This window comes from Diprion similis, chromosome 11 (genome assembly GCF_021155765.1).
Source record: "Diprion similis isolate iyDipSimi1 chromosome 11, iyDipSimi1.1, whole genome shotgun sequence".
NCBI lineage: Eukaryota > Metazoa > Arthropoda > Insecta > Hymenoptera > Diprionidae > Diprion > Diprion similis.
In genome coordinates, this window is record NC_060115.1 from 15,668,369 (window position 1) to 15,812,547 (window position 144,179).

Genomic DNA, 144,179 nt, shown 5'->3' on the forward strand with positions numbered 1-144,179 from the left:
TCGACATCGTGTATTAAGCAATATCAAAACAAAGACGACCGTTTCCGGCGTAATTTGACGCGCTGAATGCGATAAAACAAGTTTTAGGTCGCTAGCATGTATAGAAAAAAAGTTACTCACCGATATCCACGAAACAAACAAATGGAATTCGACTCCGTGTTTTGAGCAATATCAGAACAAAGACGACCGTTTCCGGCGTAACTTGACGCGCTGAATGCGATGAAACAAGTTTTAGGTCGCTAGCATGTATAGAAAAAAAGTTACTCACCGATATCCACGAAACAAACGAACGGAATTCGACTTCGTGTTTTAAGCAATATCGAAACAAAGACGACCGTTCCCGGCGTAATTTGACGCGCTGAATGCGATAAAACAAGTTTGAGGTCGCTAGCATGTATAGAAAAAAAGTTACTCACCGATATCCACTGAACAAATAAACGGAATTCGACTCCGTGTTTTGAGCAATATCAAAACAAAGACGACCGTTTCCGGCGTAATTTGACGCGCTGAATGCGATAAAACAAGTTTTAGGTCGCTGGCATGTATAGAAAAAAAGTTATCAACCGATATCTGAAAAACAAACAAACGGACTTCGACTTCGTGTTTCAAGCAATATCAAAACAAAGACGACCGTTTCCGGCGTAATTTGACGCGCTGAATGCGATAAAACAAGTTTTAGGTCGCTGGCATGTATAGAAAAAAAAGTTACTCACCGATATCCACGAAACAAACAAACGGAATTCGACTCCGTGTTTTGAGCAATATCAGAACAAAGACGACCGTTTCCGGCGTAATTTGACGCGCTGAATGCGATGAAACAAGTTTCAGGTCGCTAGCATGTATAGAAAAAAAGTTACCGACCGATATCTGAAAAACAAACAAACGGACTTCGACTTCGTGTTTCGAGCAATATTAGAACAAAGACGACCGTTTCCGGCGTAATTTGACGCGCTGAATGCGATAGAACAAGTTTTAGGTCGCTAGCATATATAGAAAAAAAGTTACTCACCGATATCCACTAAACAAATAAACGGAATTCGACTCCGTGTTTTGAGCAATATCAAAACAAAGACGACCGTTTCCGGCGTAATTTGACGCGCTGAATGCGATAAAACAAGTTTTAGGTCGCTGGCATGTATAGAAAAAAAGTTATCAACCGATATCTGAAAAACAAACAAACGGACTTCGACTTCGTGTTTCAAGCAATATCAAAACAAAGACGACCGTTTCCGGCGTAATGTGACGCGCTGAATGCGATAAAACAAGTTTTAGGTCGCTGGCATGTATAGAAAAAAAGTTACTCACCGATATCCACGAAACAAACAAACGGAATTCGACTCCGTGTTTTGAGCAATATCAGAACAAAGACGACCGTTTCCGGCGTAATTTGACGCGCTGAATGCGATGAAACAAGTTCCAGGTCGCTAGCATGTATAGAAAAAAAGTTACCAACCGATATCTGAAAAACAAACAAACGGACTTCGACTTCGTGTTTCGAGCAATATTAGAACAAAGACGACCGTTTCCGGCGTAATTTGACGCGCTGAATGCGATAGAACAAGTTTTAGGTCGCTGGCATGTATAGAAAAAAAGTTACTTACCGATATCCACGAAAGAAACGAACGGAATTCGACTTCGTGTTTTAAGCAATATCAAAACAAAGACGACCGTTTCCGGCGTAATTTGACGCGCTGAATGCGATAAACCAAGTTTGAGGTCGCTAGCATGTATAGAAAAAAAGTTACTCACCGATATCCACGAAACAAACAAACGGAATTCGACTTCGTGTTTTGAGCAATATCAGAACAAAGACGACCGTTTCCGGCGTAATTTGACGCCCTGAATGCGATAAAACAAGTTTGAGGTCGCTAGCATGTATAGAAAAAAAGTTACTCACCGATATCCACGAAACAAACAAACGGAATTCGACTCCGTGTTTTGAGCAATATCAGAACAAAGACGACCGTTTCCGGCGTAATTTGACGCGCTGAATGCGATAAAACAAGTTTCAGGTCGCTAGCATGTATAGAAAAAAAGTTACCAACCGATATCTGAAAAACAAACAAACGGACTTCGACTTCGTGTTTCGAGCAATATCAGAACAAAGACGACCGTTTCCGGCGTAATTTGACGCGCTGAATGCGATAAAACAAGTTTTAGGTCGCTAGCGTGTATAGAAAAAAAGTTACCAACCGATATCTGAAAAACAAACAAACGGACTTCGACTTCGTGTTTTAAGCAATATCAAAACAAAGACGACCGTTTCCGGCGTAATTTGACGCGCTGAATGCGATAAAACAAGTTTTAGGTCGCTAGCATGTATAGAAAATAAGTTACTCACCGATATCCACGAAACAAACGAAAGGAATTCGACTTCGTGTTTTAAGCAATATCAAAACAAAGACGACCGTTTCCGGCGTGATTTGACGCGCTGAATGCGATAAAACAAGTTTGAGGTCGCTAGCATGTATAGAAAAAAAGTTACTCACCGATATCCACAAAACAAACGAACGGAATTCGACTTCGTGATTTAAGCAATATCAGAACAAAGACGACCGTTTCCGGCGTAATTTGACGCGCTGAATGCGATAAAACAAGTTTTAGGTCGCTAGCATGTATAGAAAAAAAGTTACTCACCGATATCCACGAAACAAACAAACGGAATTCGACTCCGTGTTTTGAGCAATATCAGAACAAAGACGACCGTTTCCGGCGTAATTTGACGCGCTGAATGCGATAAAACAAGTTTCAGGTCGCTAGCGTGTATAGAAAGAAAGTTACCAACCGATATCTGAAAAACAAACAAACGGACTTCGACATCGTGTATTAAGCAATATCAAAACAAAGACGACCGTTTCCGGCGTAATTTGACGCGCTGAATGCGATAAAACAAGTTTTAGGTCGCTAGCATGTATAGAAAAAAAGTTACTCACCGATATCCACGAAACAAACAAATGGAATTCGACTCCGTGTTTTGAGCAATATCAGAACAAAGACGACCGTTTCCGGCGTAACTTGACGCGCTGAATGCGATGAAACAAGTTTTAGGTCGCTAGCATGTATAGAAAAAAAGTTACTCACCGATATCCACGAAACAAACGAACGGAATTCGACTTCGTGTTTTAAGCAATATCGAAACAAAGACGACCGTTCCCGGCGTAATTTGACGCGCTGAATGCGATAAAACAAGTTTGAGGTCGCTAGCATGTATAGAAAAAAAGTTACTCACCGATATCCACTGAACAAATAAACGGAATTCGACTCCGTGTTTTGAGCAATATCAAAACAAAGACGACCGTTTCCGGCGTAATTTGACGCGCTGAATGCGATAAAACAAGTTTTAGGTCGCTGGCATGTATAGAAAAAAAGTTATCAACCGATATCTGAAAAACAAACAAACGGACTTCGACTTCGTGTTTCAAGCAATATCAAAACAAAGACGACCGTTTCCGGCGTAATTTGACGCGCTGAATGCGATAAAACAAGTTTTAGGTCGCTGGCATGTATAGAAAAAAAAGTTACTCACCGATATCCACGAAACAAACAAACGGAATTCGACTCCGTGTTTTGAGCAATATCAGAACAAAGACGACCGTTTCCGGCGTAATTTGACGCGCTGAATGCGATGAAACAAGTTTCAGGTCGCTAGCATGTATAGAAAAAAAGTTACCGACCGATATCTGAAAAACAAACAAACGGACTTCGACTTCGTGTTTCGAGCAATATTAGAACAAAGACGACCGTTTCCGGCGTAATTTGACGCGCTGAATGCGATAGAACAAGTTTTAGGTCGCTAGCATATATAGAAAAAAAGTTACTCACCGATATCCACTAAACAAATAAACGGAATTCGACTCCGTGTTTTGAGCAATATCAAAACAAAGACGACCGTTTCCGGCGTAATTTGACGCGCTGAATGCGATAAAACAAGTTTTAGGTCGCTGGCATGTATAGAAAAAAAGTTATCAACCGATATCTGAAAAACAAACAAACGGACTTCGACTTCGTGTTTCAAGCAATATCAAAACAAAGACGACCGTTTCCGGCGTAATGTGACGCGCTGAATGCGATAAAACAAGTTTTAGGTCGCTGGCATGTATAGAAAAAAAGTTACTCACCGATATCCACGAAACAAACAAACGGAATTCGACTCCGTGTTTTGAGCAATATCAGAACAAAGACGACCGTTTCCGGCGTAATTTGACGCGCTGAATGCGATGAAACAAGTTCCAGGTCGCTAGCATGTATAGAAAAAAAGTTACCAACCGATATCTGAAAAACAAACAAACGGACTTCGACTTCGTGTTTCGAGCAATATTAGAACAAAGACGACCGTTTCCGGCGTAATTTGACGCGCTGAATGCGATAGAACAAGTTTTAGGTCGCTGGCATGTATAGAAAAAAAGTTACTTACCGATATCCACGAAAGAAACGAACGGAATTCGACTTCGTGTTTTAAGCAATATCAAAACAAAGACGACCGTTTCCGGCGTAATTTGACGCGCTGAATGCGATAAACCAAGTTTGAGGTCGCTAGCATGTATAGAAAAAAAGTTACTCACCGATATCCACGAAACAAACAAACGGAATTCGACTTCGTGTTTTGAGCAATATCAGAACAAAGACGACCGTTTCCGGCGTAATTTGACGCCCTGAATGCGATAAAACAAGTTTGAGGTCGCTAGCATGTATAGAAAAAAAGTTACTCACCGATATCCACGAAACAAACAAACGGAATTCGACTCCGTGTTTTGAGCAATATCAGAACAAAGACGACCGTTTCCGGCGTAATTTGACGCGCTGAATGCGATAAAACAAGTTTCAGGTCGCTAGCATGTATAGAAAAAAAGTTACCAACCGATATCTGAAAAACAAACAAACGGACTTCGACTTCGTGTTTCGAGCAATATCAGAACAAAGACGACCGTTTCCGGCGTAATTTGACGCGCTGAATGCGATAAAACAAGTTTTAGGTCGCTAGCGTGTATAGAAAAAAAGTTACCAACCGATATCTGAAAAACAAACAAACGGACTTCGACTTCGTGTTTTAAGCAATATCAAAACAAAGACGACCGTTTCCGGCGTAATTTGACGCGCTGAATGCGATAAAACAAGTTTTAGGTCGCTAGCATGTATAGAAAAAAAGTTACTCACCGATATCCACGAAACAAACAAATGGAATTCGACTCCGTGTTTTGAGCAATATCAGAACAAAGACGACCGTTTCCGGCGTAATTTGACGCGCTGAATGCGATAAAACAAGTTTTAGGTCGCTGGCATGTATAGAAAAAAAGTTACTCACCGATATCCACGAAACAAACAAACGGAATTCGACTCCGTGTTTTGAGCAATATCAGAACAAAGACGACCGTTTCCGGCGTAATTTGACGCGCTGAATGCGATGAAACAAGTTTCATGTCGCTAGCATGTATAGAAAAAAAGTTACCAACCGATATCTGAAAAACAAACAAACGGACTTCGACTTCGTGTTTCGAGCAATATTAAAACAAAGACGACCGTTTCCGGCGTAATTTGACGCGCTGAATGCGATAGAACAAGTTTTAGGTCGCTGGCATGTATAGAAAAAAAGTTACTTACCGATATCCACGAAACAAACGAACGGAATTCGACTTCGTGTTTTAAGCAATATCAGAACAAAGACGACCGTTTCCGGCGTAATTTGACGCGCTGAATGCGATAAAACAAGTTTGAGGTCGCTAGCATGTATAGAAAAAAAGTTACTCACCGATATCCACGAAACAAACAAACGGAATTTGACTTCGTGTTTTGAGCAATATCAGAACAAAGACGACCGTTTCCGGCGTAATTTGACGCCCCGAATGCGATAAAACAAGTTTGAGGTCGCTAGCATGTATAGAAAAAAAGTTACTCACCGATATCCACGAAACAAACAAACGGAATTCGACTCCGTGTTTTGAGCAATATCAGAACAAAGACGACCGTTTCCGGCGTAATTTGACGCGCTGAATGCGATAAAACAAGTTTTAGGTCGCTAGCATGTATAGAAAAAAAGTTACTCACCGATATCCACGAAACAAACGAACGGAATTCGACTTCGTGTTTTAAGCAATATCGAAACAAAGACGACCGTTCCCGGCGTAATTTGACGCGCTGAATGCGATAAAACAAGTTTTAGGTCGCTAGCATGTATAGAAAAAAAGTTATCAACCGATATCTGAAAAACAAACAAACGGACTTCGACTTCGTGTTTTAAGCAATATCAAAACAAAGACGACCGTTTCCGGCGAATTTTGACGCGCTGAATGCGATAAAACAAGTTTTAGGTCGCTGGCATGTATAGAAAAAAAGTTACTCACCGATATCCACGAAACAAACAAACGGAATTCGACTCCGTGTTTTGAGCAATATCAGAACAAAGACGACCGTTTCCGGCGTAATTTGACGCGCTGAATGCGATGAAACAAGTTTCAGGTCGCTAGCATGTATAGAAAAAAAGTTACCAACCGATATCTGAAAAACAAACAAACGGACTTCGACTTCGTGTTTCGAGCAATATTAAAACAAAGACGACCGTTTCCGGCGTAATTTGACGCGCTGAATGCGATAGAACAAGTTTTAGGTCGCTGGCATGTATAGAAAAAAAGTTACTTACCGATATCCACGAAACAAACGAACGGAATTCGACTTCGTGTTTTAAGCAATATCAGAACAAAGACGACCGTTTCCGGCGTAATTTGACGCGCTGAATGCGATAAAACAAGTTTGAGGTCGCTAGCATGTATAGAAAAAAAGTTACTCACCGATATCCACGAAACAAACAAACGGAATTTGACTTCGTGTTTTGAGCAATATCAGAACAAAGACGACCGTTTCCGGCGTAATTTGACGCCCCGAATGCGATAAAACAAGTTTGAGGTCGCTAGCATGTATAGAAAAAAAGTTACTCACCGATATCCACGAAACAAACAAACGGAATTCGACTCCGTGTTTTGAGCAATATCAGAACAAAGACGACCGTTTCCGGCGTAATTTGACGCGCTGAATGCGATAAAACAAGTTTTAGGTCGCTAGCGTGTATAGAAAGAAAGTTACCAACCGATATCTGAAAAACAAACAAACGGAATTCGACTCCGTGTTTTGAGCAATATCAGAACAAAGACGACCGTTTCCGGCGTAATTTGACGCGCTGAATGCGATAAAACAAGTTTTAGGTCGCTAGCATGTATAGAAAAAAAGTTTCTCACCGATATCCACGGAACAAACAAACGGAATTCGACTCCGTGTTTTGAGCAATATCAGAACAAAGACGACCGTTTCCGGCGTAATTTGACGCGCTGAATGCGATAAAACAAGTTTCAGGTCGCTAGCATGTATAGAAAAAAAGTTACCAACCGATATCTGAAAAACAAACAAACGGACTTCGACTTCGTGTTTCGAGCAATATCAGAACAAAGACGACCGTTTCCGGCGTAATTTGACGCGCTGAATGCGATAAAACAAGTTTTAGGTCGCTGGCATGTATAGAAAAAAAGTTACTCACCGATATCCACGAAACAAACGAACGGAATTCGACTTCGTGTTTTAAGCAATATCGAAACAAAGACGACCGTTCCCGGCGTAATTTGACGCGCTGAATGCGATAAAACAAGTTTGAGGTCGCTAGCATGTATAGAAAAAAAGTTACTCACCGATATCCACTAAACAAATAAACGGAATTCGACTCCGTGTTTTGAGCAATATCAAAACAAAGACGACCGTTACCGGCGTAATTTGACGCGCTGAATGCGATAAAACAAGTTTCAGGTCGCTAGCATGTATAGAAAAAAAGTTACCAACCGATATCTGAAAAACAAACAAACGGACTTCGACTTCGTGTTTCGAGCAATATTAAAACAAAGACGACCGTTTCCGGCGTAATTTGACGCGCTGAATGCGATAGAACAAGTTTTAGGTCGCTGGCATGTATAGAAAAAAAGTTACTTACCGATATCCACGAAACAAACGAACGGAATTCGACTACGTGTTTTAAGCAATATCAGAACAAAGACGACCGTTTCCGGCGTAATTTGACGCGCTGAATGCGATAAAACAAGTTTGAGGTCGCTAGCATGTATAGAAAAAAAGTTACTCACCGATATCCACGAAACAAACAAACGGAATTTGACTTCGTGTTTTGAGCAATATCAGAACAAAGACGACCGTTTCCGGCGTAATTTGACGCCCCGAATGCGATAAAACAAGTTTGAGGTCGCTAGCATGTATAGAAAAAAAGTTACTCACCGATATCCACGAAACAAACAAACGGAATTCGACTCCGTGTTTTGAGCAATATCAGAACAAAGACGACCGTTTCCGGCGTAATTTGACGCGCTGAATGCGATAAAACAAGTTTTAGGTCGCTAGCGTGTATAGAAAGAAAGTTACCAACCGATATCTGAAAAACAAACAAACGGAATTCGACTCCGTGTTTTGAGCAATATCAGAACAAAGACGACCGTTTCCGGCGTAATTTGACGCGCTGAATGCGATAAAACAAGTTTTAGGTCGCTAGCATGTATAGAAAAAAAGTTACTCACCGATATCCACGGAACAAACAAACGGAATTCGACTCCGTGTTTTGAGCAATATCAGAACAAAGACGACCGTTTCCGGCGTAATTTGACGCGCTGAATGCGATAAAACAAGTTTCAGGTCGCTAGCATGTATAGAAAAAAAGTTACCAACCGATATCTGAAAAACAAACAAACGGACTTCGACTTCGTGTTTCGAGCAATATCAGAACAAAGACGACCGTTTCCGGCGTAATTTGACGCGCTGAATGCGATAAAACAAGTTTTAGGTCGCTGGCATGTATAGAAAAAAAGTTATCAACCGATATCTGAAAAACAAACAAACGGACTTCGACTTCGTGTTTCAAGCAATATCAAAACAAAGACGACCGTTTCCGGCGTAATTTGACGCGCTGAATGCGATAAAACAAGTTTGAGGTCGCTAGCATGTATAGAAAAAAAGTTACTCACCGATATCCACGAAACAAACAAACGGAATTCGACTCCGTGTTTTGAGCAATATCAGAACAAAGACGACCGTTTCCGGCGTAATTTGACGCGCTGAATGCGATAAAACAAGTTTTAGGTCGCTAGCGTGTATAGAAAGAAAGTTACCAACCGATATCTGAAAAACAAACAAACGGAATTCGACTCCGTGTTTTGAGCAATATCAGAACAGAGACGACCGTTTCCGGCGTAATTTGACGCGCTGAATGCGATAAAACAAGTTTTAGGTCGCTAGCATGTATAGAAAGAAAGTTTCTCACCGATATCCACGGAACAAACAAACGGAATTCGACTCCGTGTTTTGAGCAATATCAGAACAAAGACGACCGTTTCCGGCGTAATTTGACGCGCTGAATGCGATAAAACAAGTTTCAGGTCGCTAGCATGTATAGAAAAAAAGTTACCAACCGATATCTGAAAAACAAACAAACGGACTTCGACTTCGTGTTTCGAGCAATATCAGAACAAAGACGACCGTTTCCGGCGTAATTTGACGCGCTGAATGCGATAAAACAAGTTTTAGGTCGCTGGCATGTATAGAAAAAAAGTTACTCACCGATATCCACGAAACAAACAAACGGAATTCGACTCCGTGTTTTGAGCAATATCAGAACGAAGACGACCGTTTCCGGCGTAATTTGACGCGCTGAATGCGATAAAACAAGTTTTAGGTCGCTAGCATGTATAGAAAAAAAGTTACTCACCGATATCCACGAAACAAACGAACGGAATTCGACTTCGTGTTTTAAGCAATATCGAAACAAAGACGACCGTTCCCGGCGTAATTTGACGCGCTGAATGCGATAAAACAAGTTTTAGGTCGCTAGCATGTATAGAAAAAAAGTTATCAACCGATATCTGAAAAACAAACAAACGGACTTCGACTTCGTGTTTTAAGCAATATCAAAACAAAGACGACCGTTTCCGGCGAATTTTGACGCGCTGAATGCGATAAAACAAGTTTTAGGTCGCTGGCATGTATAGAAAAAAAGTTACTCACCGATATCCACGAAAGAAACAAACGGAATTCGACTCCGTGTTTTGAGCAATATCAGAACAAAGACGACCGTTTCCGGCGTAATTTGACGCGCTGAATGCGATGAAACAAGTTTCAGGTCGCTAGCATGTATAGAAAAAAAGTTACCAACCGATATCTGAAAAACAAACAAACGGACTTCGACTTCGTGTTTCGAGCAATATTAAAACAAAGACGACCGTTTCCGGCGTAATTTGACGCGCTGAATGCGATAGAACAAGTTTTAGGTCGCTGGCATGTATAGAAAAGAAGTTACTTACCGATATCCACGAAACAAACGAACGGAATTCGACTTCGTGTTTTAAGCAATATCAGAACAAAGACGACCGTTTCCGGCGTAATTTGACGCGCTGAATGCGATAAAACAAGTTTGAGGTCGCTAGCATGTATAGAAAAAAAGTTACTCACCGATATCCACGAAACAAACAAACGGAATTTGACTTCGTGTTTTGAGCAATATCAGAACAAAGACGACCGTTTCCGGCGTAATTTGACGCCCCGAATGCGATAAAACAAGTTTGAGGTCGCTAGCATGTATAGAAAAAAAGTTACTCACCGATATCCACGAAACAAACAAACGGAATTCGACTCCGTGTTTTGAGCAATATCAGAACAAAGACGACCGTTTCCGGCGTAATTTGACGCGCTGAATGCGATAAAACAAGTTTGAGGTCGCTAGCATGTATAGAAAAAAAGTTACTCACCGATATCCACGAAACAAACAAACGGAATTTGACTTCGTGTTTTGAGCAATATCAGAACAAAGACGACCGTTTCCGGCGTAATTTGACGCCCCGAATGCGATAAAACAAGTTTGAGGTCGCTAGCATGTATAGAAAAAAAGTTACTCACCGATATCCACGAAACAAACAAACGGAATTCGACTCCGTGTTTTGAGCAATATCAGAACAAAGACGACCGTTTCCGGCGTAATTTGACGCGCTGAATGCGATAAAACAAGTTTTAGGTCGCTAGCGTGTATAGAAAGAGAGTTACCAACCGATATCTGAAAAACAAACAAACGGAATTCGACTCCGTGTTTTGAGCAATATCAGAACAGAGACGACCGTTTCCGGCGTAATTTGACGCGCTGAATGCGATAAAACAAGTTTTAGGTCGCTAGCATGTATAGAAAGAAAGTTTCTCACCGATATCCACGGAACAAACAAACGGAATTCGACTCCGTGTTTTGAGCAATATCAGAACAAAGACGACCGTTTCCGGCGTAATTTGACGCGCTGAATGCGATAAAACAAGTTTCAGGTCGCTAGCATGTATAGAAAAAAAGTTACCAACCGATATCTGAAAAACAAACAAACGGACTTCGACTTCGTGTTTCGAGCAATATCAGAACAAAGACGACCGTTTCCGGCGTAATTTGACGCGCTGAATGCGATAAAACAAGTTTTAGGTCGCTGGCATGTATAGAAAAAAAGTTACTCACCGATATCCACGAAACAAACGAACGGAATTCGACTTCGTGTTTTAAGCAATATCGAAACAAAGACGACCGTTCCCGGCGTAATTTGACGCGCTGAATGCGATAAAACAAGTTTGAGGTCGCTAGCATGTATAGAAAAAAAGTTACTCACCGATATCCACTAAACAAATGAACGAAATTCGACTCCGTGTTTTGAGCAATATCAAAACAAAGACGACCGTTACCGGCGTAATTTGACGCGCTGAATGCGATAAAACAAGTTTTAGGTCGCTGGCATGTATAGAAAAAAAGTTATCAACCGATATCTGAAAAACAAACAAACGGACTTCGACTTCGTGTTTCAAGCAATATCAAAACAAAGACGACCGTTTCCGGCGTAATTTGACGCGCTGAATGCGATAGAACAAGTTTTAGGTCGCTGGCATGTATAGAAAAAAAGTTACTTACCGATATCCACGAAACAAACGAACGGAATTCGACTACGTGTTTTAAGCAATATCAGAACAAAGACGACCGTTTCCGGCGTAATTTGACGCGCTGAATGCGATAAAACAAGTTTGAGGTCGCTAGCATGTATAGAAAAAAAGTTACTCACCGATATCCACGAAACAAACAAACGGAATTTGACTTCGTGTTTTGAGCAATATCAGAACAAAGACGACCGTTTCCGGCGTAATTTGACGCCCCGAATGCGATAAAACAAGTTTGAGGTCGCTAGCATGTATAGAAAAAAAGTTACTCACCGATATCCACGAAACAAACAAACGGAATTCGACTCCGTGTTTTGAGCAATATCAGAACAAAGACGACCGTTTCCGGCGTAATTTGACGCGCTGAATGCGATAAAACAAGTTTTAGGTCGCTAGCGTGTATAGAAAGAAAGTTACCAACCGATATCTGAAAAACAAACAAACGGAATTCGACTCCGTGTTTTGAGCAATATCAGAACAAAGACGACCGTTTCCGGCGTAATTTGACGCGCTGAATGCGATAAAACAAGTTTTAGGTCGCTAGCATGTATAGAAAAAAAGTTACTCACCGATATCCACGGAACAAACAAACGGAATTCGACTCCGTGTTTTGAGCAATATCAGAACAAAGACGACCGTTTCCGGCGTAATTTGACGCGCTGAATGCGATAAAACAAGTTTCAGGTCGCTAGCATGTATAGAAAAAAAGTTACCAACCGATATCTGAAAAACAAACAAACGGACTTCGACTTCGTGTTTCGAGCAATATCAGAACAAAGACGACCGTTTCCGGCGTAATTTGACGCGCTGAATGCGATAAAACAAGTTTTAGGTCGCTGGCATGTATAGAAAAAAAGTTACTCACCGATATCCACGAAACAAACGAACGGAATTCGACTTCGTGTTTTAAGCAATATCGAAACAAAGACGACCGTTCCCGGCGTAATTTGACGCGCTGAATGCGATAAAACAAGTTTAAGGTCGCTAGCATGTATAGAAAAAAAGTTACTCACCGATATCCACTAAACAAATAAACGGAATTCGACTCCGTGTTTTGAGCAATATCAAAACAAAGACGACCGTTACCGGCGTAATTTGACGCGCCGAATGCGATAAAACAAGTTTTAGGTCGCTGGCATGTATAGAAAAAAAGTTATCAACCGATATCTGAAAAACAAACAAACGGACTTCGACTTCGTGTTTCAAGCAATATCAAAACAAAGACGACCGTTTCCGGCGTAATTTGACGCGCTGAATGCGATAAAACAAGTTTCAGGTCGCTGGCATGTATAGAAAAAAAGGTTATCAACCGATATCTGAAAAACAAACAAACGGACTTCGACTTCGTGTTTCAAGCACTATCAAAACAAAGACGACCGTTTCCGGCGTAATTTGACGCGCTGAATGCGATAAAACAAGTTTTAGGTCGCTAGCATGTATAGAAAAAAAGTTACTCACCGATATCCACGAAACAAACAAACGGAATTCGACTCCGTGTTTTAAGCAATATCAGAACGAAGACGACCGTTTCCGGCGTAATTTGACGCGCTGAATGCGATAAAACAAGTTTTAGGTCGCTAGCATGTATAGAAAAAAAGTTACTCACCGATATCCACGAAACAAACGAACGGAATTCGACTTCGTGTTTTAAGCAATATCGAAACAAAGACGACCGTTCCCGGCGTAATTTGACGCGCTGAATGCGATAAAACAAGTTTTAGGTCGCTAGCATGTATAGAAAAAAAGTTATCAACCGATATCTGAAAAACAAACAAACGGACTTCGACTTCGTGTTTTAAGCAATATCAAAACAAAGACGACCGTTTCCGGCGAATTTTGACGCGCTGAATGCGATAAAACAAGTTTTAGGTCGCTGGCATGTATAGAAAAAAAGTTACTCACCGATATCCACGAAACAAACAAACGGAATTCGACTCCGTGTTTTGAGCAATATCAGAACAAAGACGACCGTTTCCGGCGTAATTTGACGCGCTGAATGCGATGAAACAAGTTTCAGGTCGCTAGCATGTATAGAAAAAAAGTTACCAACCGATATCTGAAAAACAAACAAACGGACTTCGACTTCGTGTTTCGAGCAATATTAAAACAAAGACGACCGTTTCCGGCGTAATTTGACGCGCTGAATGCGATAGAACAAGTTTTAGGTCGCTGGCATGTATAGAAAAAAAGTTACTTACCGATATCCACGAAACAAACGAACGGAATTCGACTTCGTGTTTTAAGCAATATCAGAACAAAGACGACCGTTTCCGGCGTAATTTGACGCGCTGAATGCGATAAAACAAGTTTGAGGTCGCTAGCATGTATAGAAAAAAAGTTACTCACCGATATCCACGAAACAAACAAACGGAATTTGACTTCGTGTTTTGAGCAATATCAGAACAAAGACGACCGTTTCCGGCGTAATTTGACGCCCCGAATGCGATAAAACAAGTTTGAGGTCGCTAGCATGTATAGAAAAAAAGTTACTCACCGATATCCACGAAACAAACAAACGGAATTCGACTCCGTGTTTTGAGCAATATCAGAACAAAGACGACCGTTTCCGGCGTAATTTGACGCGCTGAATGCGATAAAACAAGTTTTAGGTCGCTAGCGTGTATAGAAAGAAAGTTACCAACCGATATCTGAAAAACAAACAAACGGAATTCGACTCCGTGTTTTGAGCAATATCAGAACAAAGACGACCGTTTCCGGCGTAATTTGACGCGCTGAATGCGATAAAACAAGTTTTAGGTCGCTAGCATGTATAGAAAAAAAGTTACTCACCGATATCCACGGAACAAACAAACGGAATTCGACTCCGTGTTTTGAGCAATATCAGAACAAAGACGACCGTTTTCGGCGTAATTTGACGCGCTGAATGCGATAAAACAAGTTTGAGGTCGCTAGCATGTATAGAAAAAAAGTTACTCACCGATATCCACGAAACAAACAAACGGAATTCGACTTCGTGTTTCGAGCAATATCAGAACAAAGACGACCGTTTCCGGCGTAATTTGACGCGCTGAATGCGATAAAACAAGTTTGAGGTCGCTAGCATGTATAGAAAAAAAGTTACTCACCGATATCCACGAAACAAACAAACGGAATTCGACTCCGTGTTTTGAGCAATATCAGAACAAAGACGACTGTTTCCGGCGTAATTTGACGCGCTGAATGCGATAAAACAAGTTTGAGGTCGCTAGCATGTATAGAAAAAAAGTTACTCACCGATATCCGCGAAACAAACAAACGGAATTCGACTTCGTGTTTCGAGCAATATCAGAACAAAGACGACCGTTTCCGGCGTAATTTGACGCGCTGAATGCGATAAAACAAGTTTGAGGTCGCTAGCATGTATAGAAAAAAAGTTACTCACCGATATCCACGAAACAAACAAACGGAATTCGACTTCGTGTTTTGAGCAATATCAGAACAAAGACGACCGTTTCCGGCGTAATTTGACGCCCTGAATGCGATAAAACAAGTTTGAGGTCGCTAGCATGTATAGAAGAAAAGTTACTCACCGATATCCACGAAACAAACAAACGGAATTCGACTCCGTGTTTTGAGCAATATCAGAACAAAGACGACCGTTTCCGGCGTAATTTGACGCGCTGAATGCGATAAAACAAGTTTTAGGTCGCTAGCGTGTATAGAAAGAAAGTTACCAACCGATATCTGAAAAACAAACAAACGGACTTCGACATCGTGTATTAAGCAATATCAAAACAAAGACGACCGTTTCCGGCGTAATTTGACGCGCTAAATGCGATTAAACAAGTTTTAGGTCGCTAGCATGTATAGAAAAAAAGTTACTCACCGATATCCACGAAACAAACAAACGGAATTCGACTCCGTGTTTTGAGCAATATCAGAACAAAGACGACCGTTTCCGGCGAAATTTGACGCGCTGAATGCGATAAAACAAGTTTTAGGTCGCTAGCGTGTATAGAAAAAAAGTTACCAACCGATATCTGAAAAACAAACAAACGGACTTCGACATCGTGTATTAAGCAATATCAAAACAAAGACGACCGTTTCCGGCGTAATTTGACGCGCTGAATGCGATAAAACAAGTTTTAGGTCGCTAGCATGTATAGAAAAAAAGTTACTCACCGATATCCACGAAACAAACAAACGGAATTCGACTCCGTGTTTTGAGCAATATCAGAACGAAGACGACCGTTTCCGGCGTAATTTGACGCGCTGAATGCGATAAAACAAGTTTTAGGTCGCTAGCATGTATAGAAAAAAAGTTACTCACCGATATCCACGAAACAAACGAACGGAATTCGACTTCGTGTTTTAAGCAATATCGAAACAAAGACGACCGTTCCCGGCGTAATTTGACGCGCTGAATGCGATAAAACAAGTTTTAGGTCGCTAGCATGTATAGAAAAAAAGTTATCAACCGATATCTGAAAAACAAACAAACGGACTTCGACTTCGTGTTTTAAGCAATATCAAAACAAAGACGACCGTTTCCGGCGTAATTTGACGCGCTGAATGCGATAGAACAAGTTTTAGGTCGCTGGCATGTATAGAAAAAAAGTTACTTACCGATATCCACGAAACAAACGAACGGAATTCGACTCCGTGTTTTAAGCAATATCAAAACAAAGACGACCGTTTCCGGCGTAATTTGACGCGCTGAATGCGATAAAACAAGTTTGAGGTCGCTAGCATGTATAGAAAAAAAGTTACTCACCGATATCCACGAAACAAACAAACGGAATTCGACTTCGTATTTCGAGCAATATCAGAACAAAGACGACCGTTTCCGGCGTAATTTGACGCGCTGAATGCGATAAAACAAGTTTGAGGTCGCTGGCATGTATAGAAAAAAAGTTACTCACCGATATCCACGAAACAAACAAACGGAATTCGACTCCGTGTTTTGAGCAATATCAGAACAAAGACGACCGTTTCCGGCGTAATTTGACGCCCTGAATGCGATGAAACAAGTTTGAGGTCGCTAGCATGTATAGAAAAAAAGTTACCAACCGATATCTGAAAAACAAACAAACGGACTTCGACTTCGTGTTTCGAGCAATATCAGAACAAAGACGACCGTTTCCGGCGTAATTTGACGCGCTGAATGCGATAAAACAAGTTTTAGGTCGCTAGCGTGTATAGAAAAAAAGTTATCAACCGATATCTGAAAAACAAACAAACGGACTTCGACTTCGTGTTTTAAGCAATATCAAAACAAAGACGACCGTTTCCGGCGTAATTTGACGCGCTGAATGCGATAAAACAAGTTTTAGGTCGCTGGCATGTATAGAAAAAAAGTTACTCACCGATATCCACGAAACAAACAAACGGAATTCGACTCCGTGTTTTGAGCAATATCAGAACAAAGACGACCGTTTCCGGCGTAATTTGACGCGCTGAATGCGATAAAACAAGTTTGAGGTCGCTAGCATGTATAGAAAAAAAGTTACTCACCGATATCCACGAAACAAACAAACGGAATTCGACTTCGTGTTTCGAGCAATATCAGAACAAAGACGACCGTTTCCGGCGTAATTTGACGCGCTGAATGCGATAAAACAAGTTTGAGGTCGCTAGCATGTATAGAAAAAAAGTTACTCACCGATATCCACGAAACAAACAAACGGAATTCGACTTCGTGTTTTGAGCAATATCAGAACAAAGACGACCGTTTCCAGCGTAATTTGACGCCCTGAATGCGATAAAACAAGTTTGAGGTCGCTAGCATGTATAGAAGAAAAGTTACTCACCGATATCCACGAAACAAACAAACGGAATTCGACTTCGTGTTTCGAGCAATATCAGAACAAAGACGACCGTTTCCGGCGTAATTTGACGCGCTGAATGCGATAAAACAAGTTTTAGGTCGCTAGCATGTATAGAAAAAAAGTTACTCACCGATATCCACGAAACAAACGAAGAGAATTCGACTTTGTGTTTTAAGCAATATCGAAACAAAGACGACCGTTCCCGGCGTAATTTGACGCGCTGAATGCGATAAAACAAGTTTGAGGTCGCTAGCATGTATAGAAAAAAAGTTACTCACCGATATCCACTAAACAAATAAACGGAATTCGACTCCGTGTTTTGAGCAATATCAAAACAAAGACGACCGTTTCCGGCGTAATTTGACGCGCTGAATGCGATAAAACAAGTTTTAGGTCGCTGGCATGTATAGAAAAAAAGTTATCAACCGATATCTGAAAAACAAACAAACGGACTTCGACTTCGTGTTTTAAGCAATATCAAAACAAAGACGACCGTTTCCGGCGTAATTTGACGCGCTGAATGCGATAAAACAAGTTTTAGGTCGCTAGCATGTATAGAAAAAAAGTTACCAACCGATATCTGAAAAACAAACAAACGGACTTCGACTTCGTGTTTCGAGCAATATCAGAACAAAGACGACCGTTTTCGGCGTAATTTGACGCGCTGAATGCGATAAAACAAGTTTCAGGTCGCTAGCATGTATAGAAAAAAAGTTACTCACCGATATCAACGAAACAAACAAACGGAATTCGACTCCGTGTTTTGAGCAATATCAGAACAAAGACGACCGTTTCCGGCGTAATTTGACGCGCTGAATGCGATAAAACAAGTTTTAGGTCGCTAGCATGTATAGAAAAAAAGTTACTCACCGATATCCACGAAACAAACGAAGAGAATTCGACTTTGTGTTTTAAGCAATATCGAAACAAAGACGACCGTTTCCGGCGTAATTTGACGCCCTGAATGCGATAAAACAAGTTTGAGGTCGCTAGCATGTATAGAAAAGAAGTTACTCACCGATATCCACGAAACAAACAAACGGAATTCGACTTCGTGTTTTGAGCAATATCAGAACAAAGACGACCGTTTCCGGCGTAATTTGACGCCCTGAATGCGATAAAACAAGTTTGAGGTCGCTAGCATGTATAGAAAAAAAGTTACTCACCGCTATCCACGAAACAAACAAACGGAATTCGACTTCGTGTTTTGAGCAATATCAGAACAAAGACGACCGTTTCCGGCGTAATTTGACGCCCTGAATGCGATAAAACAAGTTTGAGGTCGCTAGCATGTATAGAAAAAAAGTTACTCACCGATATCCACGAAACAAACAAACGGAATTCGACTCCGTGTTTTGAGCAATATCAGAACAAAGACGACCGTTTCCGGCGTAATTTGACGCGCTGAATGCGATAAAACAAGTTTTAGGTCGCTAGCATGTATAGAAAAAAAGTTACTCACCGATATCCACGAAACAAACGAAGAGAATTCGACTTCGTGTTTTAAGCAATATCGAAACAAAGACGACCGTTCCCGGCGTAATTTGACGCGCTGAATGCGATAAAACAAGTTTGAGGTCGCTAGCATGTATAGAAAAAAAGTTACTCACCGATATCCACTAAACAAATAAACGGAATTCGACTCCGTGTTTTGAGCAATATCAAAACAAAGACGACCGTTTCCGGCGTAATTTGACGCGCTGAATGCGATAAAACAAGTTTTAGGTCGCTGGCATGTATAGAAAAAAAGTTATCAACCGATATCTGAAAAACAAACAAACGGACTTCGACTTCGTGTTTTAAGCAATATCAAAACAAAGACGACCGTTTCCGGCGTAATTTGACGCGCTGAATGCGATAAAACAAGTTTTAGGTCGCTAGCATGTATAGAAAAAAAGTTACCAACCGATATCTGAAAAACAAACAAACGGACTTCGACTTCGTGTTTCGAGCAATATCAGAACAAAGACGACCGTTTTCGGCGTAATTTGACGCGCTGAATGCGATAAAACAAGTTTCAGGTCGCTAGCATGTATAGAAAAAAAGTTACTCACCGATATCCACGAAACAAACAAACGGAATTCGACTCCGTGTTTTGAGCAATATCAGAACAGAGACGACCGTTTCCGGCGTAATTTGACGCGCTGAATGCGATAAAACAAGTTTTAGGTCGCTAGCATGTATAGAAAAAAAGTTACTCACCGATATCCACGAAACAAATAAACGGAATTCGACTCCGTGTTTTGAGCAATATCAAAACAAAGACGACCGTTTTCGGCGTAATTTGACGCGCTGAATGCGATAAAACAAGTTTGAGGTCGCTGGCATGTATAGAAAAAAAGTTATCAACCGATATCTGAAAAACAAACAAACGGACTTTGACTTCGTGTTTTAAGGAATATCAGAACAAAGACGACCGTTTCCGGCGTAATTTGACGCGCTGAATGCGATAAAACAAGTTTTAGGTCGCTGGCATGTATAGAAAAAAAGTTATCAACCGATATCTGAAAAACAAACAAACGGACTTCGACTTCGTGTTTTAAGCACTATCAAAACAAAGACGACCGTTTCCGGCGTAATTTGACGCGCTGAATGCGATAAAACAAATTTGAGGTCGCTAGCATGTATAGAAAAAAAGTTACTCACCGATATCCACGAAACAAACAAACGGAATTCGACTCCGTGTTTTGAGCAATATCAGAACAAAGACGACCGTTTCCGGCGTAATTTGACGCGCTGAATGCGATAAAACAAGTTTGAGGTCGCTAGCATGTATAGAAAAAAAGTTATCAACCGATATCTGAAAAACAAACAAACGGACTTCGACTTCGTGTTTTAAGCACTATCAAAACAAAGACGACCGTTTCCGGCGTAATTTGACGCGCTGAATGCGATAAAACAAGTTTGAGGTCGCTAGCATGTATAGAAAAAAAGTTACTCACCGATATCCACGAAACAAACAAACGGAATTCGACTCCGTGTTTTGAGCAATATCAGAACAAAGACGACCGTTTCCGGCGTAATTTGACGCGCTGAATGCGATAAAACAAGTTTGAGGTCGCTAGCATGTATAGAAAAAAAGTTACTCACCGATATCCACGAAACAAACAAACGGAATTCGACTCCGTGTTTTGAGCAATATCAGAACGAAGACGACCGTTTCCGGCGTAATTTGACGCGCTGAATGCGATAAAACAAGTTTTAGGTCGCTAGCATGTATAGAAAAAAAGTTACCAACCGATATCTGAAAAACAAACAAACGGACTTCGACATCGTGTATTAAGCAATATCAAAACAAAGACGACCGTTTCCGGCGTAATTTGACGCGCTGAATGCGATAAAACAAGTTTTAGGTCGCTAGCATGTATAGAAAAAAAGTTACTCACCGATATCCACGAAACAAACGAAGAGAATTCGACTTCGTGTTTTAAGCAATATCGAAACAAAGACGACCGTTCCCGGCGTAATTTGACGCGCTGAATGCGATAAAACAAGTTTGAGGTCGCTAGCATGTATAGAAAAAAAGTTACTCACCGATATCCACTAAACAAATAAACGGAATTCGACTCCGTGTTTTGAGCAATATCAAAACAAAGACGACCGTTTTCGGCGTAATTTGACGCGCTGAATGCGATAAAACAAGTTTGAGGTCGCTGGCATGTATAGAAAAAAAGTTACTCACCGATATCCACGAAACAAACAAACGGAATTCGACTCCGTGTTTTGAGCAATATCAAGACAAAGACGACCGTTTCCCGCGTCATTTGACGCGCTGAATGCGATAAAACAAGTTTTAGGTCGCTAGCATGTATAGAAAAAAAGTAATCAACCGATATCTGAAAAACAAACAAACGGACTTCGACTTCGTGTTTTAAGCAATATCAGAACAAAGACGACCGTTTCCGGCGTAATTTGACGCGCTGAATGCGATAAAACAAGTTTTAGGTCGCTAGCATGTATAGAAAAGAAGTTACTCACCGATATCCACGGAACAAACAAACGGAATTCGACTCCGTGTTTTGAGCACTATCAGAACAAAGACGACCGTTTCCGGCGTAATTTGACGCGCTGAATGCGATGAAACAAGTTTCAGGTCGCTAGCATGTATAGAAAAAAAGTTACCAACCGATATCTGAAAAACAAACAAACGGACTTCGACTTCGTGTTTCGAGCAATATCAGAACAAAGACGACCGTTTCCGGCGTAATTTGACGCGCTGAATGCGATAAAACAAGTTTTAGGTCGCTAGCATGTATAGAAAAAAAGTTACTCACCGATATCCACGAAACAAACGAACGGAATTCGACTTCGTGTTTTAAGCAATATCGAAACAAAGACGACCGTTTCCGGCGTAATTTGACGCGCTGAATGCGATAAAACAAGTTTTCGGTCGCCATCATGTATAGAAAAAAAGTTATCAACCGATATCTGAAAAACAAACAAACGGACTTCGACTTTGTGTTTTAAGCAATATCAAAACAAAGACGACCGTTTCCGGCGTAATTTGACGCGCTGAATGCGATATAACAAGTTTTAGGTCGCTAGCATGTATAGAAAAAAAGTAATCAACCGATATCTGAAAAACAAACAATCGGACTTCGACTTCGTGTTTTAAGCAATATCAGAACAAAGACGACCGTTTCCGGCGTAATTTGACGCGCTGAATGCGATAAAACAAGTTTTAGGTCGCTAGCATGTATAGAAAAAAAGTTACTCACCGATATCCACGGAACAAACAAACGGAATTCGACTCCGTGTTTTGAGCAATATCAGAACAAAGACGACCGTTTCCGGCGTAATTTGACGCGCTGAATGCGATGAAACAAGTTTCAGGTCGCTAGCATGTATAGAAAAAAAGTTACCAACCGATATCTGAAAAACAAACAAACGGACTTCGACTTCGTGTTTCGAGCAATATCAGAACAAAGACGACCGTTTCCGGCGTAATTTGACGCGCTGAATGCGATAAAACAAGTTTTAGGTCGCTAGCATGTATAGAAAAAAAGTTACTCACCGATATCCACGAAACAAACGAACGGAATTCGACTTCGTGTTTTAAGCAATATCGAAACAAAGACGACCGTTTCCGGCGTAATTTGACGCGCTGAATGCGATAAAACAAGTTTTAGGTCGCCATCATGTATAGAAAAAAAGTTATCAACCGATATCTGAAAAACAAACAAACGGACTTCGACTTTGTGTTTTAAGCAATATCAAAACAAAGACGACCGTTTCCGGCGTAATTTGACGCGCTGAATGCGATAAAACAAGTTTGAGGTCGCTAGCATGTATAGAAAAAAAGTTACTCACCGATATCCACTAAACAAATAAACGGAATTCGACTCCGTGTTTTGAGCAATATCAAAACAAAGACGACCGTTTCCGGCGTAGTTTGACGCGCTGAATGCGATAAAACAAGTTTTAGGTCGCTAGCGTGTATAGAAAAAAAGTTACCAACCGATATCTAAAAAACAAACAGACGGACTTCGACTTCGTGTTTTAAGCAATATCAAAACAAAGACGACCGTTTCCGGCGTAATTTGACGCGCTGAATGCGATAAAACAAGTTTTAGGTCGCTAGCATGTATAGAAAAAAAGTTACTCACCGATATCCACGGAACTAACAAACGCAATTCGACTCCGTGTTTTGAGCAATATCAGAACAAAGACGACCGTTTCCGGCGTAATTTGACGCGCTGAATGCGATGAAACAAGTTTCAGGTCGCTAGCATGTATAGAAAAAAAGTTACCAACCGATATCTGGAAAACAAACAAACGGATTTCGACTTCGTGTTTCGAGCAATATCAGAACAAAGACGACCGTTTCCGGCGTAATTTGACGCGCTGAATGCGATAAAACAAGTTTTAGGTCGCTAGCATGTATAGAAAAAAAGTTACTCACCGATATCCACGAAACAAACGAACGGAATTCGACTTCGTGTTTTAAGCAATATCGAAACAAAGACGACCGTTTCCGGCGTAATTTGACGCGCTGAATGCGATAAAACAAGTTTGAGGTCGCTAGCATGTATAGAAAAAAAGTTACTCACCGATATCCACGAAACAAACAAACGGAATTCGACTCCGTGTTTTGAGCAATATCAGAACAGAGACGACCGTTTCCGGCGTAATTTGACGCGCTGAATGCGATAAAACAAGTTTTAGGTCGCTAGCATGTATAGAAAAAAAGTTACCCACCGATATCCACGAAACAAACAAACGGAATTCGACTTCGTGTTTTGAGCAATATCAGAACAAAGACGACCGTTTCCGGCGTAATTTGACGCGCTGAATGCGATAAAACAAGTTTTAGGTCGCTAGCATGTATAGAAAAAAAGTTACCCACCGATATCCACGAAACAAACAAACGGAATTCGACTTCGTGTATTGAGCAATATCAGAACAAAGACGACCGTTTCCGGCGTAATTTGACGCGCTGAATGCGATAAAACAAGTTTTAGGTCGCTAGCATGTATAGAAAAAAAGTTACTCACCGATATCCACGGAACAAACAAACGCAATTCGACTTCGTGTTTTGAGCAATATCAGAACAAAGACGACCGTTTCCGGCGTAATTTGACGCGCTGAATGCGATAAAACAAGTTTTAGGTCGCTAGCATGTATAGAAAAAAAGTTACCCACCGATATCCACGAAACAAACAAACGGAATTCGACTTCGTGTTTTGAGCAATATCAGAACAAAGACGACCGTTTCCGGCGTAATTTGACGCGCTGAATGCGATAAAACAAGTTTTAGGTCGCTAGCATGTATAGAAAAAAAGTTACTCACCGATATCCACGGAACAAACAAACGCAATTCGACTCCGTGTTTTGAGCAATATCAGAACAAAGACCACCGTTTCCGGCGTAATTTGACGCGCTGAATGCGATGAAACAAGTTTCAGGTCGCTAGCATGTATAGAAAAAAAGTTACCAACCGATATCTGGAAAACAAACAAACGGATTTCGACTTCGTGTTTCGAGCAATATCAGAACAAAGACGACCGTTTCCGGCGTAATTTGACGCGCTGAATGCGATAAAACAAGTTTTAGGTCGCTAGCATGTATAGAAAAAAAGTTACTCACCGATATCCACGAAACAAACGAACGGAATTCGACTTCGTGTTTTAAGCAATATCGAAACAAAGACGACCGTTTCCGGCGTAATTTGACGCGCTGAATGCGATAAAACAAGTTTTAGGTCGCCATCATGTATAGAAAAAAAGTTATCAACCGATATCTGAAAAACAAACGAACGGACTTCGACTTCGTGTTTTAAGCAATATCAAAACAAAGACGACCGTTTCCGGCGTAATTTGACGCGCTGAATGCGATAAAACAAGTTTGAGGTCGCTAGCATGTATAGAAAAAAAGTTACTCACCGATATCCACTAAACAAATAAACGGAATTCGACTCCGTGTTTTGAGCAATATCAAAACAAAGACGACCGTTTCCGGCGTAGTTTGACGCGCTGAATGCGATAAAACAAGTTTGAGGTCGCTAGCATGTATAGAAAAAAAGTTACTCACCGATATCCACTAAACAAATAAACGGAATTCGACTCCGTGTTTTGAGCAATATCAAAACAAAGACGACCGATTCCGGCGTAATTTGACGCGCTGAATGCGATAAAACAAGTTTTAGGTCGCTAGCATGTATAGAAAAAAAGTAATCAACCGATATCCGAAAAACAAACAAACGAACTTCGACTTCGTGTTTTCAGCAATATCAAAACAAAGACGACCGTTTCCGGCGCAATTTGACGCGCTGAATGCGATGAAACAAGTTTTAGGTCGCTAGCATGTATAGAAAAAAAGTTACTCACCGATATCCACGAAACAAACAAACGGAATTCGACTCCGTGTTTTGAGCAACATCAGAACAAAGACGACCGTTTCCGGCGTAATTTGACGCGCTGAATGCGATAAAACAAGTTTTAGGTCGCTAGCATGTATAGAAAAAAAGTTACCCACCGATATCCACGAAACAAACAAACGGAATTCGACTCCGTGTTTTGAGCAATATCAGAACAGAGACGACCGTTTCCGGCGTAATTTGACGCGCTGAATGCGATAAAACAAGTTTTAGGTCGCTAGCATGTATAGAAAAAAAGTTACTCACCGATATCTACGAAACAAACAAACGGAATTCGACTCCGTGTTTTGAGCAACATCAGAACAAAGACGACCGTTTCCGGCGTAATTTGACGCGCTGAATGCGATAAAACATGTTTTAGGTCGCTAGCATGTATAGAAAAAAAGTTACCCACCGATATCCACGAAACAAACAAACGGAATTCGACTTCGTGTTTCGAGCAATATCAGAACAAAGACGACCGTTTCCGGCGTAATTTGACGCGCTGAATGCGATAAAACAAGTTTTAGGTCGCTAGCATGTATAGAAAAAAAGTTACCCACCGATATCCACGAAACAAACAAACGGAATTCGACTCCGTGTTTTGAGCAATATCAGAACAGAGACGACCGTTTCCGGCGTAATTTGACGCGCTGAATGCGATAAAACAAGTTTTAGGTCGCTAGCATGTATAGAAAAAAAGTTACCCACCGATATCCACGAAACAAACGAACGGAATTCGACTTCGTGTTTTAAGCAATATCGAAACAAAGACGACCGTTTCCGGCGTAATTTGACGCGCTGAATGCGATAAAACAAGTTTTCGGTCGCCATCATGTATAGAAAAAAAGTTATCAACCGATATCTGAAAAACAAACAAACGGACTTCGACTTTGTGTTTTAAGCAATATCAAAACAAAGACGACCGTTTCCGGCGTAATTTGACGCGCTGAATGCGATATAACAAGTTTTAGGTCGCTAGCATGTATAGAAAAAAAGTTACTCACCGATATCCACTAAACAAATAAACGGAATTCGACTCCGTGTTTTAAGCAATATCAAAACAAAGACGACCGATTCCGGCGTAATTTGACGCGCTGAATGCGATAAAACAAGTTTTAGGTCGCTAGCATGTATAGAAAAAAAGTAATCAACCGATATCTGAAAAACAAACAAACGGACTTCGACTTCGTGTTTTCAGCAATATCAAAACAAAGACGACCGTTTCCGGCGTAATTTGACGCGCTGAATGCGATAAAACAAGTTTTAGGTCGCTAGCATGTATAGAAAAAAAGTTACCCACCGATATCCACGAAACAAACAAACGGAATTCGACTTCGTGTGTTGAGCAATATCAGAACAAAGACGACCGTTTCCGGCGTAATTTGACGCGCTGAATGCGATGAAACAAGTTTCAGGTCGCTAGCATGTATAGAAAAAAAGTTACCAACCGATATCTGGAAAACAAACAAACGGATTTCGACTTCGTGTTTCGAGCAATATCAGAACAAAGACGACCGTTTCCGGCGTAATTTGACGCGCTGAATGCGATAAAACAAGTTTTAGGTCGCTAGCATGTATAGAAAAAAAGTTACTCACCGATATCCACGAAACAAACGAACGGAATTCGACTTCGTGTTTTAAGCAATATCGAAACAAAGACGACCGTTTCCGGCGTAATTTGACGCGCTGAATGCGATAAAACAAGTTTTCGGTCGCCATCATGTATAGAAAAAAAGTTATCAACCGATATCTGAAAAACAAACAAACGGACTTCGACTTTGTGTTTTAAGCAATATCAAAACAAAGACGACCGTTTCCGGCGTAATTTGACGCGCTGAATGCGATATAACAAGTTTTAGGTCGCTAGCATGTATAGAAAAAAAGTAATCAACCGATATCTGAAAAACAAACAATCGGACTTCGACTTCGTGTTTTAAGCAATATCAGAACAAAGACGACCGTTTCCGGCGTAATTTGACGCGCTGAATGCGATAAAACAAGTTTTAGGTCGCTAGCATGTATAGAAAAAAAGTTACTCACCGATATCCACGGAACAAACAAACGGAATTCGACTCCGTGTTTTGAGCAATATCAGAACAAAGACGACCGTTTCCGGCGTAATTTGACGCGCTGAATGCGATGAAACAAGTTTCAGGTCGCTAGCATGTATAGAAAAAAAGTTACCAACCGATATCTGAAAAACAAACAAACGGACTTCGACTTCGTGTTTCGAGCAATATCAGAACAAAGACGACCGTTTCCGGCGTAATTTGACGCGCTGAATGCGATAAAACAAGTTTGAGGTCGCTAGCATGTATAGAAAAAAAGTTACTCACCGATATCCACTAAACAAATAAACGGAATTCGACTCCGTGTTTTGAGCAATATCAAAACAAAGACGACCGTTTCCGGCGTAGTTTGACGCGCTGAATGCGATAAAACAAGTTTGAGGTCGCTAGCATGTATAGAAAAAAAGTTACCCACCGATATCCACTAAACAAATAAACGGAATTCGACTCCGTGTTTTGAGCAATATCAAAACAAAGACGACCGATTCCGGCGTAATTTGACGCGCTGAATGCGATAAAACAAGTTCTAGGTCGCTAGCATGTATAGAAAAAAAGTAATTAACCGATATCTGAAAAACAAACAAACGGACTTCGACTTCGTGTTTTCAGCAATATCAAAACAAAGACGACCGTTTCCGGCGTAATTTGACGCGCTGAATGCGATAAAACAAGTTTTAGGTCGCTAGCATGTATAGAAAAAGAGTTACTCACCGATATCCACGAAACAAACAAACGGAATTCGACTCCGTGTTTTGAGCAACATCAGAACAAAGACAACCGTTTCCGGCGTAATTTGACGCGCTGAATGCGATAAAACAAGTTTTAGGTCGCTAGCATGTATAGAAAAAAAGTTACCCACCGATATCCACGAAACAAACAAACGGAATTCGACTTCGTGTTTTGAGCAATATCAGAACAAAGACGACCGTTTCCGGCGTAATTTGACGCGCTGAATGCGATAAAACAAGTTTTAGGTCGCTAGCATGTATAGAAAAAAAGTTACTCACCGATATCCACGGAACAAACAAACGGAATTCGACTCCGTGTTTTGAGCAATATCAGAACAAAGACGACCGTTTCCGGCGTAATTTGACGCGCTGAATGCGATAAAACAAGTTTTAGGTCGCTAGCATGTATAGAAAAAAAGTTACTCACCGATATCCACGGAACAAACAAACGCAATTCGACTCCGTGTTTTGAGCAATATCAGAACAAAGACGACCGTTTCCGGCGTAATTTGACGCGCTGAATGCGATGAAACAAGTTTCAGGTCGCTAGCATGTATAGAAAAAAAGTTACCAACCGATATCTGGAAAACAAACAAACGGATTTCGACTTCGTGTTTCGAGCAATATCAGAACAAAGACGACCGTTTCCGGCGTAATTTGACGCGCTGAATGCGATAAAACAAGTTTGAGGTCGCTAGCATGTATAGAAAAAAAGTTACTCACCGATATCCACTAAACAAATAAACGGAATTCGACTCCGTGTTTTGAGCAATATCAAAACAAAGACGACCGTTTCCGGCGTAGTTTGACGCGCTGAATGCGATAAAACAAGTTTGAGGTCGCTAGCATGTATAGAAAAAAAGTTACCCACCGATATCCACTAAACAAATAAACGGAATTCGACTCCGTGTTTTGAGCAATATCAAAACAAAGACGACCGATTCCGGCGTAATTTGACGCGCTGAATGCGATAAAACAAGTTCTAGGTCGCTAGCATGTATAGAAAAAAAGTAATTAACCGATATCTGAAAAACAAACAAACGGACTTCGACTTCGTGTTTTCAGCAATATCAAAACAAAGACGACCGTTTCCGGCGTAATTTGACGCGCTGAATGCGATAAAACAAGTTTTAGGTCGCTAGCATGTATAGAAAAAGAGTTACTCACCGATATCCACGAAACAAACAAACGGAATTCGACTCCGTGTTTTGAGCAACATCAGAACAAAGACAACCGTTTCCGGCGTAATTTGACGCGCTGAATGCGATAAAACAAGTTTTAGGTCGCTAGCATGTATAGAAAAAAAGTTACCCACCGATATCCACGAAACAAACAAACGGAATTCGACTTCGTGTTTTGAGCAATATCAGAACAAAGACGACCGTTTCCGGCGTAATTTGACGCGCTGAATGCGATAAAACAAGTTTAAGGTCGCTAGCATGTATAGAAAAAAAGTTACTCACCGATATCCACGGAACAAACAAACGGAATTCGACTCCGTGTTTTGAGCAATATCAGAACAAAGACGACCGTTTCCGGCGTAATTTGACGCGCTGAATGCGATAAAACAAGTTTTAGGTCGCTAGCATGTATAGAAAAAAAGTTACTCACCGATATCCACGGAACAAACAAACGCAATTCGACTCCGTGTTTTGAGCAATATCAGAACAAAGACGACCGTTTCCGGCGTAATTTGACGCGCTGAATGCGATGAAACAAGTTTCAGGTCGCTAGCATGTATAGAAAAAAAGTTACCAACCGATATCTGGAAAACAAACAAACGGATTTCGACTTCGTGTTTCGAGCAATATCAGAACAAAGACGACCGTTTCCGGCGTAATTTGACGCGCTGAATGCGATAAAACAAGTTTTAGGTCGCTAGCATGTATAGAAAAAAAGTTACTCACCGATATCCACGAAACAAACGAACGGAATTCGACTTCGTGTTTTAAGCAATATCGAAACAAAGACGACCGTTTCCGGCGTAATTTGACGCGCTGAATGCGATAAAACAAGTTTTAGGTCGCCATCATGTATAGAAAAAAAGTCACTCACCGATATCCACTAAACAAATAAACGGAATTCGACTCCGTGTTTTGAGCAATATCAAAACAAAGACGACCGTTTCCGGCGTAGTTTGACGCGCTGAATGCGATAAAACAAGTTTGAGGTCGCTAGCATGTATAGAAAAAAAGTTACTCACCGATATCCACGAAACAAACAAACGGAATTCGACTCCGTGTTTTGAGCAATATCAGAACAGAGACGACCGTTTCCGGCGTAATTTGACGCGCTGAATGCGATAAAACAAGTTTGAGGTCGCTAGCATGTATAGAAAAAAAGTTACCCACCGATATCCACTAAACAAATAAACGGAATTCGACTCCGTGTTTTGAGCAATATCAAAACAAAGACGACCGATTCCGGCGTAATTTGACGCGCTGAATGCGATAAAACAAGTTCTAGGTCGCTAGCATGTATAGAAAAAAAGTAATTAACCGATATCTGAAAAACAAACAAACGGACTTCGACTTCGTGTTTTCAGCAATATCAAAACAAAGACGACCGTTCCCGGCGTAATTTGACGCGCTGAATGCGATAAAACAAGTTTTAGGTCGCTAGCATGTATAGAAAAAGAGTTACTCACCGATATCCACGAAACAAACAAACGGAATTCGACTCCGTGTTTTGAGCAACATCAGAACAAAGACAACCGTTTCCGGCGTAATTTGACGCGCTGAATGCGATAAAACAAGTTTTAGGTCGCTAGCATGTATAGAAAAAAAGTTACCCACCGATATCCACGAAACAAACAAACGGAATTCGACTTCGTGTTTTGAGCAATATCAGAACAAAGACGACCGTTTCCGGCGTAATTTGACGCGCTGAATGCGATAAAACAAGTTTAAGGTCGCTAGCATGTATAGAAAAAAAGTTACTCACCGATATCCACGGAACAAACAAACGGAATTCGACTCCGTGTTTTGAGCAATATCAGAACAAAGACGACCGTTTCCGGCGTAATTTGACGCGCTGAATGCGATAAAACAAGTTTTAGGTCGCTAGCATGTATAGAAAAAAAGTTACTCACCGATATCCACGGAACAAACAAACGCAATTCGACTCCGTGTTTTGAGCAATATCAGAACAAAGACGACCGTTTCCGGCGTAATTTGACGCGCTGAATGCGATGAAACAAGTTTCAGGTCGCTAGCATGTATAGAAAAAAAGTTACCAACCGATATCTGGAAAACAAACAAACGGATTTCGACTTCGTGTTTCGAGCAATATCAGAACAAAGACGACCGTTTCCGGCGTAATTTGACGCGCTGAATGCGATAAAACAAGTTTTAGGTCGCTAGCATGTATAGAAAAAAAGTTACTCACCGATATCCACGAAACAAACGAACGGAATTCGACTTCGTGTTTTAAGCAATATCGAAACAAAGACGACCGTTTCCGGCGTAATTTGACGCGCTGAATGCGATAAAACAAGTTTTAGGTCGCCATCATGTATAGAAAAAAAGTCACTCACCGATATCCACTAAACAAATAAACGGAATTCGACTCCGTGTTTTGAGCAATATCAAAACAAAGACGACCGTTTCCGGCGTAGTTTGACGCGCTGAATGCGATAAAACAAGTTTGAGGTCGCTAGCATGTATAGAAAAAAAGTTACTCACCGATATCCACGAAACAAACAAACGGAATTCGACTCCGTGTTTTGAGCAATATCAGAACAGAGACGACCGTTTCCGGCGTAATTTGACGCGCTGAATGCGATAAAACAAGTTTTAGGTCGCTAGCATGTATAGAAAAAAAGTTACTCACCGATATCCACGAAACAAACGAACGGAATTCGACTTCGTGTTTTAAGCAATATCGAAACAAAGACGACCGTTTCCGGCGTAATTTGACGCGCTGAATGCGATAAAACAAGTTTTAGGTCGCCATCATGTATAGAAAAAAAGTTATCAACCGATATCTGAAAAACAAACGAACGGACTTCGACTTCGTGTTTTAAGCAATATCAAAACAAAGACGACCGTTTCCGGCGTAATTTGACGCGCTGAATGCGATCAAACAAGTTTGAGGTCGCTAGCATGTATAGAAAAAAAGTTACTCACCGATATCCACTAAACAAATAAACGGAATTCGACTCCGTGTTTTGAGCAATATCAAAACAAAGACGACCGTTTCCGGCGTAGTTTGACGCGCTGAATGCGATAAAACAAGTTTGAGGTCGCTAGCATGTATAGAAAAAAAGTTACTCACCGATATCCACTAAACAAATAAACGGAATTCGACTCCGTGTTTTGAGCAATATCAAAACAAAGACGACCGATTCCGGCGTAATTTGACGCGCTGAATGCGATAAAACAAGTTTTAGGTCGCTAGCATGTATAGAAAAAAAGTAATCAACCGATATCTGAAAAACAAACAAACGGACTTCGACTTCGTGTTTTCAGCAATATCAAAACAAAGACGACCGTTTCCGGCGCAATTTGACGCGCTGAATGCGATAAAACAAGTTTTAGGTCGCTAGCATGTATAGAAAAAAAGTTACTCACCGATATCCACGAAACAAACAAACGGAATTCGACTCCGTGTTTTGAGCAACATCAGAACAAAGACGACCGTTTCCGGCGTAATTTGACGCGCTGAATGCGATAAAACAAGTTTTAGGTCGCTAGCATGTATAGAAAAAAAGTTACCCACCGATATCCACGAAACAAACAAACGGAATTCGACTCCGTGTTTTGAGCAATATCAGAACAGAGACGACCGTTTCCGGCGTAATTTGACGCGCTGAATGCGATAAAACAAGTTTTAGGTCGCCATCATGTATAGAAAAAAAGTTATCAACCGATATCTGAAAAACAAACGAACGGACTTCGACTTCGTGTTTTAAGCAATATCAAAACAAAGACGACCGTTTCCGGCGTAATTTGACGCGCTGAATGCGATAAAACAAGTTTGAGGTCGCTAGCATGTATAGAAAAAAAGTTACTCACCGATATCCACTAAACAAATAAACGGAATTCGACTCCGTGTTTTGAGCAATATCAAAACAAAGACGACCGTTTCCGGCGTAGTTTGACGCGCTGAATGCGATAAAACAAGTTTGAGGTCGCTAGCATGTATAGAAAAAAAGTTACTCACCGATATCCACTAAACAAATAAACGGAATTCGACTCCGTGTTTTGAGCAATATCAAAACAAAGACGACCGATTCCGGCGTAATTTGACGCGCTGAATGCGATAAAACAAGTTTTAGGTCGCTAGCATGTATAGAAAAAAAGTAATCAACCGATATCTGAAAAACAAACAAACGGACTTCGACTTCGTGTTTTCAGCAATATCAAAACAAAGACGACCGTTTCCGGCGTAATTTGACGCGCTGAATGCGATAAAACAAGTTTTAGGTCGCTAGCATGTATAGAAAAAAAGTTACTCACCGATATCTACGAAACAAACAAACGGAATTCGACTCCGTGTTTTGAGCAACATCAGAACAAAGACGACCGTTTCCGGCGTAATTTGACGCGCTGAATGCGATAAAACAAGTTTTAGGTCGCTAGCATGTATAGAAAAAAAGTTACCCACCGATATCCACGAAACAAACAAACGGAATTCGACTTCGTGTTTTGAGCAATATCAGAACAAAGACGACCGTTTCCGGCGTAATTTGACGCGCTGAATGCGATAAAACAAGTTTTAGGTCGCTAGCATGTATAGAAAAAAAGTTACCCACCGATATCCACGAAACAAACAAACGGAATTCGACTCCGTGTTTTGAGCAATATCAGAACAGAGACGACCGTTTCCGGCGTAATTTGACGCGCTGAATGCGATAAAACAAGTTTTAGGTCGCTAGCATGTATAGAAAAAAAGTTACCCACCGATATCCACGAAACAAACAAACGGAATTCGACTTCGTGTTTTGAGCAATATCAGAACAAAGACGACCGTTTCCGGCGTAATTTGACGCGCTGAATGCGATAAAACAAGTTTTAGGTCGCTAGCATGTATAGAAAAAAAGTTACTCACCGATATCCACGGAACAAACAAACGCAATTCGACTCCGTGTTTTGAGCAATATCAGAACAAAGACGACCGTTTCCGGCGTAATTTGACGCGCTGAATGCGATGAAACAAGTTTCAGGTCGCTAGCATGTATAGAAAAAAAGTTACCAACCGATATCTGGAAAACAAACAAACGGATTTCGACTTCGTGTTTCGAGCAATATCAGAACAAAGACGACGGTTTCCGGCGTAATTTGACGCGCTGAATGCGATAAAACAAGTTTTGGGTCGCTAGCATGTATAGAAAAAAAGTTACCCACCGATATCCACGGAACAAACAAACGGAATTCGACTCCGTGTTTTGAGCAATATCAGAACAAAGACGACCGTTTCCGGCGTAATTTGACGCGCTGAATGCGATAAAACAAGTTTCAGGTCGCTAGCATGTATAGAAAAAAAGTTACTCACCGATATCCACGAAACAAACAAACGAAATTCGACTCCGTGTTTTGAGCAATATCAGAACAGAGACGACCGTTTTCGGCGTAATTTGACGCGCTGAATGCGATAAAACAAGTTTTAGGTCGCTAGCATGTCTAGAAAAGAAGTTACTAACCGATATCTGAAAAACAAACAAACGGAATTCGACTTCGTGTTTTAAGCAATATCAAAACAAAGACGACCGTTTCCGGCGTAATTTGACGCGCTGAATGCGATAAAACAAGTTTGAGGTCGCTAGCATGTATAGAAAAAAAGTTACTCACCGATATCCGCAAAACAAACAAACGGAATTCGACTCCGTGTTTTGAGCAATATCAGAACAAAGACGACCGTTTCCGGCGTAATTTGACGCGCTGAATGCGATAAAACAAGTTTCAGGTCGCTAGCATGTATAGAAAAAAAGTTACTCACCGATATCCACGAAACAAACAAACATAATTCGACTCCGTGTTTTGAGCAATATCAGAACAGAGACGACCGCTTCCGGCGTAATTTGACGCGCTGAATGCGATAAAACAAGTTTTAGGTCGCTAGCATGTCTAGAAAAGAAGTTACTAACCGATATCCGAAAAACAAACAAACGGAATTCGACTTCGTGTTTTAAGCAATATCAAAACAAAGACGACCGTTTCCGGCGTAATTTGACGCGCTGAATGCGATAAAACAAGTTTGAGGTCGCTAGCATGTATAGAAAAAAAGTTACTCACCGATATCCACTAAACAAATAAACGGAATTCGACTCCGTGTTTTGAGCAATATCAAAAGAAAGACGACCGTTTCCGGCGTGGTTTGACGCGCTGAATGCGATAAAACAAGTTTGAGGTCGCTAGCATGTATAGAAAAAAAGTTACTCACCGATATCCACTAAACAAATAAACGGAATTCGACTCCGTGTTTTGAGCAATATCAAAACAAAGACGACCGATTCCGGCGTAATTTGACGCGCTGAATGCGATAAAACAAGTTTTAGGTCGCTAGCATGTATAGAAAAAAAGTAATCAACCGATATCTGAAAAACAAACAAACGAACTTCGACTTCGTGTTTTCAGCAATATCAAAACAAAGACGACCGTTTCCGGCGTAATTTGACGCGCTGAATGCGATAAAACAAGTTTTAGGTCGCTAGCATGTATAGAAAAAAAGTTACTCACCGATATCCACGAAACAAACAAACGGAATTCGACTCCGTGTTTTGAGCAACATCAGAACAAAGACGACCGTTTCCGGCGTAATTTGACGCGCTGAATGCGATAAAACAAGTTTTAGGTCGCTAGCATGTATAGAAAAAAAGTTACCCACCGATATCCACGAAACAAACAAACGGAATTCGACTCCGTGTTTTGAGCAATATCAGAACAGAGACGACCGTTTCCGGCGTAATTTGACGCGCTGAATGCGATAAAACAAGTTTGAGGTCGCTAGCATGTCTAGAAAAGAAGTTACTAACCGATATCTGAAAAACAAACAAACGGAATTCGACTTCGTGTTCTAAGCAATATCAAAACAAAGACGACCGTTTCCGGCGTAATTTGACGCGCTGAATGCGATAAAACAAGTTTGAGGTCGCTAGCATGTATAGAAAAAAAGTTACTCACCGATATCCACTAAACAAATAAACGGAATTCGACTCCGTGTTTTGAGCAATATCAAAACAAAGACGACCGTTTCCGGCGTAATTTGACGCGCTGAATGCGATAAAACAAGTTTTAGGTCGCTAGCATGTATAGAAAAAAAGTTACCCACCGATATCCACGAAACAAACAAACGGAATTCGACTCCGTGTTTTGAGCAATATCAGAACAGAGACGACCGTTTCCGGCGTAATTTGACGCGCTGAATGCGATAAAACAAGTTTTAGGTCGCCATCATGTATAGAAAAAAAGTTATCAACCGATATCTGAAAAACAAACGAACGGACTTCGACTTCGTGTTTTAAGCAATATCAAAACAAAGACGACCGTTTCCGGCGTAATTTGACGCGCTGAATGCGATAAAACAAGTTTGAGGTCGCTAGCATGTATAGAAAAAAAGTTACTCACCGATATCCACTAAACAAATAAACGGAATTCGACTCCGTGTTTTGAGCAATATCAAAACAAAGACGACCGTTTCCGGCGTAGTTTGACGCGCTGAATGCGATAAAACAAGTTTGAGGTCGCTAGCATGTATAGAAAAAAAGTTACTCACCGATATCCACTAAACAAATAAACGGAATTCGACTCCGTGTTTTGAGCAATATCAAAACAAAGACGACCGATTCCGGCGTAATTTGACGCGCTGAATGCGATAAAACAAGTTTTAGGTCGCTAGCATGTATAGAAAAAAAGTAATCAACCGATATCTGAAAAACAAACAAACGGACTTCGACTTCGTGTTTTCAGCAATATCAAAACAAAGACGACCGTTTCCGGCGTAATTTGACGCGCTGAATGCGATAAAACAAGTTTTAGGTCGCTAGCATGTATAGAAAAAAAGTTACTCACCGATATCTACGAAACAAACAAACGGAATTCGACTCCGTGTTTTGAGCAACATCAGAACAAAGACGACCGTTTCCGGCGTAATTTGACGCGCTGAATGCGATAAAACAAGTTTTAGGTCGCTAGCATGTATAGAAAAAAAGTTACCCACCGATATCCACGAAACAAACAAACGGAATTCGACTTCGTGTTTTGAGCAATATCAGAACAAAGACGACCGTTTCCGGCGTAATTTGACGCGCTGAATGCGATAAAACAAGTTTTAGGTCGCTAGCATGTATAGAAAAAAAGTTACCCACCGATATCCACGAAACAAACAAACGGAATTCGACTCCGTGTTTTGAGCAATATCAGAACAGAGACGACCGTTTCCGGCGTAATTTGACGCGCTGAATGCGATAAAACAAGTTTTAGGTCGCTAGCATGTATAGAAAAAAAGTTACCCACCGATATCCACGAAACAAACAAACGGAATTCGACTTCGTGTTTTGAGCAATATCAGAACAAAGACGACCGTTTCCGGCGTAATTTGACGCGCTGAATGCGATAAAACAAGTTTTAGGTCGCTAGCATGTATAGAAAAAAAGTTACCCACCGATATCCACGAAACAAACAAACGGAATTCGACTCCGTGTTTTGAGCAATATCAGAACAGAGACGACCGTTTTCGGCGTAATTTGACGCGCTGAATGCGATAAAACAAGTTTTAGGTCGCCATCATGTATAGAAAAAAAGTTATCAACCGATATCTGAAAAACAAACGAACGGACTTCGACTTCGTGTTTTAAGCAATATCAAAACAAAGACGACCGTTTCCGGCGTAATTTGACGCGCTGAATGCGATAAAACAAGTTTGAGGTCGCTAGCATGTATAGAAAAAAAGTTACTCACCGATATCCACTAAACAAATAAACGGAATTCGACTCCGTGTTTTGAGCAATATCAAAACAAAGACGACCGTTTCCGGCGTAGTTTGACGCGCTGAATGCGATAAAACAAGTTTGAGGTCGCTAGCATGTATAGAAAAAAAGTTACTCACCGATATCCACTAAACAAATAAACGGAATTCGACTCCGTGTTTTGAGCAATATCAAAACAAAGACGACCGATTCCGGCGTAATTTGACGCGCTGAATGCGATAAAACAAGTTTTAGGTCGCTAGCATGTATAGAAAAAAAGTTACCCACCGATATCCACGAAACAAACAAACGGAATTCGACTCCGTGTTTTGAGCAATATCAGAACAGAGACGACCGTTTCCGGCGTAATTTGACGCGCTGAATGCGATAAAACAAGTTTTAGGTCGCTAGCATGTCTAGAAAAAAAGTTACTAACCGATATCTGAAAAACAAACAAACGGAATTCGACTTCGTGTTTTAAGCAATATCAAAACAAAGACGACCGTTTCCGGCGTAATTTGACGCGCTGAATGCGATAAAACAAGTTTGAGGTCGCTAGCATGTATAGAAAAAAAGTTACTCACCGATATCCACTAAACAAATAAACGGAATTCGACTCCGTGTTTTGAGCAATATCAAAACGAAGACGACCGTTTCCGGTGTAGTTTGACGCGCTGAATGCGATAAAACAAGTTTGAGGTCGCTAGCATGTATAGAAAAAAAGTTACTCACCGATATCCACTAAACAAATAAACGGAATTCGACTCCGTGTTTTGAGCAATATCAAAACAAAGACGACCGTTTCCGGCGTAATTTGACGCGCTAAATACGATAAAACAAGTTTGAGGTCGCTAGCATGTATAGAAAAAAAGTTACTCACCGATATCCACGAAACAAACAAACGAAATTCGACTCCGTGTTTTGAGCAATATCAGAACAGAGACGACCGTTTCCGGCGTAATTTGACGCGCTGAATGCGATAAAACAAGTTTCAGGTCGCTAGCATGTCTAGAAAAGAAGTTACTAACCGATATCTGAAAAACAAACAAACGGAATTCGACTTCGTGTTTTAAGCAATATCAAAACAAAGACGACCGTTTCCGGCGTAATTTGACGCGCTAAATGCGATAAAACAAGTTTGAGGTCGCTAGCATGTATAGAAAAAAAGTGACTTACCGATATCCACTAAACAAATAAACGGAATTCGACTCCGTGTTTTGAGCAATATCAAAACAAAGACGACCGTTCCCGGCGTAGTTTGACGCGCTGAATGCGATAAAACAAGTTTGAGGTCGCTAGCATGTATAGAAAAAAAGTTACTCACCGATATCCACTAAACAAATAAACGGAATTCGACTCCGTGTTTTGAGCAATATCAAAACAAAGACGACCGATTCCGGCGTAATTTGACGCGCCGAATGCGATAAAACAAGTTTTAGGTCGCTAGCATGTATAGAAAAAAAGTAATCAACCGATATCTGAAAAACAAACAAACGGACTTCGACTTCGTGTTTTCAGCAATATCAAAACAAAGTCGACCGTTTCCGGCGTAATTTGACGCGCTGAATGCGATAAAACAAGTTTTAGGTCGCTAGCATGTATAGAAAAAAAGTTACTCACCGATATCCACGAAACAAACAAACGGACTTCGACTTCGTGTTTTCAGCAATATCAAAACAAAGACGACCGTTTCCGGCGTAATTTGACGCGCTGAATGCGATAAAACAAGTTTTAGGTCGCTAGCATGTATAGAAAAAAAGTTACTCACCGATATCCACGAAACAAACAAACGGAATTCGACTCCGTGTTTTGAGCAACATCAAAACAAAGACGACCGTTTCCGGCGTAATTTGACGCGCTGAATGCGATAAAACAAGTTTTAGGTCGCTAGCATGTATAAAAAAAAAGTAACCCACCGATATCCACGAAACAAACAAACGGAATTCGACTCCGTGTTTTGAGCAACATCAGAACAAAGACGACCGTTTCCGGCGTAATTTGACGCGCTGAATGCGATAAAACAAGTTTTAGGTCGCTAGCATGTATAGAAAAAAAGTTACCCACCGATATCCACGAAACAAACAAACGGAATTCGACTTCGTGTTTTGAGCAATATCAGAACAAAGACGACCGTTTCCGGCGTAATTTGACGCGCTGAATGCGATAAAACAAGTTTTAGGTCGCTAGCATGTATAGAAAAAAAGTTACTCACCGATATCCACGGAACAAACAAACGGAATTCGACTCCGTGTTTTGAGCAATATCAGAACAAAGACGACCGTTTCCGGCGTAATTTGACGCGCTAAATGCGATAAAACAAGTTTCAGGTCGCTAGCATGTATAGAAAAAAAGTTACTCACCGATATCCACGAAACAAACAAACGGAATTCGACTCCGTGTTTTGAGCAATATCAGAACAGAGACGACCGTTTCCGGCGTAATTTGACGCGCTGAATGCGATAAAACAAGTTTTAGGTCGCTAGCATGTCTAGAAAAGAAGTTACTAACCGATATCTGAAAAACAAACAAACGGAATTCGACTTCGTGTTTTAAGCAATATCAAAACAAAGACGACCGTTTCCGGCGTAATTTGACGCGCTAAATGCGATAAAACAAGTTTGAGGTCGCTAGCATGTATAGAAAAAAAGTTACTCACCGATATCCACGAAACAAACAAACGGAATTCGACTCCGTGTTTTGAGCAATATCAGAACAGAGACGACCGTTTCCGGCGTAATTTGACGCGCTGAATGCGATAAAACAAGTTTTAGGTCGCTAGCATGTCTAGAAAAGAAGTTACTAACCGATATCTGAAAAACAAACAAACGGAATTCGACTTCGTGTTTTCAGCAATATCAAAACAAAGACGACCGTTTCCGGCGTAATTTGACGCGCTGAATGCGATAAAACAAGTTTTAGGTCGCTAGCATGTATAGAAAAAAAGTTACTCACCGATATCCACGAAACAAACAAACGGAATTCGACTCCGTGTTTTGAGCAACATCAGAACAAAGACGACCGTTTCCGGCGTAATTTGACGCGCTGAATGCGATATAACAAGTTTTAGGTCGCTAGCATGTATAGAAAAAAAGTTACCCACCGATATCCACGAAACAAACAAACGGAATTCGACTCCGTGTTTTGAGCAACATCAGAACAAAGACGACCGTTTCCGGCGTAATTTGACGCGCTGAATGCGATAAAACAAGTTTTAGGTCGCTAGCATGTATAGAAAAAAAGTTACCCACCGATATCCACGAAACAAACAAACGGAATTCGACTTCGTGTTTTGAGCAATATCAGAACAAAGACGACCGTCTCCGGCGTAATTTGACGCGCTGAATGCGATAAAACAAGTTTTAGGTCGCTAGCATGTATAGAAAAAAAGTTACTCACCGATATCCACGGAACAAACAAACGGAATTCGACTCCGTGTTTTGAGCAATATCAGAACAAAGACGACCGTTTCCGGCGTAATTTGACGCGCTGAATGCGATAAAACAAGTTTCAGGTCGCTAGCATGTATAGAAAAAAAGTTACTCACCGATATCCACGAAACAAACAAACGGAATTCGACTCCGTGTTTTGAGCAATATCAGAACAGAGACGACCGTTTCCGGCGTAATTTGACGCGCTGAATGCGATAAAACAAGTTTTAGGTCGCTAGCATGTCTAGAAAAGAAGTTACTAACCGATATCTGAAAAACAAACAAACGGAATTCGACTTCGTGTTTTAAGCAATATCAAAACAAAGACGACCGTTTCCGGCGTAATTTGACGCGCTAAATGCGATAAAACAAGTTTGAGGTCGCTAGCATGTATAGAAAAAAAGTTACTCACCGATATCCACGAAACAAACAAACGGAATTCGACTCCGTGTTTTGAGCAATATCAGAACAGAGACGACCGTTTCCGGCGTAATTTGACGCGCTGAATGCGATAAAACAAGTTTTAGGTCGCTAGCATGTCTAGAAAAGAAGTTACTAACCGATATCTGAAAAACAAACAAACGGAATTCGACTTCGTGTTTTAAGCAATATCAAAACAAAGACGACCGTTTCCGGCGTAATTTGACGCGCTAAATGCGATAAAACAAGTTTGAGGTCGCTAGCATGTATAGAAAAAAAGTGACTTACCGATATCCACTAAACAAATAAACGGAATTCGACTCTGTGTTTTGAGCAATATCAAAACAAAGACGACCGTTCCCGGCGTAGTTTGACGCGCTGAATGCGATAAAACAAGTTTGAGGTCGCTAGCATGTATAGAAAAAAAGTTACTCACCGATATCCACTAAACAAATAAACGGAATTCGACTCCGTGTTTTGAGCAATATCAAAACAAAGACGACCGATTCCGGCGTAATTTGACGCGCCGAATGCGATAAAACAAGTTTTAGGTCGCTAGCATGTATAGAAAAAAAGTAATCAACCGATATCTGAAAAACAAACAAACGGACTTCGACTTCGTGTTTTCAGCAATATCAAAACAAAGACGACCGTTTCCGGCGTAATTTGACGCGCTGAATGCGATAAAACAAGTTTTAGGTCGCTAGCATGTATAGAAAAAAAGTTACTCACCGATATCCACGAAACAAACAAACGGACTTCGACTTCGTGTTTTCAGCAATATCAAAACAAAGACGACCGTTTCCGGCGTAATTTGACGCGCTGAATGCGATCAAACAAGTTTTAGGTCGCTAGCATGTATAGAAAAAAAGTTACTCACCGATATCCACGAAACAAACAAACGGAATTCGACTCCGTGTTTTGAGCAACATCAGAACAAAGACGACCGTTTCCGGCGTAATTTGACGCGCTGAATGCGATAAAACAAGTTTTAGGTCGCTAGCATGTATAGAAAAAAAGTAACCCACCGATATCCACGAAACAAACAAACGGAATTCGACTCCGTGTTTTGAGCAACATCAGAACAAAGACGACCGTTTCCGGCGTAATTTGACGCGCTGAATGCGATAAAACAAGTTTTAGGTCGCTAGCATGTATAGAAAAAAAGTTACCCACCGATATCCACGAAACAAACAAACGGAATTCGACTTCGTGTTTTGAGCAATATCAGAACAAAGACGACCGTTTCCGGCGTAATTTGACGCGCTGAATGCGATAAAACAAGTTTTAGGTCGCTAGCATGTATAGAAAAAAAGTTACTCACCGATATCCACGGAACAAACAAACGGAATTCGACTCCGTGTTTTGAGCAATATCAGAACAAAGACGACCGTTTCCGGCGTAATTTGACGCGCTGAATGCGATAAAACAAGTTTCAGGTCGCTAGCATGTATAGAAAAAAAGTTACTCACCGATATCCACGAAACAAACAAACGGAATTCGACTCCGTGTTTTGAGCAATATCAGAACAGAGACGACCGTTTCCGGCGTAATTTGACGCGCTGAATGCGATAAAACAAGTTTTAGGTCGCTAGCATGTCTAGAAAAGAAGTTACTAACCGATATCTGAAAAACAAACAAACGGAATTCGACTTCGTGTTTTAAGCAATATCAAAACAAAGACGACCGTTTCCGGCGTAATTTGACGCGCTAAATGCGATAAAACAAGTTTGAGGTCGCTAGCATGTATAGAAAAAAAGTTACTCACCGATATCCACGAAACAAACAAACGGAATTCGACTCCGTGTTTTGAGCAATATCAGAACAGAGACGACCGTTTCCGGCGTAATTTGACGCGCTGAATGCGATAAAACAAGTTTTAGGTCGCTAGCATGTCTAGAAAAGAAGTTACTAACCGATATCTGAAAAACAAACAAACGGAATTCGACTTCGTGTTTTAAGCAATATCAAAACAAAGACGACCGTTTCCGGCGTAATTTGACGCGCTAAATGCGATAAAACAAGTTTGAGGTCGCTAGCATGTATAGAAAAAAAGTGACTCACCGATATCCACTAAACAAATAAACGGAATTCGACTCCGTGTTTTGAGCAATATCAAAACAAAGACGACCGTTCCCGGCGTAGTTTGACGCGCTGAATGCGATAAAACAAGTTTGAGGTCGCTAGCATGTATAGAAAAAAAGTTACTCACCGATATCCACTAAACAAATAAACGGAATTCGACTCCGTGTTTTGAGCAATATCAAAACAAAGACGACCGATTCCGGCGTAATTTGACGCGCCGAATGCGATAAAACAAGTTTTAGGTCGCTAGCATGTATAGAAAAAAAGTAATCAACCGATATCTGAAAAACAAACAAACGGACTTCGACTTCGTGTTTTCAGCAATATCAAAACAAAGACGACCGTTTCCGGCGTAATTTGACGCGCTGAATGCGATAAAACAAGTTTTAGGTCGCTAGCATGTATAGAAAAAAAGTTACTCACCGATATCCACGAAACAAACAAACGGAATTCGACTCCGTGTTTTGAGCAACATCAGAACAAAGACGACCGTTTCCGGCGTAATTTGACGCGCTGAATGCGATAAAACAAGTTTTAGGTCGCTAGCATGTATAGAAAAAAAGTTACCCACCGATATCCACGAAACAAACAAACGGAATTCGACTTCGTGTTTTGAGCAATATCAGAACAAAGACGACCGTTTCCGGCGTAATTTGACGCGCTGAATGCGATAAAACAAGTTTTAGGTCGCTAGCATGTATAGAAAAAAAGTTACTCGGTGATATCCACGGAACAAACAAACGGAATTCGACTCCGTGTTTTGAGCAATATCAGAACAAAGACGACCGTTTCCGGCGTAATTTGACGCGCTGAATGCGATAAAACAAGTTTTAGGTCGCTAGCATGTATAGAAAAAAAGTTACTCACCGATATCCACGGAACAAACAAACGGAATTCGACTCCGTGTTTTGAGCAATATCAGAACAAAGACGACCGTTTCCGGCGTAATTTGACGCGCTGAATGCGATAAAACAAGTTTCAGGTCGCTAGCATGTATAGAAAAAAAGTTACTCACCGATATCCACGAAACAAACAAACGGAATTCGACTCCGTGTTTTAAGCAATATCAGAACAGAGACGACCGTTTCCGGCGTAATTTGACGCGCTGAATGCGATAAAACAAGTTTTAGGTCGCTAGCATGTCTAGAAAAGAAGTTACTAACCGATATCTGAAAAACAAACAAACGGAATTCGACTTCGTGTTTTAAGCAATATCAAAACAAAGACGACCGTTTCCGGCGTAATTTGACGCGCTAAATGCGATAAAACAAGTTTGAGGTCGCTAGCATGTATAGAAAAAAAGTTACTCACCGATATCCACGAAACAAACAAACGGAATTCGACTCCGTGTTTTGAGCAATATCAGAACAGAGACGACCGTTTCCGGCGTAATTTGACGCGCTGAATGCGATAAAACAAGTTTTAGGTCGCTAGCATGTCTAGAAAAGAAGTTACTAACCGATATCTGAAAAACAAACAAACGGAATTCGACTTCGTGTTTTAAGCAATATCAAAACAAAGACGACCGTTTCCGGCGTAATTTGACGCGCTAAATGCGATAAAACAAGTTTGAGGTCGCTAGCATGTATAGAAAAAAAGTGACTCACCGATATCCACTAAACAAATAAACGGAATTCGACTCCGTGTTTTGAGCAATATCAAAACAAAGACGACCGTTCCCGGCGTAGTTTGACGCGCTGAATGCGATAAAACAAGTTTGAGGTCGCTAGCATGTATAGAAAAAAAGTTACTCACCGATATCCACTAAACAAATAAACGGAATTCGACTCCGTGTTTTGAGCAATATCAAAACAAAGACGACCGATTCCGGCGTAATTTGACGCGCCGAATGCGATAAAACAAGTTTTAGGTCGCTAGCATGTATAGAAAAAAAGTAATCAACCGATATCTGAAAAACAAACAAACGGACTTCGACTTCGTGTTTTCAGCAATATCAAAACAAAGACGACCGTTTCCGGCGTAATTTGACGCGCTGAATGCGATAAAACAAGTTTTAGGTCGCTAGCATGTATAGAAAAAAAGTTACTCACCGATATCCACGAAACAAACAAACGGAATTCGACTCCGTGTTTTGAGCAACATCAGAACAAAGACGACCGTTTCCGGCGTAATTTGACGCGCTGAATGCGATAAAACAAGTTTTAGGTCGCTAGCATGTATAGAAAAAAAGTTACCCACCGATATCCACGAAACAAACAAACGGAATTCGACTTCGTGTTTTGAGCAATATCAGAACAAAGACGACCGTTTCCGGCGTAATTTGACGCGCTGAATGCGATAAAACAAGTTTTAGGTCGCTAGCATGTATAGAAAAAAAGTTACTCGGTGATATCCACGGAACAAACAAACGGAATTCGACTCCGTGTTTTGAGCAATATCAGAACAAAGACGACCGTTTCCGGCGTAATTTGACGCGCTGAATGCGATAAAACAAGTTTTAGGTCGCTAGCATGTATAGAAAAAAAGTTACCCACCGATATCCACGAAACAAACAAACGGAATTCGACTCCGTGTTTTGAGCAATATCAGAACAAAGACGACCGTTTCCGGCGTAATTTGACGCGCTGAATGCGATAAAACAAGTTTCAGGTCGCTAGCATGTATAGAAAAAAAGTTACTTATCGATATCCACGAAACAAACAAACGGAATTCGACTCCGTGTTTTGAGCAATATCAGAACAGAGACGACCGTTTCCGGCGTAATTTGACGCGCTGAATGCGATAAAACAAGTTTGAGGTCGCTAGCATGTATAGAAAAAAAGTTACTCACCGATATCCACTAAACAAATAAACGGAATTCGACTCCGTGTTTTGTGCAATATCAAAACAAAGACGACCGTTTCCGGCGTAGTTTGACGCGCTGAATGCGATAAAACAAGTTTGAGGTCGCTAGCATGTATAGAAAAAAAGTTACTCACCGATATCCACTAAACAAATAAACGGAATTCGACTCCGTGTTTTGAGCAATATCAAAACAAAGACGACCGATTCCGGCGTAATTTGACGCGCTGAATGCGATGAAACAAGTTTTAGGTCGCTAGCATGTATAGAAAAAAAGTAATCAACCGATATCTGAAAAACAAACAAACGGAATTCGACTTCGTGTTTTCAGCAATATCAAAACAAAGACGACCGTTTCCGGCGTAATTTGACGCGCTGAATGCGATAAAACAAGTTTCAGGTCGCTAGCATGTCTAGAAAAGAAGTTACTAACCGATATCTGAAAAACAAACAAACGGAATTCGACTTCGTGTTTTAAGCAATATCAAAACAAAGACGACCGTTTCCGGCGTAATTTGACGCGCTGAATGCGATAAAACAAGTTTGAGGTCGCTAGCATGTATAGAAAAAAAGTTACTCACCGATATCCACAAAACAAACAAACGGAATTCGACTCCGTGTTTTGAGCAATATCAGAACAAAGACGACCGTTTCCGGCGTAGTTTGACGCGCTGAATGCGATAAAACAAGTTTAAGGTCGCTAGCATGTATAGAAAAAAAGTTACTCACCGATATCCACGGAACAAACAAACGCAATTCGACTCCGTGTTTTGAGCAATATCAGAACAAAGACGACCGTTTCCGGCGTAATTTGACGCGCTGAATGCGATGAAACAAGTTTTAGGTCGCTAGCATGTATAGAAAAAAAGTTACCAACCGATATCTGGAAAACAAACAAACGGATTTCGACTTCGTGTTTCGAGCAATATCAGAACAAAGACGACCGTTTCCGGCGTAATTTGACGCGCTGAATGCGATAAAACAAGTTTTAGGTCGCTAGCATGTATAGAAAAAAAGTTACCCACCGATATCCACGGAACAAACAAACGGAATTCGACTCCGTGTTTTGAGCAATATCAGAACAAAGACGACCGTTTCCGGCGTAATTTGACGCGCTGAATGCGATAAAACAAGTTTGAGCTCGCTAGCATGTATAGAAAAAAAGTTACTCACCGATATCCACGAAACAAACAAACGGAATTCGACTCCGTGTTTTGAGCAATATCAGAACAGAGACGACCGTTTCCGGCGTAATTTGACGCGCTGAATGCGATAAAACAAGTTTGAGGTCGCTAGCATGTATAGAAAAAAAGTTACTCACCGATATCCACTAAACAAATAAACGGAATTCGACTCCGTGTTTTGTGCAATATCAAAAGAAAGACGACCGTTTCCGGCGTAGTTTGACGCGCTGAATGCGATAAAACAAGTTTAAGGTCGCTAGCATGTATAGAAAAAAAGTTACTCACCGATATCCACTAAACAAATAAACGGAATTCGACTCCGTGTTTTGAGCAATATCAAAACAAAAACGACCGATTCCGGCGTAATTTGACGCGCTGAATGCGATAAAACAAGTTTTAGGTCGCTAGCATGTATAGAAAAAAAGTAATCAACCGATATCTGAAAAACAAACAAACGGACTTCGACTTCGTGTTTTCAGCAATGTCAAAACAAAGACGACCGTTTCCGGCGTAATTTGACGCGCTGAATGCGATAAAACAAGTTTTAGGTCGCTAGCATGTCTAGGAAAGAAGTTACTAACCGATATCTGAAAAACAAACAAACGGAATTCGACTTCGTGTTTTAAGCAATATCAAAACAAAGACGACCGTTTCCGGCGTAATTTGACGCGCTGAATGCGATAAAACAAGTTTGAGGTCGCTAGCATGTATAGAAAAAAAGTTCCTCACCGATATCCACAAAACAAACAAACGGAATTCGACTCCGTGTTTTGAGCAATATCAGAACAAAGACGACCGTTTCCGGCGTAATTTGACGCGCTGAATGCGATAAAACAAGTTTTAGGTCGCTAGCATGTATAGAAAAAAAGTTACTCACCGATATCCACGGAACAAACAAACGCAATTCGACTCCGTGTTTTGAGCAATATCAGAACAAAGACGACCGTTTCCGGCGTAACTTGACGCGCTGAATGCGATGAAACAAGTTTCAGGTCGCTAGCATGTATAGAAAAAAAGTTACCAACCGATATCTGGAAAACAAACAAACGGATTTCGACTTCGTGTTTCGAGCAATATCAGAACAAAGACGACCGTTTCCGGCGTAATTTGACGCGCTGAATGAGATAAAACAAGTTTCAGGTCGCTAGCATGTATAGAAAAAAAGTTACTCACCGATATCCACGAAACAAACAAACGGAATTCGACTCCGTGTTTTGAGCAATATCAGAACAGAGACGACCGTTTCCGGCGTAATTTGACGCGCTGAATGCGATAAAACAAGTTTGAGGTCGCTAGCATGTATAGAAAAAAAGTTACTCACCGATATCCACTAAACAAATAAACGAAATTCGACTCCGTGTTTTGTGCAATATCAAAAGAAAGACGACCGTTTCCGGCGTAGTTTGACGCGCTGAATGCGATAAAACAAGTTTAAGGTCGCTAGCATGTATAGAAAAAAAGTTACTCACCGATATCCACTAAACAAATAAACGGAATTCGACTCCGTGTTTTGAGCAATATCAAAACAAAGACGACCGATTCCGGCGTAATTTGACGCGCTGAATGCGATAAAACAAGTTTTAGGTCGCTAGCATGTATAGAAAAAAAGTAATCAACCGATATCTGAAAAACAAACAAACGGACTTCGACTTCGTGTTTTCAGCAATATCAAAACAAAGACGACCGTTTCCGGCGTAATTTGACGCGCTGAATGCGATAAAACAAGTTTTAGGTCGCTAGCATGTCTAGGAAAGAAGTTACTAACCGATATCTGAAAAACAAACAAACGGAATTCGACTTCGTGTTTTAAGCAATATCAAAACAAAGACGACCGTTTCCGGCGTAATTTGACGCGCTGAATGCGATAAAACAAGTTTGAGGTCGCTAGCATGTATAGAAAAAAAGTTCCTCACCGATATCCACAAAACAAACAAACGGAATTCGACTCCGTGTTTTGAGCAATATCAGAACAAAGACGACCGTTTCCGGCGTAATTTGACGCGCTGAATGCGATAAAACAAGTTTTAGGTCGCTAGCATGTATAGAAAAAAAGTTACTCACCGATATCCACGGAACAAACAAACGCAATTCGACTCCGTGTTTTGAGCAATATCAGAACAAAGACGACCGTTTCCGGCGTAATTTGACGCGCTGAATGCGATGAAACAAGTTTCAGGTCGCTAGCATGTATAGAAAAAAAGTTACCAACCGATATCTGGAAAACAAACAAACGGATTTCGACTTCGTGTTTCGAGCAATATCAGAACAAAGACGACCGTTTCCGGCGTAATTTGACGCGCTGAATGCGATAAAACAAGTTTTAGGTCGCTAGCATGTATAGAAAAAAAGTTACCCACCGATATCCACGGAACAAACAAACGGAATTCGACTCCGTGTTTTGAGCAATATCAGAACAGAGACGACCGTTTCCGGCGTAATTTGACGCGCTGAATGCGATAAAACAAGTTTGAGGTCGCTAGCATGTATAGAAAAAAAGTTACTCACCGATATCCACTAAACAAATAAACGAAATTCGACTCCGTGTTTTGTGCAATATCAAAAGAAAGACGACCGTTTCCGGCGTAGTTTGACGCGCTGAATGCGATAAAACAAGTTTAAGGTCGCTAGCATGTATAGAAAAAAAGTTACTCACCGATATCCACTAAACAAATAAACGGAATTCGACTCCGTGTTTTGAGCAATATCAAAACAAAGACGACCGATTCCGGCGTAATTTGACGCGCTGAATGCGATAAAACAAGTTTTAGGTCGCTAGCATGTATAGAAAAAAAGTAATCAACCGATATCTGAAAAACAAACAAACGGACTTCGACTTCGTGTTTTCAGCAATATCAAAACAAAGACGACCGTTTCCGGCGTAATTTGACGCGCTGAATGCGATAAAACAAGTTTTAGGTCGCTAGCATGTCTAGGAAAGGAGTTACTAACCGATATCTGAAAAACAAACAAACGGAATTCGACTTCGTGTTTCAAGCAATATCAAAACAAAGACGACCGTTTCCGGCGTAATTTGACGCGCTGAATGCGATAAAACAAGTTTGAGGTCGCTAGCATGTATAGAAAAAAAGTTCCTCACCGATATCCACAAAACAAACAAACGGAATTCGACTCCGTGTTTTGAGCAATATCAGAACAAAGACGACCGTTTCCGGCGTAATTTGACGCGCTGAATGCGATAAAACAAGTTTTAGGTCGCTAGCATGTATAGAAAAAAAGTTACTCACCGATATCCACGGAACAAACAAACGCAATTCGACTCCGTGTTTTGAGCAATATCAGAACAAAGACGACCGTTTCCGGCGTAATTTGACGCGCTGAATGCGATGAAACAAGTTTCAGGTCGCTAGCATGTATAGAAAAAAAGTTACCAACCGATATCTGGAAAACAAACAAACGGATTTCGACTTCGTGTTTCGAGCAATATCAGAACAAAGACGACCGTTTCCGGCGTAATTTGACGCGCTGAATGCGATAAAACAAGTTTTAGGTCGCTAGCATGTATAGAAAAAAAGTTACCCACCGATATCCACGGAACAAACAAACGGAATTCGACTCCGTGTTTTGAGCAATATCAGAACAAAGACGACCGTTTCCGGCGTAATTTGACGCGCTGAATGCGATAAAACAAGTTTCAGGTCGCTAGCATGTATAGAAAAAAAGTTACTCACCGATATCCACGAAACAAACGAACGGAATTCGACTCCGTGTTTTGAGCAATATCAGAACAGAGACGACCGTTTCCGGCGTAATTTGACGCGCTGAATGCGATAAAACAAGTTTGAGGTCGCTAGCATGTATTGAAAAAAAGTTACTCATCGATATCCACTAAACAAATAAACGGAATTCGACTCCGTGTTTTGAGCAATATCAAAACAAAGACGACCGTTTCCGGCGTAGTTTGACGCGCTGAATGCGATAAAACAAGTTTGAGGTCGCTAGCATGTATAGAAAAAAAGTTACTCACCGATATCCACTGAACAAATAAACGGAATTCGAGTCCGTGTTTTGAGCAATATCAGAACAAAGACGACCGTTTCCGGCGTAATTTGACGCGCTGAATGCGATAAAACAAGTTTTAGGTCGCTAGCATGTATAGAAAAAAAGTTACCCACCGATATCCACGGAACAAACAAACGGAATTCGACTCCGTGTTTTGAGCAATATCAGAACAAAGACGACCGTTTCCGGCGTAATTTGACGCGCTGAATGCGATAAAACAAGTTTCAGGTCGCTAGCATGTATAGAAAAAAAGTTACTCACCGATATCCACGAAACAAACAAACGGAATTCGACTCCGTGTTTTGAGCAATATCAGAACAGAGACGACCGTTTCCGGCGTAATTTGACGCGCTGAATGCGATAAAACAAGTTTGAGGTCGCTAGCATGTATTGAAAAAAAGTTACTCATCGATATCCACTAAACAAATAAACGGAATTCGACTCCGTGTTTTGAGCAATATCAAAACAAAGACGACCGTTTCCGGCGTAGTTTGACGCGCTGAATGCGATAAAACAAGTTTGAGGTCGCTAGCATGTATAGAAAAAAAGTTACTCACCGATATCCACGGAACAAACAAACGGAATTCGACTCCGTGTTTTGAGCAATATCAGAACAAAGACGACCGTTTCCGGCGTAATTTGACGCGCTGAATGCGATAAAACAAGTTTCAGGTCGCTAGCATGTATAGAAAAAAAGTTACCCACCGATATCCACGGAACAAACAAACGGAATTCGACTCCGTGTTTTGAGCAATATCAGAACAAAGACGACCGTTTCCGGCGTAATTTGACGCGCTGAATGCGATAAAACAAGTTTCAGGTCGCTAGCATGTATAGAAAAAAAGTTACTCACCGATATCCACGAAACAAACAAACGAAATTCGACTCCGTGTTTTGAGCAATATCAGAACAGAGACGACCGTTTCCGGCGTAATTTGACGCGCTGAATGCGATGAAACAAGTTTCAGGTCGCTAGCATGTATAGAAAAAAAGTTACCAACCGATATCTGGAAAACAAACAAACGGATTTCGACTTCGTGTTTCGAGCAATATCAGAACAAAGACGACCGTTTCCGGCGTAATTTGACGCGCTGAATGCGATAAAACAAGTTTTGGGTCGCTAGCATGTATAGAAAAAAAGTTACCCACCGATATCCACGGAACAAACAAACGAAATTCGACTCCGTGTTTTGAGCAATATCAGAACAAAGACGACCGTTTCCGGCGTAATTTGACGCGCTGAATGCGATAAAACAAGTTTCAGGTCGCTAGCATGTATAGAAAAAAAGTTACTCACCGATATCCACGAAACAAACAAACGAAATTCGACTCCGTGTTTTGAGCAATATCAGAACAGAGACGACCGTTTCCGGCGTAATTTGACGCGCTGAATGCGATAAAACAAGTTTTAGGTCGCTAGCATGTCTAGAAAAGAAGTTACTAACCGATATCTGAAAAACAAACAAACGGAATTCGACTTCGTGTTTTAAGCAATATCAAAACAAAGACGACCGTTTCCGGCGTAATTTGACGCGCTGAATGCGATAAAACAAGTTTGAGGTCGCTAGCATGTATAGAAAAAAAGTTACTCACCGATATCCGCAAAACAAACAAACGGAATTCGACTCCGTGTTTTGAGCAATATCAGAACAAAAACGACCGTTTCCGGCGTAGTTTGACGCGCTGAATGCGATAAAACAAGTTTGAGGTCGCTAGCATGTATAGAAAAAAAGTTACTCACCGATATCCACTAAACAAATAAACGGAATTCGACTCCGTGTTTTGAGCAATATCAGAACAGAGACGACCGTTTCCGGCGTAATTTGACGCGCTGAATGCGATAAAACAAGTTTTAGGTCGCTAGCATGTCTAGAAAAGAAGTTACTAACCGATATCCGAAAAACAAACAAACGGAATTCGACTTCGTATTTTAAGCAATATCAAAACAAAGACGACCGTTTCCGGCGTAATTTGACGCGCTGAATGCGATAAAACAAGTTTGAGGTCGCTAGCATGTATAGAAAAAAAGTTACTCACCGATATCCACAAAACAAACAAACGGAATTCGACTCCGTGTTTTGAGCAATATCAGAACAAAGACGACCGTTTCCGGCGTAATTTGACGCGCTGAATGCGACAAAACAAGTTTCAGGTCGCTAGCATGTCTAGAAAAGAAGTTACTAACCGATATCTGAAAAACAAACAAACGGAATTCGACTTCGTGTTTTAAGCAATATCAAAACAAAGACGACCGTTTCCGGCGTAATTTGACGCGCTGAATGCGATAAAACAAGTTTGAGGTCGCTAGCATGTATAGAAAAAAAGTTACTCACCGATATCCACGGAACAAACAAACGCAATTCGACTCCGTGTTTTGAGCAATATCAGAACAAAGACGACCGTTTCCGGCGTAATTTGACGCGCTGAATGCGATGAAACAAGTTTCAGGTCGCTAGCATGTATAGAAAAAAAGTTACCAACCGATATCTGGAAAACAAACAAACGGATTTCGACTTCGTGTTTCGAGCAATATCAGAACAAAGACGACCGTTTCCGGCGTAATTTGACGCGCTGAATGCGATAAAACAAGTTCTAGGTCGCTAGCATGTATAGAAAAAAAGTTACCCACCGATATCCACGGAACAAACAAACGGAATTCGACTCCGTGTTTTGAGCAATATCAGAACAAAGACGACCGTTTCCGGCGTAATTTGACGCGCTGAATGCGATAAAACAAGTTTCAGGTCGCTAGCATGTATAGAAAAAAAGTTACTCACCGATATCCACGAAACAAACAAACGGAATTCGACTCCGTGTTTTGAGCAATATCAGAACAGAGACGACCGTTTCCGGCGTAATTTGACGCGCTGAATGCGATAAAACAAGTTTGAGGTCGCTAGCATGTATAGAAAAAAAGTTACTCATCGATATCCACTAAACAAATAAACGGAATTCGACTCCGTGTTTTGAGCAATATCAAAACAAAGACGACCGTTTCCGGCGTAGTTTGACGCGCTGAATGCGATAAAACAAGTTTGAGGTCGCTAGCATGTATAGAAAAAAAGTTACTCACCGATATCCACTAAACAAATAAACGGAATTCGACTCCGTGTTTTGAGCAATATCAGAACAAAGACGACCGTTTCCGGCGTAGTTTGACGCGCTGAATGCGATAAAACAAGTTTGAGGTCGCTAGCATGTATAGAAAAAAAGTTACTCACCGATATCCACTAAACAAATAAACGGAATTCGACTCCGTGTTTTGAGCAATATCAGAACAAAGACGACCGTTTCCGGCGTAATTTGACGCGCTGAATGCGATAAAACAAGTTTTAGGTCGCTAGCATGTATAGAAAAAAAGTTACCCACCGATATCCACGGAACAAACAAACGGAATTCGACTCCGTGTTTTGAGCAATATCAGAACAAAGACGACCGTTTCCGGCGTAATTTGACGCGCTGAATGCGATAAAACAAGTTTCAGGTCGCTAGCATGTATAGAAAAAAAGTTACTCACCGATATCCACGAAACAAACAAACGGAATTCGACTCCGTGTTTTGAGCAATATCAGAACAGAGACGACCGTTTCCGGCGTAATTTGACGCGCTGAATGCGATAAAACAAGTTTCAGGTCGCTAGCATGTATTGAAAAAAAGTTACTCATCGATATCCACTAAACAAATAAACGGAATTCGACTCCGTGTTTTGAGCAATATCAAAACAAAGACGACCGTTTCCGGCGTAGTTTGACGCGCTGAATGCGATAAAACAAGTTTGAGGTCGCTAGCATGTATAGAAAAAAAGTTACTCACCGATATCCACGGAACAAACAAACGGAATTCGACTCCGTGTTTTGAGCAATATCAGAACAAAGACGACCGTTTCCGGCGTAATTTGACGCGCTGAATGCGATAAAACAAGTTTCAGGTCGCTAGCATGTATAGAAAAAAAGTTACTCACCGATATCCACGAAACAAACAAACGGAATTCGACTCCGTGTTTTGAGCAATATCAGAACAGAGACGACCGTTTCCGGCGTAATTTGACGCGCTGAATGCGATAAAACAAGTTTTAGGTCGCTAGCATGTCTAGAAAAGAAGTTACTAACCGATATCTGAAAAACAAACAAACGGAATTCGACTTCGTGTTTTAAGCAATATCAAAACAAAGACGACCGTTTGCGGCGTAATTTGACGCGCTGAATGCGATAAAACAAGTTTGAGGTCGCTAGCATGTATAGAAAAAAAGTTACTCACCGATATCCACAAAACAAACAAACGGAATTCGACTCCGTGTTTTGAGCAATATCAGAACAAAGACGACCGTTTCCGGCGTAATTTGACGCGCTGAATGCGATAAAACAAGTTTTAGGTCGCTAGCATGTATAGAAAAAAAGTTACTCACCGATATCCACGGAACAAACAAACGCAATTCGACTCCGTGTTTTGAGCAATATCAGAACAAAGACGACCGTTTCCGGCGTAATTTGACGCGCTGAATGCGATGAAACAAGTTTCAGGTCGCTAGCATGTATAGAAAAAAAGTTACCAACCGATATCTGGAAAACAAACAAACGGATTTCGACTTCGTGTTTCGAGCAATATCAGAACAAAGACGACCGTTTCCGGCGTAATTTGACGCGCTGAATGCGATAAAACAAGTTTTGGGTCGCTAGCATGTATAGAAAAAAAGTTACCCACCGATATCCACGGAACAAACAAACGGAATTCGACTCCGTGTTTTGAGCAATATCAGAACAAAGACGACCGTTTCCGGCGTAATTTGACGCGCTGAATGCGATAAAACAAGTTTCAGGTCGCTAGCATGTATAGAAAAAAAGTTACTCACCGATATCCACGAAACAAACAAACGGAATTCGACTCCGTGTTTTGAGCAATATCAGAACAGAGACGACCGTTTCCGGCGTAATTTGACGCGCTGAATGCGATAAAACAAGTTTTAGGTCGCTAGCATGTCTAGAAAAGAAGTTACTAACCGATATCTGAAAAACAAACAAACGGAATTCGACTTCGTGTTTTGAGCAATATCAGAACAAAGACGACCGTTTCCGGCGTAATTTGACGCGCTGAATGCGATAAAACAAGTTTCAGGTCGCTAGCATGTATAGAAAAAAAGTTACTCACCGATATCCACGAAACAAACAAACGGAATTCGACTCCGTGTTTTGAGCAATATCAGAACAGAGACGACCGTTTCCGGCGTAATTTGACGCGCTGAATGCGATAAAACAAGTTTGAGGTCGCTAGCATGTATTGAAAAAAAGTTACTCATCGATATCCACTAAACAAATAAACGGAATTCGACTCCGTGTTTTGAGCAATATCAAAACAAAGACGACCGTTTCCGGCGTAGTTTGACGCGCTGAATGCGATAAAACAAGTTTGAGGTCGCTAGCATGTATAGAAAAAAAGTTACTCACCGATATCCACTAAACAAATAAACGGAATTCGACTCCGTGTTTTGAGCAATATCAGAACAAAGACGACCGTTTCCGGCGTAATTTGACGCGCTGAATGCGATAAAACAAGTTTTAGGTCGCTAGCATGTATAGAAAAAAAGTTACCCACCGATATCCACGGAACAAACAAACGGAATTCGACTCCGTGTTTTGAGCAATATCAGAACAAAGACGACCGTTTCCGGCGTAATTTGACGCGCTGAATGCGATAAAACAAGTTTCAGGTCGCTAGCATGTATAGAAAAAAAGTTACTCACCGATATCCACGAAACAAACAAACGGAATTCGACTCCGTGTTTTGAGCAATATCAGAACAGAGACGACCGTTTCCGGCGTAATTTGACGCGCTGAATGCGATAAAACAAGTTTGAGGTCGCTAGCATGTATTGAAAAAAAGTTACTCATCGATATCCACTAAACAAATAAACGGAATTCGACTCCGTGTTTTGAGCAATATCAAAACAAAGACGACCGTTTCCGGCGTAGTTTGACGCGCTGAATGCGATAAAACAAGTTTGAGGTCGCTAGCATGTATAGAAAAAAAGTTACTCACCGATATCCACGGAACAAACAAACGGAATTCGACTCCGTGTTTTGAGCAATATCAGAACAAAGACGACCGTTTCCGGCGTAATTTGACGCGCTGAATGCGATAAAACAAGTTTCAGGTCGCTAGCATGTATAGAAAAAAAGTTACTCACCGATATCCACGAAACAAACAAACGGAATTCGACTCCGTGTTTTGAGCAATATCAGAACAGAGACGACCGTTTCCGGCGTAATTTGACGCGCTGAATGCGATAAAACAAGTTTTAGGTCGCTAGCATGTCTAGAAAAGAAGTTACTAACCGATATCTGAAAAACAAACAAACGGAATTCGACTTCGTGTTTTAAGCAATATCAAAACAAAGACGACCGTTTGCGGCGTAATTTGACGCGCTGAATGCGATAAAACAAGTTTGAGGTCGCTAGCATGTATAGAAAAAAAGTTACTCACCGATATCCACAAAACAAACAAACGGAATTCGACTCCGTGTTTTGAGCAATATCAGAACAAAGACGACCGTTTCCGGCGTAATTTGACGCGCTGAATGCGATAAAACAAGTTTTAGGTCGCTAGCATGTATAGAAAAAAAGTTACTCACCGATATCCACGGAACAAACAAACGCAATTCGACTCCGTGTTTTGAGCAATATCAGAACAAAGACGACCGTTTCCGGCGTAATTTGACGCGCTGAATGCGATGAAACAAGTTTCAGGTCGCTAGCATGTATAGAAAAAAAGTTACCAACCGATATCTGGAAAACAAACAAACGGATTTCGACTTCGTGTTTCGAGCAATATCAGAACAAAGACGACCGTTTCCGGCGTAATTTGACGCGCTGAATGCGATAAAACAAGTTTTGGGTCGCTAGCATGTATAGAAAAAAAGTTACCCACCGATATCCACGGAACAAACAAACGGAATTCGACTCCGTGTTTTGAGCAATATCAGAACAAAGACGACCGTTTCCGGCGTAATTTGACGCGCTGAATGCGATAAAACAAGTTTCAGGTCGCTAGCATGTATAGAAAAAAAGTTACTCACCGATATCCACGAAACAAACAAACGGAATTCGACTCCGTGTTTTGAGCAATATCAGAACAGAGACGACCGTTTCCGGCGTAATTTGACGCGCTGAATGCGATAAAACAAGTTTTAGGTCGCTAGCATGTCTAGAAAAGAAGTTACTAACCGATATCTGAAAAACAAACAAACGGAATTCGACTTCGTGTTTTGAGCAATATCAGAACAAAGACGACCGTTTCCGGCGTAATTTGACGCGCTGAATGCGATAAAACAAGTTTCAGGTCGCTAGCATGTATAGAAAAAAAGTTACTCACCGATATCCACGAAACAAACAAACGGAATTCGACTCCGTGTTTTGAGCAATATCAGAACAGAGACGACCGTTTCCGGCGTAATTTGACGCGCTGAATGCGATAAAACAAGTTTGAGGTCGCTAGCATGTATTGAAAAAAAGTTACTCATCGATATCCACTAAACAAATAAACGGAATTCGACTCCGTGTTTTGAGCAATATCAAAACAAAGACGACCGTTTCCGGCGTAGTTTGACGCGCTGAATGCGATAAAACAAGTTTGAGGTCGCTAGCATGTATAGAAAAAAAGTTACTCACCGATATCCACTAAACAAATAAACGGAATTCGACTCCGTGTTTTGAGCAATATCAGAACAAAGACGACCGTTTCCGGCGTAATTTGACGCGCTGAATGCGATAAAACAAGTTTTAGGTCGCTAGCATGTATAGAAAAAAAGTTACCCACCGATATCCACGGAACAAACAAACGGAATTCGACTCCGTGTTTTGAGCAATATCAGAACAAAGACGACCGTTTCCGGCGTAATTTGACGCGCTGAATGCGATAAAACAAGTTTCAGGTCGCTAGCATGTATAGAAAAAAAGTTACTCACCGATATCCACGAAACAAACAAACGGAATTCGACTCCGTGTTTTGAGCAATATCAGAACAGAGACGACCGTTTCCGGCGTAATTTGACGCGCTGAATGCGATAAAACAAGTTTGAGGTCGCTAGCATGTATTGAAAAAAAGTTACTCATCGATATCCACTAAACAAATAAACGGAATTCGACTCCGTGTTTTGAGCAATATCAAAACAAAGACGACCGTTTCCGGCGTAGTTTGACGCGCTGAATGCGATAAAACAAGTTTGAGGTCGCTAGCATGTATAGAAAAAAAGTTACTCACCGATATCCACGGAACAAACAAACGGAATTCGACTCCGTGTTTTGAGCAATATCAGAACAAAGACGACCGTTTCCGGCGTAATTTGACGCGCTGAATGCGATAAAACAAGTTTCAGGTCGCTAGCATGTATAGAAAAAAAGTTACTCACCGATATCCACGAAACAAACAAACGGAATTCGACTCCGTGTTTTGAGCAATATCAGAACAGAGACGACCGTTTCCGGCGTAATTTGACGCGCTGAATGCGATAAAACAAGTTTTAGGTCGCTAGCATGTCTAGAAAAGAAGTTACTAACCGATATCTGAAAAACAAACAAACGGAATTCGACTTCGTGTTTTAAGCAATATCAAAACAAAGACGACCGTTTGCGGCGTAATTTGACGCGCTGAATGCGATAAAACAAGTTTGAGGTCGCTAGCATGTATAGAAAAAAAGTTACTCACCGATATCCACAAAACAAACAAACGGAATTCGACTCCGTGTTTTGAGCAATATCAGAACAAAGACGACCGTTTCCGGCGTAATTTGACGCGCTGAATGCGATAAAACAAGTTTTAGGTCGCTAGCATGTATAGAAAAAAAGTTACTCACCGATATCCACGGAACAAACAAACGCAATTCGACTCCGTGTTTTGAGCAATATCAGAACAAAGACGACCGTTTCCGGCGTAATTTGACGCGCTGAATGCGATGAAACAAGTTTCAGGTCGCTAGCATGTATAGAAAAAAAGTTACCAACCGATATCTGGAAAACAAACAAACGGATTTCGACTTCGTGTTTCGAGCAATATCAGAACAAAGACGACCGTTTCCGGCGTAATTTGACGCGCTGAATGCGATAAAACAAGTTTCAGGTCGCTAGCATGTATAGAAAAAAAGTTACTCACCGATATCCACGAAACAAACAAACGGAATTCGACTCCGTGTTTTGAGCAATATCAGAACAGAGACGACCGTTTCCGGCGTAATTTGACGCGCTGAATGCGATAAAACAAGTTTTAGGTCGCTAGCATGTCTAGAAAAGAAGTTACTAACCGATATCTGAAAAACAAACAAACGGAATTCGACTTCGTGTTTTGAGCAATATCAGAACAAAGACGACCGTTTCCGGCGTAATTTGACGCGCTGAATGCGATAAAACAAGTTTCAGGTCGCTAGCATGTATAGAAAAAAAGTTACTCACCGATATCCACGAAACAAACAAACGGAATTCGACTCCGTGTTTTGAGCAATATCAGAACAGAGACGACCGTTTCCGGCGTAATTTGACGCGCTGAATGCGATAAAACAAGTTTGAGGTCGCTAGCATGTATTGAAAAAAAGTTACTCATCGATATCCACTAAACAAATAAACGGAATTCGACTCCGTGTTTTGAGCAATATCAAAACAAAGACGACCGTTTCCGGCGTAGTTTGACGCGCTGAATGCGATAAAACAAGTTTGAGGTCGCTAGCATGTATAGAAAAAAAGTTACTCACCGATATCCACGGAACAAACAAACGGAATTCGACTCCGTGTTTTGAGCAATATCAGAACAAAGACGACCGTTTCCAGCGTAATTTGACGCGCTGAATGCGATAAAACAAGTTTCAGGTCGCTAGCATGTATAGAAAAAAAGTTACTCACCGATATCCACGAAACAAACAAACGGAATTCGACTCCGTGTTTTGAGCAATATCAGAACAGAGACGACCGTTTCCGGCGTAATTTGACGCGCTGAATGCAATAAAACAAGTTTTAGGTCGCTAGCATGTCTAGAAAAGAAGTTACTAACCGATATCTGAAAAACAAACAAACGGAATTCGACTTCGTGTTTTAAGCAATATCAAAACAAAGACGACCGTTTGCGGCGTAATTTGACGCGCTGAATGCGATAAAACAAGTTTGAGGTCGCTAGCATGTATAGAAAAAAAGTTACTCACCGATATCCACAAAACAAACAAACGGAATTCGACTCCGTGTTTTGAGCAATATCAGAACAAAGACGACCGTTTCCGGCGTAATTTGACGCGCTGAATGCGATAAAACAAGTTTTAGGTCGCTAGCATGTATAGAAAAAAAGTTACTCACCGATATCCACGGAACAAACAAACGCAATTCGACTCCGTGTTTTGAGCAATATCAGAACAAAGACGACCGTTTCCGGCGTAATTTGACGCGCTGAATGCGATGAAACAAGTTTCAGGTCGCTAGCATGTATAGAAAAAAAGTTACCAACCGATATCTGGAAAACAAACAAACGGATTTCGACTTCGTGTTTCGAGCAATATCAGAACAAAGACGACCGTTTCCGGCGTAATTTGACGCGCTGAATGCGATAAAACAAGTTTTGGGTCGCTAGCATGTATAGAAAAAAAGTTACCCACCGATATCCACGGAACAAACAAACGGAATTCGACTCCGTGTTTTGAGCAATATCAGAACAAAGACGACCGTTTCCGGCGTAATTTGACGCGCTGAATGCGATAAAACAAGTTTCAGGTCGCTAGCATGTATAGAAAAAAAGTTACTCACCGATATCCACGAAACAAACAAACGGAATTCGACTCCGTGTTTTGAGCAATATCAGAACAGAGACGACCGTTTCCGGCGTAATTTGACGCGCTGAATGCGATAAAACAAGTTTTAGGTCGCTAGCATGTCTAGAAAAGAAGTTACTAACCGATATCTGGAAAACAAACAAACGGAATTCGACTTCGTGTTTTAAGCAATATCAAAACAAAGACGACCGTTTCCGGCGTAATTTGACGCGCTGAATGCGATAAAACAAGTTTGAGGTCGCTAGCATGTATAGAAAAAAAGTTACTCACCGATATCCGCAAAACAAACAAACGGAATTCGACTCCGTGTTTTGAGCAATATCAGAACAAAAACGACCGTTTCCGGCGTAGTTTGACGCGCTGAATGCGATAAAACAAGTTTGAGGTCGCTAGCATGTATAGAAAAAAAGTTACTCACCGATATCCACTAAACAAATAAACGGAATTCGACTCCGTGTTTTGAGCAATATCAGAACAGAGACGACCGTTTCCGGCGTAATTTGACGCGCTGAATGCGATAAAACAAGTTTTAGGTCGCTAGCATGTCTAGAAAAGAAGTTACTAACCGATATCTGAAAAACAAACAAACGGAATTCGACTTCGTGTTTTAAGCAATATCAAAACAAAGACGACCGTTTCCGGCGTAATGTGACGCGCTGAATGCGATAAAACAAGTTTGAGGTCGCTAGCATGTATAGAAAAAAAGTTACTCACCGATATCCACGGAACAAACAAACGCAATTCGACTCCGTGTTTTGAGCAATATCAGAACAAAGACGACCGTTTCCGGCGTAATTTGACGCGCTGAATGCGATGAAACAAGTTTCAGGTCGCTAGCATGTATAGAAAAAAAGTTACCAACCGATATCTGGAAAACAAACAAACGGATTTCGACTTCGTGTTTCGAGCAATATCAGAACAAAGACGACCGTTTCCGGCGTAATTTGACGCGCTGAATGCGATAAAACAAGTTTTAGGTCGCTAGCATGTATAGAAAAAAAGTTACCCACCGATATCCACGGAACAAACAAACGGAATTCGACTCCGTGTTTTGAGCAATATCAGAACAAAGACGACCGTTTCCGGCGTAATTTGACGCGCTGAATGCGATAAAACAAGTTTCAGGTCGCTAGCATGTATAGAAAAAAAGTTACCCACCGATATCCACGAAACAAACAAACGGAATTCGACTCCGTGTTTTGAGCAATATCAGAACAGAGACGACCGTTTCCGGCGTAATTTGACGCGCTGAATGCGATGAAACAAGTTTTAGGTCGCTAGCATGTCTAGAAAAGAAGTTACTAACCGATATCTGAAAAACAAACAAACGGAATTCGACTTCGTGTTTTAAGCAATATCAAAACAAAGACGACCGTTTCCGGCGTAATTTGACGCGCTGAATGCGATAAAACAAGTTTGAGGTCGCTAGCATGTATAGAAAAAAAGTTACTCACCGATATCCACAAAACAAACAAACGGAATTCGACTCCGTGTTTTGAGCAATATCAGAACAAAGACGACCGTTTCCGGCGTAGTTTGACGCGCTGAATGCGATAAAACAAGTTTGAGGTCGCTAGCATGTATAGAAAAAAAGTTACTCACCGATATCCACTAAACAAATAAACGGAATTCGACTCCGTGTTTTGAGCAATATCAGAACAGAGACGACCGTTTCCGGCGTAATTTGACGCGCTGAATGCGATAAAACAAGTTTTAGGTCGCTAGCATGTCTAGAAAAGAAGTTACTAACCGATATCCGAAAAACAAACAAACGGAATTCGACTTCGTATTTTGAGCAATATCAAAACAAAGACGACCGTTTCCGGCGTAATTTGACGCGCTGAATGCGATAAAACAAGTTTGAGGTCGCTAGCATGTATAGAAAAAAAGTTACTCACCGATATCCACAAAACAAACAAACGGAATTCGACTCCGTGTTTTGAGCAATATCAGAACAAAGACGACCGTTTCCGGCGTAATTTGACGCGCTGAATGCGATAAAACAAGTTTCAGGTCGCTAGCATGTCTAGAAAAGAAGTTACTAACCGATATCTGAAAAACAAACAAACGGAATTCGACTTCGTGTTTTAAGCAATATCAAAACAAAGACGACCGTTTCCGGCGTAATTTGACGCGCTGAATGCGATAAAACAAGTTTGAGGTCGCTAGCATGTATAGAAAAAAAGTTACTCACCGATATCCACGGAACAAACAAACGCAATTCGACTCCGTGTTTTGAGCAATATCAGAACAAAGACGACCGTTTCCGGCGTAATTTGACGCGCTGAATGCGATGAAACAAGTTTCAGGTCGCTAGCATGTATAGAAAAAAAGTTACCAACCGATATCTGGAAAACAAACAAACGGATTTCGACTTCGTGTTTCGAGCAATATCAGAACAAAGACGACCGTTTCCGGCGTAATTTGACGCGCTGAATGCGATAAAACAAGTTTTAGGTCGCTAGCATGTATAGAAAAAAAGTTACCCACCGATATCCACGAAACAAACAAACGGAATTCGACTCCGTGTTTTGAGCAATATCAGAACAAAGACGACCGTTTCCGGCGTAATTTGACGCGCTGAATGCGATAAAACAAGTTTCAGGTCGCTAGCATGTATAGAAAAAAAGTTACTCACCGATATCCACGAAACAAACAAACGGAATTCGACTCCGTGTTTTGAGCAATATCAGAACAGAGACGACCGTTTCCGGCGTAATTTGACGCGCTGAATGCGATAAAACAAGTTTGAGGTCGCTAGCATGTATAGAAAAAAAGTTACTCATCGATATCCACTAAACAAATAAACGGAATTCGACTCCGTGTTTTGAGCAATATCAAAACAAAGACGACCGTTTCCGGCGTAGTTTGACGCGCTGAATGCGATAAAACAAGTTTGAGGTCGCTAGCATGTATAGAAAAAAAGTTACTCACCGATATCCACTAAACAAATAAACGGAATTCGACTCCGTGTTTTGAGCAATATCAGAACAAAGACGACCGTTTCCGGCGTAATTTGACGCGCTGAATGCGATAAAACAAGTTTTAGGTCGCTAGCATGTATAGAAAAAAAGTTACTCACCGATATCCACGGAACAAACAAACGGAATTCGACTCCGTGTTTTGAGCAATATCAGAACAAAGACGACCGTTTCCGGCGTAATTTGACGCGCTGAATGCGATAAAACAAGTTTCAGGTCGCTAGCATGTATAGAAAAAAAGTTACTCACCGATATCCACGAAACAAACAAACGGAATTCGACTCCGTGTTTTGAGCAATATCAGAACAGAGACGACCGTTTCCGGCGTAATTTGACGCGCTGAATGCGATAAAACAAGTTTTAGGTCGCTAGCATGTCTAGAAAAGAAGTTACTAACCGATATCTGAAAAACAAACAAACGGAATTCGACTTCGTGTTTTAAGCAATATCAAAACAAAGACGACCGTTTGCGGCGTAATTTGACGCGCTGAATGCGATAAAACAAGTTTGAGGTCGCTAGCATGTATAGAAAAAAAGTTACTCACCGATATCCACAAAACAAACAAACGGAATTCGACTCCGTGTTTTGAGCAATATCAGAACAAAGACGACCGTTTCCGGCGTAATTTGACGCGCTGAATGCGATAAAACAAGTTTTAGGTCGCTAGCATGTATAGAAAAAAAGTTACTCACCGATATCCACGGAACAAACAAACGCAATTCGACTCCGTGTTTTGAGCAATATCAGAACAAAGACGACCGTTTCCGGCGTAATTTGACGCGCTGAATGCGATGAAACAAGTTTCAGGTCGCTAGCATGTATAGAAAAAAAGTTACCAACCGATATCTGGAAAACAAACAAACGGATTTCGACTTCGTGTTTCGAGCAATATCAGAACAAAGACGACCGTTTCCGGCGTAATTTGACGCGCTGAATGCGATAAAACAAGTTTTAGGTCGCTAGCATGTATAGAAAAAAAGTTACCCACCGATATCCACGGAACAAACAAACGGAATTCGACTCCGTGTTTTGAGCAATATCAGAACAAAGACGACCGTTTCCGGCGTAATTTGACGCGCTGAATGCGATAAAACAAGTTTCAGGTCGCTAGCATGTATAGAAAAAAAGTTACTCACCGATATCCACGAAACAAACAAACGGAATTCGACTCCGTGTTTTGAGCAATATCAGAACAGAGACGACCGTTTCCGGCGTAATTTGACGCGCTGAATGCGATAAAACAAGTTTTAGGTCGCTAGCATGTCTATAAAAGAAGTTACTAACCGATATCTGAAAAACAAACAAACGGAATTCGACTTCGTGTTTTAAGCAATATCAAAACAAAGACGACCGTTTCCGGCGTAATTTGACGCGCTGAATGCGATAAAACAAGTTTGAGGTCGCTAGCATGTATAGAAAAAAAGTTACTCACCGATATCCACGAAACAAACAAACGGAATTCGACTCCGTGTTTTGAGCAATATCAGAACAGAGACGACCGTTTCCGGCGTAATTTGACGCGCTGAATGCGATAAAACAAGTTTGAGGTCGCTAGCATGTATAGAAAAAAAGTTACTCATCGATATTCACTAAACAAATAAACGGAATTCGACTCCGTGTTTTGAGCAATATCAAAACAAAGACGACCGTTTCCGGCGTAGTTTGACGCGCTGAATGCGATAAAACAAGTTTGAGGTCGCTAGCATGTATAGAAAAAAAGTTACTCACCGATATCCACTAAACAAATGAACGGAATTCGACTCCGTGTTTTGAGCAATATCAGAACAAAGACGACCGTTTCCGGCGTAATTTGACGCGCTGAATGCGATAAAACAAGTTTTAGGTCGCTAGCATGTATAGAAAAAAAGTTACTCACCGATATCCACGGAACAAACAAACGGAATTCGACTCCGTGTTTTGAGCAATATCAGAACAAAGACGACCGTTTCCGGCGTAATTTGACGCGCTGAATGCAATAAAACAAGTTTCAGGTCGCTAGCATGTATAGAAAAAAAGTTACTCACCGATATCCACGAAACAAACAAACGGAATTCGACTCCGTGTTTTGAGCAATATTAGAACAGAGACGACCGTTTCCGGCGTAATTTGACGCGCTGAATGCGATAAAACAAGTTTCAGGTCGCTAGCATGTCTAGAAAAGAAGTTACTAACTGATATCTGAAAAACAAACAAACGGAATTCGACTTCGTGTTTTAAGCAATATCAAAACAAAGACGACCGTTTGCGGCGTAATTTGACGCGCTGAATGCGATAAAACAAGTTTGAGGTCGCTAGCATGTATAGAAAAAAAGTTACTCACCGATATCCACAAAACAAACAAACGGAATTCGACTCCGTGTTTTGAGCAATATCAGAACAAAGACGACCGTTTCCGGCGTAATTTGACGCGCTGAATGCGATAAAACAAGTTTGAGGTCGCTAGCATGTATAGAAAAAAAGTTACTCACCGATATCCACTAAACAAATAAACGGAATTCGACTCCGTGTTTTGAGCAATATCAGAACAAAGACGACCGTTTCCGGCGTAATTTGACGCGCTGAATGCGATAAAACAAGTTTTAGGTCGCTAGCATGTATAGAAAAAAAGTTACTCACCGATATCCACGGAACAAACAAACGGAATTCGACTCCGTGTTTTGAGCAATATCAGAACAAAGACGACCGTTTCCGGCGTAATTTGACGCGCTGAATGCGATAAAACAAGTTTCAGGTCGCTAGCATGTATAGAAAAAAAGTTACTCACCGATATCCACGAAACAAACAAACGGAATTCGACTCCGTGTTTTGAGCAATATCAGAACAGAGACGACCGTTTCCGGCGTAATTTGACGCGCTGAATGCGATAAAACAAGTTTTAGGTCGCTAGCATGTCTAGAAAAGAAGTTACTAACCGATATCTGAAAAACAAACAAACGGAATTCGACTTCGTGTTTTAAGCAATATCAAAACAAAGACGACCGTTTGCGGCGTAATTTGACGCGCTGAATGCGATAAAACAAGTTTGAGGTCGCTAGCATGTATAGAAAAAAAGTTACTCACCGATATCCACAAAACAAACAAACGGAATTCGACTCCGTGTTTTGAGCAATATCAGAACAAAGACGACCGTTTCCGGCGTAATTTGACGCGCTGAATGCGATAAAACAAGTTTTAGGTCGCTAGCATGTATAGAAAAAAAGTTACTCACCGATATCCACGGAACAAACAAACGCAATTCGACTCCGTGTTTTGAGCAATATCAGAACAAAGACGACCGTTTCCGGCGTAATTTGACGCGCTGAATGCGATGAAACAAGTTTCAGGTCGCTAGCATGTATAGAAAAAAAGTTACCAACCGATATCTGGAAAACAAACAAACGGATTTCGACTTCGTGTTTCGAGCAATATCAGAACAAAGACGACCGTTTCCGGCGTAATTTGACGCGCTGAATGCGATAAAACAAGTTTTAGGTCGCTAGCATGTATAGAAAAAAAGTTACCCACCGATATCCACGGAACAAACAAACGGAATTCGACTCCGTGTTTTGAGCAATATCAGAACAAAGACGACCGTTTCCGGCGTAATTTGACGCGCTGAATGCGATAAAACAAGTTTCAGGTCGCTAGCATGTATAGAAAAAAAGTTACTCACCGATATCCACGAAACAAACAAACGGAATTCGACTCCGTGTTTTGAGCAATATCAGAACAGAGACGACCGTTTCCGGCGTAATTTGACGCGCTGAATGCGATAAAACAAGTTTTAGGTCGCTAGCATGTCTATAAAAGAAGTTACTAACCGATATCTGAAAAACAAACAAACGGAATTCGACTTCGTGTTTTAAGCAATATCAAAACAAAGACGACCGTTTCCGGCGTAATTTGACGCGCTGAATGCGATAAAACAAGTTTGAGGTCGCTAGCATGTATAGAAAAAAAGTTACTCACCGATATCCACGAAACAAACAAACGGAATTCGACTCCGTGTTTTGAGCAATATCAGAACAGAGACGACCGTTTCCGGCGTAATTTGACGCGCTGAATGCGATAAAACAAGTTTGAGGTCGCTAGCATGTATAGAAAAAAAGTTACTCATCGATATTCACTAAACAAATAAACGGAATTCGACTCCGTGTTTTGAGCAATATCAAAACAAAGACGACCGTTTCCGGCGTAGTTTGACGCGCTGAATGCGATAAAACAAGTTTGAGGTCGCTAGCATGTATAGAAAAAAAGTTACTCACCGATATCCACTAAACAAATGAACGGAATTCGACTCCGTGTTTTGAGCAATATCAGAACAAAGACGACCGTTTCCGGCGTAATTTGACGCGCTGAATGCGATAAAACAAGTTTTAGGTCGCTAGCATGTATAGAAAAAAAGTTACTCACCGATATCCACGGAACAAACAAACGGAATTCGACTCCGTGTTTTGAGCAATATCAGAACAAAGACGACCGTTTCCGGCGTAATTTGACGCGCTGAATGCAATAAAACAAGTTTCAGGTCGCTAGCATGTATAGAAAAAAAGTTACTCACCGATATCCACGAAACAAACAAACGGAATTCGACTCCGTGTTTTGAGCAATATTAGAACAGAGACGACCGTTTCCGGCGTAATTTGACGCGCTGAATGCGATAAAACAAGTTTCAGGTCGCTAGCATGTCTAGAAAAGAAGTTACTAACTGATATCTGAAAAACAAACAAACGGAATTCGACTTCGTGTTTTAAGCAATATCAAAACAAAGACGACCGTTTGCGGCGTAATTTGACGCGCTGAATGCGATAAAACAAGTTTGAGGTCGCTAGCATGTATAGAAAAAAAGTTACTCACCGATATCCACAAAACAAACAAACGGAATTCGACTCCGTGTTTTGAGCAATATCAGAACAAAGACGACCGTTTCCGGCGTAATTTGACGCGCTGAATGCGATAAAACAAGTTTTAGGTCGCTAGCATGTATAGAAAAAAAGTTACTCACCGATATCCACGGAACAAACAAACGCAATTCGACTCCGTGTTTTGAGCAATATCAGAACAAAGACGACCGTTTCCGGCGTAATTTGACGCGCTGAATGCGATGAAACAAGTTTCAGGTCGCTAGCATGTATAGAAAAAAAGTTACCAACCGATATCTGGAAAACAAACAAACGGATTTCGACTTCGTGTTTCGAGCAATATCAGAACAAAGACGACCGTTTCCGGCGTAATTTGACGCGCTGAATGCGATAAAACAAGTTTCAGGTCGCTAGCATGTATAGAAAAAAAGTTACTCACCGATATCCACGAAACAAACAAACGGAATTCGACTCCGTGTTTTGAGCAATATCAGAACAGAGACGACCGTTTCCGGCGTAATTTGACGCGCTGAATGCGATAAAACAAGTTTTAGGTCGCTAGCATGTCTAGAAAAGAAGTTACTAACCGATATCTGAAAAACAAACAAACGGAATTCGACTTCGTGTTTTAAGCAATATCAAAACAAAGACGACCGTTTCCGGCGTAATTTGACGCGCTGAATGCGATAAAACAAGTTTGAGGTCGCTAGCATGTATAGAAAAAAAGTTACTCACCGATATCCGCAAAACAAACAAACGGAATTCGACTCCGTGTTTTGAGCAATATCAGAACAAAAACGACCGTTTCCGGCGTAGTTTGACGCGCTGAATGCGATAAAACAAGTTTGAGGTCGCTAGCATGTATAGAAAAAAAGTTACTCACCGATATCCACTAAACAAATAAACGGAATTCGACTCCGTGTTTTGAGCAATATCAGAACAGAGACGACCGTTTCCGGCGTAATTTGACGCGCTGAATGCGATAAAACAAGTTTTAGGTCGCTAGCATGTCTAGAAAAGAAGTTACTAACCGATATCTGAAAAACAAACAAACGGAATTCGACTTCGTGTTTTAAGCAATATCAAAACAAAGACGACCGTTTCCGGCGTAATGTGACGCGCTGAATGCGATAAAACAAGTTTGAGGTCGCTAGCATGTATAGAAAAAAAGTTACTCACCGATATCCACGGAACAAACAAACGCAATTCGACTCCGTGTTTTGAGCAATATCAGAACAAAGACGACCGGTTCCGGCGTAATTTGACGCGCTGAATGCGATGAAACAAGTTTCAGGTCGCTAGCATGTATAGAAAAAAAGTTACCAACCGATATCTGGAAAACAAACAAACGGATTTCGACTTCGTGTTTCGAGCAATATCAGAACAAAGACGACCGTTTCCGGCGTAATTTGACGCGCTGAATGCGATCAAACAAGTTTCAGGTCGCTAGCATGTATAGAAAAAAAGTTACCCACCGATATCCACGGAACAAACAAACGGAATTCGACTCCGTGTTTTGAGCAATATCAGAACAAAGACGACCGTTTCCGGCGTAATTTGACGCGCTGAATGCGATAAAACAAGTTCCAGGTCGCTAGCATGTATAGAAAAAAAGTTACTCACCGATATCCACGAAACAAACAAACGGAATTCGACTCCGTGTTTTGAGCAATATCAGAACAGAGACGACCGTTTCCGGCGTAATTTGACGCGCTGAATGCGATAAAACAAGTTTTAGGTCGCTAGCATGTCTAGAAAAGAAGTTACTAACCGATATCTGAAAAACAAACAAACGGAATTCGACTTCGTGTTTTAAGCAATATCAAAACAAAGACGACCGTTTCCGGCGTAATTTGACGCGCTGAATGCGATAAAACAAGTTTGAGGTCGCTAGCATGTATAGAAAAAAAGTTACTCACCGATATCCACAAAACAAACAAACGGAATTCGACTCCGTGTTTTGAGCAATATCAGAACAAAGACGACCGTTTCCGGCGTAGTTTGACGCGCTGAATGCGATAAAACAAGTTTGAGGTCGCTAGCATGTATGGAAAAAAAGTTACTCACCGATATCCACTAAACAAATAAACGGAATTCGACTCCGTGTTTTGAGCAATATCAGAACAGAGACGACCGTTTCCGGCGTAGTTTGACGCGCTGAATGCGATAAAACAAGTTTGAGGTCGCTAGCATGTATAGAAAAAAAGTTACTCACCGATATCTACTAAACAAATAAACGGAATTCGACTCCGTGTTTTGAGCAATATCAGAACAAAGACGACCGTTTCCGGCGTAATTTGACGCGCTGAATGCGATAAAACAAGTTTTAGGTCGCTAGCATGTATAGAAAAAAAGTTACTCACCGATATCCACGGAACAAACAAACGGAATTCGACTCCGTGTTTTGAGCAATATCAGAACAAAGACGACCGTTTCCGGCGTAATTTGACGCGCTGAATGCGATAAAACAAGTTTCAGGTCGCTAGCATGTATAGAAAAAAAGTTACTCACCGATATCCACGAAACAAACGAACGGAATTCGACTCCGTGTTTTGAGCAATATTAGAACAGAGACGACCGTTTCCGGCGTAATTTGACGCGCTGAATGCGATAAAACAAGTTTTAGGTCGCTAGCATGTCTAGAAAAGAAGTTACTAACCGATATCTGAAAAACAAACAAACGGAATTCGAATTCGTGTTTTAAGCAATATCAAAACAAAGACGACCGTTTGCGGCGTAATTTGACGCGCTGAATGCGATAAAACAAGTTTGAGGTCGCTAGCATGTATAGAAAAAAAGTTACTCACCGATATCCACAAAACAAACAAACGGAATTCGACTCCGTGTTTTGAGCAATATCAGAACAAAGACGACCGTTTCCGGCGTAATTTGACGCGCTAAATGCGATAAAACAAGTTTTAGGTCGCTAGCAAGTCTAGAAAAGAAGTTACTAACCGATATCCGAAAAACAAACAAACGGAATTCGACTTCGTGTTTTAAGCAATATCAAAACAAAGACGACCGTTTCCGGCGTAATTTGACGCGCTGAATGCGATAAAACAAGTTTGAGGTCGCTAGCATGTATAGAAAAAAAGTTACCAACCGATATCTGAAAAACAAACAAACGGACTTCGACTTCGTGTTTCGAGCAATATCAGAACAAAGACGACCGTTTCCGGCGTAATTTGACGCGCTGAATGCGATAAAACAAGTTTTAGGTCGCTGGCATGTATAGTAAAAAAGTTACTCACCGATATCCACGAAACAAACGAACGGAATCTGACTTCGTGTTTTAAGCAATATCAAAACAAAGACGACCGTTTCCGGCGTAATTTGACGCGCTGAATGCGATAAAACAAGTTTGAGGTCGCTAGCATGTATAGAAAAAAAGTAACTCATCGATATTCACTAAACAAATAAACGGAATTCGACTCCGTGTTTTGAGCAATATCAAAACAAAGACGACCGTTTCCGGCGTAGTTTGACGCGCTGAATGCGATAAAACAAGTTTGAGGTCGCTAGCATGTATAGAAAAAAAGTTACTCACCGATATCCACTAAACAAATAAACGGAATTCGACTCCGTGTTTTGAGCAATATCAGAACAAAGACGACCGTTTCCGGCGTAATTTGACGCGCTGAATGCGATAAAACAAGTTTTAGGTCGCTAGCATGTATAGAAAAAAAGTTACTCACCGATATCCACGGAACAAACAAACGGAATTCGACTCCGTGTTTTGAGCAATATCAGAACAAAGACGACCGTTTCCGGCGTAATTTGACGCGCTGAATGCGATAAAACAAGTTTCAGGTTGCTAGCATGTATAGAAAAAAAGTTACTCACCGATATCCACGAAACAAACGAACGGAATTCGACTCCGTGTTTTGAGCAATATTAGAACAGAGACGACCGTTTCCGGCGTAATTTGACGCGCTGAATGCGATAAAACAAGTTTTAGGTCGCTAGCATGTCTAGAAAAGAAGTTACTAACCGATATCTGAAAAACAAACAAACGGAATTCGACTTCGTGTTTTAAGCAATATCAAAACAAAGACGACCGTTTGCGGCGTAATTTGACGCGCTGAATGCGATAAAACAAGTTTGAGGTCGCTAGCATGTATAGAAAAAAAGTTACTCACCGATATCCACAAAACAAACAAACGGAATTCGACTCCGTGTTTTGAGCAATATCAGAACAAAGACGACCGTTTCCGGCGTAATTTGACGCGCTGAATGCGATAAAACAAGTTTTAGGTCGCTAGCAAGTCTAGAAAAGAAGTTACTAACCGATATCCGAAAAACAAACAAACGGAATTCGACTTCGTGTTTTAAGCAATATCAAAACAAAGACGACCGTTTCCGGCGTAATTTGACGCGCTGAATGCGATAAAACAAGTTTGAGGTCGCTAGCATGTATAGAAAAAAAGTTACCAACCGATATCTGAAAAACAAACAAACGGACTTCGACTTCGTGTTTCGAGCAATATCAGAACAAAGACGACCGTTTCCGGCGTAATTTGACGCGCTGAATGCGATAAAACAAGTTTGAGGTCGCTGGCATGTATAGTAAAAAAGTTACTCACCGATATCCACGAAACAAACGAACGGAATCTGACTTCGTGTTTTAAGCAATATCAAAACAAAGACGACCGTTTCCGGCGTAATTTGACGCGCTGAATGCGATAAAACAAGTTTGAGGTCGCTAGCATGTATAGAAAAAAAGTTACTCATCGATATTCACTAAACAAATAAACGGAATTCGACTCCGTGTTTTGAGCAATATCAAAACAAAGACGACCGTTTCCGGCGTAGTTTGACGCGCTGAATGCGATAAAACAAGTTTGAGGTCGCTAGCATGTATAGAAAAAAAGTTACTCACCGATATCCACTAAACAAATAAACGGAATTCGACTCCGTGTTTTGAGCAATATCAGAACAAAGACGACCGTTTCCGGCGTAATTTGACGCGCTGAATGCGATAAAACAAGTTTTAGGTCGCTAGCATGTATAGAAAAAAAGTTACTCACCGATATCCACGGAACAAACAAACGGAATTCGACTCCGTGTTTTGAGCAATATCAGAACAAAGACGACCGTTTCCGGCGTAATTTGACGCGCTGAATGCGATAAAACAAGTTTCAGGTCGCTAGCATGTATAGAAAAAAAGTTACTCACCGATATCCACGAAACAAACAAACGGAATTCGACTCCGTGTTTTGAGCAATATTAGAACAGAGACGACCGTTTCCGGCGTAATTTGACGCGCTGAATGCGATAAAACAAGTTTTAGGTCGCTAGCATGTCTAGAAAAGAAGTTACTAACCGATATCTGAAAAACAAACAAACGGAATTCGACTTCGTGTTTTAAGCAATATCAAAACAAAGACGACCGTTTGCGGCGTAATTTGACGCGCTGAATGCGATAAAACAAGTTTGAGGTCGCTAGCATGTATAGAAAAAAAGTTACTCACCGATATCCACAAAACAAACAAACGGAATTCGACTCCGTGTTTTGAGCAATATCAGAACAAAGACGACCGTTTCCGGCGTAATTTGACGCGCTGAATGCGATAAAACAAGTTTGAGGTCGCTAGCATGTATAGAAAAAAAGTTACTCACCGATATCCACGGAACAAACAAACGCAATTCGACTCCGTGTTTTGAGCAATATCAGAACAAAGACGACCGTTTCCGGCGTAATTTGACGCGCTGAATGCGATGAAACAAGTTTCAGGTCGCTAGCATGTATAGAAAAAAAGTTACCAACCGATATCTGGAAAACAAACAAACGGATTTCGACTTCGTGTTTCGAGCAATATCAGAACAAAGACGACCGTTTCCGGCGTAATTTGACGCGCTGAATGCGATAAAACAAGTTTTAGGTCGCTGGCATGTATAGTAAAAAAGTTACTCACCGATATCCACGAAACAAACGAACGGAATCTGACTTCGTGTTTTAAGCAATATCAAAACAAAGACGACCGTTTCCGGCGTAATTTGACGCGCTGAATGCGATAAAACAAGTTTGAGGTCGCTAGCATGTATAGAAAAAAAGTTACTCATCGATATTCACTAAACAAATAAACGGAATTCGACTCCGTGTTTTGAGCAATATCAAAACAAAGACGACCGTTTCCGGCGTAGTTTGACGCGCTGAATGCGATAAAACAAGTTTGAGGTCGCTAGCATGTATAGAAAAAAAGTTACTCACCGATATCTACTAAACAAATAAACGGAATTCGACTCCGTGTTTTGAGCAATATCAGAACAAAGACGACCGTTTCCGGCGTAATTTGACGCGCTGAATGCGATAAAACAAGTTTTAGGTCGCTAGCATGTATAGAAAAAAAGTTACTCACCGATATCCACGGAACAAACAAACGGAATTCGACTCCGTGTTTTGAGCAATATCAGAACAAAGACGACCGTTTCCGGCGTAATTTGACGCGCTGAATGCGATAAAACAAGTTTCAGGTCGCTAGCATGTATAGAAAAAAAGTTACTCACCGATATCCACGAAACAAACGAACGGAATTCGACTCCGTGTTTTGAGCAATATCAGAACAAAGACGACCGTTTCCGGCGTAATTTGACGCGCTAAATGCGATAAAACAAGTTTTAGGTCGCTAGCAAGTCTAGAAAAGAAGTTACTAACCGATATCCGAAAAACAAACAAACGGAATTCGACTTCGTGTTTTAAGCAATATCAAAACAAAGACGACCGTTTCCGGCGTAATTTGACGCGCTGAATGCGATAAAACAAGTTTGAGGTCGCTAGCATGTATAGAAAAAAAGTTACCAACCGATATCTGAAAAACAAACAAACGGACTTCGACTTCGTGTTTCGAGCAATATCAGAACAAAGACGACCGTTTCCGGCGTAATTTGACGCGCTGAATGCGATAAAACAAGTTTTAGGTCGCTGGCATGTATAGTAAAAAAGTTACTCACCGATATCCACGAAACAAACGAACGGAATCTGACTTCGTGTTTTAAGCAATATCAAAACAAAGACGACCGTTTCCGGCGTAATTTGACGCGCTGAATGCGATAAAACAAGTTTGAGGTCGCTAGCATGTATAGAAAAAAAGTTACTCATCGATATTCACTAAACAAATAAACGGAATTCGACTCCGTGTTTTGAGCAATATCAAAACAAAGACGACCGTTTCCGGCGTAGTTTGACGCGCTGAATGCGATAAAACAAGTTTGAGGTCGCTAGCATGTATAGAAAAAAAGTTACTCACCGATATCCACTAAACAAATAAACGGAATTCGACTCCGTGTTTTGAGCAATATCAGAACAAAGACGACCGTTTCCGGCGTAATTTGACGCGCTGAATGCGATAAAACAAGTTTTAGGTCGCTAGCATGTATAGAAAAAAAGTTACTCACCGATATCCACGGAACAAACAAACGGAATTCGACTCCGTGTTTTGAGCAATATCAGAACAAAGACGACCGTTTCCGGCGTAATTTGACGCGCTGAATGCGATAAAACAAGTTTCAGGTCGCTAGCATGTATAGAAAAAAAGTTACTCACCGATATCCACGAAACAAACGAACGGAATTCGACTCCGTGTTTTGAGCAATATTAGAACAGAGACGACCGTTTCCGGCGTAATTTGACGCGCTGAATGCGATAAAACAAGTTTTAGGTCGCTAGCATGTCTAGAAAAGAAGTTACTAACCGATATCTGAAAAACAAACAAACGGAATTCGACTTCGTGTTTTAAGCAATATCAAAACAAAGACGACCGTTTGCGGCGTAATTTGACGCGCTGAATGCGATAAAACAAGTTTGAGATCGCTAGCATGTATAGAAAAAAAGTTACTCACCGATATCCACAAAACAAACAAACGGAATTCGACTCCGTGTTTTGAGCAATATCAGAACAAAGACGACCGTTTCCGGCGTAATTTGACGCGCTGAATGCGATAAAACAAGTTTTAGGTCGCTAGCAAGTCTAGAAAAGAAGTTACTAACCGATATCCGAAAAACAAACAAACGGAATTCGACTTCGTGTTTTAAGCAATATCAAAACAAAGACGACCGTTTCCGGCGTAATTTGACGCGCTGAATGCGATAAAACAAGTTTGAGGTCGCTAGCATGTATAGAAAAAAAGTTACCAACCGATATCTGAAAAACAAACAAACGGACTTCGACTTCGTGTTTCGAGCAATATCAGAACAAAGACGACCGTTTCCGGCGTAATTTGACGCGCTGAATGCGATAAAACAAGTTTTAGGTCGCTGGCATGTATAGTAAAAAAGTTACTCACCGATATCCACGAAACAAACGAACGGAATCTGACTTCGTGTTTTAAGCAATATCAAAACAAAGACGACCGTTTCCGGCGTAATTTGACGCGCTGAATGCGATAAAACAAGTTTGAGGTCGCTAGCATGTATAGAAAAAAAGTTACTCATCGATATTCACTAAACAAATAAACGGAATTCGACTCCGTGTTTTGAGCAATATCAAAACAAAGACGACCGTTTCCGGCGTAGTTTGACGCGCTGAATGCGATAAAACAAGTTTGAGGTCGCTAGCATGTATAGAAAAAAAGTTACTCACCGATATCCACTAAACAAATAAACGGAATTCGACTCCGTGTTTTGAGCAATATCAGAACAAAGACGACCGTTTCCGGCGTAATTTGACGCGCTGAATGCGATAAAACAAGTTTTAGGTCGCTAGCATGTATAGAAAAAAAGTTACTCACCTATATCCACGGAACAAACAAACGGAATTCGACTCCGTGTTTTGAGCAATATCAGAACAAAGACGACCGTTTCCGGCGTAATTTGACGCGCTGAATGCGATAAAACAAGTTTCAGGTCGCTAGCATGTATAGAAAAAAAGTTACTCACCGATATCCACGAAACAAACAAACGGAATTCGACTCCGTGTTTTGAGCAATATTAGAACAGAGACGACCGTTTCCGGCGTAATTTGACGCGCTGAATGCGATAAAACAAGTTTTAGGTCGCTAGCATGTCTAGAAAAGAAGTTACTAACCGATATCTGAAAAACAAACAAACGGAATTCGACTTCGTGTTTTAAGCAATATCAAAACAAAGACGACCGTTTGCGGCGTAATTTGACGCGCTGAATGCGATAAAACAAGTTTGAGGTCGCTAGCATGTATAGAAAAAAAGTTACTCACCGATATCCACAAAACAAACAAACGGAATTCGACTCCGTGTTTTGAGCAATATCAGAACAAAGACGACCGTTTCCGGCGTAATTTGACGCGCTGAATGCGATAAAACAAGTTTGAGGTCGCTAGCATGTATAGAAAAAAAGTTACTCACCGATATCCACGGAACAAACAAACGCAATTCGACTCCGTGTTTTGAGCAATATCAGAACAAAGACGACCGTTTCCGGCGTAATTTGACGCGCTGAATGCGATGAAACAAGTTTCAGGTCGCTAGCATGTATAGAAAAAAAGTTACCAACCGATATCTGGAAAACAAACAAACGGATTTCGACTTCGTGTTTCGAGCAATATCAGAACAAAGACGACCGTTTCCGGCGTAATTTGACGCGCTGAATGCGATAAAACAAGTTTGAGGTCGCTAGCATGTATAGAAAAAAAGTTACTCAACGATTTCCGCAAAACAAACAAACGGAATTCGACTCCGTGTTTTGAGCAATATCAGAACAAAAACGACCGTTTCCGGCGTAGTTTGACGCGCTGAATGCGATAAAACAAGTTTGAGGTCGCTAGCATGTATAGAAAAAAAGTTACTCACCGATATCCACTAAACAAATAAACGGAATTCGACTCCGTGTTTTGAGCAATATCAGAACAGAGACGACCGTTTCCGGCGTAATTTGACGCGCTGAATGCGATAAAACAAGTTTTAGGTCGCTAGCATGTCTAGAAAAGAAGTTACTAACCGATATCTGAAAAACAAACAAACGGAATTCGACTTCGTGTTTTAAGCAATATCAAAACAAAGACGACCGTTTCCGGCGTAATGTGACGCGCTGAATGCGATAAAACAAGTTTCAGGTCGCTAGCATGTATAGAAAAAAAGTTACCAACCGATATCTGGAAAACAAACAAACGGATTTCGACTTCGTGTTTCGAGCAATATCAGAACAAAGACGACCGTTTCCGGCGTAATTTGACGCGCTGAATGCGATCAAACAAGTTTCAGGTCGCTAGCATGTATAGAAAAAAAGTTACCCACCGATATCCACGGAACAAACAAACGGAATTCGACTCCGTGTTTTGAGCAATATCAGAACAAAGACGACCGTTTCCGGCGTAATTTGACGCGCTGAATGCGATAAAACAAGTTTCAGGTCGCTAGCATGTATAGAAAAAAAGTTACTCACCGATATCCACGAAACAAACAAACGGAATTCGACTCCGTGTTTTGAGCAATATCAGAACAGAGACGACCGTTTCCGGCGTAATTTGACGCGCTGAATGCAATAAAACAAGTTTTAGGTCGCTAGCATGTCTAGAAAAGAAGTTACTAACCGATATCTGAAAAACAAACAAACGGAATTCGACTTCGTGTTTTAAGCAATATCAAAACAAAGACGACCGTTTCCGGCGTAATTTGACGCGCTGAATGCGATAAAACAAGTTTGAGGTCGCTAGCAAGTCTAGAAAAGAAGTTACTAACCGATATCCGAAAAACAAACAAACGGAATTCGACTTCGTGTTTTAAGCAATATCAAAACAAAGACGACCGTTTCCGGCGTAATTTGACGCGCTGAATGCGATAAAACAGGTTTGAGGTCGCTAGCATGTATAGAAAAAAAGTTACCAACCGATATCTGAAAAACAAACAAACGGACTTCGACTTCGTGTTTCGAGCAATATCAGAACAAAGACGACCGTTTCCGGCGTAATTTGACGCGCTGAATGCGATAAAACAAGTTTTAGGTCGCTGGCATGTATAGTAAAAAAGTTACTCACCGATATCCCCGAAACAAACGAACGGAATCTGACTTCGTGTTTTAAGCAATATCAAAACAAAGACGACCGTTTCCGGCGTAATTTGACGCGCTGAATGCGATAAAACAAGTTTGAGGTCGCTAGCATGTATAGAAAAAAAGTTACTCACCGATATCCACAAAACAAACAAACGGAATTCGAGTCCGTGTTTTGAGCAATATCAGAACAAAGACGACCGTTTCCGGCGTAATTTGACGCGCTGAATGCGATAAAACAAGTTTTAGGTCGCTAGCATGTATAGAAAAAAAGTTACTCACCGATATCCACGGAACAAACAAACGCAATTCGACTCCGTGTTTTGAGCAATATCAGAACAAAGACGACCGTTTCCGGCGTAATTTGACGCGCTGAATGCGATGAAACAAGTTTCAGGTCGCTAGCATGTATAGAAAAAAAGTTACTCACCGATATCCACAAAACAAACAAACGGAATTCGACTCCGTGTTTTGAGCAATATCAGAACAAAGACGACCGTTTCCGGCGTAATTTGACGCGCTGAATGCGATAAAACAAGTTTTAGGTCGCTAGCATGTATAGAAAAAAAGTTACTCACCGATATCCACGGAACAAACAAACGCAATTCGACTCCGTGTTTTGAGCAATATCAGAACAAAGACGACCGTTTCCGGCGTAATTTGACGCGCTGAATGCGATGAAACAAGTTTCAGGTCGCTAGCATGTATAGAAAAAAAGTTACCAACCGATATCTGGAAAACAAACAAACGGATTTCGACTTCGTGTTTCGAGCAATATCAGAACAAAGACGACCGTTTCCGGCGTAATTTGACGCGCTGAATGCGATAAAACAAGTTTCAGGTCGCTAGCATGTATAGAAAAAAAGTTACTCACCGATATCCACGAAACAAACAAACGGAATTCGACTCCGTGTTTTGAGCAATATCAGAACAGAGACGACCGTTTCCGGCGTAATTTGACGCGCTGAATGCGATGAAACAAGTTTTAGGTCGCTAGCATGTCTAGAAAAGAAGTTACTAACCGATATCTGAAAAACAAACAAACGGAATTCGACTTCGTGTTTTAAGCAATATCAAAACAAAGACGACCGTTTCCGGCGTAATTTGACGCGCTGAATGCGATAAAACAAGTTTGAGGTCGCTAGCATGTATAGAAAAAAAGTTACTCACCGATATCCACAAAACAAACAAACGGAATTCGACTCCGTGTTTTAAGCAATATCAGAACAAAGACGACCGTTTCCGGCGTAGTTTGACGCGCTGAATGCGATAAAACAAGTTTGAGGTCGCTAGCATGTATAGAAAAAAAGTTACTCACCGATATCCACTAAACAAATAAACGGAATTCGACTCCGTGTTTTGAGCAATATCAGAACAGAGACGACCGTTTCCGGCGTAATTTGACGCGCTGAATGCGATAAAACAAGTTTTAGGTCGCTAGCAAGTCTAGAAAAGAAGTTACTAACCGATATCCGAAAAACAAACAAACGGACTTCGACTTCGTGTTTTAAGCAATATCAAAACAAAGACGACCGTTTCCGGCGTAATTTGACGCGCTGAATGCGATAAAACAAGTTTGAGGTCGCTAGCATGTATAGAAAAAAAGTTACTCACCGATATCCACAAAACAAACAAACGGAATTCGAGTCCGTGTTTTGAGCAATATCAGAACAAAGACGACCGTTTCCGGCGTAATTTGACGCGCTGAATGCGATAAAACAAGTTTTAGGTCGCTAGCATGTATAGAAAAAAAGTTACTCTTCGATATCCACGGAACAAACAAACGCAATTCGACTCCGTGTTTTGAGCAATATCAGAACAAAGACGACCGTTTCCGGCGTAATTTGACGCGCTGAATGCGATGAAACAAGTTTCAGGTCGCTAGCATGTATAGAAAAAAAGTTACTCAACGATATCCACGGAACAAACAAACGGAATTCGACTCGATGTTTTGAGCAATATCAGAACAAAGACGACCGTTTCCGGCGTAATTTGACGCGCTGAATGCGATAAAACAAGTTTCAGGTCGCTAGCATGTATAGAAAAAAAGTTACTCACCGATATCCACGAAACAAACAAACGGACTTCGACTTCGTGTTTTAAGCAATATCAAAACAAAGACGACCGTTTCCGGCGTAATTTGACGCGCTGAATGCGATAAAACAAGTTTGAGGTCGCTAGCATGTATAGAAAAAAAGTTACTCACCGATATCCACAAAACAAACAAACGGAATTCGAGTCCGTGTTTTGAGCAATATCAGAACAAAGACGACCGTTTCCGGCGTAATTTGACGCGCTGAATGCGATAAAACAAGTTTTAGGTCGCTAGCATGTATAGAAAAAAAGTTACTCACCGATATCCACGGAACAAACAAACGCAATTCGACTCCGTGTTTTGAGCAATATCAGAACAAAGACGACCGTTTCCGGCGTAATTTGACGCGCTGAATGCGATGAAACAAGTTTCAGGTCGCTAGCATGTATAGAAAAAAAGTTACTCACCGATATCCACGGAACAAACAAACGGAATTCGACTCCGTGTTTTGAGCAATACCAGAACAAAGACGACCGTTTCCGGCGTAATTTGACGCGCTGAATGCGATAAAACAAGTTTCAGGTCGCTAGCATGTATAGAAAAAAAGTTACTCACCGATATCCACGAAACAAACAAACGGAATTCGACTCCGTGTTTTGAGCAATATTAGAACAGAGACGACCGTTTCCGGCGTAATTTGACGCGCTGAATGCGATTAAACAAGTTTTAGGTCGCTAGCATGTCTAGAAAAGAAGTTACTAACCGATATCTGAAAAACAAACAAACGGAATTCGACTTCGTGTTTTAAGCAATATCAAAACAAAGACGACCGTTTGCGGCGTAATTTGACGCGCTGAATGCGATAAAACAAGTTTGAGGTCGCTAGCATGTATAGAAAAAAAGTTACTTACCGATATCCACAAAACAAACAAACGGAATTCGACTCCGTGTTTTGAGCAATATCAGAACAAAGACGACCGTTTCCGGCGTAATTTGACGCGCTGAATGCGATAAAACAAGTTTGAGGTCGCTAGCATGTATAGAAAAAAAGTTACTCACCGATATCCACGGAACAAACAAACGCAATTCGACTCCGTGTTTTGAGCAATATCAGAACAAAGACGACCGTTTCCGGCGTAATTTGACGCGCTGAATGCGATAAAACAAGTTTGAGGTCGCTAGCATGTATAGAAAAAAAGTTACTCACCGATATCCACGGAACAAACAAACGCAATTCGACTTCGTGTTTTGAGCAATATCAGAACAAAGACGACCGGTTCCGGCGTAATTTGACGCGCTGAATGCGATGAAACAAGTTTCAGGTCGCTAGCATGTATAGAAAAAAAGTTACCAACCGATATCTGGAAAACAAACAAACGGATTTCGACTTCGTGTTTCGAGCAATATCAGAACAAAGACGACCGTTTCCGGCGTAATTTGACGCGCTGAATGCGATCAAACAAGTTTCAGGTCGCTAGCATGTATAGAAAAAAAGTTACCCACCGATATCCACGGAACAAACAAACGGAATTCGACTCCGTGTTTTGAGCAATATCAGAACAAAGACGACCGTTTCCGGCGTAATTTGACGCGCTGAATGCGATAAAACAAGTTTCAGGTCGCTAGCATGTATAGAAAAAAAGTTACTCACCGATATCCACGAAACAAACAAACGGAATTCGACTCCGTGTTTTGAGCAATATCAGAACAGAGACGACCGTTTCCGGCGTAATTTGACGCGCTGAATGCGATAAAACAAGTTTTAGGTCGCTAGCATGTCTAGAAAAGAAGTTACTAACCGATATCTGAAAAACAAACAAACGGAATTCGACTTCGTGTTTTAAGCAATATCAAAACAAAGACGACCGTTTCCGGCGTAATTTGACGCGCTGAATGCGATAAAACAAGTTTGAGGTCGCTAGCATGTATAGAAAAAAAGTTACTCACCGATATCCACAAAACAAACAAACGGAATTCGACTCCGTGTTTTGAGCAATATCAGAACAAAGACGACCGTTTCCGGCGTAGTTTGACGCGCTGAATGCGATAAAACAAGTTTGAGGTCGCTAGCATGTATAGAAAAAAAGTTACTCACCGATATCCACTAAACAAATAAACGGAATTCGACTCCGTGTTTTGAGCAATATCAGAACAGAGACGACCGTTTCCGGCGTAATTTGACGCGCTGAATGCGATAAAACGAGTTTTAGGTCGCTAGCAAGTCTAGAAAAGAAGTTACTAACCGATATCCGAAAAACAAACAAACGGAATTCGACTTCGTGTTTTAAGCAATATCAAAACAAAGACGACCGTTTCCGGCGTAATGTGACGCGCTGAATGCGATAAAACAAGTTTGAGGTCGCTAGCATGTATAGAAAAAAAGTTACCAACCGATATCTGAAAAACAAACAAACGGACTTCGACTTCGTGTTTCGAGCAATATCAGAACAAAGACGACCGTTTCCGGCGTAATTTGACGCGCTGAATGCGATAAAACAAGTTTTAGGTCGCTAGCATGTCTAGAAAAGAAGTTACTAACCGATATCTGAAAAACAAACAAACGGAATTCGACTTCGTGTTTTAAGCAATATCAAAACAAAGACGACCGTTTCCGGCGTAATTTGACGCGCTGAATGCGATAAAACAAGTTTGAGGTCGCTAGCATGTATAGAAAAAAAGTTACTCACCGATATCCACAAAACAAACAAACGGAATTCGACTCCGTGTTTTGAGCAATATCAGAACAAAGACGACCGTTTCCGGCGTAGTTTGACGCGCTGAATGCGATAAAACAAGTTTGAGGTCGCTAGCATGTATAGAAAAAAAGTTACTCACCGATATCCACTAAACAAATAAACGGAATTCGACTCCGTGTTTTGAGCAATATCAGAACAGAGACGACCGTTTCCGGCGTAATTTGACGCGCTGAATGCGATAAAACAAGTTTTAGGTCGCTAGCAAGTCTAGAAAAGAAGTTACTAACCGATATGCGAAAAACAAACAAACGGAATTCGACTTCGTGTTTTAAGCAATATCAAAACAAAGACGACCGTTTCCGGCGTAATTTGACGCGCTGAATGCGATAAAACAAGTTTGAGGTCGCTAGCATGTATAGAAAAAAAGTTACCAACCGATATCTGAAAAACAAACAAACGGACTTCGACTTCGTGTTTCGAGCAATATCAGAACAAAGACGACCGTTTCCGGCGTAATTTGACGCGCTGAATGCGATGAAACAAGTTTCAGGTCGCTAGCATGTATAGAAAAAAAGTTACTCACCGATATCCACAAAACAAACAAACGGAATTCGACTCCGTGTTTTGAGCAATATCAGAACAAAGACGACCGTTTCCGGCGTAATTTGACGCGCTGAATGCGATAAAACAAGTTTTAGGTCGCTAGCATGTATAGAAAAAAAGTTACTCACCGATATCCACGGAACAAACAAACGCAATTCGACTCCGTGTTTTGAGCAATATCAGAACAAAGACGACCGTTTCCGGCGTAATTTGACGCGCTGAATGCGATGAAACAAGTTTCAGGTCGCTAGCATGTATAGAAAAAAAGTTACCAACCGATATCTGGAAAACAAACAAACGGATTTCGACTTCGTGTTTCGAGCAATATCAGAACAAAGACGACCGTTTCCGGCGTAATTTGACGCGCTGAATGCGATAAAACAAGTTTCAGGTCGCTAGCATGTATAGAAAAAAAGTTACTCACCGATATCCACGAAACAAACAAACGGAATTCGACTCCGTGTTTTGAGCAATATCAGAACAGAGACGACCGTTTCCGGCGTAATTTGACGCGCTGAATGCGATAAAACAAGTTTTAGGTCGCTAGCATGTCTAGAAAAGAAGTTACTAACCGATATCTGAAAAACAAACAAACGGAATTCGACTTCGTGTTTTAAGCAATATCAAAACAAAGACGACCGTTTCCGGCGTAATTTGACGCGCTGAATGCGATAAAACAAGTTTGAGGTCGCTAGCATGTATAGAAAAAAAGTTACTCACCGATATCCACAAAACAAACAAACGGAATTCGACTCCGTGTTTTGAGCAATATCAGAACAAAGACGACCGTTTCCGGCGTAGTTTGACGCGCTGAATGCGATAAAACAAGTTTGAGGTCGCTAGCATGTATAGAAAAAAAGTTACTCACCGATATCCACTAAACAAATAAACGGAATTCGACTCCGTGTTTTGAGCAATATCAGAACAGAGACGACCGTTTCCGGCGTAATTTGACGCGCTGAATGCGATAAAACAAGTTTTAGGTCGCTAGCAAGTCTAGAAAAGAAGTTACTAACCGATATCCGAAAAACAAACAAACGGAATTCGACTTCGTGTTTTAAGCAATATCAAAACAAAGACGACCGTTTCCGGCGTAATTTGACGCGCTGAATGCGATAAAACAAGTTTGAGGTCGCTAGCATGTATAGAAAAAAAGTTACCAACCGATATCTGAAAAACAAACAAACGGACTTCGACTTCGTGTTTCGAGCAATATCAGAACAAAGACGACCGTTTCCGGCGTAATTTGACGCGCTGAATGCGATAAAACAAGTTTTAGGTCGCTGGCATGTATAGTAAAAAAGTTACTCACCGATATCCACGAAACAAACGAACGGAATCTGACTTCGTGTTTTAAGCAATATCAAAACAAAGACGACCGTTTCCGGCGTAATTTGACGCGCTGAATGCGATAAAACAAGTTTGAGGTCGCTAGCATGTATAGAAAAAAAGTTACTCACCGATATCCACAAAACAAACAAACGGAATTCGAGTCCGTGTTTTGAGCAATATCAGAACAAAGACGACCGTTTCCGGCGTAATTTGACGCGCTGAATGCGATAAAACAAGTTTTAGGTCGCTAGCATGTATAGAAAAAAAGTTACTCACCGATATCCACGGAACAAACAAACGCAATTCGACTCCGTGTTTTGAGCAATATCAGAACAAAGACGACCGTTTCCGGCGTAATTTGACGCGCTGAATGCGATGAAACAAGTTTCAGGTCGCTAGCATGTATAGAAAAAAAGTTACCAACCGATATCTGGAAAACAAACAAACGGATTTCGACTTCGTGTTTCGAGCAATATCAGAACAAAGACGACCGTTTCCGGCGTAATTTGACGCGCTGAATGCGATAAAACAAGTTTTAGGTCGCTAGCAAGTCTAGAAAAGAAGTTACTAACCGATATCCGAAAAACAAACAAACGGAATTCGACTCCGTGTTTTGAGCAATATCAGAACAAAGACGACCGTTTCCGGCGTAGTTTGACGCGCTGAATGCGATAAAACAAGTTTGAGGTCGCTAGCATGTATAGAAAAAAAGTTACTCACCGATATCCACTAAACAAATAAACGGAATTCGACTCCGTGTTTTGAGCAATATCAGAACAAAGACGACCGTTTCCGGCGTAGTTTGACGCGCTGAATGCGATAAAACAAGTTTGAGGTCGCTAGCATGTATAGAAAAAAAGTTACTCACCGATATCCACTAAACAAATAAACGGAATTCGACTCCGTGTTTTGAGCAATATCAGAACAGAGACGACCGTTTCCGGCGTAATTTGACGCGCTGAATGCGATAAAACAAGTTTTAGGTCGCTAGCAAGTCTAGAAAAGAAGTTACTAACCGATATCCGAAAAACAAACAAACGGAATTCGACTTCGTGTTTTAAGCAATATCAAAACAAAGACGACCGTTTCCGGCGTAATTTGACGCGCTGAATGCGATAAAACAAGTTTGAGGTCGCTAGCATGTATAGAAAAAAAGTTACCAACCGATATCTGAAAAACAAACAAACGGACTTCGACTTCGTGTTTCGAGCAATATCAGAACAAAGACGACCGTTTCCGGCGTAATTTGACGCGCTGAATGCGATAAAACAAGTTTTAGGTCGCTGGCATGTATAGTAAAAAAGTTACTCACCGATATCCACGAAACAAACGAACGGAATCTGACTTCGTGTTTTAAGCAATATCAAAACAAAGACGACCGTTTCCGGCGTAATTTGACGCGCTGAATGCGATAAAACAAGTTTGAGGTCGCTAGCATGTATAGAAAAAAAGTTACTCACCGATATCCACAAAACAAACAAACGGAATTCGAGTCCGTGTTTTGAGCAATATCAGAACAAAGACGACCGTTTCCGGCGTAATTTGACGCGCTGAATGCGATAAAACAAGTTTTAGGTCGCTAGCATGTATAGAAAAAAAGTTACTCACCGATATCCACGGAACAAACAAACGCAATTCGACTCCGTGTTTCGAGCAATATCAGAACAAAGACGACCGTTTCCGGCGTAATTTGACGCGCTGAATGCGATGAAACAAGTTTCAGGTCGCTAGCATGTATAGAAAAAAAGTGACCAACCGATATCTGGAAAACAAACAAACGGATTTCGACTTCGTGTTTCGAGCAATATCAGAACAAAGACGACCGTTTCCGGCGTAATTTGACGCGCTGAATGCGATAAAACAAGTTTTAGGTCGCTAGCATGTCTAGAAAAGAAGTTACTAATCGATATCTGAAAAACAAACAAACGGAATTCGACTTCGTGTTTTAAGCAATATCAAAACAAAGACGACCGTTTCCGGCGTAATTTGACGCGCTGAATGCGATAAAACAAGTTTGAGGTCGCTAGCATGTATAGAAAAAAAGTTACCAACCGATATCTGAAAAACAAACAAACGGACTTCGACTTCGTGTTTCGAGCAATATCAGAACAAAGACGACCGTTTCCGGCGTAATTTGACGCGCTGAATGCGATAAAACAAGTTTTAGGTCGCTGGCATGTATAGTAAAAAAGTTACTCACCGATATCCACGAAACAAACGAACGGAATCTGACTTCTTGTTTTGAGCAATATCAAAACAAAGACGACCGTTTCCGGCGTAATTTGACGCGCTGAATGCGATAAAACAAGTTTGAGGTCGCTAGCATGTATAGAAAAAAAGTTACTCACCGATATCCACAAAACAAACAAACGGAATTCGACTCCGTGTTTTGAGCAATATCAGAACAAAGACGACCGTTTCCGGCGTAATTTGACGCGCTGAATGCGATAAAACAAGTTTTAGGTCGCTAGCATGTATAGAAAAAAAGTTACTCACCGATATCCACGGAACAAACAAACGCAATTCGACTCCGTGTTTTGAGCAATATCAGAACAAAGACGACCGTTTCCGGCGTAATTTGACGCGCTGAATGCGATGAAACAAGTTTCAGGTTGCTAGCATGTATAGAAAAAAAGTTACCAACCGATATCTGGAAAACAAACAAACGGATTTCGACTTCGTGTTTCGAGCAATATCAGAACAAAGACGACCGTTTCCGGCGTAATTTGACGCGCTGAATGCGATAAAACAAGTTTCAGGTCGCTAGCATGTATAGAAAAAAAGTTACTCACCGATATCCACGAAACAAACAAACGGAATTCGACTCCGTGTTTTGAGCAATATCAGAACAGAGACGACCGTTTCCGGCGTAATTTGACGCGCTGAATGCGATAAAACAAGTTTTAGGTCGCTAGCATGTCTAGAAAAGAAGTTACTAACCGATATCTGAAAAACAAACAAACGGAATTCGACTTCGTGTTTTAAGCAATATCAAAACAAAGACGACCGTTTCCGGCGTAATTTGACGCGCTGAATGCGATAAAACAAGTTTGAGGTCGCTAGCATGTATAGAAAAAAAGTTACTCACCGATATCCGCAAAACAAACAAACGGAATTCGACTCCGTGTTTTGAGCAATATCAGAACAAAAACGACCGTTTCCGGCGTAATTTGACGCGCTGAATGCGATAAAACAAGTTTGAGGTCGCTAGCATGTATAGAAAAAAAGTTACTCACCGATATCCACAAAACAAACAAACGGAATTCGACTCCGTGTTTTGAGCAATATCAGAACAAAGACGACCGTTTCCGGCGTAATTTGACGCGCTGAATGCGATAAAACAAGTTTTAGGTCGCTAGCATGTATAGAAAAAAAGTTACTCACCGATATCCACGGAACAAACAAACGCAATTCGACTCCGTGTTTTGAGCAATATCAGAACAAAGACGACCGTTTCCGGCGTAATTTGACGCGCTGAATGCGATAAAACAAGTTTGAGGTCGCTAGCATGTATAGAAAAAAAGTTACTCACCGATATCCGCAAAACAAACAAACGGAATTCGACTCCGTGTTTTGAGCAATATCAGAACAAAAACGACCGTTTCCGGCGTAATTTGACGCGCTGAATGCGATAAAACAAGTTTGAGGTCGCTAGCATGTATAGAAAAAAAGTTACTCACCGATATCCACAAAACAAACAAACGGAATTCGACTCCGTGTTTTGAGCAATATCAGAACAAAGACGACCGTTTCCGGCGTAATTTGACGCGCTGAATGCGATAAAACAAGTTTTAGGTCGCTAGCATGTATAGAAAAAAAGTTACTCACCGATATCCACGGAACAAACAAACGCAATTCGACTCCGTGTTTTGAGCAATATCAGAACAAAGACGACCGTTTCCGGCGTAATTTGACGCGCTGAATGCGATGAAACAAGTTTCAGGTCGCTAGCATGTATAGAAAAAAAGTTACCAACCGATATCTGGAAAACAAACAAACGGATTTCGACTTCGTGTTTCGAGCAATATCAGAACAAAGACGACCGTTTCCGGCGTAATTTGACGCGCTGAATGCGATAAAACAAGTTTCAGGTCGCTAGCATGTATAGAAAAAAAGTTACTCACCGATATCCACGAAACAAACAAACGGAATTCGACTCCGTGTTTTGAGCAATATCAGAACAGAGACGACCGTTTCCGGCGTAATTTGACGCGCTGAATGCGATAAAACAAGTTTTAGGTCGCTAGCATGTCTAGAAAAGAAGTTACTAACCGATATCTGAAAAACAAACAAACGGAATTCGACTTCGTGTTTTAAGCAATATCAAAACAAAGACGACCGTTTCCGGCGTAATTTGACGCGCTGAATGCGATAAAACAAGTTTGAGGTCGCTAGCATGTATAGAAAAAAAGTTACTCACCGATATCCGCAAAACAAACAAACGGAATTCGACTCCGTGTTTTGAGCAATATCAGAACAAAAACGACCGTTTCCGGCGTAGTTTGACGCGCTGAATGCGATAAAACAAGTTTGAGGTCGCTAGCATGTATAGAAAAAAAGTTACTCACCGATATCCACTAAACAAATAAACGGAATTCGACTCCGTGTTTTGAGCAATATCAGAACAGAGACGACCGTTTCCGGCGTAATTTGACGCGCTGAATGCGATAAAACAAGTTTTAGGTCGCTAGCATGTCTAGAAAAGAAGTTACCAACCGATATCTGAAAAACAAACAAACGGAATTCGACTTCGTGTTTTAAGCAATATCAAAACAAAGACGACCGTTTCCGGCGTAATGTGACGCGCTGAATGCGATAAAACAAGTTTGAGGTCGCTAGCATGTATAGAAAAAAAGTTACTCACCGATATCCACGGAACAAACAAACGCAATTCGACTCCGTGTTTTGAGCAATATCAGAACAAAGACGACCGGTTCCGGCGTAATTTGACGCGCTGAATGCGATGAAACAAGTTTCAGGTCGCTAGCATGTATAGAAAAAAAGTTACCAACCGATATCTGGAAAACAAACAAACGGATTTCGACTTCGTGTTTCGAGCAATATCAGAACAAAGACGACCGTTTCCGGCGTAATTTGACGCGCTGAATGCGATCAAACAAGTTTTAGGTCGCTAGCATGTATAGAAAAAAAGTTACCCACCGATATCCACGGAACAAACAAACGGAATTCGACTCCGTGTTTTGAGCAATATCAGAACAAAGACGACCGTTTCCGGCGTAATTTGACGCGCTGAATGCGATAAAACAAGTTTCAGGTCGCTAGCATGTATAGAAAAAAAGTTACTCACCGATATCCACGAAACAAACAAACGGAATTCGACTCCGTGTTTTGAGCAATATCAGAACAGAGACGACCGTTTCCGGCGTAATTTGACGCGCTGAATGCGATAAAACAAGTTTTAGGTCGCTAGCATGTCTAGAAAAGAAGTTACTAACCGATATCTGAAAAACAAACAAACGGAATTCGACTTCGTGTTTTAAGCAATATCAAAACAAAGACGACCGTTTCCGGCGTAATTTGACGCGCTGAATGCGATAAAACAAGTTTGAGGTCGCTAGCATGTATAGAAAAAAAGTTACTCACCGATATCCACAAAACAAACAAACGGAATTCGACTCCGTGTTTTGAGCAATATCAGAACAAAGACGACCGTTTCCGGCGTAGTTTGACGCGCTGAATGCGATAAAACAAGTTTGAGGTCGCTAGCATGTATAGAAAAAAAGTTACTCACCGATATCCACTAAACAAATAAACGGCATTCGACTCCGTGTTTTGAGCAATATCAGAACAGAGACGACCGTTTCCGGCGTAATTTGACGCGCTGAATGCGATAAAACAAGTTTTAGGTCGCTAGCAAGTCTAGAAAAGAAGTTACTAACCGATATCCGAAAAACAAACAAACGGAATTCGACTTCGTGTTTTAAGCAATATCAAAACAAAGACGACCGTTTCCGGCGTAATTTGACGCGCTGAATGCGATAAAACAAGTTTGAGGTCGCTAGCATGTATAGAAAAAAAGTTACTCACCGATATCCACAAAACAAACAAACGGAATTCGACTCCGTGTTTTGAGCAATATCAGAACAAAGACGACCGTTTCCGGCGTAATTTGACGCGCTGAATGCGATAAAACAAGTTTTAGGTCGCTAGCATGTCTAGAAAAGAAGTTACTAACCGATATCTGAAAAACAAACAAACGGAATTCGACTTCGTGTTTTAAGCAATATCAAAACAAAGACGACCGTTTCCGGCGTAATTTGACGCGCTGAATGCGATAAAACAAGTTTGAGGTCGCTAGCATGTATAGAAAAAAAGTTACTCACCGATATCCACGGAACAAACAAACGCAATTCGACTCCGTGTTTTGAGCAATATCAGAACAAAGACGACCGTTTCCGGCGTAATTTGACGCGCTGAATGCGATGAAACAAGTTTCAGGTCGCTAGCATGTATAGAAAAAAAGTTACCGACCGATATCTGGAAAACAAACAAACGGATTTCGACTTCGTGTTTCGAGCAATATCAGAACAAAGACGACCGTTTCCGGCGTAATTTGACGCGCTGAATGCGATAAAACAAGTTTTAGGTCGCTAGCATGTATAGAAAAAAAGTTACCCACCGATATCCACGGAACAAACAAACGGAATTCGACTCCGTGTTTTGAGCAATATCAGAACAAAGACGACCGTTTCCGGCGTAATTTGACGCGCTGAATGCGATAAAACAAGTTTCAGGTCGCTAGCATGTATAGAAAAAAAGTTACTCACCGATATCCACGAAACAAACAAACGGAATTCGACTCCGTGTTTTGAGCAATATCAGAACAGAGACGACCGTTTCCGGCGTAATTTGACGCGCTGAATGCGATAAAACAAGTTTGAGGTCGCTAGCATGTATAGAAAAAAAGTTACTCATCGATATCCACTAAACAAATAAACGGAATTCGACTCCGTGTTTTGAGCAATATCGAAACAAAGACGACCGTTTTCGGCGTAGTTTGACGCGCTGAATGCGATAAAACAAGTTTGAGGTCGCTAGCATGTCTAGAAAAGAAGTTACTAACCGATATCTGAAAAACAAACAAACGGAATTCGACTTCGTGTTTTAAGCAATATCAAAACAAAGACGACCGTTTCCGGCGTAATTTGACGCGCTGAATGCGATAAAACAAGTTTGAGGTCGCTAGCATGTATAGAAAAAAAGTTACTCACCGATATCCACGGAACGAACAAACGGAATTCGACTCCGTGTTTTGAGCAATATCAGAACAAAGACGACCGTTTCCGGCGTAATTTGACGCGCTGAATGCGATAAAACAAGTTTCAGGTCGCTAGCATGTATAGAAAGAAAGTTACTCACCGATATCCACGAAACAAACAAACGGAATTCGACTCCGTGTTTTGAGCAATATCAGAACAGAGACGACCGTTTCCGGCGTAATTTGACGCGCTGAATGCGATAAAACAAGTTTTAGGTCGCTAGCATGTCTAGAAAAGAAGTTACTAACCGATATCTGAAAAACAAACAAACGGAATTCGACTTCGTGTTTTAAGCAATATCAAAACAAAGACGACCGTTTGCGGCGTAATTTGACGCGCTGAATGCGATAAAACAAGTTTGAGGTCGCTAGCATGTATAGAAAAAAAGTTACTCACCGATATCCACAAAACAAACAAACGGAATTCGACTCCGTGTTTTGAGCAATATCAGAACAAAGACGACCGTTTCCGGCGTAATTTGACGCGCTGAATGCGATAAAACAAGTTTTAGGTCGCTAGCATGTATAGAAAAAAAGTTACTCACCGATATCCACGGAACAAACAAACGCAATTCGACTCCGTGTTTTGAGCAATATCAGAACAAAGACGACCGTTTCCGGCGTAATTTGACGCGCTGAATGCGATGAAACAAGTTTCAGGTCGCTAGCATGTATAGAAAAAAAGTTACCAACCGATATCTGGAAAACAAACAAACGGATTTCGACTTCGTGTTTCGAGCAATATCAGAACAAAGACGACCGTTTCCGGCGTAATTTGACGCGCTGAATGCGATAAAACAAGTTTCAGGTCGCTAGCATGTATAGAAAAAAAGTTACTCACCGATATCCACGAAACAAACAAACGGAATTCGACTCCGTGTTTTGAGCGATATCAGAACAGAGACGACCGTTTCCGGCGTAATTTGACGCGCTGAATGCGATAAAACAAGTTTTAGGTCGCTAGCATGTCTAGAAAAGAAGTTACTAACCGATATCTGAAAAACAAACAAACGGAATTCGACTTCGTGTTTTAATTAATATCAAAACAAAGACGACCGTTTCCGGCGTAATTTGACGCGCTGAATGCGATAAAACAAGTTTGAGGTCGCTAGCATGTATAGAAAAAAAGTTACTCACCGATATCCGCAAAACAAACAAACGGAATTCGACTCCGTGTTTTGAGCAATATCAGAACAAAAACGACCGTTTCCGGCGTAGTTTGACGCGCTGAATGCGATAAAACAAGTTTGAGGTCGCTAGCATGTATAGAAAAAAAGTTACTCACCGATATCCACTAAACAAATAAACGGAATTCGACTCCGTGTTTTGAGCAATATCAGAACAGAGACGACCGTTTCCGGCGTAATTTGACGCGCTGAATGCGATAAAACAAGTTTTAGGTCGCTAGCATGTCTAGAAAAGAAGTTACTAACCGATATCTGAAAAACAAACAAACGGAATTCGACTTCGTGTTTTCAGCAATATCAAAACAAAGACGACCGTTTCCGGCGTAATTTGACGCGCTGAATGCGATAAAACAAGTTTGAGGTCGCTAGCATGTATAGAAAAAAAGTTACTCACCGATATCCACGGAACAAACAAACGCAATTCGACTCCGTGTTTTGAGCAATATCAGAACAAAGACGACCGTTTCCGGCGTAATTTGACGCGCTGAATGCGATGAAACAAGTTTCAGGTCGCTAGCATGTATAGAAAAAAAGTTACCCACCGATATCCACGGAACAAACAAACGGAATTCGACTCCGTGTTTTGAGCAATATCAGAACAAAGACGACCGTTTCCGGCGTAATTTGACGCGCTGAATGCGATGAAACAAGTTTCAGGTCGCTAGCATGTATAGAAAAAAAGTTACCAACCGATATCTGGAAAACAAACAAACGGATTTCGACTTCGTGTTTCGAGCAATATCAGAACAAAGACGACCGTTTCCGGCGTAATTTGACGCGCTGAATGCGATAAAACAAGTTTCAGGTCGCTAGCATGTATAGAAAAAAAGTTACTCACCGATATCCACGAAACAAACAAACGGAATTCGACTCCGTGTTTTGAGCAATATCAGAACAGAGACGACCGTTTCCGGCGTAATTTGACGCGCTGAATGCGATAAAACAAGTTTTAGGTCGCTAGCATGTCTAGAAAAGAAGTTACTAACCGATATCTGAAAAACAAACAAACGGAATTCGACTTCGTGTTTTAAGCAATATCAAAACAAAGACGACCGTTTCCGGCGTAATTTGACGCGCTGAATGCGATAAAACAAGTTTGAGGTCGCTAGCATGTATAGAAAAAAAGTTACTCACCGATATCCGCAAAACAAACAAACGGAATTCGACTCCGTGTTTTGAGCAATATCAGAACAAAAACGACCGTTTCCGGCGTAGTTTGACGCGCTGAATGCGATAAAACAAGTTTTAGGTCGCTAGCATGTCTAGAAAAGAAGTTACCAACCGATATCTGAAAAACAAACAAACGGAATTCGACTTCGTGTTTTAAGCAATATCAAAACAAAGACGACCGTTTCCGGCGTAATGTGACGCGCTGAATGCGATAAAACAAGTTTGAGGTCGCTAGCATGTATAGAAAAAAAGTTACTCACCGATATCCACGGAACAAACAAACGCAATTCGACTCCGTGTTTTGAGCAATATCAGAACAAAGACGACCGGTTCCGGCGTAATTTGACGCGCTGAATGCGATGAAACAAGTTTCAGGTCGCTAGCATGTATAGAAAAAAAGTTACCAACCGATATCTGGAAAACAAGCAAACGGATTTCGACTTCGTGTTTCGAGCAATATCAGAACAAAGACGACCGTTTCCGGCGTAATTTGACGCGCTGAATGCGATCAAACAAGTTTTAGGTCGCTAGCATGTATAGAAAAAAAGTTACCCACCGATATCCACGGAACAAACAAACGGAATTCGACTCCGTGTTTTGAGCAATATCAGAACAAAGACGACCGTTTTCGGCGTAATTTGACGCGCTGAATGCGATAAAACAAGTTTCAGGTCGCTAGCATGTATAGAAAAAAAGTTACTCACCGATATCCACGAAACAAACAAACGGAATTCGACTCCGTGTTTTGAGCAATATCAGAACAGAGACGACCGTTTCCGGCGTAATTTGACGCGCTGAATGCGATAAAACAAGTTTTAGGTCGCTAGCATGTCTAGAAAAGAAGTTACTAACCGATATCTGAAAAACAAACAAACGGAATTCGACTTCGTGTTTTAAGCAATATCAAAACAAAGACGACCGTTTCCGGCGTAATTTGACGCGCTGAATGCGATAAAACAAGTTTGAGGTCGCTAGCATGTATAGAAAAAAAGTTACTCACCGATATCCACAAAACAAACAAACGGAATTCGACTCCGTGTTTTGAGCAATATCAGAACAAAGACGACCGTTTCCGGCGTAGTTTGACGCGCTGAATGCGATAAAACAAGTTTGAGGTCGCTAGCATGTATAGAAAAAAAGTTACTCACCGATATCCACTAAACAAATAAACGGAATTCGACTCCGTGTTTTGAGCAATATCAGAACAGAGACGACCGTTTCCGGCGTAATTTGACGCGCTGAATGCGATGAAACAAGTTTTAGGTCGCTAGCAAGTCTAGAAAAGAAGTTACTAACCGATATCTGAAAAACAAACAAACGGAATTCGACTTCGTGTTTTAAGCAATATCAAAACAAAGACGACCGTTTCCGGCGTAATTTGACGCGCTGAATGCGATAAAACAAGTTTGAGGTCGCTAGCATGTATAGAAAAAAAGTTACTCACCGATATCCACAAAACAAACAAACGGAATTCGACTCCGTGTTTTGAGCAATATCAGAACAAAGACGACCGTTTCCGGCGTAGTTTGACGCGCTGAATGCGATAAAACAAGTTTGAGGTCGCTAGCATGTATAGAAAAAAAGTTACTCACCGATATCCACTAAACAAATAAACGGAATTCGACTCCGTGTTTTGAGCAATATCAGAACAGAGACGACCGTTTCCGGCGTAATTTGACGCGCTGAATGCGATAAAACAAGTTTTAGGTCGCTAGCAAGTCTAGAAAAGAAGTTACTAACCGATATCCGAAAAACAAACAAACGGAATTCGACTTCGTGTTTTAAGCAATATCAAAACAAAGACGACCGTTTCCGGCGTAATTTGACGCGCTGAATGCGATAAAACAAGTTTGAGGTCGCTAGCATGTATAGAAAAAAAGTTACTCACCGATATCCACAAAACAAACAAACGGAATTCGACTCCGTGTTTTGAGCAATATCAGAACAAAGACGACCGTTTCCGGCGTAATTTGACGCGCTGAATGCGATAAAACAAGTTTTAGGTCGCTAGCATGTCTAGAAAAGAAGTTACTAACCGATATCTGAAAAACAAACGAACGGAATTCGACTTCGTGTTTTAAGCAATATCAAAACAAAGACGACCGTTTCCGGCGTAATTTGACGCGCTGAATGCGATAAAACAAGTTTGAGGTCGCTAGCATGTATAGAAAAAAAGTTACTCACCGATATCCACGAAACAAACAAACGCAATTCGACTCCGTGTTTTGAGCAATATCAGAACAAAGACGACCGTTTCCGGCGTAATTTGACGCGCTGAATGCGATGAAACAAGTTTCAGGTCGCTAGCATGTATAGAAAAAAAGTTACCAACCGATATCTGGAAAACAAACAAACGGATTTCGACTTCGTGTTTCGAGCAATATCAGAACAAAGACGACCGTTTCCGGCGTAATTTGACGCGCTGAATGCGATAAAACAAGTTTGAGGTCGCTAGCATGTATAGAAAAAAAGTTACTCACCGATATCCACTAAACAAATAAACGGAATTCGACTCCGTGTTTTGAGCAATATCAGAACAGAGACGACCGTTTCCGGCGTAATTTGACGCGCTGAATGCGATAAAACAAGTTTTAGGTCGCTAGCATGTATAGAAAAAAAGTTACTCACCGATATCCACGGAACAAACAAATGGAATTCGACTCCGTGTTTTGAGCAATATCAGAACAAAGACGACCGTTTCCGGCGTAATTTGACGCGCTGAATGCGATAAATTAAGTTTCAGGTCGCTAGCATGTATAGAAAAAAAGTTACTCACCGATATCCACGGAACAAACAAACGCAATTCGACTCCGTGTTTTGAGCAATATCAGAACAAAGACGACCGTTTCCGGCGTAATTTGACGCGCTGAATGCGATGAAACAAGTTTCAGGTCGCTAGCATGTATAGAAAAAAAGTTACCAACCGATATCTGGAAAACAAACAAACGGATTTCGACTTCGTGTTTCGAGCAATATCAGAACAAAGACGACCGTTTCCGGCGTAATTTGACGCGCTGAATGCGATAAAACAAGTTTTAGGTCGCTAGCATGTATGGAAAAAAAGTTACTCACCGATATCCACGAAACAAACGAACGGAATTCGACTTCGTGTTTTAAGCAATATCGAAACAAAGACGACCGTTTCCGGCGTAATTTGACGCGCTGAATGCGATAAAACAAGTTTCAGGTCGCTAGCATGTATAGAAAAAAAGTTACTCACCGATATCCGCAAAACAAACAAACGGAATTCGACTCCGTGTTTTGAGCAATATCAGAACAAAAACGACCGTTTCCGGCGTAGTTTGACGCGCTGAATGCGATAAAACAAGTTTGAGGTCGCTAGCATGTATAGAAAAAAAGTTACTCACCGATATCCACTAAACAAATAAACGGAATTCGACTCCGTGTTTTGAGCAATATCAGAACAGAGACGACCGTTTCCGGCGTAATTTGACGCGCTGAATGCGATAAAACAAGTTTTAGGTCGCTAGCATGTCTAGAAAAGAAGTTACTAACCGATATCTGAAAAACAAACAAACGGAATTCGACTTCGTGTTTTAAGCAATATCAAAACAAAGACGACCGTTTCCGGCGTAATTTGACGCGCTGAATGCGATAAAACAAGTTTGAGGTCGCTAGCATATATAGAAAAAAAGTTACTCACCGATATCCACGGAACAAACAAACGCAATTCGACTCCGTGTTTTGAGCAATATCAGAACAAAGACGACCGTTTCCGGCGTAATTTGACGCGCTGAATGCGATGAAACAAGTTTCAGGTCGCTAGCATGTATAGAAAAAAAGTTACTCACCGATATCCACGAAACAAACAAACGGAATTCGACTCCGTGTTTTGAGCAATATCAGAACAGAGACGACCGTTTCCGGCGTAATTTGACGCGCTGAATGCGATAAAACAAGTTTTAGGTCGCTAGCATGTATAGAAAAAAAGTTACTCACCGATATCCACGAAACAAACGAACGGAATTCGACTTCGTGTTTTAAGCAATATCGAAACAAAGACGACCGTTTCCGGCGTAATTTGACGCGCTGAATGCGATAAAACAAGTTTTAGGTCGCTAGCATGTCTAGAAAAAAAGTTACCCACCGATATCCACGAAACAAACAAACGGAATTCGACTTCGTGTTTTAAGCACTATCAAAACAAAGACGACCGTTTCCGGCGTAATTTGACGCGCTGAATGCGATAAAACAAGTTTTAGGTCGCTAGCATGTATAGAAAAAAAGTTACTCACCGATATCCACGAAACAAACAAACGGAATTCGACTTCGTGTTTTAAGCAATATCGAAACAAAGACGACCGTTTCCGGCGTAATTTGACGCGCTGAATGCGATAAAACAAGTTTTAGGTCGCTAGCATGTATAGAAAAAAAGTTACTCACCGATATCCACGGAACAAACAAACGCAATTCGACTCCGTGTTTTGAGCAATATCAGAACAAAGACGACCGTTTCCGGCGTAATTTGACGCGCTGAATGCGATGAAACAAGTTTCAGGTCGCTAGCATGTATAGAAAAGAAGTTACCAACCGATATCTGGAAAACAAACAAACGGATTTCGACTTCGTGTTTCGAGCAATATCAGAACAAAGACGACCGTTTCCGTCGTAATTTGACGCGCTGAATGCGATAAAACAAGTTTTAGGTCGCTAGCATGTATAGAAAAAAAGTTACTCACCGATATCCACGAAACAAACGAACGGAATTCGACTTCGTGTTTTGAGCAATATCGAAACAAAGACGACCGTTTCCGGCGTAATTTGACGCGCTGAATGCGATAAAACAAGTTTTAGGTCGCTAGCATGTATAGAAAAAAAGTTACCCACCGATATCCACGAAACAAACAAACGGAATTCGACTTCGTGTTTTAAGCACTATCAAAACAAAGACGACCGTTTCCGGCGTAATTTGACGCGCTGAATGCGATAAAACAAGTTTTAGGTCGCTAGCATGTATAGAAAAAAAGTTACTCACCGATATCCACGAAACAAACAAACGGAATTCGACTTCGTGTTTTAAGCAATATCGAAACAAAGACGACCGTTTCCGGCGTAATTTGACGCGCTGAATGCGATAAAACAAGTTTTAGGTCGCTAGCATGTATAGAAAAAAAGTTACCCACCGATATCCACGAAACAAACAAACGGAATTCGACTTCGTGTTTTGAGCAATATCAGAACAAAGACGACCGTTTCCGGCGTAATTTGACGCGCTGAATGCGATAAAACAAGTTTTAGGTCGCTAGCATGTATAGAAAAAAAGTTACCCACCGATATCCACGAAACAAACAAACGGAATTCGACTTCGTGTTTTGAGCAATATCAGAACAAAGACGACCGTTTCCGGCGTAATTTGACGCGCTGAATGCGATAAATTAAGTTTCAGGTCGCTAGCATGTATAGAAAAAAAGTTACTCATCGATATCCACGGAACAAACAAACGCAATTCGACTCCGTGTTTTGAGCAATATCAGAACAAAGACGACCGTTTCCGGCGTAATTTGACGCGCTGAATGCGATGAAACAAGTTTCAGGTCGCTAGCATGTATAGAAAAAAAGTTACCAACCGATATCTGGAAAACAAACAAACGGATTTCGACTTCGTGTTTCGAGCAATATCAGAACAAAGACGACCGTTTCCGGCGTAATTTGACGCGCTGAATGCGATAAAACAAGTTTTAGGTCGCTAGCATGTATGGAAAAAAAGTTACTCACTGATATCCACGAAACAAACGAACGGAATTCGACTTCGTGTTTTAAGCAATATCGAAACAAAGACGACCGTTTCCGGCGTAATTTGACGCGCTGAATGCGATAAAACAAGTTTTAGGTCGCTAGCATGTCTAGAAAAGAAGTTACTAACCGATATCTGAAAAACAAACAAACGGAATTCGACTTCGTGTTTTAAGCACTATCATAACAAAGACGACCGTTTCCGACGTAATTTGACGCGCTGAATGCGATAAAACAAGTTTTAGGTCGCTAGCGTGTATAGAAAAAAAGTTACTTACCGATATCCACGAAACAAACAAACGGAATTCGACTTCGTGTTTCAAGCAATATCGAAACAAAGACGACCGTTTCCGTCGTAATTTGACGCGCTGAATGCGATAAAACAAGTTTTAGGTCGCTAGCATGTATAGAAAAAAAGTTACTCACCGATATCCACGAAACAAACGAACGGAATTCGACTTCGTGTTTTAAGCAATATCGAAACAAAGACGACCGTTTCCGGCGTAATTTGACGCGCTGAATGCGATAAAACAAGTTTTAGGTCGCTAGCATGTATAGAAAAAAAGTTACCCACCGATATCCACGAAACAAACAAACGGAATTCGACTTCGTGTTTTAAGCACTATCAAAACAAAGACGACCGTTTCCGGCGTAATTTGACGCGCTGAATGCGATAAAACAAGTTTTAGGTCGCTAGCATGTATAGAAAAAAAGTTACTCACCGATATCCACGAAACAAACAAACGGAATTCGACTTCGTGTTTTAAGCAATATCGAAACAAAGACGACCGTTTCCGGCGTAATTTGACGCGCTGAATGCGATAAAACAAGTTTTAGGTCGCTAGCAGGTATAGAAAAAAAGTTACCCACCGATATCCACGAAACAAACAAACGGAATTCGACTTCGTGTTTTGAGCAATATCAGAACAAAGACGACCGTTTCCGGCGTAATTTGACGCGCTGAATGCGATAAATTAAGTTTAAGGTCGCTAGCATGTATAGAAAAAAAGTTACTCACCGATATCCACGGAACAAACAAACGCAATTCGACTCCGTGTTTTGAGCAATATCAGAACAAAGACGACCGTTTCCGGCGTAATTTGACGCGCTGAATGCGATGAAACAAGTTTCAGGTCGCTAGCATGTATAGAAAAAAAGTTACCAACCGATATCTGGAAAACAAACAAACGGATTTCGACTCCGTGTTTCGAGCAATATCAGAACAAAGACGACCGTTTCCGGCGTAATTTGACGCGCTGAATGCGATAAAACACGTTTTAGGTCGCTAGCATGTATGGAAAAAAAGTTACTCACCGATATCCACGAAACAAACGAACGGAATTCGACTTCGTGTTTTAAGCAATATCGAAACAAAGACGACCGTTTCCGGCGTAATTTGACGCGCTGAATGCGATAAATCAAGTTTTAGGTCGCTAGCATGTATAGAAAAAAAGTTACTCACTGATATCCACGGAACAAACAAACGGAATTCGACTCCGTGTTTTGAGCAATATCAGAACAAAGACGACCGTTTCCGGCGTAATTTGACGCGCTGAATGCGATAAAACAAGTTTTAGGTCGCTAGCATGTATAGAAAAAAAATTACTCACCGATATCCACGAAACAAACGAACGGAATTCGACTTCGTGTTTTAAGCAATATCAAAACAAAGACGACCGTTTCCGGCGTAATTTGACGCGCTGAATGCGATAAAACAAGTTTTAGGTCGCTAGCATGTATAGAAAAAAAGTTACTCACCGATATCCACGAAACAAACAAACGGAATTCGACTCCGTGTATTTAGCAATATCAGAACAGAGACGACCGTTTCCGGCGTAATTTGACGCGCTGAATGCGATAAAACAAGTTTTAGGTCGCTAGCATGTCTAGAAAAAAAGTTACTAACCGATATCTGAAAAACAAACAAACGGAATTCGACTTCGTGTTTTAAGCAATATCAAAACAAAGACGACCGTTTCCGGCGTAATTTGACGCGCTGAATGCGATAAAACAAGTTTGAGGTCGCTAGCATGTATAGAAAAAAAGTTACTCACCGATATCCACAAAACAAACAAACGGAATTCGACTCCGTGTTTTGAGCAATATCAGAACAAAGACGACCGTTTCCGGCGTAATTTGACGCGCTGAATGCGATAAAACAAGTTTTAGGTCGCTAGCATGTATAGAAAAAAAGTTACTCACCGATATCCACGAAACAAACAAACGGAATTCGACTTCGTGTTTTAAGCAATATCGAAACAAAGACGACCGTTTTCGGCGTAATTTGACGCGCTGAATGCGATAAAACAAGTTTTAGGTCGCTAGCATGTATAGAAAAAAAGTTACCCACCGATATCCACGAAACAAACAAACGGAATTCGACTTCGTGTTTTGAGCAATATCAGAACAAAGACGACCGTTTCCGGCGTAATTTGACGCGCTGAATGCGATAAAACAAGTTTTAGGTCGCTAGCATGTATAGAAAAAAAGTTACTCACCGATATCCACGGAACAAACAAACGGAATTCGACTCCGTGTTTTGAGCAATATCAGAACAAAGACGACCGTTTCCGGCGTAATTTGACGCGCTGAATGCGATAAAACAAGTTTTAGGTCGCTAGCATGTATAGAAAAAAAATTACTCACCGATATCCACAAAACAAACGAACGGAATTCGACTTCGTGTTTTAAGCAATATCAAAACAAAGACGACCGTTTCCGGCGTAATTTGACGCGCTGAATGCGATAAAACAAGTTTAAGGTCGCTAGCATGTATAGAAAAAAAGTTACTCACCGATATCCACGAAACAAACAAACGGAATTCGACTCCGTGTTTTTAGCAATATCAGAACAGAGACGACCGTTTCCGGCGTAATTTGACGCGCTGAATGCGATAAAACAAGTTTTAGGTCGCTAGCATGTCTAGAAAAGAAGTTACTAACCGATATCTGAAAAACAAACAAACGGAATTCGACTTCGTGTTTTGAGCAATATCAGAACAAAGACTACCGTTTCCGGCGTAATTTGACGCGCTGAATGCGATAAAACAAGTTTCAGGTCGCTAGCATGTATAGAAAAAAAGTTACCCACCGATATCCACGAAACAAACAAACGGAATTCGACTTCGTGTTTTAAGCACTATCAAAACAAAGACGACCGTTTCCGGCGTAATTTGACGCGCTGAATGCGATAAAACAAGTTTTAGGTCGCTAGCATGTATAGAAAAAAAGTTACTCACCGATATCCACGAAACAAACAAACGGAATTCGACTTCGTGTTTTAAGCAATATCGAAACAAAGACGACCGTTTCCGGCGTAATTTGACGCGCTGAATGCGATAAAACAAGTTTTAGGTCGCTAGCATGTATAGAAAAAAAGTTACCCACCGATATCCACGAAACAAACAAACGCAATTCGACTCCGTGTTTTGAGCAATATCAGAACAAAGACGACCGTTTCCGGCGTAATTTGACGCGCTGAATGCGATGAAACAAGTTTCAGGTCGCTAGCATGTATAGAAAAGAAGTTACCAACCGATATCTGGAAAACAAACAAACGGATTTCGACTTCGTGTTTCGAGCAATATCAGAACAAAGACGACCGTTTCCGTCGTAATTTGACGCGCTGAATGCGATAAAACAAGTTTTAGGTCGCTAGCATGTATAGAAAAAAAGTTACTCACCGATATCCACGAAACAAACGAACGGAATTCGACTTCGTGTTTTAAGCAATATCGAAACAAAGACGACCGTTTCCGGCGTAATTTGACGCGCTGAATGCGATAAAACAAGTTTTAGGTCGCTAGCATGTATAGAAAAAAAGTTACCCACCGATATCCACGAAACAAACAAACGGAATTCGACTTCGTGTTTTAAGCACTATCAAAACAAAGACGACCGTTTCCGGCGTAATTTGACGCGCTGAATGCGATAAAACAAGTTTTAGGTCGCTAGCATGTATAGAAAAAAAGTTACTCACCGATATCCACGAAACAAACAAACGGAATTCGACTTCGTGTTTCAAGCAATATCGAAACAAAGACGACCGTTTCCGGCGTAATTTGACGCGCTGAATGCGATAAAACAAGTTTTAGGTCGCTAGCATGTATAGAAAAAAAGTTACCCACCGATATCCACGAAACAAACAAACGGAATTCGACTTCGTGTTTTGAGCAATATCAGAACAAAGACGACCGTTTCCGGCGTAATTTGACGCGCTGAATGCGATAAATTAAGTTTTAGGTCGCTAGCATGTATAGAAAAAAAGTTACCCACCGATATCCACGAAACAAACAAACGGAATTCGACTTCGTGTTTTGAGCAATATCAGAACAAAGACGACCGTTTCCGGCGTAATTTGACGCGCTGAATGCGATAAAACAAGTTTTAGGTCGCTAGCATGTATAGAAAAAAAGTTACTCACCGATATCCACGGAACAAACAAACGGAATTCGACTCCGTGTTTTGAGCAATATCAGAACAAAGACGACCGTTTCCAGCGTAATTTGACGCGCTGAATGCGATAAAACAAGTTTTAGGTCGCTAGCATGTATAGAAAAAAAGTTACTTACCGATATCCACGAAACAAACGAACGGAATTCGACTTCGTGTTTTAAGCAATATCAAAACAAAGACGACCGCTTTCGGCGTAATTTGACGCGCTGAATGCGATAAAACAAGTTTTAGGTCGCGAGCATGTATAGAAAAAAAGTTACTCACCGATATCCACGGAACAAACAAACGGAATTCGACTCCGTGTTTTGAGCAATATCAGAACAAAGACGACCGTTTCCGGCGTAATTTGACGCGCTGAATGCGATGAAACAAGTTTCAGGTCGCTAGCATGTATAGAAAAAAAGTTACCAACCGATATCTGAAAAACAAACAAACGGACTTCGACTTCGTGTTTCGAGCAATATCAGAACAAAGACGACCGTTTCCGGCGTAATTTGACGCGCTGAATGCGATAAAACAAGTTTTAGGTCGCTAGCATGTATAGAAAAAAAGTTACTCACCGATATCCACGAAACAAACGAACGGAATTCGACTTCGTATTTCAAGCAATATCGAAACAAAGACGACCGTTTCCGGCGTAATTTGACGCGCTGAATGCGATAAAACAAGTTTTAGGTCGCCATCATGTATAGAAAAAAAGTTATCAACCGATATCTGAAAAACAAACAAACGGACTTCGACTTCGTGTTTTAAGCAATATCAAAACAAAGACGACCGTTTCCGGCGTAATTCGACGCGCTGAATGCGATAAAACAAGTTTGAGGTCGCTAGCATGTCTAGAAAAGAAGTTACTAACCGATATCTGAAAAACAAACAAACGGAATTCGACTTCGTGTTTTGAGCAATATCAGAACAAAGACGACCGTTTCCGGCGTAATTTGACGCGCTGAATGCGATAAAACAAGTTTTAGGTCGCTAGCATGTATAGAAAAAAAGTTACTCACCGATATCCACGAAACAAACAAACGGAATTCGACTCCGTGTTTTTAGCAATATCAGAACAGAGACGACCGTTTCCGGCGTAATTTGACGCGCTGAATGCGATAAAACAAGTTTTAGGTCGCTAGCATGTATAGAAAAAAAGTTACTTACCGATATCCACGAAACAAACGAACGGAATTCGACTTCGTGTTTTAAGCAATATCAAAACAAAGACGACCGCTTTCGGCGTAATTTGACGCGCTGAATGCGATAAAACAAGTTTTAGGTCGCGAGCATGTATAGAAAAAAAGTTACTCACCGATATCCACGGAACAAACAAACGGAATTCGACTCCGTGTTTTGAGCAATATCAGAACAAAGACGACCGTTTCCGGCGTAATTTGACGCGCTGAATGCGATAAAACAAGTTTCAGGTCGCTAGCATGTATAGAAAAAAAGTTACCAACCGATATCTGAAAAACAAACAAACGGACTTCGACTTCGTGTTTCGAGCAATATCAGAACAAAGACGACCGTTTCCGGCGTAATTTGACGCGCTGAATGCGATAAAACAAGTTTTAGGTCGCTAGCATGTATAGAAAAAAAGTTACCCACCGATATCCACGAAACAAACAAACGGAATTCGACTTCGTGTTTTAAGCAATATCAGAACAAAGACGACCGTTTCCGGCGTAATTTGACGCGCTGAATGCGATAAAACAAGTTTTAGGTCGCTAGCATGTATAGAAAAAAAGTTACTCACCGATATCCACGGAACAAACAAACGGAATTCGACTCCGTGTTTTGAGCAATATCAGAACAAAGACGACCGTTTCCGGCGTAATTTGACGCGCTGAATGCGATAAAACAAGTTTTAGGTCGCTAGCATGTATAGAAAAAAAATTACTCACCGATATCCACAAAACAAACGAACGGAATTCGACTTCGTGTTTTAAGCAATATCAGAACAAAGACGACCGTTTCCGGCGTAATTTGACGCGCTGAATGCGATAAAACAAGTTTTAGGTCGCTAGCATGTATAGAAAAAAAGTTACCCACCGATATCCACGAAACAAACAAACGGAATTCGACTTCGTGTTTTAAGCACTATCAAAACAAAGACGACCGTTTCCGGCGTAATTTGACGCGCTGAATGCGATAAAACAAGTTTTAGGTCGCTAGCATGTATAGAAAAAAAGTTACTCACCGATATCCACGAAACAAACAAACGGAATTCGACTTCGTGTTTCAAGCAATATCGAAACAAAGACGACCGTTTCCGGCGTAATTTGACGCGCTGAATGCGATAAAACAAGTTTTAGGTCGCTAGCATGTATAGAAAAAAAGTTACCCACCGATATCCACGAAACAAACAAACGGAATTCGACTTCGTGTTTTGAGCAATATCAGAACAAAGACGACCGTTTCCGGCGTAATTTGACGCGCTGAATGCGATAAAACAAGTTTTAGGTCGCTAGCATGTATAGAAAAAAAGTTACTCACCGATATCCACGGAACAAACAAACGGAATTCGACTCCGTGTTTTGAGCAATATCAGAACAAAGACGACCGTTTCCAGCGTAATTTGACGCGCTGAATGCGATAAAACAAGTTTTAGGTCGCTAGCATGTATAGAAAAAAAGTTACTTACCGATATCCACGAAACAAACGAACGGAATTCGACTTCGTGTTTTAAGCAATATCAAAACAAAGACGACCGCTTTCGGCGTAATTTGACGCGCTGAATGCGATAAAACAAGTTTTAGGTCGCGAGCATGTATAGAAAAAAAGTTACTCACCGATATCCACGGAACAAACAAACGGAATTCGACTCCGTGTTTTGAGCAATATCAGAACAAAGACGACCGTTTCCGGCGTAATTTGACGCGCTGAATGCGATGAAACAAGTTTCAGGTCGCTAGCATGTATAGAAAAAAAGTTACCAACCGATATCTGAAAAACAAACAAACGGACTTCGACTTCGTGTTTCGAGCAATATCAGAACAAAGACGACCGTTTCCGGCGTAATTTGACGCGCTGAATGCGATAAAACAAGTTTTAGGTCGCTAGCATGTATAGAAAAAAAGTTACTCACCGATATCCACGAAACAAACGAACGGAATTCGACTTCGTATTTCAAGCAATATCGAAACAAAGACGACCGTTTCCGGCGTGATTTGACGCGCTGAATGCGATAAAACAAGTTTTAGGTCGCCATCATGTATAGAAAAAAAGTTATCAACCGATATCTGAAAAACAAACAAACGGACTTCGACTTCGTGTTTTAAGCAATATCAAAACAAAGACGACCGTTTCCGGCGTAATTCGACGCGCTGAATGCGATAAAACAAGTTTGAGGTCGCTAGCATGTCTAGAAAAGAAGTTACTAACCGATATCTGAAAAACAAACAAACGGAATTCGACTTCGTGTTTTGAGCAATATCAGAACAAAGACGACCGTTTCCGGCGTAATTTGACGCGCTGAATGCGATAAAACAAGTTTTAGGTCGCTAGCATGTATAGAAAAAAAGTTACTCACCGATATCCACGAAACAAACGAACGGAATTCGACTTCGTATTTCAAGCAATATCGAAACAAAGACGACCGTTTCCGGCGTAATTTGACGCGCTGAATGCGATAAAACAAGTTTTAGGTCGCCATCATGTATAGAAAAAAAGTTATCAACCGATATCTGAAAAACAAACAAACGGACTTCGACTTCGTGTTTTAAGCAATATCAAAACAAAGACGACCGTTTCCGGCGTAATTCGACGCGCTGAATGCGATAAAACAAGTTTGAGGTCGCTAGCATGTCTAGAAAAGAAGTTACTAACCGATATCTGAAAAACAAACAAACGGAATTCGACTTCGTGTTTTGAGCAATATCAGAACAAAGACGACCGTTTCCGGCGTAATTTGACGCGCTGAATGCGATAAAACAAGTTTTAGGTCGCTAGCATGTATAGAAAAAAAGTTACTCACCGATATCCACGGAACAAACAAACGGAATTCGACTCCGTGTTTTGAGCAATATCAGAACAAAGACGACCGTTTCCAGCGTAATTTGACGCGCTGAATGCGATAAAACAAGTTTTAGGTCGCTAGCATGTATAGAAAAAAAGTTACTTACCGATATCCACGAAACAAACGAACGGAATTCGACTTCGTGTTTTAAGCAATATCAAAACAAAGACGACCGCTTTCGGCGTAATTTGACGCGCTGAATGCGATAAAACAAGTTTTAGGTCGCGAGCATGTATAGAAAAAAAGTTACTCACCGATATCCACGGAACAAACAAACGGAATTCGACTCCGTGTTTTGAGCAATATCAGAACAAAGACGACCGTTTCCGGCGTAATTTGACGCGCTGAATGCGATGAAACAAGTTTCAGGTCGCTAGCATGTATAGAAAAAAAGTTACCAACCGATATCTGAAAAACAAACAAACGGACTTCGACTTCGTGTTTCGAGCAATATCAGAACAAAGACGACCGTTTCCGGCGTAATTTGACGCGCTGAATGCGATAAAACAAGTTTTAGGTCGCTAGCATGTATAGAAAAAAAGTTACTCACCGATATCCACGAAACAAACGAACGGAATTCGACTTCGTATTTCAAGCAATATCGAAACAAAGACGACCGTTTCCGGCGTGATTTGACGCGCTGAATGCGATAAAACAAGTTTTAGGTCGCCATCATGTATAGAAAAAAAGTTATCAACCGATATCTGAAAAACAAACAAACGGACTTCGACTTCGTGTTTTAAGCAATATCAAAACAAAGACGACCGTTTCCGGCGTAATTCGACGCGCTGAATGCGATAAAACAAGTTTGAGGTCGCTAGCATGTCTAGAAAAGAAGTTACTAACCGATATCTGAAAAACAAACAAACGGAATTCGACTTCGTGTTTTGAGCAATATCAGAACAAAGACGACCGTTTCCGGCGTAATTTGACGCGCTGAATGCGATAAAACAAGTTTTAGGTCGCTAGCATGTATAGAAAAAAAGTTACTCACCGATATCCACGAAACAAACGAACGGAATTCGACTTCGTATTTCAAGCAATATCGAAACAAAGACGACCGTTTCCGGCGTAATTTGACGCGCTGAATGCGATAAAACAAGTTTTAGGTCGCCATCATGTATAGAAAAAAAGTTATCAACCGATATCTGAAAAACAAACAAACGGACTTCGACTTCGTGTTTTAAGCAATATCAAAACAAAGACGACCGTTTCCGGCGTAATTCGACGCGCTGAATGCGATAAAACAAGTTTGAGGTCGCTAGCATGTCTAGAAAAGAAGTTACTAACCGATATCTGAAAAACAAACAAACGGAATTCGACTTCGTGTTTTGAGCAATATCAGAACAAAGACGACCGTTTCCGGCGTAATTTGACGCGCTGAATGCGATAAAACAAGTTTTAGGTCGCTAGCATGTATAGAAAAAAAGTTACTCACCGATATCCACGAAACAAACAAACGGAATTCGACTCCGTGTTTTTAGCAATATCAGAACAGAGACGACCGTTTCCGGCGTAATTTGACGCGCTGAATGCGATAAAACAAGTTTTAGGTCGCTAGCATGTATAGAAAAAAAGTTACTTACCGATATCCACGAAACAAACGAACGGAATTCGACTTCGTGTTTTAAGCAATATCAAAACAAAGACGACCGCTTTCGGCGTAATTTGACGCGCTGAATGCGATAAAACAAGTTTTAGGTCGCGAGCATGTATAGAAAAAAAGTTACTCACCGATATCCACGGAACAAACAAACGGAATTCGACTCCGTGTTTTGAGCAATATCAGAACAAAGACGACCGTTTCCGGCGTAATTTGACGCGCTGAATGCGATAAAACAAGTTTCAGGTCGCTAGCATGTATAGAAAAAAAGTTACCAACCGATATCTGAAAAACAAACAAACGGACTTCGACTTCGTGTTTCGAGCAATATCAGAACAAAGACGACCGTTTCCGGCGTAATTTGACGCGCTGAATGCGATAAAACAAGTTTTAGGTCGCTAGCATGTATAGAAAAAAAGTTACCCACCGATATCCACGAAACAAACAAACGGAATTCGACTTCGTGTTTTAAGCAATATCAGAACAAAGACGACCGTTTCCGGCGTAATTTGACGCGCTGAATGCGATAAAACAAGTTTTAGGTCGCTAGCATGTATAGAAAAAAAGTTACTCACCGATATCCACGGAACAAACAAACGGAATTCGACTCCGTGTTTTGAGCAATATCAGAACAAAGACGACCGTTTCCGGCGTAATTTGACGCGCTGAATGCGATAAAACAAGTTTTAGGTCGCTAGCATGTATAGAAAAAAAATTACTCACCGATATCCACAAAACAAACGAACGGAATTCGACTTCGTGTTTTAAGCAATATCAAAACAAAGACGACCGTTTCCGGCGTAATTTGACGCGCTGAATGCGATAAAACAAGTTTTAGGTCGCTAGCATGTATAGAAAAAAAGTTACCCACCGATATCCACGAAACAAACAAACGGAATTCGACTTCGTGTTTTAAGCACTATCAAAACAAAGACGACCGTTTCCGGCGTAATTTGACGCGCTGAATGCGATAAAACAAGTTTTAGGTCGCTAGCATGTATAGAAAAAAAGTTACTCACCGATATCCACGAAACAAACAAACGGAATTCGACTTCGTGTTTCAAGCAATATCGAAACAAAGACGACCGTTTCCGGCGTAATTTGACGCGCTGAATGCGATAAAACAAGTTTTAGGTCGCTAGCATGTATAGAAAAAAAGTTACCCACCGATATCCACGAAACAAACAAACGGAATTCGACTTCGTGTTTTGAGCAATATCAGAACAAAGACGACCGTTTCCGGCGTAATTTGACGCGCTGAATGCGATAAAACAAGTTTTAGGTCGCTAGCATGTATAGAAAAAAAGTTACTCACCGATATCTACGGAACAAACAAACGGAATTCGACTCCGTGTTTTGAGCAATATCAGAACAAAGACGACCGTTTCCAGCGTAATTTGACGCGCTGAATGCGATAAAACAAGTTTTAGGTCGCTAGCATGTATAGAAAAAAAGTTACTTACCGATATCCACGAAACAAACGAACGGAATTCGACTTCGTGTTTTAAGCAATATCAAAACAAAGACGACCGCTTTCGGCGTAATTTGACGCGCTGAATGCGATAAAACAAGTTTTAGGTCGCGAGCATGTATAGAAAAAAAGTTACTCACCGATATCCACGGAACAAACAAACGGAATTCGACTCCGTGTTTTGAGCAATATCAGAACAAAGACGACCGTTTCCGGCGTAATTTGACGCGCTGAATGCGATGAAACAAGTTTCAGGTCGCTAGCATGTATAGAAAAAAAGTTACCAACCGATATCTGAAAAACAAACAAACGGACTTCGACTTCGTGTTTCGAGCAATATCAGAACAAAGACGACCGTTTCCGGCGTAATTTGACGCGCTGAATGCGATAAAACAAGTTTTAGGTCGCTAGCATGTATAGAAAAAAAGTTACTCACCGATATCCACGAAACAAACGAACGGAATTCGACTTCGTATTTCAAGCAATATCGAAACAAAGACGACCGTTTCCGGCGTAATTTGACGCGCTGAATGCGATAAAACAAGTTTTAGGTCGCCATCATGTATAGAAAAAAAGTTATCAACCGATATCTGAAAAACAAACAAACGGACTTCGACTTCGTGTTTTAAGCAATATCAAAACAAAGACGACCGTTTCCGGCGTAATTCGACGCGCTGAATGCGATAAAACAAGTTTGAGGTCGCTAGCATGTCTAGAAAAGAAGTTACTAACCGATATCTGAAAAACAAACAAACGGAATTCGACTTCGTGTTTTGAGCAATATCAGAACAAAGACGACCGTTTCCGGCGTAATTTGACGCGCTGAATGCGATAAAACAAGTTTTAGGTCGCTAGCATGTATAGAAAAAAAGTTACTCACCGATATCCACGAAACAAACAAACGGAATTCGACTCCGTGTTTTTAGCAATATCAGAACAGAGACGACCGTTTCCGGCGTAATTTGACGCGCTGAATGCGATAAAACAAGTTTTAGGTCGCTAGCATGTATAGAAAAAAAGTTACTTACCGATATCCACGAAACAAACAAACGGAATTCGACTTCGTGTTTTAAGCAATATCGAAACAAAGACGACCGTTTCCGGCGTAATTTGACGCGCTGAATGCGATAAAACAAGTTTTAGGTCGCTAGCATGTATAGAAAAAAAGTTACCCACCGATATCCACGAAACAAACAAACGGAATTCGACTTCGTGTTTTGAGCAATATCAGAACAAAGACGACCGTTTCCGGCGTAATTTGACGCGCTGAATGCGATAAAACAAGTTTTAGGTCGCTAGCATGTATAGAAAAAAAGTTACTCACCGATATCCACGGAACAAACAAACGGAATTCGACTCCGTGTTTTGAGCAATATCAGAACAAAGACGACCGTTTCCAGCGTAATTTGACGCGCTGAATGCGATAAAACAAGTTTTAGGTCGCTAGCATGTATAGAAAAAAAGTTACTTACCGATATCCACGGAACAAATAAACGGAATTCGACTCCGTGTTTTGAGCAATATCAAAACAAAGACGACCGTTTCCGGCGTAGTTTGACGCGCTGAATGCGATAAAACAAGTTTGAGGTCGCTAGCATGTATAGAAAAAAAGTTACTCACCGATATCCACTAAACAAATAAACGGAATTCGACTCCGTGTTTTGAGCAATATCAGAACAAAGACGACCGTTTCCGGCGTAATTTGACGCGCTGAATGCGATGAAACAAGTTTTAGGTCGCTAGCATGTATAGAAAAAAAGTGACCCACCGATATCCACGAAACAAACAAACGGAATTCGACTTCGTGTTTTAAGCACTATCAAAACAAAGACGACCGTTTCCGGCGTAATTTGACGCGCTGAATGCGATAAAACAAGGTTTAGGTCGCTAGCATGTATAGAAAAAAAGTTACTCACCGATATCCACGAAACAAACAAACGGAATTCGACTTCGTGTTTTAAGCAATATCGAAACAAAGACGACCGTTTCCGGCGTAATTTGACGCGCTGAATGCGATAAAACAAGTTTTAGGTCGCTAGCATGTATAGAAAAAAAGTTACCCACCGATATCCACGAAACAAACAAACGGAATTCGACTTCGTGTTTTAAGCAATATCGAAACAAAGACGACCGTTTCCGGCGTAATTTGACGCGCTGAATGCGATAAAACAAGTTTTAGGTCGCTAGCATGTATAGAAAAAAAGTTACCCACCGATATCCACGAAACAAACAAACGGAATTCGACTTCGTGTTTTGAGCAATATCAGAACAAAGACGACCGTTTCCGGCGTAATTTGACGCGCTGAATGCGATAAAACAAGTTTTAGGTCGCCATCATGTATAGAAAAAAAGTTATCAACCGATATCTGAAAAACAAACAAACGGACTTCGACTTCGTGTTTTAAGCAATATCAAAACAAAGACGACCGTTTCCGGCGTAATTTGACGCGCTGAATGCGATAAAACAAGTTTGAGGTCGCTAGCATGTATAGAAAAAAAGTTACTCACCGATATCCACTAAACAAATATACGGAATTCGACTCCGTGTTTTAAGCAATATCAAAACAAAGACGACCGTTTCCGGCGTAGTTTGACGCGCTGAATGCGATAAAACAAGTTTGAGGTCGCTAGCATGTATAGAAAAAAAGTTACTCACCGATATCCACTAAACAAATAAACGGAATTCGACTCCGTGTTTTGAGCAATATCAGAACAAAGACGACCGTTTCCGGCGTAATTTGACGCGCTGAATGCGATAAAACAAGTTTTAGGTCGCTAGCATGTATAGAAAAAAAGTTACTTACCGATATCCACGAAACAAACGAACGGAATTCGACTTCGTGTTTTAAGCAATATCAAAACAAAGACGACCGTTTCCGGCGTAATTTGACGCGCTGAATGCGATAAAACAAGTTTTAGGTCGCTAGCATGTATAGAAAAAAAGTTACTCACCGATATCCACGGAACAAACGAACGGAATTCGACTTCGTGTTTTAAGCAATATCAAAACAAAGACGACCGTTTCCGGCGTAATTTGACGCGCTGAATGCGATGAAACAAGTTTTAGGTCGCCATCATGTATAGAAAAAAAGTTATCAACCGATATCTGAAAAACAAACAAACGGACTTCGACTTCGTGTTTTAAGCAATATCAAAACAAAGACGACCGTTTCCGGCGTAATTTGACGCGCTGAATGCGATAAAACAAGTTTGAGGTCGCTAGCATGTATAGAAAAAAAGTTACTCACCGATATCCACTAAACAAATAAACGGAATTCGACTCCGTGTTTTGAGCAATATCAAAACAAAGACGACCGTTTCCGGCGTAATTTGACGCGCTGAATGCGATAAAACAAGTTTGAGGTCGCTAGCATGTATAGAAAAAAAGTTACCCACCGATATCCACTAAACAAATAAACGGAATTCGACTCCGTGTTTTGAGCAATATCAAAACAAAGACGACCGTTTCCGGCGTAGTTTGACGCGCTGAATGCGATAAAACAAGTTTGAGGTCGCTCGCATGTATAGAAAAAAAGTTACTCACCGATATCCACTAAACAAATAAACGGAATTCGACTCCGTGTTTTGAGCAATATCAAAACAAAGACGACCGATTCCGGCGTAATTTGACGCGCTGAATGCGATAAAACAAGTTTTAGGTCGCTAGCATGTATAGAAAAAAAGTAATCAACCGATATCTGAAAAACAAACAAACGGACTTCGACTTCGTGTTTTCAGCAATATCAAAACAAAGACGACCGTTTCCGGCGTAATTTGACGCGCTGAATGCGATAAAACAAGTTTGAGGTCGCTAGCATGTATAGAAAAAAAGTTACTCACCGATATCCACTAAACAAATAAACGGAATTCGACTCCGTGTTTTGAGCAATAATAAAACAAAGACGACCGTTTCCGGCGTAGTTTGACGCGCTGAATGCGATAAAACAAGTTTGAGGTCGCTAGCATGTATAGAAAAAAAGTTACTCACCGATATCCACTAAACAAATAAACGGAATTCGACTCCGTGTTTTGAGCAATATCAGAACAAAGACGACCGTTTCCGGCGTAATTTGACGCGCTGAATGCGATAAAACAAGTTTGAGTCGCTAGCATGTATAGAAAAAAAGTTACTCACCGATATCCACTAAACAAATAAACGGAATTCGACTCCGTGTTTTGAGCAATAATAAAACAAAGACGACCGTTTCCGGCGTAGTTTGACGCGCTGAATGCGATAAAACAAGTTTGAGGTCGCTAGCATGTATAGAAAAAAAGTTACTCACCGATATCCACTAAACAAATAAACGGAATTCGACTCCGTGTTTTGAGCAATATCAGAACAAAGACGACCGTTTCCGGCGTAATTTGACGCGCTGAATGCGATAAAACAAGTTTTAGGTCGCTAGCATGTATAGAAAAAAAGTTACTCACCGATATCCACGAAACAAACAAACGGAATTCGACTTCGTGTTTTAAGCAATATCGAAACAAAGACGACCGTTTCCGGCGTAATTTGACGCGCTGAATGCGATAAAACAAGTTTTGGGTCGCTAGCATGTATAGAAAAAAAGTTACCCACCGATATCCACGAAACAAACAAACGGAATTCGACTTCGTGTTTTGAGCAATATCAGAACAAAGACGACCGTTTCCGGCGTAATTTGACGCGCTGAATGCGATAAAACAAGTTTTAGGTCGCTAGCATGTATAGAAAAAAAGTTACTCACCGATATCCACGGAACAAACAAACGGAATTCGACTCCGTGTTTTGAGCAATATCAGAACAAAGACGACCGTTTCCAGCGTAATTTGACGCGCTGAATGCGATAAAACAAGTTTTGGGTCGCTAGCATGTATAGAAAAAAAGTTACTTACCGATATCCACGGAACAAATAAACGGAATTCGACTCCGTGTTTTGAGCAATATCAAAACAAAGACGACCGTTTCCGGCGTAGTTTGACGCGCTGAATGCGATAAATTAAGTTTGAGGTCGCTAGCATGTATAGAAAAAAAGTTACTCACCGATATCCACAAAACAAATAAACGGAATTCGACTCCGTGTTTTGAGCAATATCAGAACAAAGACGACCGTTTCCGGCGTAATTTGACGCGCTGAATGCGATAAAACAAGTTTCAGGTCGCTAGCATGTATAGAAAAAAAGTTACCAACCGATATCTGAAAAACAAACAAACGGACTTCGACTTCGTGTTTCGAGCAATATCAGAACAAAGACGACCGTTTCCGGCGTAATTTGACGCGCTGAATGCGATAAAAGAAGTTTTAGGTCGCTAGCATGTATAGAAAAAAAGTTACTCACCGATATCCACGAAACAAACGAACGGAATTCGACTTCGTATTTTAAGCAATATCGAAACAAAGACGACCGTTTCCGGCGTAATTTGACGCGCTGAATGCGATAAAAGAAGTTTTAGGTCGCTAGCATGTATAGAAAAAAAGTTACTCACCGATATCCACGAAACAAACGAACGGAATTCGACTTCGTATTTTAAGCAATATCGAAACAAAGACGACCGTTTCCGGCGTAATTTGACGCGCTGAATGCGATAAAACGAGTTTTAGGTCGCCATCATGTATAGGAAAAAAGTTATCAACCGATATCTGAAAAACAAACAAACGGACTTCGACTTCGTGTTTTAAGCAATATCAAAACAAAGACGACCGTTTCCGGCGTAATTTGACGCGCTGAATGCGATAAAACAAGTTTGAGGTCGCTAGCATGTATAGAAAAAAAGTTACTCACCGATATCCACGAAACAAACAAACGGAATTCGACTTCGTGTTTTAAGCAATATCGAAACAAAGACGACCGTTTCCGGCGTAATTTGACGCGCTGAATGCGATAAAACAAGTTTTAGGTCGCTAGCATGTATAGAAAAAAAGTTACCCACCGATATCCACGAAACAAACAAACGGAATTCGACTTCGTGTTTTGAGCAATATCAGAACAAAGACGACCGTTTCCGGCGTAATTTGACGCGCTGAATGCGATAAAACAAGTTTTAGGTCGCTAGCATGTATAGAAAAAAAGTTACTCACCGATATCCACGGAACAAACAAACGGAATTCGACTCCGTGTTTTGAGCAATATCAGAACAAAGACGACCGTTTCCAGCGTAATTTGACGCGCTGAATGCGATAAAACAAGTTTTAGGTCGCTAGCATGTATAGAAAAAAAGTTACTTACCGATATCCACGGAACAAATAAACGGAATTCGACTCCGTGTTTTGAGCAATATCAAAACAAAGACGACCGTTTCCGGCGTAGTTTGACGCGCTGAATGCGATAAAACAAGTTTGAGGTCGCTAGCATGTATAGAAAAAAAGTTACTCACCGATATCCACTAAACAAATAAACGGAATTCGACTCCGTGTTTTGAGCAATATCAGAACAAAGACGACCGTTTCCGGCGTAATTTGACGCGCTGAATGCGATGAAACAAGTTTTAGGTCGCTAGCATGTATAGAAAAAAAGTGACCCACCGATATCCACGAAACAAACAAACGGAATTCGACTTCGTGTTTTAAGCACTATCAAAACAAAGACGACCGTTTCCGGCGTAATTTGACGCGCTGAATGCGATAAAACAAGGTTTAGGTCGCTAGCATGTATAGAAAAAAAGTTACTTACCGATATCCACGAAACAAACGAACGGAATTCGACTTCGTGTTTTAAGCAATATCAAAACAAAGACGACCGCTTTCGGCGTAATTTGACGCGCTGAATGCGATAAAACAAGTTTTAGGTCGCGAGCATGTATAGAAAAAAAGTTACTCACCGATATCCACGGAACAAACAAACGGAATTCGACTCCGTGTTTTGAGCAATATCAGAACAAAGACGACCGTTTCCGGCGTAATTTGACGCGCTGAATGCGATGAAACAAGTTTCAGGTCGCTAGCATGTATAGAAAAAAAGTTACCAACCGATATCTGAAAAACAAACAAACGGACTTCGACTTCGTGTTTCGAGCAATATCAGAACAAAGACGACCGTTTCCGGCGTAATTTGACGCGCTGAATGCGATAAAACAAGTTTTAGGTCGCCATCATGTATAGGAAAAAAGTTATCAACCGATATCTGAAAAACAAACAAACGGACTTCGACTTCGTGTTTTAAGCAATATCAAAACAAAGACGACCGTTTCCGGCGTAATTTGACGCGCTGAATGCGATAAAACAAGTTTGAGGTCGCTAGCATGTATAGAAAAAAAGTTACTCACCGATATCCACGAAACAAACAAACGGAATTCGACTTCGTGTTTTAAGCAATATCGAAACAAAGACGACCGTTTCCGGCGTAATTTGACGCGCTGAATGCGATAAAACAAGTTTGAGGTCGCTAGCATGTATAGAAAAAAAGTTACTCACCGATATCCACTAAACAAATATACGGAATTCGACTCCGTGTTTTAAGCAATATCAGAACAAAGACGACCGTTTCCGGCGTAATTTGACGCGCTGAATGCGATAAAACAAGTTTTAGGTCGCCATCATGTATAGGAAAAAAGTTATCAACCGATATCTGAAAAACAAACAAACGGACTTCGACTTCGTGTTTTAAGCAATATCAAAACAAAGACGACCGTTTCCGGCGTAATTTGACGCGCTGAATGCGATAAAACAAGTTTGAGGTCGCTAGCATGTATAGAAAAAAAGTTACTCACCGATATCCACTAAACAAATATACGGAATTCGACTCCGTGTTTTAAGCAATATCAAAACAAAGACGACCGTTTCCGGCGTAGTTTGACGCGCTGAATGCGATAAAACAAGTTTGAGGTCGCTAGCATGTATAGAAAAAAAGTTACTCACCGATATCCACTAAACAAATAAACGGAATTCGACTCCGTGTTTTGAGCAATATCAGAACAAAGACGACCGTTTCCGGCGTAATTTGACGCGCTGAATGCGATAAAACAAGTTTTAGGTCGCTAGCATGTATAGAAAAAAAGTTACTTACCGATATCCACGAAACAAACGAACGGAATTCGACTTCGTGTTTTAAGCAATATCAAAACAAAGACGACCGTTTCCGGCGTAATTTGACGCGCTGAATGCGATAAAACAAGTTTTAGGTCGCTAGCATGTATAGAAAAAAAGTTACTCACCGATATCCACGGAACAAACGAACGGAATTCGACTTCGTGTTTTAAGCAATATCAAAACAAAGACGACCGTTTCCGGCGTAATTTGACGCGCTGAATGCGATAAAACAAGTTTTAGGTCGCCATCATGTATAGAAAAAAAGTTATCAACCGATATCTGAAAAACAAACAAACGGACTTCGACTTCGTGTTTTAAGCAATATCAAAACAAAGACGACCGTTTCCGGCGTAATTTGACGCGCTGAATGCGATAAAACAAGTTTGAGGTCGCTAGCATGTATAGAAAAAAAGTTACTCACCGATATCCACTAAACAAATAAACGGAATTCGACTCCGTGTTTTGAGCAATATCAAAACAAAGACGACCGTTTCCGGCGTAATTTGACGCGCTGAATGCGATAAAACAAGTTTGAGGTCGCTAGCATGTATAGAAAAAAAGTTACCCACCGATATCCACTAAACAAATAAACGGAATTCGACTCCGTGTTTTGAGCAATATCAAAACAAAGACGACCGTTTCCGGCGTAGTTTGACGCGCTGAATGCGATAAAACAAGTTTGAGGTCGCTCGCATGTATAGAAAAAAAGTTACTCACCGATATCCACTAAACAAATAAACGGAATTCGACTCCGTGTTTTGAGCAATATCAAAACAAAGACGACCGATTCCGGCGTAATTTGACGCGCTGAATGCGATAAAACAAGTTTTAGGTCGCTAGCATGTATAGAAAAAAAGTAATCAACCGATATCTGAAAAACAAACAAACGGACTTCGACTTCGTGTTTTCAGCAATATCAAAACAAAGACGACCGTTTCCGGCGTAATTTGACGCGCTGAATGCGATAAAACAAGTTTGAGGTCGCTAGCATGTATAGAAAAAAAGTTACTCACCGATATCCACTAAACAAATAAACGGAATTCGACTCCGTGTTTTGAGCAATAATAAAACAAAGACGACCGTTTCCGGCGTAGTTTGACGCGCTGAATGCGATAAAACAAGTTTGAGGTCGCTAGCATGTATAGAAAAAAAGTTACTCACCGATATCCACTAAACAAATAAACGGAATTCGACTCCGTGTTTTGAGCAATATCAGAACAAAGACGACCGTTTCCGGCGTAATTTGACGCGCTGAATGCGATAAAACAAGTTTGAGTCGCTAGCATGTATAGAAAAAAAGTTACTCACCGATATCCACTAAACAAATAAACGGAATTCGACTCCGTGTTTTGAGCAATAATAAAACAAAGACGACCGTTTCCGGCGTAGTTTGACGCGCTGAATGCGATAAAACAAGTTTGAGGTCGCTAGCATGTATAGAAAAAAAGTTACTCACCGATATCCACTAAACAAATAAACGGAATTCGACTCCGTGTTTTGAGCAATATCAGAACAAAGACGACCGTTTCCGGCGTAATTTGACGCGCTGAATGCGATAAAACAAGTTTTAGGTCGCTAGCATGTATAGAAAAAAAGTTACTCACCGATATCCACGAAACAAACAAACGGAATTCGACTTCGTGTTTTAAGCAATATCGAAACAAAGACGACCGTTTCCGGCGTAATTTGACGCGCTGAATGCGATAAAACAAGTTTTGGGTCGCTAGCATGTATAGAAAAAAAGTTACCCACCGATATCCACGAAACAAACAAACGGAATTCGACTTCGTGTTTTGAGCAATATCAGAACAAAGACGACCGTTTCCGGCGTAATTTGACGCGCTGAATGCGATAAAACAAGTTTTAGGTCGCTAGCATGTATAGAAAAAAAGTTACTCACCGATATCCACGGAACAAACAAACGGAATTCGACTCCGTGTTTTGAGCAATATCAGAACAAAGACGACCGTTTCCAGCGTAATTTGACGCGCTGAATGCGATAAAACAAGTTTTGGGTCGCTAGCATGTATAGAAAAAAAGTTACTTACCGATATCCACGGAACAAATAAACGGAATTCGACTCCGTGTTTTGAGCAATATCAAAACAAAGACGACCGTTTCCGGCGTAGTTTGACGCGCTGAATGCGATAAATTAAGTTTGAGGTCGCTAGCATGTATAGAAAAAAAGTTACTCACCGATATCCACAAAACAAATAAACGGAATTCGACTCCGTGTTTTGAGCAATATCAGAACAAAGACGACCGTTTCCGGCGTAATTTGACGCGCTGAATGCGATAAAACAAGTTTCAGGTCGCTAGCATGTATAGAAAAAAAGTTACCAACCGATATCTGAAAAACAAACAAACGGACTTCGACTTCGTGTTTCGAGCAATATCAGAACAAAGACGACCGTTTCCGGCGTAATTTGACGCGCTGAATGCGATAAAAGAAGTTTTAGGTCGCTAGCATGTATAGAAAAAAAGTTACTCACCGATATCCACGAAACAAACGAACGGAATTCGACTTCGTATTTTAAGCAATATCGAAACAAAGACGACCGTTTCCGGCGTAATTTGACGCGCTGAATGCGATAAAAGAAGTTTTAGGTCGCTAGCATGTATAGAAAAAAAGTTACTCACCGATATCCACGAAACAAACGAACGGAATTCGACTTCGTATTTTAAGCAATATCGAAACAAAGACGACCGTTTCCGGCGTAATTTGACGCGCTGAATGCGATAAAACGAGTTTTAGGTCGCCATCATGTATAGGAAAAAAGTTATCAACCGATATCTGAAAAACAAACAAACGGACTTCGACTTCGTGTTTTAAGCAATATCAAAACAAAGACGACCGTTTCCGGCGTAATTTGACGCGCTGAATGCGATAAAACAAGTTTGAGGTCGCTAGCATGTATAGAAAAAAAGTTACTCACCGATATCCACGAAACAAACAAACGGAATTCGACTTCGTGTTTTAAGCAATATCGAAACAAAGACGACCGTTTCCGGCGTAATTTGACGCGCTGAATGCGATAAAACAAGTTTTAGGTCGCTAGCATGTATAGAAAAAAAGTTACCCACCGATATCCACGAAACAAACAAACGGAATTCGACTTCGTGTTTTGAGCAATATCAGAACAAAGACGACCGTTTCCGGCGTAATTTGACGCGCTGAATGCGATAAAACAAGTTTTAGGTCGCTAGCATGTATAGAAAAAAAGTTACTCACCGATATCCACGGAACAAACAAACGGAATTCGACTCCGTGTTTTGAGCAATATCAGAACAAAGACGACCGTTTCCAGCGTAATTTGACGCGCTGAATGCGATAAAACAAGTTTTAGGTCGCTAGCATGTATAGAAAAAAAGTTACTTACCGATATCCACGGAACAAATAAACGGAATTCGACTCCGTGTTTTGAGCAATATCAAAACAAAGACGACCGTTTCCGGCGTAGTTTGACGCGCTGAATGCGATAAATTAAGTTTGAGGTCGCTAGCATGTATAGAAAAAAAGTTACTCACCGATATCCACAAAACAAATAAACGGAATTCGACTCCGTGTTTTGAGCAATATCAGAACAAAGACGACCGTTTCCGGCGTAATTTGACGCGCTGAATGCGATAAAACAAGTTTCAGGTCGCTAGCATGTATAGAAAAAAAGTTACCAACCGATATCTGAAAAACAAACAAACGGACTTCGACTTCGTGTTTCGAGCAATATCAGAACAAAGACGACCGTTTCCGGCGTAATTTGACGCGCTGAATGCGATAAAAGAAGTTTTAGGTCGCTAGCATGTATAGAAAAAAAGTTACTCACCGATATCCACGGAACAAACAAACGGAATTCGACTCCGTGTTTTGAGCAATATCAGAACAAAGACGACCGTTTCCAGCGTAATTTGACGCGCTGAATGCGATAAAACAAGTTTTAGGTCGCTAGCATGTATAGAAAAAAAGTTACTTACCGATATCCACGGAACAAATAAACGGAATTCGACTCCGTGTTTTGAGCAATATCAAAACAAAGACGACCGTTTCCGGCGTAGTTTGACGCGCTGAATGCGATAAAACAAGTTTGAGGTCGCTAGCATGTATAGAAAAAAAGTTACTCACCGATATCCACTAAACAAATAAACGGAATTCGACTCCGTGTTTTGAGCAATATCAGAACAAAGACGACCGTTTCCGGCGTAATTTGACGCGCTGAATGCGATGAAACAAGTTTTAGGTCGCTAGCATGTATAGAAAAAAAGTGACCCACCGATATCCACGAAACAAACAAACGGAATTCGACTTCGTGTTTTAAGCACTATCAAAACAAAGACGACCGTTTCCGGCGTAATTTGACGCGCTGAATGCGATAAAACAAGGTTTAGGTCGCTAGCATGTATAGAAAAAAAGTTACTTACCGATATCCACGAAACAAACGAACGGAATTCGACTTCGTGTTTTAAGCAATATCAAAACAAAGACGACCGCTTTCGGCGTAATTTGACGCGCTGAATGCGATAAAACAAGTTTTAGGTCGCGAGCATGTATAGAAAAAAAGTTACTCACCGATATCCACGGAACAAACAAACGGAATTCGACTCCGTGTTTTGAGCAATATCAGAACAAAGACGACCGTTTCCGGCGTAATTTGACGCGCTGAATGCGATGAAACAAGTTTCAGGTCGCTAGCATGTATAGAAAAAAAGTTACCAACCGATATCTGAAAAACAAACAAACGGACTTCGACTTCGTGTTTCGAGCAATATCAGAACAAAGACGACCGTTTCCGGCGTAATTTGACGCGCTGAATGCGATAAAACAAGTTTTAGGTCGCTAGCATGTATAGAAAAAAAGTTACTCACCGATATCCACGAAACAAACGAACGGAATTCGACTTCGTATTTCAAGCAATATCGAAACAAAGACGACCGTTTCCGGCGTAATTTGACGCGCTGAATGCGATAAAACAAGTTTTAGGTCGCCATCATGTATAGAAAAAAAGTTATCAACCGATATCTGAAAAACAAACAAACGGACTTCGACTTCGTGTTTTAAGCAATATCAAAACAAAGACGACCGTTTCCGGCGTAATTCGACGCGCTGAATGCGATAAAACAAGTTTGAGGTCGCTAGCATGTCTAGAAAAGAAGTTACTAACCGATATCTGAAAAACAAACAAACGGAATTCGACTTCGTGTTTTGAGCAATATCAGAACAAAGACGACCGTTTCCGGCGTAATTTGACGCGCTGAATGCGATAAAACAAGTTTTAGGTCGCTAGCATGTATAGAAAAAAAGTTACTCACCGATATCCACGAAACAAACAAACGGAATTCGACTCCGTGTTTTTAGCAATATCAGAACAGAGACGACCGTTTCCGGCGTAATTTGACGCGCTGAATGCGATAAAACAAGTTTTAGGTCGCTAGCATGTATAGAAAAAAAGTTACTTACCGATATCCACGAAACAAACAAACGGAATTCGACTTCGTGTTTTAAGCAATATCGAAACAAAGACGACCGTTTCCGGCGTAATTTGACGCGCTGAATGCGATAAAACAAGTTTTAGGTCGCTAGCATGTATAGAAAAAAAGTTACCCACCGATATCCACGAAACAAACAAACGGAATTCGACTTCGTGTTTTGAGCAATATCAGAACAAAGACGACCGTTTCCGGCGTAATTTGACGCGCTGAATGCGATAAAACAAGTTTTAGGTCGCTAGCATGTATAGAAAAAAAGTTACTCACCGATATCCACGGAACAAACAAACGGAATTCGACTCCGTGTTTTGAGCAATATCAGAACAAAGACGACCGTTTCCAGCGTAATTTGACGCGCTGAATGCGATAAAACAAGTTTTAGGTCGCTAGCATGTATAGAAAAAAAGTTACTTACCGATATCCACGGAACAAATAAACGGAATTCGACTCCGTGTTTTGAGCAATATCAAAACAAAGACGACCGTTTCCGGCGTAGTTTGACGCGCTGAATGCGATAAAACAAGTTTGAGGTCGCTAGCATGTATAGAAAAAAAGTTACTCACCGATATCCACTAAACAAATAAACGGAATTCGACTCCGTGTTTTGAGCAATATCAGAACAAAGACGACCGTTTCCGGCGTAATTTGACGCGCTGAATGCGATGAAACAAGTTTTAGGTCGCTAGCATGTATAGAAAAAAAGTGACCCACCGATATCCACGAAACAAACAAACGGAATTCGACTTCGTGTTTTAAGCACTATCAAAACAAAGACGACCGTTTCCGGCGTAATTTGACGCGCTGAATGCGATAAAACAAGGTTTAGGTCGCTAGCATGTATAGAAAAAAAGTTACTCACCGATATCCACGAAACAAACAAACGGAATTCGACTTCGTGTTTTAAGCAATATCGAAACAAAGACGACCGTTTCCGGCGTAATTTGACGCGCTGAATGCGATAAAACAAGTTTTAGGTCGCTAGCATGTATAGAAAAAAAGTTACCCACCGATATCCACGAAACAAACAAACGGAATTCGACTTCGTGTTTTGAGCAATATCAGAACAAAGACGACCGTTTCCGGCGTAATTTGACGCGCTGAATGCGATAAAACAAGTTTTAGGTCGCTAGCATGTATAGAAAAAAAGTTACTCACCGATATCCACGAAACAAACGAACGGAATTCGACTTCGTATTTTAAGCAATATCGAAACAAAGACGACCGTTTCCGGCGTAATTTGACGCGCTGAATGCGATAAAACAAGTTTTAGGTCGCCATCATGTATAGAAAAAAAGTTATCAACCGATATCTGAAAAACAAACAAACGGACTTCGACTTCGTGTTTTAAGCAATATCAAAACAAAGACGACCGTTTCCGGCGTAATTTGACGCGCTGAATGCGATAAAACAAGTTTGAGGTCGCTAGCATGTATAGAAAAAAAGTTACTCACCGATATCCACTAAACAAATATACGGAATTCGACTCCGTGTTTTAAGCAATATCAAAACAAAGACGACCGTTTCCGGCGTAGTTTGACGCGCTGAATGCGATAAAACAAGTTTGAGGTCGCTAGCATGTATAGAAAAAAAGTTACTCACCGATATCCACTAAACAAATAAACGGAATTCGACTCCGTGTTTTGAGCAATATCAGAACAAAGACGACCGTTTCCGGCGTAATTTGACGCGCTGAATGCGATAAAACAAGTTTTAGGTCGCTAGCATGTATAGAAAAAAAGTTACTTACCGATATCCACGAAACAAACGAACGGAATTCGACTTCGTGTTTTAAGCAATATCAAAACAAAGACGACCGTTTCCGGCGTAATTTGACGCGCTGAATGCGATAAAACAAGTTTTAGGTCGCTAGCATGTATAGAAAAAAAGTTACTCACCGATATCCACGGAACAAACGAACGGAATTCGACTTCGTGTTTTAAGCAATATCAAAACAAAGACGACCGTTTCCGGCGTAATTTGACGCGCTGAATGCGATAAAACAAGTTTTAGGTCGCCATCATGTATAGAAAAAAAGTTATCAACCGATATCTGAAAAACAAACAAACGGACTTCGACTTCGTGTTTTAAGCAATATCAAAACAAAGACGACCGTTTCCGGCGTAATTTGACGCGCTGAATGCGATAAAACAAGTTTGAGGTCGCTAGCATGTATAGAAAAAAAGTTACTCACCGATATCCACTAAACAAATAAACGGAATTCGACTCCGTGTTTTGAGCAATATCAAAACAAAGACGACCGTTTCCGGCGTAATTTGACGCGCTGAATGCGATAAAACAAGTTTGAGGTCGCTAGCATGTATAGAAAAAAAGTTACCCACCGATATCCACTAAACAAATAAACGGAATTCGACTCCGTGTTTTGAGCAATATCAAAACAAAGACGACCGTTTCCGGCGTAGTTTGACGCGCTGAATGCGATAAAACAAGTTTGAGGTCGCTCGCATGTATAGAAAAAAAGTTACTCACCGATATCCACTAAACAAATAAACGGAATTCGACTCCGTGTTTTGAGCAATATCAAAACAAAGACGACCGATTCCGGCGTAATTTGACGCGCTGAATGCGATAAAACAAGTTTTAGGTCGCTAGCATGTATAGAAAAAAAGTAATCAACCGATATCTGAAAAACAAACAAACGGACTTCGACTTCGTGTTTTCAGCAATATCAAAACAAAGACGACCGTTTCCGGCGTAATTTGACGCGCTGAATGCGATAAAACAAGTTTGAGGTCGCTAGCATGTATAGAAAAAAAGTTACTCACCGATATCCACTAAACAAATAAACGGAATTCGACTCCGTGTTTTGAGCAATAATAAAACAAAGACGACCGTTTCCGGCGTAGTTTGACGCGCTGAATGCGATAAAACAAGTTTGAGGTCGCTAGCATGTATAGAAAAAAAGTTACTCACCGATATCCACTAAACAAATAAACGGAATTCGACTCCGTGTTTTGAGCAATATCAGAACAAAGACGACCGTTTCCGGCGTAATTTGACGCGCTGAATGCGATAAAACAAGTTTGAGTCGCTAGCATGTATAGAAAAAAAGTTACTCACCGATATCCACTAAACAAATAAACGGAATTCGACTCCGTGTTTTGAGCAATAATAAAACAAAGACGACCGTTTCCGGCGTAGTTTGACGCGCTGAATGCGATAAAACAAGTTTGAGGTCGCTAGCATGTATAGAAAAAAAGTTACTCACCGATATCCACTAAACAAATAAACGGAATTCGACTCCGTGTTTTGAGCAATATCAGAACAAAGACGACCGTTTCCGGCGTAATTTGACGCGCTGAATGCGATAAAACAAGTTTTAGGTTGCCATCATGTATAGAAAAAAAGTTATCAACCGATATCTGAAAAACAAACAAACGGACTTCGACTTCGTGTTTTAAGCAATATCAAAACAAAGACGACCGTTTCCGGCGTAATTTGACGCGCTGAATGCGATAAAACAAGTTTGAGGTCGCTAGCATGTATAGAAAAAAAGTTACTCACCGATATCCACTAAACAAATAAACGGAATTCGACTCCGTGTTTTGAGCAATATCAAAACAAAGACGACCGTTTCCGGCGTAATTTGACGCGCTGAATGCGATAAAACAAGTTTGAGGTCGCTAGCATGTATAGAAAAAAAGTTACCCACCGATATCCACTAAACAAATAAACGGAATTCGACTCCGTGTTTTGAGCAATATCAAAACAAAGACGACCGTTTCCGGCGTAGTTTGACGCGCTGAATGCGATAAAACAAGTTTGAGGTCGCTCGCATGTATAGAAAAAAAGTTACTCACCGATATCCACTAAACAAATAAACGGAATTCGACTCCGTGTTTTGAGCAATATCAAAACAAAGACGACCGATTCCGGCGTAATTTGACGCGCTGAATGCGATAAAACAAGTTTTAGGTCGCTAGCATGTATAGAAAAAAAGTAATCAACCGATATCTGAAAAACAAACAAACGGACTTCGACTTCGTGTTTTCAGCAATATCAAAACAAAGACGACCGTTTCCGGCGTAATTTGACGCGCTGAATGCGATAAAACAAGTTTGAGGTCGCTAGCATGTATAGAAAAAAAGTTACTCACCGATATCCACTAAACAAATAAACGGAATTCGACTCCGTGTTTTGAGCAATAATAAAACAAAGACGACCGTTTCCGGCGTAGTTTGACGCGCTGAATGCGATAAAACAAGTTTGAGGTCGCTAGCATGTATAGAAAAAAAGTTACTCACCGATATCCACTAAACAAATAAACGGAATTCGACTCCGTGTTTTGAGCAATATCAGAACAAAGACGACCGTTTCCGGCGTAATTTGACGCGCTGAATGCGATAAAACAAGTTTGAGTCGCTAGCATGTATAGAAAAAAAGTTACTCACCGATATCCACTAAACAAATAAACGGAATTCGACTCCGTGTTTTGAGCAATAATAAAACAAAGACGACCGTTTCCGGCGTAGTTTGACGCGCTGAATGCGATAAAACAAGTTTGAGGTCGCTAGCATGTATAGAAAAAAAGTTACTCACCGATATCCACTAAACAAATAAACGGAATTCGACTCCGTGTTTTGAGCAATATCAGAACAAAGACGACCGTTTCCGGCGTAATTTGACGCGCTGAATGCGATAAAACAAGTTTTAGGTCGCTAGCATGTATAGAAAAAAAGTTACTCACCGATATCCACGAAACAAACAAACGGAATTCGACTTCGTGTTTTAAGCAATATCGAAACAAAGACGACCGTTTCCGGCGTAATTTGACGCGCTGAATGCGATAAAACAAGTTTTGGGTCGCTAGCATGTATAGAAAAAAAGTTACCCACCGATATCCACGAAACAAACAAACGGAATTCGACTTCGTGTTTTGAGCAATATCAGAACAAAGACGACCGTTTCCGGCGTAATTTGACGCGCTGAATGCGATAAAACAAGTTTTAGGTCGCTAGCATGTATAGAAAAAAAGTTACTCACCGATATCCACGGAACAAACAAACGGAATTCGACTCCGTGTTTTGAGCAATATCAGAACAAAGACGACCGTTTCCAGCGTAATTTGACGCGCTGAATGCGATAAAACAAGTTTTGGGTCGCTAGCATGTATAGAAAAAAAGTTACTTACCGATATCCACGGAACAAATAAACGGAATTCGACTCCGTGTTTTGAGCAATATCAAAACAAAGACGACCGTTTCCGGCGTAGTTTGACGCGCTGAATGCGATAAATTAAGTTTGAGGTCGCTAGCATGTATAGAAAAAAAGTTACTCACCGATATCCACAAAACAAATAAACGGAATTCGACTCCGTGTTTTGAGCAATATCAGAACAAAGACGACCGTTTCCGGCGTAATTTGACGCGCTGAATGCGATAAAACAAGTTTCAGGTCGCTAGCATGTATAGAAAAAAAGTTACCAACCGATATCTGAAAAACAAACAAACGGACTTCGACTTCGTGTTTCGAGCAATATCAGAACAAAGACGACCGTTTCCGGCGTAATTTGACGCGCTGAATGCGATAAAAGAAGTTTTAGGTCGCTAGCATGTATAGAAAAAAAGTTACTCACCGATATCCACGAAACAAACGAACGGAATTCGACTTCGTATTTTAAGCAATATCGAAACAAAGACGACCGTTTCCGGCGTAATTTGACGCGCTGAATGCGATAAAAGAAGTTTTAGGTCGCTAGCATGTATAGAAAAAAAGTTACTCACCGATATCCACGAAACAAACGAACGGAATTCGACTTCGTATTTTAAGCAATATCGAAACAAAGACGACCGTTTCCGGCGTAATTTGACGCGCTGAATGCGATAAAACGAGTTTTAGGTCGCCATCATGTATAGGAAAAAAGTTATCAACCGATATCTGAAAAACAAACAAACGGACTTCGACTTCGTGTTTTAAGCAATATCAAAACAAAGACGACCGTTTCCGGCGTAATTTGACGCGCTGAATGCGATAAAACAAGTTTGAGGTCGCTAGCATGTATAGAAAAAAAGTTACTCACCGATATCCACGAAACAAACAAACGGAATTCGACTTCGTGTTTTAAGCAATATCGAAACAAAGACGACCGTTTCCGGCGTAATTTGACGCGCTGAATGCGATAAAACAAGTTTTAGGTCGCTAGCATGTATAGAAAAAAAGTTACCCACCGATATCCACGAAACAAACAAACGGAATTCGACTTCGTGTTTTGAGCAATATCAGAACAAAGACGACCGTTTCCGGCGTAATTTGACGCGCTGAATGCGATAAAACAAGTTTTAGGTCGCTAGCATGTATAGAAAAAAAGTTACTCACCGATATCCACGGAACAAACAAACGGAATTCGACTCCGTGTTTTGAGCAATATCAGAACAAAGACGACCGTTTCCAGCGTAATTTGACGCGCTGAATGCGATAAAACAAGTTTTAGGTCGCTAGCATGTATAGAAAAAAAGTTACTTACCGATATCCACGGAACAAATAAACGGAATTCGACTCCGTGTTTTGAGCAATATCAAAACAAAGACGACCGTTTCCGGCGTAGTTTGACGCGCTGAATGCGATAAAACAAGTTTGAGGTCGCTAGCATGTATAGAAAAAAAGTTACTCACCGATATCCACTAAACAAATAAACGGAATTCGACTCCGTGTTTTGAGCAATATCAGAACAAAGACGACCGTTTCCGGCGTAATTTGACGCGCTGAATGCGATGAAACAAGTTTTAGGTCGCTAGCATGTATAGAAAAAAAGTGACCCACCGATATCCACGAAACAAACAAACGGAATTCGACTTCGTGTTTTAAGCACTATCAAAACAAAGACGACCGTTTCCGGCGTAATTTGACGCGCTGAATGCGATAAAACAAGGTTTAGGTCGCTAGCATGTATAGAAAAAAAGTTACTCACCGATATCCACGAAACAAACAAACGGAATTCGACTTCGTGTTTTAAGCAATATCGAAACAAAGACGACCGTTTCCGGCGTAATTTGACGCGCTGAATGCGATAAAACAAGTTTTAGGTCGCTAGCATGTATAGAAAAAAAGTTACCCACCGATATCCACGAAACAAACAAACGGAATTCGACTTCGTGTTTTGAGCAATATCAGAACAAAGACGACCGTTTCCGACGTAATTTGACGCGCTGAATGCGATAAAACAAGTTTTAGGTCGCTAGCATGTATAGAAAAAAAGTTACTCACCGATATCCACGAAACAAACGAACGGAATTCGACTTCGTATTTTAAGCAATATCGAAACAAAGACGACCGTTTCCGGCGTAATTTGACGCGCTGAATGCGATAAAACAAGTTTTAGGTCGCCATCATGTATAGAAAAAAAGTTATCAACCGATATCTGAAAAACAAACAAACGGACTTCGACTTCGTGTTTTAAGCAATATCAAAACAAAGACGACCGTTTCCGGCGTAATTTGACGCGCTGAATGCGATAAAACAAGTTTGAGGTCGCTAGCATGTATAGAAAAAAAGTTACTCACCGATATCCACTAAACAAATATACGGAATTCGACTCCGTGTTTTAAGCAATATCAAAACAAAGACGACCGTTTCCGGCGTAGTTTGACGCGCTGAATGCGATAAAACAAGTTTGAGGTCGCTAGCATGTATAGAAAAAAAGTTACTCACCGATATCCACTAAACAAATAAACGGAATTCGACTCCGTGTTTTGAGCAATATCAGAACAAAGACGACCGTTTCCGGCGTAATTTGACGCGCTGAATGCGATAAAACAAGTTTTAGGTCGCTAGCATGTATAGAAAAAAAGTTACTTACCGATATCCACGAAACAAACGAACGGAATTCGACTTCGTGTTTTAAGCAATATCAAAACAAAGACGACCGTTTCCGGCGTAATTTGACGCGCTGAATGCGATAAAACAAGTTTTAGGTCGCTAGCATGTATAGAAAAAAAGTTACTCACCGATATCCACGGAACAAACGAACGGAATTCGACTTCGTGTTTTAAGCAATATCAAAACAAAGACGACCGTTTCCGGCGTAATTTGACGCGCTGAATGCGATAAAACAAGTTTTAGGTCGCCATCATGTATAGAAAAAAAGTTATCAACCGATATCTGAAAAACAAACAAACGGACTTCGACTTCGTGTTTTAAGCAATATCAAAACAAAGACGACCGTTTCCGGCGTAATTTGACGCGCTGAATGCGATAAAACAAGTTTGAGGTCGCTAGCATGTATAGAAAAAAAGTTACTCACCGATATCCACTAAACAAATAAACGGAATTCGACTCCGTGTTTTGAGCAATATCAAAACAAAGACGACCGTTTCCGGCGTAATTTGACGCGCTGAATGCGATAAAACAAGTTTGAGGTCGCTAGCATGTATAGAAAAAAAGTTACCCACCGATATCCACTAAACAAATAAACGGAATTCGACTCCGTGTTTTGAGCAATATCAAAACAAAGACGACCGTTTCCGGCGTAGTTTGACGCGCTGAATGCGATAAAACAAGTTTGAGGTCGCTCGCATGTATAGAAAAAAAGTTACTCACCGATATCCACTAAACAAATAAACGGAATTCGACTCCGTGTTTTGAGCAATATCAAAACAAAGACGACCGATTCCGGCGTAATTTGACGCGCTGAATGCGATAAAACAAGTTTTAGGTCGCTAGCATGTATAGAAAAAAAGTAATCAACCGATATCTGAAAAACAAACAAACGGACTTCGACTTCGTGTTTTCAGCAATATCAAAACAAAGACGACCGTTTCCGGCGTAATTTGACGCGCTGAATGCGATAAAACAAGTTTGAGGTCGCTAGCATGTATAGAAAAAAAGTTACTCACCGATATCCACTAAACAAATAAACGGAATTCGACTCCGTGTTTTGAGCAATAATAAAACAAAGACGACCGTTTCCGGCGTAGTTTGACGCGCTGAATGCGATAAAACAAGTTTGAGGTCGCTAGCATGTATAGAAAAAAAGTTACTCACCGATATCCACTAAACAAATAAACGGAATTCGACTCCGTGTTTTGAGCAATATCAGAACAAAGACGACCGTTTCCGGCGTAATTTGACGCGCTGAATGCGATAAAACAAGTTTGAGTCGCTAGCATGTATAGAAAAAAAGTTACTCACCGATATCCACTAAACAAATAAACGGAATTCGACTCCGTGTTTTGAGCAATAATAAAACAAAGACGACCGTTTCCGGCGTAGTTTGACGCGCTGAATGCGATAAAACAAGTTTGAGGTCGCTAGCATGTATAGAAAAAAAGTTACTCACCGATATCCACTAAACAAATAAACGGAATTCGACTCCGTGTTTTGAGCAATATCAGAACAAAGACGACCGTTTCCGGCGTAATTTGACGCGCTGAATGCGATAAAACAAGTTTTAGGTCGCTAGCATGTATAGAAAAAAAGTTACTCACCGATATCCACGAAACAAACAAACGGAATTCGACTTCGTGTTTTAAGCAATATCGAAACAAAGACGACCGTTTCCGGCGTAATTTGACGCGCTGAATGCGATAAAACAAGTTTTGGGTCGCTAGCATGTATAGAAAAAAAGTTACCCACCGATATCCACGAAACAAACAAACGGAATTCGACTTCGTGTTTTGAGCAATATCAGAACAAAGACGACCGTTTCCGGCGTAATTTGACGCGCTGAATGCGATAAAACAAGTTTTAGGTCGCTAGCATGTATAGAAAAAAAGTTACTCACCGATATCCACGGAACAAACAAACGGAATTCGACTCCGTGTTTTGAGCAATATCAGAACAAAGACGACCGTTTCCAGCGTAATTTGACGCGCTGAATGCGATAAAACAAGTTTTGGGTCGCTAGCATGTATAGAAAAAAAGTTACTTACCGATATCCACGGAACAAATAAACGGAATTCGACTCCGTGTTTTGAGCAATATCAAAACAAAGACGACCGTTTCCGGCGTAGTTTGACGCGCTGAATGCGATAAATTAAGTTTGAGGTCGCTAGCATGTATAGAAAAAAAGTTACTCACCGATATCCACAAAACAAATAAACGGAATTCGACTCCGTGTTTTGAGCAATATCAGAACAAAGACGACCGTTTCCGGCGTAATTTGACGCGCTGAATGCGATAAAACAAGTTTCAGGTCGCTAGCATGTATAGAAAAAAAGTTACCAACCGATATCTGAAAAACAAACAAACGGACTTCGACTTCGTGTTTCGAGCAATATCAGAACAAAGACGACCGTTTCCGGCGTAATTTGACGCGCTGAATGCGATAAAAGAAGTTTTAGGTCGCTAGCATGTATAGAAAAAAAGTTACTCACCGATATCCACGAAACAAACGAACGGAATTCGACTTCGTATTTTAAGCAATATCGAAACAAAGACGACCGTTTCCGGCGTAATTTGACGCGCTGAATGCGATAAAAGAAGTTTTAGGTCGCTAGCATGTATAGAAAAAAAGTTACTCACCGATATCCACGAAACAAACGAACGGAATTCGACTTCGTATTTTAAGCAATATCGAAACAAAGACGACCGTTTCCGGCGTAATTTGACGCGCTGAATGCGATAAAACGAGTTTTAGGTCGCCATCATGTATAGGAAAAAAGTTATCAACCGATATCTGAAAAACAAACAAACGGACTTCGACTTCGTGTTTTAAGCAATATCAAAACAAAGACGACCGTTTCCGGCGTAATTTGACGCGCTGAATGCGATAAAACAAGTTTGAGGTCGCTAGCATGTATAGAAAAAAAGTTACTCACCGATATCCACGGAACAAACAAACGGAATTCGACTCCGTGTTTTGAGCAATATCAGAACAAAGACGACCGTTTCCGGCGTAATTTGACGCGCTGAATGCGATGAAACAAGTTTCAGGTCGCTAGCATGTATAGAAAAAAAGTTACCAACCGATATCTGAAAAACAAACAAACGGACTTCGACTTCGTGTTTCGAGCAATATCAGAACAAAGACGACCGTTTTCGGCGTAATTTGACGCGCTGAATGCGATAAAACAAGTTTTAGGTCGCTAGCATGTATAGAAAAAAAGTTACTCACCGATATCCACGAAACAAACGAACGGAATTCGACTTCGTATTTTAAGCAATATCGAAACAAAGACGACCGTTTCCGGCGTAATTTGACGCGCTGAATGCGATAAAACGAGTTTTAGGTCGCCATCATGTATAGAAAAAAAAGTATCAACCGATATCTGAAAAACAAACAAACGGACTTCGACTTCGTGTTTTAAGCAATATCAAAACAAAGACGACCGTTTCCGGCGTAATTTGACGCGCTGAATGCGATAAAACAAGTTTGAGGTCGCTAGCATGTATAGAAAAAAAGTTACTCACCGATATCCACTAAACAAATAAACGGAATTCGACTCCGTGTTTTGAGCAATATCAAAACAAAGACGACCGTTTCCGGCGTAGTTTGACGCGCTGAATGCGATAAAACGAGTTTCAGGTCGCTAGCATGTATAGAAAAAAAGTTACCAACCGATATCTGAAAAACAAACAAACGGACTTCGACTTCGTGTTTCGAGCAATATCAGAACAAAGACGACCGTTTCCGGCGTAATTTGACGCGCTGAATGCGATAAAAGAAGTTTTAGGTCGCTAGCATGTATAGAAAAAAAGTTACTCACCGATATCCACGAAACAAACAAACGGAATTCGACTTCGTGTTTTAAGCAATATCGAAACAAAGACGACCGTTTCCGGCGTAATTTGACGCGCTGAATGCGATAAAACAAGTTTTAGGTCGCTAGCATGTATAGAAAAAAAGTTACCCACCGATATCCACGAAACAAACAAACGGAATTCGACTTCGTGTTTTGAGCAATATCAGAACAAAGACGACCGTTTCCGGCGTAATTTGACGCGCTGAATGCGATAAAACAAGTTTTAGGTCGCTAGCATGTATAGAAAAAAAGTTACCCACCGATATCCACGAAACAAACAAACGGAATTCGACTTCGTGTTTTAAGCACTATCAAAACAAAGACGACCGTTTCCGGCGTAATTTGACGCGCTGAATGCGATAAAACAAGTTTTAGGTCGCTAGCATGTATAGAAAAAAAGTTACTCACCGATATCCACGAAACAAACAAACGGAATTCGACTTCGTGTTTTAAGCAATATCGAAACAAAGACGACCGTTTCCGGCGTAATTTGACGCGCTGAATGCGATAAAACAAGTTTTAGGTCGCTAGCATGTATAGAAAAAAAGTTACCCACCGATATCCACGAAACAAACAAACGGAATTCGACTTCGTGTTTTGAGCAATATCAGAACAAAGACGACCGTTTCCGGCGTAATTTGACGCGCTGAATGCGATAAAACAAGTTTTAGGTCGCTAGCATGTATAGAAAAAAAGTTACTCACCGATATCCACGGAACAAACAAACGGAATTCGACTCCGTGTTTTGAGCAATATCAGAACAAAGACGACCGTTTCCAGCGTAATTTGACGCGCTGAATGCGATAAAACAAGTTTTAGGTCGCTAGCATGTATAGAAAAAAAGTTACTTACCGATATCCACGAAACAAACGAACGGAATTCGACTTCGTGTTTTAAGCAATATCAAAACAAAGACGACCGCTTTCGGCGTAATTTGACGCGCTGAATGCGATAAAACAAGTTTTAGGTCGCGAGCATGTATAGAAAAAAAGTTACTCACCGATATCCACGGAACAAACAAACGGAATTCGACTCCGTGTTTTGAGCAATATCAGAACAAAGACGACCGTTTCCGGCGTAATTTGACGCGCTGAATGCGATAAAACAAGTTTCAGGTCGCTAGCATGTATAGAAAAAAAGTTACCAACCGATATCTGAAAAACAAACAAACGGACTTCGACTTCGTGTTTCGAGCAATATCAGAACAAAGACGACCGTTTCCGGCGTAATTTGACGCGCTGAATGCGATAAAAGAAGTTTTAGGTCGCTAGCATGTATAGAAAAAAAGTTACTCACCGATATCCACGAAACAAACGAACGGAATTCGACTTCGTATTTTAAGCAATATCGAAACAAAGACGACCGTTTCCGGCGTGATTTAACGCGCTGAATGCGATAAAAGAAGTTTTAGGTCGCTAGCATGTATAGAAAAAAAGTTACTCACCGATATCCACGAAACAAACAAACGGAATTCGACTTCGTATTTTAAGCAATATCGAAACAAAGACGACCGTTTCCGGCGTAATTTGACGCGCTGAATGCGATAAAACGAGTTTTAGGTCGCCATCATGTATAGGAAAAAAGTTATCAACCGATATCTGAAAAACAAACAAACGGACTTCGACTTCGTGTTTTAAGCAATATCAAAACAAAGACGACCGTTTCCGGCGTAATTTGACGCGCTGAATGCGATAAAACAAGTTTGAGGTCGCTAGCATGTATAGAAAAAAAGTTACTCACCGATATCCACTAAACAAATAAACGGAATTCGACTCCGTGTTTTGAGCAATATCAAAACAAAGACGACCGTTTCCGGCGTAATTTGACGCGCTGAATGCGATAAAACAAGTTTCAGGTCGCTAGCATGTATAGAAAAAAAGTTACCAACCGATATCTGAAAAACAAACAAACGGACTTCGACTTCGTGTTTCGAGCAATATCAGAACAAAGACGACCGTTTCCGGCGTAATTTGACGCGCTGAATGCGATAAAAGAAGTTTTAGGTCGCTAGCATGTATAGAAAAAAAGTTACTCACCGATATCCACGAAACAAACGAACGGAATTCGACTTCGTATTTTAAGCAATATCGAAACAAAGACGACCGTTTCCGGCGTAATTTAACGCGCTGAATGCGATAAAAGAAGTTTTAGGTCGCTAGCATGTATAGAAAAAAAGTTACTCACCGATATCCACGAAACAAACGAACGGAATTCGACTTCGTATTTTAAGCAATATCGAAACAAAGACGACCGTTTCCGGCGTAATTTAACGCGCTGAATGCGATAAAAGAAGTTTTAGGTCGCTAGCATGTATAGAAAAAAAGTTACTCACCGATATCCACGAAACAAACGAACGGAATTCGACTTCGTATTTTAAGCAATATCGAAACAAAGACGACCGTTTCCGGCGTAATTTGACGCGCTGAATGCGATAAAACGAGTTTTAGGTCGCCATCATGTATAGGAAAAAAGTTATCAACCGATATCTGAAAAACAAACAAACGGACTTCGACTTCGTGTTTTAAGCAATATCAAAACAAAGACGACCGTTTCCGGCGTAATTTGACGCGCTGAATGCGATAAAACAAGTTTGAGGTCGCTAGCATGTATAGAAAAAAAGTTACTCACCGATATCCACTAAACAAATAAACGGAATTCGACTCCGTGTTTTGAGCAATATCAAAACAAAGACGACCGTTTCCGGCGTAATTTGACGCGCTGAATGCGATAAAACAAGTTTCAGGTCGCTAGCATGTATAGAAAAAAAGTTACCAACCGATATCTGAAAAACAAACAAACGGACTTCGACTTCGTGTTTCGAGCAATATCAGAACAAAGACGACCGTTTCCGGCGTAATTTGACGCGCTGAATGCGATAAAAGAAGTTTTAGGTCGCTAGCATGTATAGAAAAAAAGTTACTCACCGATATCCACGAAACAAACGAACGGAATTCGACTTCGTATTTTAAGCAATATCGAAACAAAGACGACCGTTTCCGGCGTAATTTAACGCGCTGAATGCGATAAAAGAAGTTTTAGGTCGCTAGCATGTATAGAAAAAAAGTTACTCACCGATATCCACGAAACAAACGAACGGAATTCGACTTCGTATTTTAAGCAATATCGAAACAAAGACGACCGTTTCCGGCGTAATTTGACGCGCTGAATGCGATAAAACGAGTTTTAGGTCGCCATCATGTATAGGAAAAAAGTTATCAACCGATATCTGAAAAACAAACAAACGGACTTCGACTTCGTGTTTTAAGCAATATCAAAACAAAGACGACCGTTTCCGGCGTAATTTGACGCGCTGAATGCGATAAAACAAGTTTGAGGTCGCTAGCATGTATAGAAAAAAAGTTACTCACCGATATCCACTAAACAAATAAACGGAATTCGACTCCGTGTTTTGAGCAATATCAAAACAAAGACGACCGTTTCCGGCGTAGTTTGACGCGCTGAATGCGATGAAACAAGTTTGAGGTCGCTAGCATGTATAGAAAAAAAGTTACTCACCGATATCCACTAAACAAATAAACGGAATTCGACTCCGTGTTTTGAGCAATATCAGAA